The 140,598-nt window shown below is 46.7% G+C and overlaps 4 protein-coding genes across 9 annotated transcripts; all 4 read left to right on the top strand.

Annotated features, from left to right (window-relative positions):
• Window positions 1-6,339: 6,339 nt before the first annotated feature.
• On the top strand, window positions 6,340-12,486 carry LOC125748151 (protein-S-isoprenylcysteine O-methyltransferase-like). Its single transcript, XM_049024022.1, has 5 exons — window positions 6,340-6,602; window positions 7,276-7,364; window positions 7,453-7,622; window positions 8,184-8,401; window positions 9,168-12,486. The coding sequence occupies exons 1-5, from the start codon at window positions 6,411-6,413 to the stop codon at window positions 9,348-9,350; spliced, it is 852 nt and encodes a 283-aa protein (XP_048879979.1). The 5' UTR covers window positions 6,340-6,410; the 3' UTR covers window positions 9,351-12,486.
• A 10,264-nt stretch (window positions 12,487-22,750) lies between these two features.
• On the top strand, window positions 22,751-32,043 carry rpl22 (ribosomal protein L22). Its single transcript, XM_049022897.1, has 4 exons — window positions 22,751-22,837; window positions 23,599-23,703; window positions 23,957-24,081; window positions 31,847-32,043. Exons 1-4 carry the CDS (start codon window positions 22,826-22,828, stop codon window positions 31,989-31,991), a joined length of 387 nt encoding a protein of 128 aa, XP_048878854.1. The 5' UTR covers window positions 22,751-22,825; the 3' UTR covers window positions 31,992-32,043.
• A 149-nt stretch (window positions 32,044-32,192) lies between these two features.
• Window positions 32,193-64,557, top strand: chd5 (chromodomain helicase DNA binding protein 5). Of its 6 annotated transcripts, XR_007399329.1 has the most exons (42): window positions 32,193-33,681; window positions 33,946-34,030; window positions 39,231-39,382; window positions 42,113-42,304; window positions 42,380-42,498; window positions 42,784-43,025; window positions 43,202-43,314; window positions 43,535-43,658; window positions 44,465-44,631; window positions 45,353-45,571; window positions 46,280-46,486; window positions 46,884-47,095; window positions 47,298-47,429; window positions 47,513-47,618; window positions 47,707-47,898; window positions 48,000-48,200; window positions 48,438-48,575; window positions 49,137-49,258; window positions 49,369-49,542; window positions 49,887-50,028; window positions 50,837-50,968; window positions 51,279-51,396; window positions 51,756-51,880; window positions 52,403-52,640; window positions 52,802-52,974; window positions 53,595-53,769; window positions 54,365-54,451; window positions 55,267-55,355; window positions 55,750-55,883; window positions 56,232-56,376; window positions 56,558-56,717; window positions 56,810-56,895; window positions 57,796-58,033; window positions 58,790-58,879; window positions 59,179-59,331; window positions 59,838-59,946; window positions 60,215-60,347; window positions 60,542-60,737; window positions 60,826-60,989; window positions 61,325-61,451; window positions 61,824-64,062; window positions 64,148-64,557. XR_007399329.1 is itself a non-coding variant. In XM_049022895.1 (41 exons), the coding sequence occupies exons 2-41, from the start codon at window positions 33,964-33,966 to the stop codon at window positions 61,946-61,948; spliced, it is 6,018 nt and encodes a 2,005-aa protein (XP_048878852.1). In that variant the 5' UTR covers window positions 32,193-33,585; window positions 33,946-33,963; the 3' UTR covers window positions 61,949-64,557. The 6 variants fall into 6 exon arrangements, 5 of the variants coding, with proteins under 5 accessions (XP_048878852.1, XP_048878850.1, XP_048878849.1 ...); XM_049022895.1 differs by having other exon boundaries at window positions 32,193-33,585; window positions 61,824-64,557; XM_049022893.1 differs by having other exon boundaries at window positions 32,193-33,585; window positions 33,716-34,030; window positions 61,824-64,557.
• A 1,542-nt stretch (window positions 64,558-66,099) lies between these two features.
• On the top strand, window positions 66,100-138,336 carry arhgef10la (Rho guanine nucleotide exchange factor (GEF) 10-like a). The gene is made up of 28 exons (XM_049021683.1): window positions 66,100-66,377; window positions 72,421-72,753; window positions 73,623-73,650; window positions 76,101-76,198; window positions 83,151-83,240; window positions 83,450-83,583; window positions 86,652-86,747; window positions 87,232-87,340; window positions 88,202-88,308; window positions 89,036-89,113; window positions 91,107-91,286; window positions 92,964-93,080; window positions 93,177-93,269; window positions 96,124-96,294; window positions 97,781-97,926; window positions 98,694-98,851; window positions 101,659-101,774; window positions 103,979-104,106; window positions 106,822-106,922; window positions 112,485-112,606; window positions 119,534-119,620; window positions 123,653-123,882; window positions 124,612-124,769; window positions 125,882-125,887; window positions 127,458-127,591; window positions 131,175-131,346; window positions 135,003-135,125; window positions 135,355-138,336. Exons 2-28 carry the CDS (start codon window positions 72,426-72,428, stop codon window positions 135,828-135,830), a joined length of 3,786 nt encoding a protein of 1,261 aa, XP_048877640.1. The 5' UTR covers window positions 66,100-66,377; window positions 72,421-72,425; the 3' UTR covers window positions 135,831-138,336.
• The last annotated feature ends 2,262 nt before the right edge of the window (window positions 138,337-140,598 follow it).

Genomic DNA, 140,598 nt, shown 5'->3' with positions numbered 1-140,598 from the left:
CGATGGCCCCAGAAGATCTGTGAGGCAGCAATACTAACTACTGCACCGCACCTATATGTGTGGTTAATAAATATGTCACTGCAAGGAATGCAGTACCGACTAGTTAATGTACTGGACTAAAGGCAGCAGTATAAACGAGAATATTCTTCACTGTACTGGTATTAGCTAAAACTGGCCGATTGTCTATGAAGAAAATCTATGCAGCTAATAATGAATACTCTTACCGTAAGCTTGGCTAACAGTAACGGGTAATGTATACTATGATGATCGATAAATGAGAGAACGCGATAATGCTGACAGGATTCGCATGTAGTAAGTAACCATTAAATTACGTATGCGTTACTAATGAAAACGAGTAAAAGTGAAAAGACATCACTATGTTAACATAACGAGCTTACTTTTAGCTGTAACACACAACATGCGAAAACTTAAACATGCACACATATGTATGTAGATCGTTTCTGCCAGCTTTTTTTTCTCTTCCACACACTCTCAAAACTCCCAAAACAATTCATGACGTTGATATTAAAATGAGATTACTACCACAAACGCGTGTGCTGCGTAATTAATGCCACCGTTGCCAACTCTCACGCATCGGGTGTGACACACACTTTCACACACACGAAATCTTATGGTAAATCTGTATTCATTATAAACCTAAAATTAGCCATGCCAAAAGCATTGGGGCAGTTTGCAAACCCTAAGGATTACATACATGTAAATGAGTGTGCAGACTGAGGAACTTAACTCCAGTGAGCTGACCAAAGTTGACAACCTGGTAATTACAATATATGGGGGAATTTGATTGGGGGGTGGAGCATCTGAGGTGAGAAACCCACACATGAAGAAGACGGAAGTTCCAGAACCAGGTGATAACGAGCAGGTTGTGGAGGCTGGCATCTGTCCCAGACCCCTGTACTCGCAGGATGAGGAAGGAGTATCACTCTTAAGAAAGGCTTGGGGGGGGGGGGGGGGTGATTCGTCCAACGAGACGAGAGTTTGAGAGTTTCGGCCACATCCCTGAGGCGGAGGATGTGGTAACGTCTGGGGAAAAAAAGTGGAATTGCTACGAGGGCTTTAAGATATTCCTTAAATGTCATACATAAGCTGTTTCTCAAGTGATGCTGCAGACCCAAGATGTGTCCCATGTAAATACATAATAAAGAGTGTGACACTTCGGTAAATAATGAGTTCAATGATATAAAAACACGGTATAATACAGGGACAAAAAATAGCATGTCTGGTTGTTTTCTCATCTAACCCTATGAGCTCCTCATGGTGCCTGAGCCTCTTTGACTTGTCCAAGAGGGGTCGAGAATCCACTAGTCATTTCAGCAGAGTGCACTGCACAGACTGTGAGCTCTGCAGGTGGTGATGTGTGGTCGTGCTTTTAACAAGGGTAGCTGACCTGCTAATGATTCATCCTACAGAGTCCTTAACAAGCATGTGCCCCCAGGGCTAGAGGGTGGAGGAGGGATCCTGTGAAAGTGGCAGTTGATTCATTGACTGATCTATCGCTGTGCACCTTGTGGTTCCTCAAGTCAAGGACACCATTGCTGTCTTCATCATAGACTCATTAAGCCTTCACACCGAGCGGTTGGTTCCAGGTTTTATGTGAGTGTGTGTGTGTGTGTGTGTGGGAGGGGGTTGTCTTTTTATGTTTAATCCCCTGTAACTCTCAGTAGAGTAGCATGGAAATCCCTGAGTTTGATTCAGAACTGACATACAGAACCTCTGTGTTTGATTCCTCTTCATAGCTTATGATCTGGTATTTAGAACATTCTTGACTATCTACAGTCGAACTGCCAGTAATATCCAAAGTGCCTGACTCTGCCTTATAGGGCAAATGATGTTTCAATGTTTCATCTTTAATTGTGCCTTTTGGGCATATACCCCCCCCCCCGTATGCTTAGAAATCTTTGCCGGCATGGGTGAAATGCGCTCCTGTAATGATTACTTATCACGCTGTGGGCACAGCTCACACAGATTTAGAAGACCAGCAAGCGACCTGCAGGCACATGATGCATCCCTAGGGGGCGCCTCGGCGAAGGTCAGACAAGACACCTTGTCCCACTTTTCTTCCATTCGCTCCCCCATGAAACCGGGAAACCAATTAAGTTACTCTACTACAGAACTCCCAGGACCAATTTGGATGAGGGGGAACTGTGGTCCTAGAGAACTCAGCCATTACGTAGAGGGACAGGAAGGGAATATTATGAGGAACAGGTAAAATCTTTTATCTAAACTGACCCACAGCATATACATTAAACATTAACGATGTTAAAAAGATGTTTCTTTGTATTTTTTTTTTTTTATAAGAAACGATGCAGCTGTCTTTAGTCTATACTGTGCAGGCTGGGATTCCAGCTCAGCTCTGGTTAAGGTTCAAATATGCGTCAGTTTGAGGAGCAGGACTGTAATGCTCGGGATAGGAAATTTTTGTCTAGCAAAGATGCCCCCTGCTGGTTCAGTCAGGTATAGCATAAGAGTTTAACCCAGGAGAGAAAAAATTCACAATTTGAGCTGGTTTTGAATGAGTACAGGGCCGGTACTATAGCGTCCATTTGATTAGGGGATGCAAAAAGCGAGTGGAAAAAAATCGCAAGAAATACCTCTGGTTGCATTCTATGATATTATGGTTTTTTACACTAGTTATAATATATTTCACTACTTTGTGGGGTGGTGGGACGGGGCGGCGGCTTAGGTTTAGGGTTGGGGGGGCACTCAGCGAAATCTTTCCTAGGACACCAGAACACCTTGAGTAGCAGAGCATTCTTAGTCCTGCACTGTCAGGTACGCGACGGCACAGTCAAGCAGAGAACGGCCTGCATGTAGGTTACCTTAAGCTGATGGGACGTGTGATGTGACATTGTTCATTATCTTGAGATGAATTTGTTCTTAGGTCTCAAACCCCTAATGAAGTTGTAGAGCATGAATCTGTTACGTATGGGTAATGAATTATGTCATCTCTAATGAAGGGTGTAGATTTGGGGATGGTAGGTAAGGGCTTCCGATAATACGGGAGTAGTGTGTGTTTACGGGGTGGGGGTTTCGGGCTGATTTGGTCTCTCAATGTTGAAACCAAATCTACGCCCTTCTCTCTGATTTGCCAAACGCAACTGCTCATCTTGTGCTCACCTCAAAAACGAGCTTCTAAGGTGCAAAATCAGCCCTCGGAATGTCAAACATGCATCGACCTTTAATTAAATCAGTAAGTCCCTCTAACGGAAATACTCACTCGTGAGACACGGAAGAGTGACAGCGGCTAAAGATCCGTCACAATTCAATCAGATCAACAGAGCAGGACCGGCTGGTTTGTATGCAGGGTAGTGCTGTTGGGTTAGGAGATGGACTCCTGTCCCCATGGGTGCCACGCAGGGACTGAGATTCCAGCAGCCGCCTGGCATGGGTGCTCCGTTGTTCAGCGCGTCAGGCCTGTGATCAGAAGGTCACTGACAATTCGGGAGGAATCCTGGGAAAAGCAGACCGATGGCGTCACTGAGCCCCTGAGCAAGGCCCTTAAGCCCCAGATCCTGGGGCACGGCATGTGGGCTGACCCTGCACCGTGACTCCCGGGTTTGTGCTCGCCTGTATGTGCACGTATGTCTCAAAATGGAGAGTAAGGTGGGATAAGCGAAAAGAAGCATTCCAATGTACCTGTACAAAACTGCAAATGAAAAGGCATTTCCCTTCAATAGGGTCACATGATCGGCGCATGACGAACATGCAGCATTGCTGGGAAAAGTCCTCTGAATGTCACATGAATCTCTTGTAATGTGTCTACAGCATCATCCCACTTTTAGACTGTCAGGAACTAGGAGGCAAGTCTCCGGGCGGCTAACAATGGGCGGACTCTGATGGGCCGTAATTAAAACGCCCACAGCAGAACGTTTAAAAGAGACCTGCCCTATGGCTAAAGTCTTAATCATCCCTCCCAATCCTCATGAAAAAATAAAGAAAGGAGGGAATAAACTGCAGTCCTGGGAATGACGGCTTTCATCTCACCGCCAGTGGGGGGTGGGGGGGGGTGAGGTAGGGATCTGTGACTAAATGGGGACTATTAAATCAAGCCTGCCTGGTGTTTCTCTGGATTGTGTGTCTGCCTTTGGGATTCGGGCGACGTGCAGACGGCCTCCCCAGGGACCTGGAGCTATGAGATTCATCGGCAGCCCAGGCCGGCATGGTACCCCCCCCCCCCCCCCCCCCCCCACCGTAATTCTTAGCAAAGCAGCGACAGCGTGACCTTAAGAAGCGGCAGAGGTGATTCTAAAAACTACCCAGGGTTGAGGGGAGTGGCAAAGTTATAGCCCCTAGGAATGTGGTGATGCTGTAAGATAAATGTGTGTTAAAAGGGATTTAAAATCAGCAACAGGATGGAACTGGGACACTTAATCGATTACAGCTGCTTAAGATTTGACCTCAAAATTTTCTTGTGAGGTTTCTTAACAACAGCATGAGGTATATCTCCCCAGCCATTTACAGTAAGTGAAAAATGTGGTGTCATGGGAGGGCAGCTGTGGTGGGGGGTGTAATTAGAATTCTTTGAAGGCAAGATGTTGTTGGACACATAAGGTGCGCACTGACACATCAATGTTAAATAGGTATCTTTCTTCGGAATTTGAGAAGGAGGCATCTAATCATGCTCATGCAGTTCTGATGATTCTGTTGACCTTAGCTCTGATATTTTCAACAGGGCTCGATTACCGGAAGATACCAGACAGGTTATAAAAATCAAAGTTTTTCTTTTTCATGAATTTCTGCACATCCTCCCACTCTGTCATCTCCAAAGACCTCGTGCTAATATACAGAGGTGGGACGTTCCGGTCCAGAGAGTACAAATCCAGACCGAGGTTTCATTTCAACCAACCAGTAGAATACCCTGTGACTGTGACCTTTACGCTCACCTAAGGTTTGGATTTGCACTTTCCGGACCTGAACTTTCCATTTTTGCTAATATGAATCTTCAGAAGTAAGAAACAAATGATCAGCCTTAAGCAATATGACATTGTACAGGAAATAACTGATCAGGAGTGGCCAAGCACAGATTGACTACAGGTTGTTGCAGAATAATCCCCATTTAGTGGCAACCTGTAGCTACTCTCTCTGTATATATCCGTGTCATGTACGGCCATAGTACCGTAGAGCCTCTATTTAGTGTTTTATTCTGATGCTGCTCCTGTGTCTCTTAATATTCGGTGCGTATTTATGCCCTAACAAACCAGTCACCGTATGTTTCCGCGTGTTTCGTTGCCCTTTTGGGTCTCAACAGAGGTGATTATCTCAGCTGTTAATGTGCATTTGGAAAGTGTGTGTGGGAGTTAAAGTCCTAAGTGTTAATTTAGCACGTCCGTCAGTGGATTTTAATGACTCTGGTTCCGCTGACCTTTTTGCATGGATCACAGGAATTTAGACGCTGATGTTTCCATCTAGAGAATCTGGTATAGTCTAAATAAAGCTTTGGGAAAGAACTCGTTCCCTTGTTGACATTATATATAAAACCTGTCTTTTTCGATGACACTCATCCATTACACAGTTACTGGATGCCTTTCGGGTTTTTTATATAATAAAGGATTTTTTATGTACACACAATAGGAGAAATACTCCCCCCGGAAAAGGAAAAAATGGGAGCTTCCATCTGTCGTGGGAGTCGGGGGATACAGGGGCGCTGTAATTAAAAAGGCAAACAACAAGAATTATGAGAAGAATGCACAGCACGGAGTCTGTTTGCCTCACCCCTCTGCCCTGTGATAGACTGGCATCCCATTCCCATCCATGTTTTTAATTCGGAACAATAGCGGAACCTTGAATGGTTCTATAATTATCAAATAATGAAAATGACGAATTTCTTTTTTATACACTGGGTTGCCAGCTCTAACGCATCTGGCGCAACACTCACAATTTCAGACTCTCACGCTCAAGCAAGAAATCTTACAGCAAATATATATTATTCCATTAAAAACCTAAAATTAGCCACATTAAAAGCCTTGGGCAGTTTGCAAATCATACGGACTATTTATAAGGTAATTAAACTCTTACATACATGTAAATGTGTGTGCAGACTTGTCTCGAACTGAAAATCTCACTCCAGCCAGTCGACCAAAGTTGGAAACCCTGTATACAGCTAAATGATCACGCAAAAGTAAACTAAAATAACCAGAACACTTCAGGAAAATTACACGTTAAGACTTACTACTAAATCTCGCAAAACCCTCATTTTAGAAATTTAAACATTTCTGCAGCCAGAGGATTGGCCAAATTAAAATAATAAATTACCTTTGTGTTGTGAGAACCGACCACTAGAGGGCATCCAACTCCCGCCTCTGGCAATTACCTGCTTTGCAGCGTCTCTGCCCGGTTGGAAAAGCTCGCGATGCTTCCCCCCTGCATATGCGCCCTTTACCGCTTTCAACATGGCAGGAGGCGAACTCGTGTTGGAAGGCAGAGTGAGCGTGACCGGCTTTGTGCTGGGTCTGGCCGTTGTATTCATTCCGGTGCTGACCTCGGTGGATGTAACCGGAACTGGGGGAAAGGGGATCCTTGCCATTTACTTGGGAGTGGTAAACGCGACCCTGCTGGTTTTGTACAATGGGCATATTCATAAGGTAAGCATGCAATGATGCTCTGTGCCCGTACCCCATGTGGTATCATATTACCTGTTATATCTCCCTCATCATTCTTTGAAAATACATACTTGTCTTGCACTTTTTAAGCGATCATACTTGGTTACAAGCTTGTCCCATACGGATCTGCATCCTAAAAATGCAAAGACTAGTTGCAGTTACATTAATCAAGTATGCCTGATAAAGATTTCTCCGGTTTCTTAAGCCGGTTAAATTTTGCATCGTCCTGGATCTGGGTGTGGTATGCTGTAATATGATCACGCAGCTTTGGTTTGTTTCTAAATCTGCTATATCCACTCGGACTTTTACTGCAAGAGCAGTATGGTGTAGATTGCATTTTGACCCAAATTTTCCCAGTTAGAAGAGACTGTGCACCTCTAATAGTATCGGTTCTACACGAGCTCCTTATTAACCAGCTGGATCTCCATCTTAACAGATTTTCAGTTTCACTCCTTAATTTTTTTATTTAGCAGCGAGTATAGTAGAATTACACCGATTTAATTGCTTAAGTGGAACGCAGTTGCTATTTTATTATATTTTATTGTAGAAAAGCAAAAAAAAGTTTTCTTTTGAGTGGTAATGTAGAAATAAACCAGGAACTCAGGCTGTGCAGATGTTTCAGTAATCCTACGCTATCATATTCCCACCTCTAAAGGTCGCCATGCGTGCCTGTCTCCTTGGTTTCACGTTCGGATGCGGCTTGCTGATAAGCTTTGGTCAGACGACATGGTCACACTTTGGCTGGTAAAAAAAAAAAAACATTAAACTATTTCCATGTGATGTTAAGATATGCTGTGATTGGCTGAGTGGGTTGCATTTGCACCTTCCGCAGGTACATGTGTGCCTTGTCCTTCTTTCACTACTCGGAGTACCTGATGACGGCTGTCATGAACCCTCACAGCCTGACACTGGACTCCTTCCTGCTGAACCACAGTGTGGAATACACCGTAGCAGCGGTCTGCTCCTGGCTGGAGTTTATACTGGAGAAACTCCTGATCCCAGGTCAGCCTACTCTGACAGACACACAAGTCTTCATGTCTACACTGTGAGGAAAAAAAAGAACACCAGTTTGGACCTTTGCTTGTCACTGGCGCTGTAGCCTCAATGGTCTGCTAACTGTACCATTAGCTGTAGGTAATTGTACCTTTAAAGATACAGAAATGAACTATGAGGAACATTTCTGTACCTTTGATGGTACATTAATACTGTTTGTGACTACTACTAATACTGGGACTAATACTGTCCATTTCTGTACTTTGAATTAGACTAAAAGGTACTTTAACCTGCAGCTAGGATACAATTTGCAGACCCTTGAGGGTACAGCCCTAGTGACAAGCGAAGGTACAAACTGGTATTCTGTGTTTCTGACAGTTTATAATGCATTTGTTACAGTTGCGTGAGTGTATTTACGTTTTACAGGAGACAGGTGGCTATGCTCGTCTAGTATGAGGTTGACTGTAGTATTGAGTTTCTGCCTGTTTCTGTGTGATTTCATATTGTGGTATAATTTCTATGTAGTAAGCTCCACGGTGGTCTCCATGTCGCCCCCTTAATCCCACTCAGACCTGAAGCAGTGGAGATGGCTGAGTCTACTTGGTCTTCTCATGGTCCTCTCTGGGGAGGGTCTGCGTAAGTCGGCCATGATGACAGCTGGATCCAACTTTAACCACATCGTCCAGAATGAAAAGGCCCAGAGTCACGTGCTAGTGACCGCGGGCATCTACTCCTGGTGTCGCCACCCGTCCTATGTGGGTTGGTTCTGCTGGAGCATTGGCACACAGGTGGGAATCGGGCATACGCTGCAGTGACGAGCAGAGGCGGCTCATTTGATTGTAGGTACCCTTCATGCGCATATTGTGCTGTGATGACGCTCGTAGTAGGTCGTCTGAATGAGGCACGTGTCAGTAAGACGATGGCTGTGTCCAGATTCAAATGCTCCTTTCAAAGACTGAAAGCCTCACAGCGACCCGACAAGGCTGCTCCATTTTGAAGGCTCCTTCAAATGAGGTCTGGGCGCCTCCTTTGTCCGAGCTGTGAAGGATCCACCGGCTGGATATAATGTAGCAGACGGTATAGTGATCAAAATGTGCTAATGGCTTCTTTAAGCTCTTAGTAACAGTTTGGTTAGTTCACATCAGTAAGCTGTGCAGGACCCCAGACTCTCTTACGGGACGTTTGTGATGCTCAGTCTGGTGTTTAAGAAATTGCTTAATTGCTTATCAAAATGATTCCGTTTGAATGACTTTCTGAAAAGATAAGACCATTTTCTGGGATTCAAAGGTAGATAAATCTGGTCCAGAAAGAAAAAATCCGGACCAAGATTTTGTTTCAACCAAATAGTTCAGTACTCTGCGACTGTGTGTATGTTGAACTGGTTGGTTGAAACAAAATCATGGTTTGGAATTTTACTTTCTGGACCTGAACTGTCTACTGCTGCTGGTATTTAAGCTGCTGTCTCCTAGGTAATGGATTCATGTTCTTAAGGACTTCAGTGTTTGCTGCCCCACTGGCCTGGTTAACATCCTCTGTGGGGTTTGTGTGTTGTAGGTCATGCTCTGCAACCCCCTGTGCCTGCTGGGATACACCTTAGTCAGCTGGCGCTTCTTTCGGGAGCGTGTTGAGGAGGAAGAGCTGTCCCTCATCCTCTTCTTCGGTGAGGCATACCTGGACTACAAGCGCAAGGTTCCCACTGGCTTGCCCTTCATCACGGGAATCCAGATAGAATCTTAGACTCTGAAGAGGTTAGGGTTGCAAAGGGCTGGTAAATTTCCAGAACTTTTCCATTCCATGGGAAATTAAGCTGGGAAAGTTTGGAAAATTCCAAGTTGGAAACTTTCCGTGGGAATTATAGGAATTAATGGAAAATTCTCAGACTTTTGTAACCCTAGAGGAGACCCATCAAAGCTTGTGATAAGCGATGACTGTGGTGGTCCTGTTAATGCAGTTCACCACTTAGTGGCTGGAGGAACAAGTGGCTGGAGTATGCGGGCACCGTTAATGGTGCAATGCCACAGGGATTTCTCCGCGTGCGGAAGAGACCACGACGTCCTGCCTGGAAGCTCTGATGCCGCCACACCACACAAAGCAGCTGTTCCTTTCCTGCTTGGCGCTTTCCATGCCCTTCACACCAGACCTTCCATGAGCGCAGAGACAGTGACTACCTCTTTGTCATGCACAGACCTGGCGACTTTTATTAAATATTGTGTTTGCGAGACAAAATCTTGCGCACTTATTCGTTTTTTCTTTGTTAGTGCCCTCTTTTAGAATGAGGGTGGTCCAGCCAGTCCACATTTTTTCTAGAAAACCAACACAGGTAAAAAAATTGGTATGAATTTGGCAGAGGGGCAAAAAAGAGGGTGTTGGGTTTTTTGGGTTCTTGGGGTTAATTTCACAGCTTGTCCGTGTCAGTCCTGATGCCTTTGACCGTTATAAGTATTTACAAAGCAGTTCCTACCCTGCCTTTCATTATACTTTACCATCTTTTTATAACTGAGCTGAATTTCTGTATTTCAGTTATTCTGTGGGGTGGATGCACAACAGACTACAGTCTTTTTATTGCCAGAAAAGCTATTCAAAATTGAATGGTACCTAAATAAAACTCCTAGTTTGTGCTCCCCAAAGCATAAAAATGCACGAGTTCTAATGCTTTATAACCTGCATTTTTCTGCATATACATATAAGGCATTTCAACAGAAGTGTATGAAAGTAGGGGGCGGCATGGTGGTGCAGTGGTTAGCACTGTCGCCTCACACCTCTGGGACCCAGGTTCGAGTCTCCGCCTGGGTCACGTGTGCGGAGTTTGCATGTTCTCCCCATGTCGTCGTGGGGTTTCCTCCGGGTACTCCGGTTTCCCCCCACAGTCCAACAACATGCTGAGGCTAATTGGAGTTACTAAATTGCCCGTAGGAGTGAATGGTGTGTGAGTGTGCCCTGCGATGGGCTGGCCCCCCATCCTGGGTTGTTCCCAGCCTCGTGCCCATTGCTTCCGGGATAGGCTCCGGACCCCCCGCGACCCAATAGGATAAGCGGTTTGGAAAATGGATGGATGTATGAAAGTATTACTGTAAGAGTAGCCTGGGATAATGTCTGACTGGTGGGACTGATTGAATCGGTGCTGTGGCTGTTTCACTTGGTTTGAAATTCCTTATTAAGCACGTACTACTTTGCCTGATGTGTTGCTGAGGCTGATGATGTTGGGAGTCTAACTGTGAACCTGTCGTATGCCTGAATGCTAATGTGGAGAAGGGCTGCACGATGAGTTGAGAACCAGCTTCTGTAATGATTTTTTCCCCTTAAATTTAAATGTTTATTGCATTCATTAAACCGCAAAAGGAAACACAACAAAAGATGACTGTGCCAAATATATGACTGATCCAGGACCAGCTTATCAACTTCCGATAACAGAAAGGAAACGTTCAATTGGGCATACAGTTAGGGTAACCAAAACAGCCATACCGAAAGCTCTAGTACCAAAAGTCCCAATGGAATACTTTTTTAGTACTTCGGTACTTTGGGGTGGGACTTGAAATGATTTCATTGTTGAACTGTTATGCAAATAGCCTGCCTCTAAAATGCAATACAACTGACGTCTTGAAAACAGTTGTGAACTCAGAAAACAATGATAAATGAGGTCAAATAATAATAATGTATACAGGACAAATGAAGTGACTCAAGCTTTAACGGCGATCTGGTCTGAAGAAGCAGAGATCAGGATAGGATAAAAGAAATATTTTGTTTAATATACTAGGACAGCACAGTATTGGAAAATCTCTAAGTATTGCTATGTGATTTTGTTGTAATAAATATTGGGGTATTTACAAAACAAAAAAGGAGTTCAACAAATTTCTCAAAAACCCATCTTGAAGGGATTTAAATAGCAAGGATGAAAATGATTACGACCGTCTCGGAGAACGCATGCATCGTTCATGCAAAGGCAGAGGAGCTAAACTTTTAAAGTGATTTTTAAACATATACTAGATAATCTTGAAAAAGTAATAACTAAAATTGCTAAACTTTATACATTTTTCCCTACGACAGAGTAAAAATGTTTTAGCGAAATGTAAACTCGCCACACTATAATATCCGTACCGAATTGAAGGTAAGAAAATCTAGCTTTCTGGTGAAGTAACAATTGCACATGTGATGTTGGTGTTAATATCATAGCCCTATCCTATACTACAGCCATTTTGCAGTACTAAACACCCTGCCTTACGTTGTGATGTCATTCAGTGCTGGTACCGGTTTTTACACCAGTGGAAAATCAACGCCTTGAAGTACCATACTTTTAGTCCTTTCTTGAAGTACCAAAAGTAAAATAGTTGGTGTGATGGAAAAGTACCATTTAAAGAGAATATGGAATTATGGGATGCTTGAGACTCTGGGAAAAGTAGGAATACTTGTTTCGATCCAGCTGATGTAATACAATGCAGAAGAACTGTTGTAATTTATAAATGAGATGGGGGTTTTATTTTTTTATTTTTGATTAATTGTGCAGCCCTATTGTGAAGATATTAAGTTTCTCCTCCCCCAGGGCGATTCCCAGGGTTCATGTGGTACCACACTTTCCTTCTGACCTCTGGTGCATGTGAGCAATACTGCTGAACTGCTTTAAAAGCACATTTAGGGAAAACTGTGCAATTCGCTTTTAATAACTTTCTGATTGACAAACTGTCCTCCAGCGATGAAAACACTTTTCACCCACGCACCTTTCCCATACTGCTGCTTTCCATTTTTCCATACTAATTTCAAACTGTAAATATGTATTATACCTGGAAATGTTTGATTTTCTACTATATTGAATTTGTTTTTATTTGAGATAAGGCTGAGATATGAAAAAATAATAATAAAATGACTTCAATTACTTTAATGTGGAAATGGTGTTTTGAATAATTCAAGTCCATAGTGTTTGCCCAGAAATTCTATTATTTCTGCGTATAAATTCTGAGTGATGTGTCGCATAGGTGGAGATGATTATATACATTAATGGTAGACGGTTGCCTGTGTTATTTGGGAAGCTATAATGTTTATACCTCACAGAAAAGTTATTGAGGTCAGCTTAATCTCATTTTAATACACGTGGTTAGGTGGCAGTGAATATAGACGTTATAGCCATTTTTTTTTCATGTTGACAAATTATATTTGCCAGCATTTAGCATTTGTACTCGTTTGGGGGGTATCTAAACTCTCAGGCATCGGTGATGAGCTGCTGGTCCCTGTCGTGCCTCCTCAGCCACGTCCTCTCTGACCCCCACCTTGATCGAGTTATTCTGGGAGCGAGCAGCTATCACCAGGCATAACCTCGGGTGAAATGGCCACCGGCACTAATAAATATCATTAATGAATCAGCCACCCAATACTCTGTTGCGTCTCTCCGGGCCAGTGCCAGTGATAACAATGAAGCTCGATTCGGTCAGTGGCGCATCAGCCTATCACATATCGATACAATTAACCTTATCTATCCTTTACTGATCCCGGATGGAATTGACTATATATAATAACGTAATGTTCTGACATCCCATTGCTTGTTGGTTTCTGGTTGCAGGCTGGTATGATGTTGGAATGTCTTTGGTGTGCATGCTGTGTGACAACAAATAAGACACCGCTGCTCGGTTGCTCCATTTTAATTATATGTTGTAAAACATGTCATTTCTTTTTCTAAAACTGTGAAGTGAAATATGAATCTGTGAAGCTTTTCAGACTTACGGAGAGCTGCCCCCTGAAAAAAAACTGATATAAACAGGTTTATTATATATAGGGCAGTTCGGTGCAATCTTTTCTCTCATGTTCGCCATGGAAACTGACACACCGACAAAGGAAAATGCCGGGAAAATCCCAGAAATGGAGTAAAATGCCGCAAAAAAAGCTCAGACCTGCATGTTTTTATAAACCGCGCATGTTTGCAGGTGAAGCCAAATGAGGCGGCACGTTCAAAATATTTACAAGAGGCAGGGATGACATTGTGGAGGAGGCAAACACCCGAGAAATGAAATTTAATGAAAATTGCTGATATACGGGAAGCCAGAGAGATAACGGTGTCCCCTCTTGGGAACGAGTTTGCATAAATGTCGCCAGGTCTAAGGCATGGTCAAGTAAGTAATGCGAATTGCGTGGATATATTTGTATATGAAAAGAATTAAATTCCCTGGGCTCTTGCTGAGTCTGCAAGGTGCATTAGTTCGCACCTAGCGTGGACAACTCTCGTCATTTAGAAAAGGCACTTTTGCATTCGAGCAAGCTCAGCAAAAAGCAGTAGCTATCATTCACAGTTTGACAAGATCGTTATAACTAATTGGTGCTGCGCTAAATTTGTTTGGTTCCCAGGGAGAAAATTAGATAAACTCAAATGACCGTTAATGTTACACCTAATTCAGGTTACAAGACAAAAGTAGGTGATACCATATCTGTGAACATATTTATTTACAGGAGGTGGGGACTCCAGTCCCTGACTTTCCACTGGACTTGGACTCAGATCACAAATTTGATGACTTGTGATTCTACTCTGCAACACTAAGGAAAAGACTTGGACTTGACTTGGAATTAAAGGCAAAGACTCTGGACTTGGACCCTATGACTCAAGAAGGCTTGAGGTTATAGTCACCCCTCAGGATACCAATAATGTTAATTGTATCATTTCAGTGCATATTAATTCTTTGCTGTCTTCATTTTTCATTGGCTGAATGCAAGGTCTCCTGAGATAGTTTGTTAGTACACTGCATGTACACTGACATAAAAACTATATCAGGACAACCAGGAGTGGCCACTTTCTTTTCAACCTACCTCTGCCTATAAAGATCACATCCTCTAACATATTGTGGAGGGTTTTCGTTGCGGCTAGTTTTAACCACTAAAGATTAAAATCTGACATAGGTAGGAAGTCAAGATACATGACTCACACCCTTGATGACTTGCGACTTGACAGCAAAAATGATGGTAAGACTTGTACTCGACCTGGACTTGAGGGCAAATGACCTGAGCCTTGACTTAGACTCTTAGACTGCAATGTTATGACTCAGACTTACCAAGGAATGTTGTTCTCATCCCTGTTATTTACAGATGACCTTATTTAATTTCTAATATATCTTAGGTTCATTCATGTTTCTGCAAAGATCCAGGGAGACACCTTGTGCTACATGCTGTGAAACGATTACTGTTTTCACCAAGAGGAGAAGCGATTCTCAGAAACTTCTTTCGCGTACCTTGATTTGCATATCCATTTGGGTCAAAATCCAGCAATCGTGGGTGGCATGGGTTTGCTCCTGTTGGGCCCCTGTTCCAAAACGCATGTGGATGTCAAAGTAGGCATTGTGTGGCTGATGCCACTTCAGAAAATGCACACAGAGCCAGTACTTTGGGGCACAAGGGTTATCCCTCAAGTTCAATGTTACACCCAAGTTCAGGCTACACTGGACCCCCAGTACCCTATGGGCATGTTATGGGCAGTGCCAGGGCCTTCCCTTAGGTCCATAGGCCTGGATAAACCCATGTCACAAAAAATATATTACAATGCTGTCAAGAATGTGAAGTCAAAAACACTGTGAAACTACACTACTGTAACACATGAGGAGTAACCGCAGCGTGCTTCAGTAATTAACAGAGAGGTTGGAAAAGTTGTAGAGTAGGACACAAAACAGCTGCATAAGCAGGATGCCACTGAAATTCTCTGAGGCACCAGAGCCTGTCCCAGTAGCAAAGGGTGCAGGTTAGGGATGGGATGCACTCACACACAGGCACTGTGACGCAATTCAGAGATGCCGGTTCACGTAAATAGCATGTTTATTAGCGTGAAGTTAAAGGCTATATATATTTGTCATAGGGGAGAAAAAAAAAAATATATATATATCTCAGTTAAAGGCTTGTCAGCAAACTGCAGTATAGGAAAATATAAGATTTATACTGCACAGTTTGCTGACAAGCCATTAATTCTCTGCCAGCTGAGAAATGTGGGCAAATTTCATTTACCTGACAAAGCCCTTCTGACGAGGGGTTTAACGGCAGAAAATGACATTAATACCCCTCCATCTTCATTTAGGGAATACGTGCTGGAAAAAGCAGCATTTTATAAGTGTAAATAAGTGTAAATGTATGATAATTTGTACGCAGTATATCGATAGTGACGTCCATGTAGCAGTCGGATAAGAAGAGCACAGCAGTGCCGCGAAGATCCAGGAACTCAATGGATGTGCAGTATGAAGTGTGATCCCGTAAAAACAGGAAAGAACATCATTTTGAAACACTGTTAATCAAGGTTCAAGAGAAGACAAACCTGGCACTTTATTATTAACATTTATTACCATGTTTATTAACATGCCAGCATGCGAACACTTGACTGATAAAGTTAAATTATTATCCCCCATCACCCAGCCTCTCGGTGGTCATGCATGGTCATACATGGACAACTTTGGTGTCAAAAGGTAAGTATATAATATACAGGAATACTTTATGGGTGAAAATGTTTGGAATAAAGCAGAATGCTAAATTTTCCTGTTCCGTAGTTATGTTCAGGCAATCCAGTTTTAAATAGAAGTTATTTTTGGCCATCAATAGCTAACAGTGTAGCATTCAGTGCCTCAAACTGCTTAGGTATATATTTCAGGTAAGTCTGGTGATTTTACCGTAGAGATTTCATTATGCTAAATTGGTGACTTTAAAGATATAGAAGCATAATTCTAAGATTATGAAAATCTTGATTTATTAACTCCATGTATCTGGAAAACATGATGAACTTTTTTTGGGGAAAAATATATTTTGCTCTTTTAAAATAGAAATTCACTTTGAGTGTTTTATTTGTGATTGTAATATATCAGGGGGCGGCATGGTGGTGCAGTGGTTAGCACTGTTGCCTCACACCTCTGGGACCCGGGTTCGAGTCTCCGCCTGGGTCACATGTGTGTGGAGTTTGCGTGTTCTCCCCGTGTCGTCGTGGGGTTTCCTCCGGGTACTCCGGTTTCCCCCCACAGTCCAAAGACATGCTGTGGCTAATTGGACTTGCTAAATTGCCCGTAGGTGTGCATGTGTGAATGGATGGTGTGTGAGTGTGCCCTGCGATGGGCTGGCCCCCCATCCTGGGTTGTTCCCTGCCTCGTGCCCATTGCTTCCGGGATAGGCTCCGGACCCCCTGCAACCCAGTAGGATAAGCAGTTTGGAAAATGGATGGATGGATGGATGTAATATATCATGCAGGGCGGCATGGTGGTGCAGTGGTTAGCACTGTTGCCTCACACCTTTGGGACCCGGGCTCGAGTTTCCGCCTGGGTCACATGTGTGCGGAGTTTGCATGTCCTTTGCATGTCGTCGTGGGGTGCATGGTTGTGGGACTAGTCTACCACTGCATCTGCAGACACAGTCTTGTTAAGGTGATAACTGAAAACGTATTTCACAGATTGTTTTTAAATTTGCATTGTGTGGGTGACGACCTGGAGTTTAAATTTTGAGACTGATTGCCCTAAAATAAATGCAGCACCACATGCTGATAGCAAAACAAGGCAGTTTTGACACTTGATTTCATTAGAGCAACGACGCAAAAAGTTTTTGAAGGGACTTTTTCCAACTTTGCTGACAATGTATGGGTGCTGAACTGGAACTGATCAAATTTTGAGATAAATCACTACAAAACTTAAAAATGTTGCTTAGTGGCAGCAAACATAAGAGTGACTGCAGGTGCTGTTTCACTTTGTGAATATCCATCCATCCATTTTCCAAACCACTTATCCTACTGGGTTGCGGGGGGTCTGGAGCCTATCCTGGAAGCAATGGGCACGAGGTAGGGAACTACCCAGGATGGGGGGCCAGCCCATCGCAGGGCACACTCACACACCATTCACTCACACATGCACACCTATGGGCAATTTAGCAACTCCAATTAGCCTCAGCATGTTTTTGGACTGTGGGGGGAAACCAGAGTACCTGGAGAAAACCCCACGACGACATGGGGAGAACATGCAAACTCCACACACATGTGACCCAGGCGGAGACTTGAACCTGGGTCCCAGAGGTGTGAGGCGACAGTGCTAACCACTGCACCACCATGCCGCCCCCCCTTGTGCATATAATAAGTCAAAAAGTATTTGATGGATATTATTATTACTTCCCAAAAACATTGTATGGATGAAGATCTACACCTGATTTTATTTGAGACAAGTTGTCTTAAAAATGTAGCAGCAGCACAATGTGGCAAAAAAGGGAGGAAAGTGAGGCTGAGGAAAACACCCTGGTCTTGTGCACACAGTAAGTCTAAAAGTATTTCATGGTTATTTTTCACATTTTGGAGACACATCTATGGTCTGGGTGTGATCAAATTTTGAGACAAATCTCAGTGAAATGAAAGCAGTGCTGCAAAGTAATCTGAGAGAGAAGGACAGACTTAGACACTTGCTTTTGTTACAGTGATGACTCGAAGGGTATTTGACTGATCTTTCTCTTGCATTGCATGATATTTCAGAGCTTGTGTGGTCATGCCACAGAGTCCACTTTTGCTGCCATGAGAAACAAAGCACTGGCAGGTGGCTGTTAAAATGAGTGCAAAAGAGGTTTTCAAAAGATTCTGATAATACTGCCCCAGAAGCGCGGCTATTTTCATTGTAACAAAATGGGACAATCCAGACCCTGCCAAAATAAGACTGTCCTACCAAAATGAGCAAAGTGTGAGAAAGGAAGCTGTCTGATGCAACCATGGGACTCACTATAACACTGACACAGTGCTGGAGAACTTCGTGGCTGATATGGAGAACATTGTGAAGAAGTAATTTTTTAAAACTATGCCAATTTGGAGTTTTTAGAGTCGGAATCTTTATTACCTCTCGGGAAAGGCTGAGGGACATTGTTGGCACGGCTTGCTACAGTTGGAGACAATAGGCAATTAACAACTAAGGCATAAACACAGAGAATAAATACAAGACGCATAACAGAGAGGCATAAACACATGTAGGTGATAAATACAGTGGTTTGTCTCGGGATCAGCCCCCGTCTTGTACCGCCTTTCCTTTCCCTGTTTGGCCAGCTGGTGTCGCTGGCCATCCCAATCTGTCTTCCCTTCGTTTTTTCCTTAGGTTTAGCACCCTTCACAGGGGCTAATGTGTCCCCCTACTCCCTAGGCTGTCCCGGGGTTAGACAGGCTAAGCAGATGGCTCTGACCCAACTGAGTTTGGAGGCTGGCTGGAGGCCTTGTTGGACATCGTGTGTTCTTGTCCCCTGGTTTTTGTTGTGCAGATCTTGTTAATCATGTGTTGTTATATTTCTTTGGGTTCCTCTTTTGTATCTTTAGTTATCCCTGATTGTATGTTTCTAGTTTTGAAGTAAAGTCTGTATCCATGTTTCTGGTGTCCCCCAGTGTTTGAGCTTTTAGTATGTGTCACTTACTCTGACCTGTTTCTGGTGTGTAATTAGTATGTAATTACACGCTGCAGTGTAATTAGTGGGTGTGTAACGCCCCACATCTATCCCTCATCATGACCTTCTTATCTGTCTTTAAGTTCCTGCCCTTGCTCTTTGCTTTGTGTTTGACTCCTGCTTGTTTTCCGTATGTGTCATGGCTAATAGTTTTGTTGGATTGTTGTAGATGTTTGCCTGTCTTCCCTTTATTTTTCTCACATGTAGTTTTGCCTTTTCGTTGTTTTACCTCCCTGCCCTGTTTTGACTTCTCGTGATCCCTTTTCTTTCTGTTTACCCCTGCTTTCAGTTCCCAGTAAAACCCCTTGTCGCCCAGCCTCACTGTGGATCATCCTTTCCCTGCCATAACATATTTGTGAAAATTTAAAAGGTCCAGTGTTATAAGTTCACACTGCTACAATTCAGAAAACATACATCTCTACATATAATGCATAACATACATCACATGCAAATGCTATTATAATGTGAAAATAGTCAGAGGTCTGTGCTGATGAGAATGCAAACATGCAAATAGTGCAAATGTTACATTGTTGTTTGATTACCAGCATGGGGGTACTGTTGATGATTCTGATAGCACTGGGGTTGAAGCTGCCCTTGAAGTGTTTTGTGCTGAGTGATCTGAGTCATCTCCCTGTGGGAAGCAGCTGAAGCAGGCCGTGCACCGATGTAAGGGCTCCCCCCCGTGATCGTTTGGCCAGGTCAAGTGGTGCGTTGAATGTTAAGATGTTCAGTTCTACACACATAATATCTATCACTAACAACCATCAGATGAACACTCATGTGTCATTTTGTATTTTGATCTTTTATTTTTGTATTATATTTGCTATAGTTTTACACTTGCTTTATTTTTCTTTGTTTGCTTTTTGCTTATTTATTGTAATTCTATATGAAATGCACAATAAAAATAAAGGATTCAATTCACTTAAATGTCCTGTCCTCTTTCTTTTTAATCCTGAAGGATCAACCATATCCGGCAAGGGAGGTCATCTGAAGCAATGGCGCACTGGGCCAGCTTCCGATCCGCAGAACAGGTCCGCTTGTACAGGATCTGTTCCCGTCCTGCTGGTAACCTGCCCTGGACAGCAGGGTGCAGGATGTGATGGCAGCACAACACGAGGTCTGTCAGGATGTGGGAGAAAATTGAACGTGCATGAATCTCAATCGACACAAAGACTAACGTCCTGCGTCAAGGTCCAGCACAATCGCAGCTTGAACACTGTTCACCACATTCTACCTTTTCATGCATTTCGTTTTTATTTCCATCTCCTGTTCCATCCTCACTTGTCATCACCTGCTCCATGTCTGTTCATGGACTCTCCGGAGTAGCCATCGCCTCGTCTATCCTCATCCCTTTCTCCGTCTCTGCACGTGGCCCTGCTCCAATTTCACCTGGAATTCCAGCCATGGTTCGTCCCACCCCTGTGTAACTGGTTCCAGTTCAACCTACAGCCCCCTTGTCTCAGTTAGCTATGGGTCCAAAATCCCTGTTCATGTGCAGTGTTATAGCCAAAAAATGCATAATTACCTGCTGTACTCTTACTGCCTGTCCAACTGCCATCTCAGGTCTCTTGACAAAAGATACTGGCTCTATTACTATTATAAAAAAATTGAATATCAGTACTTGAGTGTAGCTCACAGCTATAACCAGCAATGGAGGAAAAGCTCTCTGTCTGCATGGTGATGACAAGGGTACCCCCACCACCAAGACGTGCAGACCCTTCAAAGGTGAGATGATCTTTCCAGAAAATATCATGGATTATCCCTGGGGTCCTGGAGCTGGCTGTCGAGATGGACTGCCTGTCAGATGTGAACAGCGACACCTTCACTGTAAATAGTTAGGCTTGTCTTTTCATTTTCTATTGTAGTTCTGTTAAATATTAATTATTTAGCATTAGATTCCCGTGTGTTTCTGTATTTCAAAACAAAACATTGTATATTTCAAAACAAAAAGGATGTCAAATGAATAAAACATTAACTAATTAAACTCTTAAAATAAATGCTGTGCTTTGCAGTGGAAACCGCCCAGGTTTCAGCAGATCGCAAGTGCAATGCACAAAAAAATCACTTACATAAAGGCATTTCCTGAGAAGCTGGGGCCACAAAGCGGGGGACATTTTTTAGTAAGAAGTCCAAATTGCATGACCATTCTGCTACTAATACACATCTTAAACTGATTTTTTTTTGTATACATACTTCCTTCTTAGGGGCGGCATGGTGATGCAGTGGTTAGCACTGTTGCCTCACACCTGTGGGACCTGGGTTCGAGTCTCCACCTGAGTTACATGTGTGTGAAGTTTGCATGTTCTCCCCATGTCGTTGTGGGGTTTCCCGCGGGTGCTCCCGTATCCCACCGCAGTCGAAAGACATGCTGAGGCTAATTGGAGTTACTAAATTGCCCGTAGGTGTGCATGTGAGTGTGAATGGTGTGTGAGTGTGCCCTGCAATGGGCTGGCCCCCCATCCTGGGTTGTTCCCTGCCTCGTGCCCATTGCTTCTGGGCAGGGACGGATTACGGACCGGGCCAGTGGGGCAGCTGCCCAGGGGCCTTGGGGTGCAGGGGGCCCATGGGGCCCCTAGCCCAAAACAATTTGCAACACTTATCAACAATGTATTTTCGTTTGTCTATTTTAGAGGGCCTACATTCTTTGATCCTCTGCCTACAAGGGCCCCTGACCCTGTAGGGAGGGCGTTTGGCTGCCAAGGGCCCTTGAATTGTGATGGTTGTGGTGGTGGTGCTGGTGGTGGTGGTGGGGGGGGGGCCTCGCTAACGTTTTGCCCAGGGGCCCACACAACCCATAATCCGTCCCTGCTTCCGGGATAGGCTCCGGATCCCCCGCGACCCAGTAGGATAAGTGGTTTGGAAAATGGATGGATGGATATTCTTATGGCATAGAAGCTCATAGAAGCTCATGTCCCCCCCCCCGTGACCCAGAAGGATAAGCAGGTTATAAAATGGATGGATGGATACTTCCTTCTTGCACTATTGTTTCATCTGCACTATTTCTTCGCTGCTGTTGTTGTTGTTGTGGAACTTGTTTCACAGACCTGCACTTGCAAAATGTCAAGTCATTTGATGTGGTAACGTTACATCTGTGATAATACTTGCTATGGAAAGGATTCAGTTATCAAAAGCCTAAATGCACAGACCGCTCGACTTTTGTCATATTATTAAGAATGAAGTGAGGAGCAATCACAAAAAATATAAATAAATGCAAACCTTATGTTACTTTATTAACAAAAAGCTTAATTATACGTGTTAACAGAAAAACTTTTCATCTTCAGAGGCCTTCCCCTATGTCTAATGTCTGTCTATGGCTAAGAAAACTGTACAATATCTGAACTAGAATAACGATCGAGCTTTACCCTTAGACGTCATCGGATGGCTGTAGTATCGCTACTCCTTTGGGGACAGCCCAACTTTGGTCACCTGGTTGGCGTGAGATTTTCAATTTGAGAAAAGTCTGCACACACATTTATGTATGTAAGAGTTGTATTACCTTGTACAGTAAATAGCCTGCAGGGCTTGCAAACCACCCTAATGGTTTTGATGTAGCTAATTTTAGATTTATAATATAATAATATAGATTAGCCGTAAGGATATTTTCAGCACGGCGCTTAATAATGGGGGAAAAAAATCACGATATTGACAAAGCCAATATTACAATAACAACGCATCAGAATGAATATAACACCGCCACTCAATCAAACTATATTAATCAAATCCAAGGTGAGCGATTACATCGATGACCTCGGCACTCGATTCGGTAAGGCATCGCTAACGCGCATGCTCCGTAGTATCCCTCTCTCTTCTGTCTGTTCATCATGGCTCCGGTGGTGAGTTGAATTGTTTTTCGGAAAACGCTGTTGTATTTTGTTAATTTTCCATGAATACGGGCTCCAGAAGATACTGGAACCGCTTAGCATACCGTAGATCATGGGTTCGGATTTAGTTCCGTGTTTGGATCGCGAGTCGTGTGTATTTATGCGTGTTTCTGTCCTAGTGAGGCCTGCTTTTCGTAAACCACATGGTCAGAATATGTGGTGTACATGTATTCGCTACTCCCCGAATTTTCGTTTGTCTCATGAATGTTTAACTAAACTCGAAAGTGTTTGAATTGGTCTGGAATTGGGCGATTTGGGGCAAGTCAGGTTTCACACCGGTGGGGTTCAACCAGCCCCGGCTGCGTTGTTATGCGTTGTTCTGCTTAATGACGAAGCACCGCTTATGTCCCGATTTTTGACGTTCCTTATGTACAGTAAGCATTTCTTACTGCTGTTATTAGTGGAGATGGAGAGACATGTATGAGTAACAATGTATGAGTAGCAACGAATTATCCTTCAGTGGCCGCGCTATTAAGTACATCTGTGATAATAGTTTTTTGTATTGTGATGTGGATTTTGTATTTTCTATTATGGTGGTCTATGTGTGCTGTATAAGGTAGGAATTTGCTTTCAGTCCCCTTGTGGCAGTTTTCGACTGAAACAGTCAGATGTATAGGTTGCATCTGTTTTACGTGTCTTGTGGTCAGACGCAACCGCAAGTGCGCTCCATCGCGTCAACATGACTGATTCGTTTCCATTTTTTATCTCTTTAGAAAAAACAGAGTGCCAAGGGTGGCAAGAAGAAGAAACAGGTCCTTAAATTCACCTTAGACTGCACACATCCAGTGGAGGATGGTATTATGGATGCTGCTAACTTTGTACGTATGAAGTCCGTTTGACTATCTGTGTAGCTGCTGGTTGATTGTCTTTATGAATGTAGAAAATACGTTTGTATGGATGGGTATAACATCCTGTTCCATGTGCAGATGTTCTGTCTTGTGTTTATTATTATTTATTAGAACAGTTACAGTGTGTAGATGCCACAGGAGAGCAGGATGGCATATTTTTGATGGTTTGTGGTAGAGCCGTGAGTGACTTCCAGGCGGCTGTGCCCTATTCATCTTGCTGTAGGAGCAGTTTCTACAGGAGCGCATTAAGGTGAACGGGAAGGCAGGGAACCTCGGCGGGGGCGTGGTCACCATTGAGAGGAGCAAGAGCAAGATCTGTGTGACCTCTGAGGTACCATTCTCAAAAAGGTAAGGCTGTTTTTGATTGCTGCTGGATTTTTTTGTTCACACCACTGCAGGACACTCAGCAATCCCTTATAAGCCCCTTAGATTTGGTTCTGTGTTTGGATCTTGAGTCGTGTGTTTATGAGTGTTTCTGGAATGGCGAGTCCTGCACTCCACAAACAACATGGTCAGAGAAAGTGCAGTGCAAGTGATTGACGTCATTTCCTGATGGTCTGTATGTCAGTCCCTTTAATTCTAATGCAGTGTTCCCCAAGTCCGGTCCTCGGCGACCCACAGACGGTCCATGTTTTTGCTCCCTCCCAGCTCCCTGCCAGTCAGTCGACGTTTTTGCTGCTACCAGGAGCTGGGAAGGGAGCAAAAACGTACACTGACTGCAGGTTCCTGAGGACCTTGATTGGAAAACACTGTTCCTGATGCATAACATATTGCGTCACCTACATGTTTCCTTTTATGAACCCCCCCCCCCCCCCCCCCCCACCACCCCAACAAACTAAATTAAACATAATTGATTTTTAAAAAGCACCAGCGCCTTCATTACTCCTCAATATGTGGGACAGAAGACAGGGAATATCACATGAGGGTCCGGTAAAAGGAGCAGAATCCTTAGTTGTGTGGGAGCATTTCACATTAAAAGCGAAGTAAAATGCAGTTGCCTGTCCATACTGCGAAGCAGAACTTAAATATCACAACAGCATGACTGCGACGTGACATACTTCGCCTTAAGTCGGCATCCAGGCTTGACGGAGTCACCCAATAATGTGAAGTTAGCCGTAGATAAACTATGCACCATTTAGCCTGCTGGAGTTACCTACCCTACCTTTGCCATCCCTTTGACTTAAATAAGCTTAATTTACTTTTTACGGTTCCTCTCTCTTAAGATAATCACCGTCAAAATGGTTTGATCCGATGCTTCACTGCATCATCTTACATAGGGCTGAACGATTTATCGAGTATTGAGGGGTTTTGTTTTTATGGGGTACAAGCAGCGTTAGCTGTGGATCCCTTTGTTTTTTTACTTATTGGTTCTTTTATTGGTTTATTTTACTCGAAACAATTATCACAAAAGCTGTGTTATGTTCAGGGATGCACATAACTGGTATGAAGATACACGTTCACATTTAAAAGCAATACCTGGGCCTGTCAAATGTTCTAATGGTGCAAATGTGTGCTTATTTTATGTGGATTTGCACTGATATGACAAGAAATTATTGTGCAGTTTAACCTTTATGTGTTAATTTGTACTTATTGTTTTTCTTTATACTGCAAATTTTTGGAGGGGGGCTTTTCAGTTTTAAATCACTCGGACTCGTAACAGCGCGAAGGTGATTAATATTCCAATATCGTTCCGTTCTGTAGCGATAGCCTTCACCCTCACACCTTCTTGAATGAAGTTCGTTTGGCTGTGCTGTTGTTTGCCCCTCACTCTCCTCTTCACTGCTGACACTGTGCTGACCCAGCAGTGCAAAACGTGCTCAGTGCTCCGACCTTGGCTCGCTGTAATATGGAAATCAGAGAAAGTGTAATATTTTTTACGAAGACCTGTGAAGGCGTGGTGATGATTTACTACAAAAACCATATGAAAGAATTAGGAATCCCAATAAACGTTGAAACGTACATGTCAGGCACTGAAGAAAACTCCGGAAAGCATACCAAGATGTAACTAGTTAAGACATTACAGAAGTGCTCAACAGATCGCCTCGTTCACATTTAACTAAAGAAATACAGTAATGTTCAAAAGTCTTAAATGTTTAATGCTATTTATCTGGGCAGTAAGTGCACATTTTCTTAGAACAAAAAATATAATTTAACATAAGAACATATGGAAATTACGAGTAACACAATAAAAACTAGTAAAAATGTCTTTTGTTCTCCAAAAAGTTACTGATATCTACTTGGATGGCTAGATGAACACCGCTTCAGTTCCCAAACTTCTCCTCAGTGGCACCCGAACCATTCTATGTATTTATTAAATTTCACCACCAGCTCGCTTAATTAACTTAATTAGTTAAAAAAGTGAACGAGATATTGAATAGATATATGAGGTGGGCCAGAGGTCAGGTAAAAAAAATACACGGGTGTGTTGTATGGTTGCTGGAAATAACAGGGTTATGTTAGCAGAGGTTTCGAAATGGCTAAGCTGACACGCTTTGCCAGGTGTAACAGCATAGTTTTACACCAACAAGACCGTTATTTAAACAATTTTTTTTGGGCTGCCTAAGACTTTTGTACAGTACTGTATTTAAATGAAAAAGAATATTAACCCATAAATAAATTATTTATCTTCACAAACGTAGTATTGTAATATTTTTAGATATGAAAATGTGAATGCGTCTCGTTCTAGGAAAAGTCACGTTATCAAAGAGTCGCATGTGGCCACTGCGAACCGCAGGTTACGAGCTCCCGAACACCGTTTGTGTGTGTATACATCCTGTGATGGTTGCTGCGTCGTGCTCATTGCTTCAGAATATGTTATATACACAATGTCCCCACTATGTGATAAAAACCTGTTATTTTGTTATGGGGGCCATTGTTTTCAGTCCCCATAAGGGGGAATTCAGTTTTATGAACATCTACGACTGCAATCAAAAAGCTAAAAATGCCAAAAGTATTGTATTTTATTTGGTTATTTGTGTTTATAGTTAGGGCTGTGGAGGGGTTAGGGTCGTCATTGTCTGGGTTAGGGTTTTACCTATAGTAATGAATGGAGAGTCCCCACAAAGATATGAGTACAGGTCTGTGGGTGTGTTACATTATGGGTGTCACGGTACACAAAATGTATGCTGTGATCCCCTGTTGTGAGTTTGCGGTTTGGTGCAATTTTGGTAGAGTAGGAAAAACAACTTGTTTTGAAATGATTAAAACTGCAAACACAATTAGGAACCGTTGTGAACCAAAGATAATGTCTGTCTGTGTCTGAATAACGTTAGACGTGTATTTGCACATTATATACATACATACATTTTAAAAACATCGTAACAATGATGAACTAAATCGTGCGCTTCGAATTTTGTTCACCTGTATCGATAAACTGTGGTGATTATTTTTTTTAAGCCCGGTCTGAATTTCCTGCTGATGGTGCCTTAATTGCCACTGGGAGACTGACTTGCAGAGGCTGTTGCTGCCTTGCTCTGATTTCATCAGCTACTCTCTCTAGGCCGTTGTAGTCAATTGGTAGATTGCTTGATTAATATAATTGATACTGACAGCCTAAGCTAATATTGCATCATTTTCAGGTCATGGTTGTGAATTAACTCTTAGCAGGTCTTTGGCTTTCACCTAATTTTGTTGCAGTGGCAATTAATATTTGGCAAATTGTATTTTATGCCATAATTCTTCTGCCTCGTACAAGTTTTCTGTTTAAAATATATTTATTTTGGTATTTGTGTGTGTATAATTTAGAATTTTTTTTATGGTTTGGTCCCAAGATGATTAGCTCAACTCATGTCCACAAAATTTACATTTGGTTTCTTGGTAATAGATTTATTTTTATACAGTATAACCAAAAAAATGCACCCATGCCTACATTTTTCAGCAATACTTGTTTTTAAAGAGGCTGTGTCATCAAGTTTGGAGACTATGTATGAATTTCAGAGATGACGTGTCAGGCACAGATTCACTTAGAAACAAAATGCATCCACGTGGAAATGCTGTGATGAATTGCAGCCAGTATTGATGCACCAGTGTGTCAGACTCAAGCCGGTGTTTTTTGACTCATAGCGTCCTTGTTTGCCAGTCTGCAGCTGCAACGCTCTGAAATGTTGCCGTTCCGTTTTTACTTTCCCTCTGACGTTGGCGTCCATGGTTGCCTGGAAATGAAAACCGGTTAAAAACGTCATATTGAGACGGTTTGCGGTTAAAGGTTTTGGGTGGCAAAGCTCTGTACTTTTCATGTTGCACTTGGTCCCTTCCAGGCCTCCTTTTTGAGGAGGTTCCTATGTCACTTATGTTGTTGTTACAGTGTGTAGTAGTTAATTAACCTGGTGTGTAAGTAAATTTGTTACAGTCTCAGCCATTATAGTAAGGTATATTGCCGTGGCAGTTGGTTGTCTCGGTGTTGCTTGGACCTGCGGGTGGATGCATCTATTCTTCCTTATTTTTTTCCCCCCATCACCACTTGTCACTTTGGTGAAACAGGTCATGTGTTACTCTTCGTTAGCATGTGTGAAAATGGGACTATTCGGTTCGATCTACCAGTCCCACTGCATGTGCATGGTGGCGTGGATCCGATCAGGGACACTAAATGCTATTGGCGGTTGCCCAGGGTGACGGCTTCAGACGCCCGATGCTCATAGCCGGTTCTGTTTGGTGCCGGATAAGTACTCGTGCCCCGTGATGCCAGCATAAATCCCCTAAGCGATGTAGGACACTAGCTTCTGAAGGGACGTCAACCTCACTTAGGTCGACTTTTGGGTTTTATATTGCCTCAAGTCAGTTGATAATTTGCCGGTTAAGGATCTGAATATCACCCTTTTACGGATTTAATTAAATCTCTTTTTACGTTGTTTTGCAATTTCCCCGTTTGATATCGAAATGCTTTGCCACATCTAAAATTTAAAGTTACAAAGACTCGTCCAAAAAAAACACGTTTTTTCCATCCTCTGTTCCTTTTGGAGCTGCAGGCCGTTAATTTGGTAAATAATTAACCGTAGTGGTTCTGGGTGCTGTAATTGAGGTTTTGTTAATTAGCGTGACTGATAGAATCAGGTGTGCAGGTAGTGGCAGCGCTGAACCGCGCACTGGTTGGTGTTTGGGGGTGGCTGCTCTGTTGTCCCCCTGGTATCAGCGCTGGAGCGCAGCATCTCGGCCTGTCTGTTAGCTTCAGAATGGTTTGCTGCTGCCTGCCCATCTCTGAGTCCTGCTAAAACGAAGAAAACACATCAGTCTGCTGTGACCCTGACTGACGTTTTGCTCTGTGCTGTCTATCTTCTGCACCGTCGGACATACCGTATAACCCGAGGGTTGCCTGTTCCTATCCTTGTAAGCGGTTCTTGCTTTTATTACCCGTGTGATTCGAATTTGCGTCTGTAAAAATATATCTTACTGTTTTAAGGCGGAGGAACTTTACAGGCAGCTGACTGCAAAACAGAAAAACGGCTGATAGTGGACATTGACGCTAGTGCGGATTGACATGGGTGAAGCGTGTTGGGTTACCTGGCGAAAAAGGTAATAATGGCCAACTTGTGTAAAATGTGTCAAAAGCTCTGTGCATTTGCACATACCCAATGCTTCTTGCTCATTTTTGGTACCGGCGTGCTTACATCCACCTGTCTTCCTATTGGCTGTGAGGCTTTCTGCTTGGGCGCCAATGCAGCAAATCAGAAACAAGCAGCTCTCTGTGTCCAATAAACTGCCTTTCCCTTGGGCTATAGGTCACTAAAACTCCACTGTCAGTCTCAACTGTATTTACTCGGGAAGCAGCAGATGGGGAAAGGCAGAAATATCCTTTAATGCAAGTCGCAGTCACCTGTGATACCCTGTCAGATTAATACCGTTCATTTAGCAATGTGCCTCGCTGTGTAAATTTCACCTGATGGGATTTAATGCTTATCTGGATCTGGGTATAGCAGCATGCGTACAAAGTGAGAGCTGTACTCATTTGGCTGTCGTGTTTAAAGGTAGCTTAAGTTGGGCTAAGCTGTGGGGGGCATTATAGTGCGGGATTTAAGATCCATCATGTCAAATGTAAAGCCTTTGGGTTTTTTTTGTGGTGGAGGGGTAACAGTGCATAAAAATGCACTTGTGCCACCTTTAGGGAGTCAGGGAGTGTCCTCTGTGACCCGTGGTTTGAAAAAAGTGTTTTGTTTTTGCTCTCTGTTTTTCAGCAGGCTAACACGACCAACCGGGCGGTAGCTGTGCTATCAGGCACGGCATTTTTAAGTCAATGTTTTTTTTTTTGGGGGGGGGGGGGGATCTATGGCTTTTTGGGAATTGTTGTCCATCCCCATTTGTAAAATCTTTCTGCACTTTTTTCTTCTTTGCCTTGAAAAGTGTTCGACTCGCATGACGTCAGTTTCCGACTTGAAGACGTTGGTTTTGTCCTTGCATCTGAAATTACTGTCTTCAGCTGGTGCTTCACCGTTTCCTGTCACCTTCATGGTGCCGCTGCCTTTTAGTGAGGAGAGTGGAAGGATATCTGCACTCTGATTGGTTGATAAAGGTGTCACTTATTACTGCTTGTGTGTGCTGACTGTGAAGGCGGGTCTGGAAAATGTCTTTATTCTTCCTCATCTCTCAGCCACCCTGATTGACAACTTCAAGAGCTGAACTCGAAAGATGTGACTGGTCTTTTAGCCCCCAATATCATTGCTTATTCTGTATGTGGTATAAATCCGTATTTGCTAATGTTTCATAAAGAAAGTCTTATTGGATCTAGTGCATATATTTATTTCTCAAAACGTCATTATGCAGCTTCTGTGAAAGTTCCAGGTCTGCATCTGAGCTCTCTGTGTTAGTTCTGCGAAACAGTCCCTATGGAGCCCATTTGGTTCCCTGAGCAAACTGGTAGGTTATGAGGCGCCGTCCGACTGAAGTTCTGAGAGCTTGGGTTTATGTGACGGGTGGGATTAGCTCTTGCTTTGTAGGGCTGTTAAATGAGTGTGTTCTCAAGATGGGTGGAGTGCAGAGCACGGCGATCCCTGTTTCCCCCCAATCCGATGATCTGCAGACCTCTAGCTGCATAGCCCTGTGGATGTAGCTCTGGCATAAAGGTCCACCTCTGCCTCGGTGCCAGCCTGAATCGGGTTGTGTGGTTGTGGGCGACCCGTAACTCCTCCACAGCACTGTACCTGGCGGCAGCAGGAGAGGCACCACCGCCCTAATGAGAGCACCGTGAAGCTTCAGGCAGACAGCATTACACTGTTGGAATTGGGGTTCACTACACACACAGTTTACAGATCTGTCGTGCCTCTCGTAAAACCACAAAGTTTCTCGGTTTCCCACATCTCAACACAATGAAACAACGAAATGCAACAGTCCTTCATATTTGATGCGTAGGTCACAATGCGTTCAACCATATTATAAAGATGAGAAACTCCCATTTGCAATACAGCAAAATGATACAGGATCACCATGTCTTTGTCGTAAATATCTTTCTACGGGGTTGAAGAGCAGACTCTGTCCGGTGGGGTACTGGAGTGCCCCAATGACAGTGGGCATGCAGCAACCCAGAATGGCACTGGTGTCGCCGAGCGAAAACGGGCAGAGCGCCCAGCAATCTTCCTCTCTCCCAAACCTGGTCCTATACACTTCAGAGAATCAGCTGTATTATGCCTGTCACAGATTTTCCCTGCGCTAGTTGACTGGAACCCATAACTTCAAACATATGGAATTTAATCTTGCCATTGTCTACCATTGTTTCACATGCACCGAAACCTGTAACCCACCTGCCTTTGCTTCTGAGAGGTTTACTTGCACAAAAATGTTCTGAAGGCAGAAGGGAAAAAAATATTGGTTCAGCGAGATGACCAATCAGATTCTTGAGGAGGCAGGGCCATGAAATCTGATTGGCTGATTGGTCGTGTGAGTTAAACTCCCATGAGCCCTGATTTCACCATCCTAAGCCGGTGATTGGTCAGCATTTTGGTTGACGTCTAAATGTCTGAATCTATGTTGTTCAGGGTGTCACTGCTGCAGATATCCAGACCTCTGCTTCCTTGCTTTAAGACCTGACTAGTGTGATGTTGGGTTTAGAGAAAGTGGGAAGGAGACTTTTCTTTCTCTGATGACTTTGGGCCTGGGCTGGTGTCAAGAAAGTATTTTTATTTTTCAGGTACCTGAAGTACCTGACAAAGAAGTATCTGAAGAAGAACAACTTAAGAGACTGGCTCCGTGTGGTGGCCAACACCAAGGAGAGCTATGAGCTGCGCTACTTCCAAATCAACCAGGATGAAGAGGAGGAGGAAGATGAGGACTGAACCTTCTGTGTTTTTTCCTGATTTTGTATATTGAATAAAAAAACTATAGTCATCCTTGCTTTGGTTTTTGCTTTGAGGCTTCTGTGAGAAATGAATGTAAAACTTTAGATCTGTCTGTTCATGTCTTCACCTTCATGTAGGCGGCACTGTGGACTGGTTGTTAACTGGACAGAAGATCCCAACGAGCTTAGTGGAGCACCCTGGCCGCTTGATTTGGTTGTCTCGTGTGTTAAAGTACCCCTGTTGACAAGCCAACTAGTCTGGATCATTATTGTATTTTACTGAGATAAAACCTGTCAGAGAAACGATACCCTGAAAAATGTTAGTTTCTAACATTGATTAAATCTACGTGTAAATTGGAATAATTTCTCATTAGGGTTCTGTTTCATTAGTGCTTAATTTGCGGGTGTTTTCTGTGTATACACGTTTTATTTGTAGACCAATGTTAAGCCATCATCAAAAAATATTTTGGTAATAGTCCAGAAACATACTCAGTCATTGTGGTTTGCCTGTCACTTTTATGAGATTTTAAATCTTTCACACGGAGATATCAGCGCTGCTCCCTCTTAGTGTGGCAACGATAGTGCAAGGCTCCAGGGATGTTAAAACACGGAGAACTGAATGGGCCGGAATGATTGACGTCGCAGGGGGGCGGGGCGTGGGGAGGGGGCGCAGCCGTGCAGCCTCCCCGCGCGCTCTCACCGGCGCTGCAAACTTGCTCGTGTGATGCCGGATCCACCGGTGTGTCCTTGTGCGACACAGAAACAAAAACATCCGATGGCGGTACCTCCCATTACTATTTTTCATTTTTGCAGCATCTGTAACCTTGACAACCGCAAAATCCACCCAGGGCGCTCAGTCCGTATTGTGCATAGCAACCTTCCTAGAGGATGGACCGGCTGGTTTTGTAGCGTCTTGTTTTTATTTATTTGACACCCCCCCCCCCCCATACACACATACACACACACACACGAAGTGCGCAGTTTTTACATACACGACGACATGATGTTTTCCAGTGCACGAACAGTTAAATGTTCCCCTAACGCAGATACTTCTGCATTTGATGAAGATGCCGCGTCCGCCTCACACCTGTGTCTTTAAAACTCTTGTTTCACCCCCCCCTGATCGCGGTCGCAAAGATGCTGTGACAAAGCGCCTTACTGGAATTATTTGTTAAGAGTCTCTTTTTGTTCCTGTGATCAGATTTATGTTTGAAGAAGTGCGAGCATTTAGCAGGTCTTTCGTTTGGTTTTGGGTCACTTCCCAGGTATCTCACTAACTAGGCTGCCTTGTTGGCTGGTGTGCCCTTAGGTGGAACAGCCAGCACGCAGTTCTAATGCGTTTGATCCGCCACATGCAGAGGAGACACGGGCTTTCTCCTGCAGGAACTGGCAGTGGCACAAAAGAGATCTGCCGTCCGTATTTATTCGCGGGGGTAAATGCAGAGCAATCAGGATTTTGTGAAGTTCTTCGCCGTATCCTGGCGTAACCTCGCATTGTGCGGACTTTGAAGGCGAAACAGGGGAGAGGGGAAGCCAGAAATAGCCGCTCCTGTCACGGACACTTGCAGCACAGCGCACGACTAGTAAAACTGGTAACCAGGAGGGCATGACTAACTAGTTGTGTTGGGAGGGGAAAAATTATGGGATGTATCGCCATGGCAACAGACCAGACGTCACAATCTGGGCATGTGTGTTCCATTTTTGTCTCTTTTTTATTTTCAGACTGGAGGATTTGGACAGAGAAGAGGGAGAGGGGAAAGAGAATTTTTTTGCTCCTTAAAAAAAGAGGGCAGCCATCTTTCTTGGAACAAAAAATAAATAAATAAAATAAAAGGGTCTTCGTCAGTGCTGAGCGGATTTCGTTTTGTGTAGACGTTTCCAAAGTGCGTTGGGGTTAAGTTTGCAGTGTACTTTGCACTATAGCTGGAGTGTGATTTTTTTTGTGTGTGAAGGTGCCGTATGCGGTAAAGATGCCGGGGTCGCTAAGTAATGAAGACGAGGGTCAAGACGACATGGATTTTGAAGACGAAATGCCAGGTGAGAGCGTTAAAGTGGATGGGATTTCTGTAGTTCGGATGTGCACCGTACTGCCAAGTACGCTTCTCCGAATGCGGGGGGAAAAGGGCTTGCCCTGCGATATTGTAGACTTAAGGGAGGGGGGGGGGTGATAATGACAGCACGCCTGGGGGCTCAGCCTAATTTACTTGCACGCGTGACCTGTAATATTCTGTCCTCGGTCTCTGTAGCTCATACGCCTTTTAGCGGTTAGTGGCAAAAAGCCTGGATATTAAAAAGGCAACCGTAGTCGGTGCCATGCAGCTGTGAGCTGGCGCTACATGTATATCATTTTCCCTCTTTTTTCTTTTAAGTTGAGTGGATTGAGACTCTTTCCATAGAGCAATTTATTTATTTGCGTTAATTTTTTTTATCTTCCGTTTTATTCATGGAGGCCGTTGTCTGTATACAGATATATGCATCTGAGTAGGTTCACCATTTTGTTGCATGTCTGATTTGGTTACCTAATTATTCTGCTTCTCGCCATGTGAGTGAAATATATACATTTAGCTACTTCACTGAGAAAACATGCGAGGGAAATAATATGAATGGGTGCTGCCTGATTTTTCTCTTCGTTGATCCACTATCACGTTTATTATTGTTTGCTATTATCAGTAATAATAATTGTATTTTTAAAAAATTGCACAATAGTTGGGCCTGTGAAATTTAGGACGTCACTGCGCATTCTCGGTATTTACATTTACAATAACGTTTAGGGCACACTTCTGTGTAATGAAGCATGATAATGTAATTTATGGGTGGGGGCAAATAAACATTGCCAGCCGGAAAATGTTTTTGTTTTAAGTTGTTTAACCCCGTCTTGGTCGGGACTATATGTTGGGTATAATATTCTGTCCCAGATCATCGTTTTATTCATGTTATATTATAAGATGTACTGTTATTTGGGATACTCCAGGTGTTCAGTGTTGCTCGCATGGGGTAAAGACCGCAGCCACGTGTGACCCAGGAAAACATTCAGCCAATAAACAGGCGTCATCCCCGGCTGTCCAGAAAAGGGAGAGGGACGCTGCCTATAGCCCCCCCGGCGAAACGGCCGATCAGGCGTGCGCCTGTCCCTCAAGCCGACAGGAGGCGAAAGACAACTAATTGTTATTATTACTACTACTACGACTAATAATAAGAATAATCGCCATCACAATCAAGAGATGGAGGTGTTGGTGGGCGGGGCTACCAGTGGACCATTAATCGTTACATTGTCAAGGGATAATAAAAAAGAGGGATGAAGGGGGATTCCTTCAGGGAGTCTCCCTTGCTGTCTTTTCTTTGTTGTGATCGTCCCTCCTGAAAAATAAGCCTTAGCGCTAAAGACGGAGAAATGGCAACGCTGGCAGGATCTGCGATGAGGCTTGCGGCGGCTTTTTGAGAATAAAGGTTTTGAAAGGCTGACAGGAGACCCACGCCTAGGGCTCTTACTGTATGAGACACTCCCCCCGCCCGGCGTTGCACGCCTCCCGTCAGCGCTGCGTCGTGTTCAGCTTTTATTTACGCTGCTGGTTAATCGCCACCTGGAGGGACACGGACCGGGGCGCACTGCCAGAGGCTCCAGAGCCGGGCTCATCAATCTCCCAGCCAGTGGTCTTTGGGGCCCCTGTGGATTCACTGGTTGTGTCATAGCTGGGGCGCCGTGATGAAGTGTCTCCCAATACGGCCTCCCTTTCCATACCGCGGTGTCACTTTCGTCAATAAAATCAATGCAGTTACAGTTCCCCCACCCCGCTCCACCCTTCAGCCGGCTCTTGGTCGTGACTAAATTAATACTAGATTAAATACAAGGGCAAGCTAGAAACGGCATCGATTTATCCCCATCCCATTTGCATTCTGTTATTGCAGGTGGAAAACAGAGTATAGTGTATAAACTAAGTAATACAGAGCCACAGTACTGGACGTGACATCCAGGCGTAATTTATGGGACAGTTATTACCAGGAATAAGCCTCTCGCATATTACTACCTGCAGTGCATTTTCGCGCGAAGCCCTACCGGTGAGGCTTCCTGTGGCTTTTTTTGTTTGCCCATATTGGAAAAGACAACAGCACTCTTTTCAAGGTTATTTAGACGCTTTTCCTTTCCTCCCGGGTTCCTGCTGTCTGCTCCGTTTCACCAGTCCCTCGGATTCTCCCCTTCGTCCCTTTTTCCTCCGTAGGAGTTTGCGGAACAGTCCGGCAGGCCTGGTGTATTTGTCAAGTAGCTGCGGTTTGGATTTTAACCCTAAAATGCACATATTCAATTTATACCTCGTCTGTAGTTACATTTAAACGCACAGCACAATTATTAATGATAATAATTACGATATTGTTTTCATTTAAACTGAAAGAATTAAAAGGCACTCGGTTTTTGGGGGGAAATTAAAATGCACAATGGAATTGAGAAGTATAAGGTCAGGGACCGTGAAATCAAGGTATATATGAATTCTGCTTGAAAATTGCATCTGCTGTTTCCGAAAGCGCAGACAATGTCTATAAAGAAACAGCTCGGTAGCAGAAAAGAAGGGAACGGGAGGCAGGCTTATTCAGAGAACCTTGGCGCCCACAGCATTTCTACTTGTGATGAAATAAAAAGGAAGCTGCAGTGTCGTTAAATTCAGATCTCTCGAGCTGAAACAAAATGAATTTGTTTGTCCTGAGGTGGTTTGGAGGACTTCCATGAAGGAGATGTGTGAGAGTAAGTCAGCGTTGCTGGGAGGGTAATTTAAGGAGTGCCGGGCTCGAGGGCCTGGCACAGTGTCGTGCCAGGGGCTTATTAGAATTAAGTTACCTCCTTTCCAGCTAGTGCTCTCTCTGCCCTTCCGCCGCTGCTGTTGCTTGCTTATCCTTGACTCTGCCCCTGATGTTCAGCTTCTGCCGTAACGTTGGTCCTCTTCCTTAGCTAAAACTTGCTCAACCTCCAATCCCTCTGTTTACTTTTCTCTTCCTGTTTTGGTCCTGATCTGTCCGGACGCCGCTCGATTCAGCCTCGACTTACACAAAACCCCGCGTTCGCTTTCTGGCCCTTTTCCTGCTTCGGCCCCGAGCTGCCCAAAACGCCGATCCTGATCCCGCACCCCCGGTCCTGATCCCGCACCCCTGATCCTGATCCCGCACTCCCGGTCCTGATCCCGCACCCCCGGTCCTGATCCCGCACCCCCGATTCTGTTCCCGCTATCCCTTTCTTCACCTTGGTCATTCTCCTGCTACTTCTCCTTCTAAACGTTGTACTTCTGCTCCTCTCTGCGTTCAGGTTCCTGTTCTCTCTCGTTCCGCGGACTCTTCTTGTTTGGGCTACCCTTTTCCTAAGAACAGGTACAAAAGCATGATGGTCTCCTGCATTTTATGTTTTATTGTTATTTAGCTAATAGGCACAAGCTATTTCGTCTGCCGCGGAGACACTGCATCTTGTCCCTCTGATTATAGCACGTTACTCTTTCGGTTGGCATCGTGGGGCGAAATGCGACGCCCCATTTCTCATTTGTTCTTGCATGTATTCATGCATTTGCAGGCGTTTGTGCCTCTCTGTGATGAAGGGGGTATTCTGCCCAGCTGGCTATCTTAAGTAGCCCCAGCACCATTAACCTGACAGTCCCATTTGGAATATGTCAGACGGCTAATGTGTTTTCCCATAAACAGTGGGTTTCCTAGAAGGGCCGTGCCACAAAGCTCCTACATAATGCAGAGCGCTGATCTTAAGGCTTTTCCAGGAAGGTCAGCACTACACTACCATCTTTGAGTGCCCAGCCAGGACTATGGGTGGTTCTTGGGGGTAAGTTGGCTGGGCGATGTCCTTTCTGTAGGGGCATCTTCTTGCAATCGTCCAATGAGCCATGGCGTGAACAGATACGTTCTTCTTCTCCTGTGTCCTTAACCTCACCGGTGTGTGGATGTGTGGTGGGCTCTTGCGCCTGTGGCAGTAGAGACAGCCCGCAGGCTGCCGATAAGCCTGCTCACGTCCCAGCCACGATCACTTTAGGTGAGGGGGATTCCCCAGCTCAGATAACCTTCTAAGGATTACAAAGTTAAAGCTTTATCCATGGGAATTCGAAAGGAGGCGTCTTGCTCGCAGATCAGGAGCTGCGGTTTAGCGCTGCTGAGTGGATACGAACTCCCATGGTAAAACGCGGCACAGAATATTTACGAGAGGTGAATTGAACACCGCTTTTGGTCAGCAAAGGTCGTGGTTTCGTGCATCTCAAAGGACACTGGCTTCTGCCGGATGCTTGACCGCGAGATGTCTGGTGGCCGACGTGATTTCCATATGTGGCAGAAATTACCCCCAGTGGAGCCTCTGCAGACACAATAGCCTAAATCCTGACTTTGATACGTGGTGAGAGGGAAACCCTTCAGTCGGAGGACCCAAAAGTGTGGTGCGGCACGGATCTCCGCAGATGCGGTTTGGGTCCTGAGTAGCCCCCAGCCACGCTAGGGCCTCTTAGCTGCTGTGGAGCGGCAGACCCCACCCACCCACTCCCAAGCCCCAGGCATAGCTAAAGACAGGTTAAATGGGGTCTTAATGTCGCCCATCTCTAGGGGAAGGCGACAGGCTGCTGGGCTGCTTGTTAGCGGATTCAGCTGAGTGGTCCTGTCATGTTCCCGGTCTCGGCTGCCTGGCATGCCTTTAGCACAGGGCTTCTCATCCACCGTCTGGAGTTGCCCCCACTCCATGCTGTCCCTCCCTGACCTACTTCGGCTGTGGGGGAGTTTGAGGCCTGGAGGGAGCCTGCCCCGCCACCAGCACCGCGTCCGACACGCTAATCAGACCTGGACTGGAAATAGGCCGGTGCTCCACACGGCGGCAGCCAGTGCTTCTGAAATGATTCAATTTCAGTTCCTCTGCATATTTATATATTTATTTTGGAAAATTTTTTTGCAGCTGGTTTCGTCATTTCCAGAAACGATCTGGGGCTGCTTCACAAACCGAAATGAAAAAGGCATTTTCAAAGCACGTGATGTCGGACCTTATCTGGTCTGCCTCACGTAGCTAATGCTAAAGGGGAACTTGGCAAACAGGCGCCTTGCATGTGGATACTGCAAAGAAATGCTTTAGCGATCGCTAATGAGTTACAGCCCTACTGAAAATTGCTAGCGTGGGTCTCCAGTTTCCTTGGCCGAGCCTCTACCAACCTGGCATTTTTGCTGTCCGGTGTGGATGGGTGGCCTCTGCACTGACATGTCGCGTTGGTCCGCAAACCAGATGAGGACGAGGAGGCTGAGGTGGTGCCGGTTCCCTTGGCGACCCTGGACCGGCTGTTTTCCGAAGATGGGCCGCTCACCGAGTCTAAGAAGAGGAAAAAGCACAAGGTAAAGGAGAGCATGACAGCCAAGGTGAAGAAGAGGATGAAGGAGGTAAGTCTCTTTTAAGAATTTTTAACGTGAAGCTGCTTCCGGTTTTTCCCTTTTATTTATGTGTGCAGCCTGATGTTTGATGGACCCATTCTAGTTTAAGTGCCCAGCTGGACCCCCCCCCTCCCCCCCCCCCCAACCCCTCCCCCCCCCCCCCCGAAGCTTGAGCTGGGATAATAAACTTTCCTCTGTAGCTATCTGGCTTGTTCCTTGTAGTCTTTAGGTTTCTGTTGTCGGTTGATTTCCAGGCAGCCATAAAATATGCTGTGCAATGATGTCATGTAGTGAAGGATGATGGGAAATCACATGGGAGATGCATACTACTGTTGCGTCATTTCAGAGCTAATTTTAGACCTGAAAAATGAAAACGTTTAGTGGGTAAATATTTTGTCCTAACCTGTGAAACAATCTGGGTGACTATAAGCGAGAGATATGATATGGAGCTGAATATTTATTTAATAAACTGAAAACCAGCCAGGAGTTATCCCTCTCAGTAAAGAACTGGTGACAGGCAGACCCCAGCAGTCCACAATGCTAACTGAGAGAATACTGCCACTTAAGCACATTGAAATGGACGCCGCAGGCAAAGGGCCATTCAGTAGACCTTGGAGGAAGAAGAGCAGGAGGAAGGTGGACGCTGAAAAGCAGGAGAGGGCAGCATGGGCAGGAAAGGAGGATCTGAGCCTGGACCAGCAGGGGGCTGTCCCAGGACGATTCATTCAGAAGAGATGCCTGACGTGGCAGGATGCAGAACAGGAAGCAGTGAGACTGTTCTCTCCCCCCCGACCTCAAGCAGTGCCATGCCAGTGACAAGCTTCATGCACAGGGCACGCACACATCTTACTGCAGTTTTGATTGCGGGTGGGGGTGCTTAGGAAGGTGCCAATTAAATCATTATCTACTGCTGAAATATTGTTCGCAGATTGTGTGTGCGACAGTGTACAAAGAAAAAAAAGAGAAGGAATGTTTCAGCTACCTGAATGGTTGCAAGGTTCCTTTCTGTTTTTTCATCACATTCAAATTTTTAATTATACGGATAAGAGGGAGACTGACCTTCTATAGCACTTATAAAGCGATTGTAAACCTCCTGCTGAAGGCTGATCCGCAGACCAGCCCTGTGGTAAATATCTCGTCCCTCGTGCCTCTATCTTCCAATTTTCCCGTGACCCCTGTGATGGACCCCTTTAGTGAAGTGATGAGGGAGAAATCCCTGCAGTGTGGCGATGTCCCACCCCCAGCTGTGTTCCTGGCATGCTGAGTTTCAGCTTCAATGTGTGGGAACCCCTTTCCTGTCCCTGGGTGGCACTCAACATAGTACCCCCCCCCACCCTACAGGCAAGCCGTGCAAAGCAGAGAAGCCACGAGTCTCCTTGATGGCACGCTTACGTGTTTATGGGTGCAGAGGGATAAGGGAGGTTCCTTGCATGACAGGACCTGGTTTTCTGTGGTTAAGTGCCGGTGCTGGGTTGGTGTGTGGCTGAGGAGATAGAGCAGGTCATGATGAGGAGAGCAGGCTGAAGCATCCTCGTAGCAGAGCACGCAGCATGCACTGAGAGGCTAAGCTTCTCCTTTGGGTGGCAGCTTTGTATGTGATCTCTGGGACCTTACAGCTTCTGTTCAGATCTGACGATGCGCGAATCGGATGCTCCTTAGGGGGTCGATTTGAATCTCTGTGCGCTGGGTCAGATTGAGAAACACTCAGATTGTTTGTGGATGGGTGCTGTGAATCTCTGCTATCTCTCCAGCACCCCTCACCACAGCATCCACCCTGTAATCATTCAGAACCCCTCCATCTTCCCTGGAGATTGTAAATGAGATTTGTCTAGACGGACTTGTTATGCAAAGGACTCTGATTGGATGGGGGGGGGGACGCTCTCCCATTAGCTGCTGCGAGGGAAGGGGGGGGGGGGGGAGTCCAGACGCTGCGCAGTGGGGTAACCATGGCAACCGGCGCTCGGTGGTATTCTGCGGCATGGCAAGCCTCCCCCCACCTGAATCTAGGGAGGTGGCAGGATAGTGTCTGCACATGTCATGTTTCGGAGCCCATCGAGTACCTGCGAGTCACTGAGGGGGAGGACGAAGGGGGCGTAGGGGTGTGGGCAAGAGAATGGGGAGGGCAGGAGGCCCTATTACAGTGCTACGGTATCCGAGACTAAATCTTTTATTAGCCAAGCTGCCTCGCGATCCCATTGGCCAAGACTTTTATTCGCTGAGCTGTCTTGCGTTTTGATTGGCTGGGTGCCTGGGTGATTGATGTGCGCTCTGGCAGTGCTGCAGCTGTCGCTCTCTGAGCTGGATTGTGGTGTGTAAACATTCGGATGTGACCAAACTCCTCCTCCACCTTCTGCTCTTCCTCCTGTCCTCTCAGACCTTCAATCCACTCAAAAAAAAAATACAAATTACAAAAAAATTCTTTCATTTTATATTGGGTTGCTGGAGGAAGCCAGTTATTAGGTTATACAAATTTGCTTTTTCCCTGAAATTGTTTTTTCTTATCACCAGCAACAGGGAGTGTTATTGCACATTATTGCTGAGAGATAATCTGATTCAAAATGACAACAGGAAGTACTTAGCTTTCAGTATCGTGTTTGTGTGTGTAACATAGCCTGGGATAGTTTCACCGCATTATTATACGAGACGGAGTGCTGCTTACACTTAAGGGGTCAGCTTTCCGTGGGTGTGAGTGTCCGATCGACCACTGGCGGCTGTTGAAGCGTCCACTTGTGGCGACAGGGTGGAGCCAGCGACCTGGAGGACGCCTCGGAGCGGGAGGACGACCTGGGGGAGCAGTCCGAGAGCGAGAACAGCAGTTATGCACCTGTTAAGAAGAAAAAGAAAAAACCGAAGGAGAAGAAAGAGAAGAGAGTCAAACGGAGGAAGAAAGATGAAGAGGATGAAGAGGATGAAGACGATGGCGGGATGAAGGTAAGCTCATGCATAGCAGGGCGTCTCTCCTGTTTTGGTTTGATGGGCTTTCTTCGAAATACTCTCTCTGCTCAGGAACCGAAGTCCTCCTGTCAGCTGATGCAAGAATGGGGTCTTGAGAATGTTGAATACGTCTTCTCCGAGGAAGACTACCGGACCCTCACCAACTACAAGGCCTTCAGTCAGTTTCTCAGGTAGGCCCTTGCACTTCCTCCTGCCCGGGCCAGCTCACATCCTGTACAGCACCCTCTACCTTTTTCTGCACGTCCCCTTTTGTGTGACGTCATGTGTCAGCATGTGGCTCAGCTACAATCAGCATATGTTTGAAGGCATCATTTAGTTAGTAGGTTCTCCAACCATGTGTCTAACCATGTGAAAAGTAATCGCATTAATGGCCTGATCAGTGTGAAGAAGGTGAGCCTCAATTTTGATGTATTCTCTTTTTGCCCCCCCCCCCCCCCCCCACGTTTTGGGATCAGGCCCCTCATTGCCAAAAAGAACCCCAAAATCCCCATGTCCAAGATGATGACGGTGCTCGGCGCCAAGTGGCGGGAGTTCAGTGCCAACAACCCCTTCAAGGGCACCTCCGCTACTGCCGTGGCTGCAGCCGTGGCCGCTGCCGTGGAAACGGTCACCGTAGCAGCCCCCATCTCTATCGGCAGCACTCAGCAGTCTTCTCAGGGAGGGACCATCCGAAAAGCCAAAACCAAAGAAGGAAAGGGTGAGCACCCCCCCCCCCCCAGGACATAAAGAACCTTCGGTCTTCTGATAGATGCTGAACGAATAGATCGTCAAAAATCGGCAAACTTAAAATGCACAGGTGCCGCCGTAAAAAGAAACGTGCATCCATCAGCTTTATTATTATGTATTAGTCAGAGGTATACCCTGTTTTCCCAGGTCCCGGGGTGAGGCGGAAGTGTAAAAGCTCCAAGGACAACAAGAAGAAAGGCAAGGGCAAAAAGACGAAAGCGAAACACGGACAGAGCGGGAAGAGGAAAAAGGCATCGTCGGTGAGCGCCCACCTTCCGCTGCTTTCCACCTGTCCGCCAACAAATGCGCTCAACAGCTGCCTGAACAGTTGTTTCCACTGGCCCGCCACGGGGTGACTTTCATGGGTCTGTGGGTCTCCCCATGAATCGTGGGCCGGTGCCCTTTTATGGACTTCCTACAGCATGAAGTCCAAGCACGCTGATTTGGTTTCTTGACGAGAGTCACTTTTCCTGTCCCCAGAGTGAAGAGGACTTCTTCGAGGAGTCTGACTTTGACGATGTCAGCATCCACAGTGTCTCTGTGCTCTCGGACACCTCTGTGGCACCCAAGAAGAAGGCCCGGAAGGGGCGCAAGAAGAGGAAGAGTAGGTTTGGCGTGTTTGTAGAACCTGTTTAGGAAAGGTATGGAGGCCTGAGAACTCGAGGCCTCCTTCCTAACACAGAACCAAGTGTAACTGAAATCATAAAGCAGGTCTGTTCACATGAGGCTGAACTTCTGTAAATCAAGTTATGTCTAGCAATGACCTCTTTTCAGACGACTTCACAGCTTCTGTTGGAATCTGGTTGGACCTCCTTCATTTGACATTTCCACAATGGTGGATCAGTCCTAAATTGTGGCATTCAAGAAACATAGCAAGGACTAGATTTCTACCAATTTCCTAGTTTTTATGCCTTTAGGTTATTAACAATAATTTATATCCTTGTTTGGAGCAGTTCATAAGCTTCAAAAGATCTTTGACTTGTTTAATAATTAGCTGATGTCCCACCCTGCATTGTTCTTATTACTTATGGCCATCCATCCATCCATCCATCCATCCATCCATCCATCCATCCATCCATCCATCCATCCATTTATCTTTCAACTGAGCTTTGAGGGCTTGGTACAGAAGGAGCAGTTACATTTTTTTGTTTTATATTTTACCCAGAAGAACACCTTTTACACACGTTACTTTTTTTGTTTGATTTAGTTGTCTGATGTTTGTATCTGGTTGTACATTTTCTTGGTCTTTCATGTCTCAGAATAATTCAGTCTGCTGGTTATTTGAATTAAGTAATCGAAGCACCTTGGTTAAGGATTCCTCCCCATGGATCTTGTTACTAAACATTGAATATGAGCATTACTAAGTAAATCTATAACCTTAATGGCCGTCCTCACCGGCGCCTCCTACAGGAGAGGACGGGGATGGCTACGAGACGGACCATCAGGACTACTGCGAGGTGTGTCAGCAGGGCGGCGAGATCATCCTGTGTGACACCTGTCCGCGGGCCTACCACCTGGTGTGCCTCGACCCCGAGCTGGAAAAGGCCCCGGAGGGCAAGTGGAGCTGCCCCCACTGTGTGAGACAGCCTTACCTCTGCTGAGCTGCGCTAACCCATATTTAGCACTTCGCCTGTGCTGACACAGACCTTCCCCGCATGTACTTTTCCTGCACATAATTGCTCTTAATTGTAAAAACATTTGTAGTCCACACATCTTACCTGGTCTTTCTGATATCTAACCTGGTGATCACCAGTTGATGGCTTTGTGTTGCTGAAATATAGTTCGGAGACCCTTATTCTGAGTTCACCTGTGTTAGGTCTGCTACAGATAATACATTAGGTGTTAACTCTTATTTACCTATACTAACATATACAGACTCGTGCCGACTTGCGTTCACATTTAAGACCAGGGCCACTAGATGTAAGTCAGTTTGGGCATACCTTGATATTTTAGCTGTCCATCACTTATGCATTACTGTATGCCTACTGTATTACAAATTAGATATGCACAGTGGTTCATTATACGGCTGGCAGCGCTGCCATTCTCCTGGTTACGCTGAGCGATACACCCGCTAATGTCCTACTGCGTCCGCTGTCAGGCGTCTCTCGATCAGTGCATGTAGTTTACTACAGACCTTGGATGTAAATGCGATCGTATATGAGTCGTACAGGCGTAACTTGACGTAAGCCTGTAAAACTAGGTAGTAATACCTGTCCTTAAATTTGTCATGTGTACAGCTCTGCTTAAGAAGGGTGTGTTTGTGATTTCATGAGTGTGTGTATGTATGTGTGCACACAGGAAAAGGAGGGTATCCAATGGGAAGCCAAAGATGATGATGAGGAAGAGGAGGATGCTGCTGGCGAGGAAGAGGACGACCACATGGAGTTCTGCCGGGTGTGCAAAGACGGTGGTGAGCTGCTTTGCTGTGACACCTGCCCATCCTCCTACCACATCCACTGCCTCAACCCCCCCCTGCCCGAGATACCCAATGGGGAGTGGCTCTGTCCACGCTGCATGGTGAGTGACACCATCTGAGCCAATCGGCTTCTGGATTTCCTCTGCACCATTGGTTCTCCTTTTCTGACGACTTAAGTAGAGAGATAATGACGTACTGGTTTGGAAGTAAAATTATAATTGGTAAATGCAATGACAGCCATATGAACTGAAGGGTGCATACAAAGAACTGTATCCTTTTTATCTTTGTTGCGATCATGAAGGTGTGTGTGTGTGTGTGTCTATATATATATATATATATATATATATATATATATATAGTTATTTTCAGATTTTTTTGTTTCCAGCTGAGGTGGGCAGGAATGCAGTGTGATATTATCAGTAAGACTTTTAGTACCTAAAAAGGTTCCTCTTCTGGTAACGGAGCTGATTTTCTCAGCTGAAAGGGAACCACATTCAGAGTTTTATTTCATTTAACTTTCACACTGGATTTGTCTGCTGTGTTTTCTGCTTTTGTCCTCATGGTGAAGGACGGTTCAAACTTATTTTACATAGGTTTTCTTTCGTAGAGCCATAACTTGCTGGTGCTGTGAGGCTATGTAGATGGGTGAAGACCAGGTTATTGTTGTTCTCAGAGATATCTTCATAATTCCCCAGTTTTGTTTTGACAGTGGATGAAATAAAAATGTGAATTAGAGTTGATGAGATCAAGGCCCTGGAAACCGCAGTGAATATCCTGTGTGTCATATGCTCTCGTCATCCTATCACCAGTGCCCTCCCCTGAAAGGAAAGGTACAGCGGATTCTTCACTGGATGTGGGGGGACCCCCCCTTGCCTCCCGAGGCCCCACCCGGCGTTGAAGGGGAACCAGGCATGCCACTGTGCAAACCCCCCCTGAAGGGCCACCCCGAGAGATTGTTGTTTGTGAAGTGGGCTGGCCTCTCTTACTGGCACTGTTCCTGGGTCAGCGAACTGCAGGTAAGGGGGGCAAATCAGGCTGGATGAAATCTCCCACTGACAGCAGCCATATGTTCCTGACTTATATCATCACTGACTATCGGAGCCTAATGGCCAGCAAATCATACTGCTGGGCAACCAAGACTAATAATGTGACTATTATCTTATGCTCATTGCTAATTGGTAACAGGCGGCTCTTGGACTAGAAATTCTTCCAGTGATGTGATGTCACTTGTGTTTGCGGCCCTCTAAGAATGATTCTGTTTTTCTAAAAATGTAGATGACTATTCCTATATGTTTGCCCAAGATTGTAAAATGTCTATGCTGGATTATCTAGCTATGAGCAGCTTCTTGGGCAAATAATCCACAGTACTCACTGGAACCTTCCTCTCTCTCTATCTCTCTCTCTCTGTCACAGTTGGAGCTGTACCACACAGTCATGTACCGCAACTACCAGCGCAAGAACGACATGGAGGACCCTCCACCCTACGACTATGGTTCCGGTGATGAGGAGCTGAACAGCGAGAAGCGCAAGAGCAAAGACCCGCAGTATGCCATCATGGAGGAGCGCTTCTACCGCTATGGTATCAAGCCTGAGTGGATGATTATCCACAGGATCGTCAACCACAGGTGCTTTCTGCTCACCAGTGCCAGTGCGTCTTACTGCACCACTGGCCCAGTTTTTGGCCTTGTTGCTACAGTAGTCAGCAGTGTCCAATTCACTGTGGCCATTTATTTTATTCAAGGTGTGTTCCAGTCTCCTGAGAATTTTATAAACATGCAAAACCCAAGAGCCAGATAAATACCATGACTTGTCTTTCTTCTTTGTTAGCTTTGATAAGGAGGGGGATGTGCATTACCTGATCAAGTGGCGGGACCTTCCCTACGACCAGTGTACCTGGGAGGTGGACAATTTTGACGTCCCTGACTACGATCGATTCAAGCAGTCCTACTGGGACCACAGGTAAGCCCGCTATGGTGGATTGGTGCGCCAACTGAAACGCTGAGCTGAGATTCCAGCCGGGTGACTGCTGTCCTTCATTCCAGGGAGCAGATTCTTGGGGAAGACATCCGCCCCATGGTGGTGAGGAAGGGGAAGCGGGCCAAGGAGGAGGGGAAACGGGAACGCCCCCCTGAAACTCCATTGGTGGATGTAAGCAGGAAGTGGGTGTGGTGAAGGTGGGAGTCACTAAAGTCATACCACAGATTTAAAGGTTCTTTATATTGCCCTTGTGCCCCAGCCAACCATCAAATTCGACCAGCAGCCCTTTTATATCAATGCCACTGGAGGCACCCTACACCCCTATCAGCTGGAGGGCCTCAACTGGCTGCGATTCTCCTGGGCACAGGGTACCGACACCATCCTGGCTGATGAGATGGGATTGGGCAAGACTGTCCAGACCATAGTTTTTCTCTACTCCCTCTACAAGGAAGTGAGTTCCCTGGTGGTCAGTTTTTTTATGGCACAACTTGGAGTTACGCAGATCAGAAATACCAAGCATGTATCATAAATGGTGGTGTTCTCCCTCCACAGGGACACTCCAAGGGGCCATTCTTGGTGAGTGCCCCCCTCTCTACCATTATCAACTGGGAGCGTGAGTTTGAGATGTGGGCGCCGGAATTCTACGTTGTGACGTACACTGGCGACAAGGAAAGCCGGTCCGTCATTCGAGAGAACGAGTTTACCTTCGAGGATAGCAACTCCAAGTCAAATCGCAAGGTTTTTCGCATGAAGGTAGGCCACACCTCCTGCCCATAACTCCCACCACGTTTTCCTGTTCTTGGTGACTGATAAGAAGTCTTCAAGAGAAGTCAACTGTCAGCCCTAAAAGCAGCCCGTCAATGGATTGCTGGTTTTGCATGTGTCAGCAAAGTGCTAAAGCTGGTGGTATTGTCTCTGCTATCTGAGAGATAATGTGGTATGATTTAAAAGCTTGATTTCTGGTCTTGACATGCCCGGCCCCAACCACAGAAGGACACGTCAATCAAATTCCATGTGCTGCTAACATCCTACGAGCTCATCACTATCGATCAAGCCGTCCTAGGCTCCATCAGCTGGGCCTGCCTGGTGGTGGATGAGGCTCACAGGCTGAAGAACAACCAGTCAAAGGTAGTCTAGCCTTGTCTGTCGGACAATGGATAGCTTGGGAAGCTTTTGGGCTGTGTGAAATCGCTAATCTGTTGTAATTCATCCAAGCTAGATGCTTATATCGTCTGTGATAGTCTTGCAGCCAGGTAATCGGGTAAACGAATTACATCTGTGTTGGCATTCATGCTGTATTGTAGGTTTACCTCCAGGGGTGGTTTTTTTTTACACCCGCAAAGATGGTTGCTTTGAGAGTTGAATATAATCAATACAAATGCTCAGCCCAAAAGTAACGTAGTCCAGAATGCAAAAATTCCCAAACAGCCATTCTTAAGCTGTGCCATTGACATGATTAGATGCAAATTGTATGCTGCTTACATGCAAATTAGAGTTCAGGAGAGGCAATCAACCCTTGTTGTCATAGCGACTATTTTAAGGCATATTTATTTTTTAACTCTGACATCAGTGCAGCAGTTCGTACAATATTTGGAATCCAGTAGTATCTTTAGGGTGCGTGTGCCAAGGACGAAATATTGATGGGGTATGTATGTGATGAGTCTGTTTACTTTGTGGGTTTGTGTGAAGTTTTTCAGAATCCTCAATGGCTATAAGATCTACTACAAGCTGCTCCTTACGGGGACCCCTCTGCAGAACAACCTTGAGGAGCTCTTTCATCTGCTCAACTTCCTCACGCCCGAGCGCTTCAAGTACGTGCCGGTCCCAGTTTAACCGTTTAACCGCGACCTGGATCTATTCACCCGCTTATCGGCCTTTGTTGAAGAGCAGCTTCATCTTAGAGTCTGTTCCCCATTTGCAGCAACCTGGAGGGCTTCCTGGAGGAGTTTGCCGACATCTCCAAGGAGGACCAAATCAAGAAGCTGCACGACCTACTGGGGCCACACATGCTGCGTAGACTGAAGGCCGACGTCTTCAAGAACATGCCGGCCAAGACAGAGCTGATTGTGCGAGTGGAGCTCAGTCCCATGCAGAAGTCAGCCATGACTCTCTTTCTCGCTTTCCATGTCTGTCCCATGCAGTCCAGTCCCCCCCTCCCCCCCTACTCCCTTTCCCATCCATCCAACCCTAAGGTGTCAGATTTGGCCCAAATGCAGCTTGATTTCATTTGAGTTACCTATTAAAATTATAAACCTTTTCCTTGTACATGTTTGTTTTCTTGATATTCCTTAATGGAATATTCTGTTACATTTGGCTCTTATCTCACTCCAACGTTCAGCCTGTTCATTTCCTGCAGTTTTGTCCATTTGGCTCTTACATTCTGCTTAGTTAAGTTCCTCCCACCCGCTGACTGGCCTCTCTGCCCTTCCCGCCATGCAGGAAGTATTACAAGTTCATCCTGACGCGGAATTTCGAAGCGCTGAACTCCAAGGGTGGGGGGAACCAGGTGTCACTGCTCAACATCATGATGGACCTGAAGAAATGCTGCAACCACCCCTACCTGTTCCCAGTGGCCGCTGTGGTAGGGACACATCGCGGACCAGTACAACCGAGACACCATGCCAGAATGAGACTGTTTGACTCACCAAATATATGTGCTGCACAAAAAAACCAAATTAGTAATGGTGAAGAGGAAAGCAATTTTATGACATAATCTTAAACATAGTAATAATGTCAATGGCTTCTATTAATCAATTGTAACAATCACTATGAAAATAAAGCCTAAAATAGCTTTTGGAAACAGCAAATACTTGATAATGATCAAATAAAGAGAAGATTTGATTGGCAGGAACGCTGTGTTTACAGTTACCAAATCTCAAAGCTACTTTCTGCCCAAATGAACTCACCCTGTAATTTTCTAATTACAGTCTGTCCCCAGCTGTGTTGGCAGTGGTGCCGTTTTTAATTGTGTCAGCCATTCAATCAATAGCTCAATCATGGCTCATTAAATGAAAGAGAACCAGTGTACACAGGTACCCCGAGAGCTGCAGTCAAGGACCCCTGCTCTAAGCTCTCTTATTATGCAAATTGTCCTTCCTTCATATGCAGACGCCTGTATTAATCAATATAAGTTTGTCATGTTAGAAGTTTGTATCTGCTTGTGGGTATTTGTGAATCAATCCTGTCAGCGTGAAGCCATTGCTATTCTTTATGGGATGATATTCAAACACGGAAACCGATCCCTAATTGGTCTGATTGAAAGCTTTTGATTTGCATGTGTGTAGTGAAGGGTTCATGCTGAAAGCCACACCAGTGGTGTGTGTGTGTGTGTGTGTGTGTGTGTGTGTGTGTGTGGGCACGACACCACACTTATCTGTGTTTGGATGCAGGAAGCCCCTGTTCTGCCCAATGGCTCCTATGATGGGAACCTGCTGGTGAAGTCCTCAGGGAAGCTGACTCTGCTGCAGAAGATGCTGAGGAAACTCAAAGATGAAGGACACAGGGTTCTCATTTTCTCCCAGGTCAGCCTACCTGCCTTTGTGTTCTGTTCCCGTCTCCTGCAATCATTTAAATTCATAAAGATATCTCCGTAGTTGTTTTTGATGGTGAGGATTGAGGTGCCGTATTTACGCAGAATTTCTTTTAGAACAGCACACAAAATTTCCTGAATTTGGGTGTTTTCGCATTAAATTGAATTGTGGGTTTTCATTGTGCGCCAGGTTTGTTGTTGGGAGGTAAGTTAGTAAGACTGGTCTTGTCTTTGTATTCTCGGCGTCGAGAAACACCCGCTCTCTGAGTTCTACACTGGCTGCTCCTCCGTTTCCCTCTCAGATGACCAAGATGCTGGACTTGCTGGAGGACTTCCTGGAATATGAGGGCTACAAATATGAGCGAATAGATGGGGGCATCACCGGGGGCCTGCGCCAAGAGGCCATCGACCGCTTCAATGGTACAGTGTTGTCGTGGGGGGGAGCTCTTTAAAAGAAAATAGATTCTTCCTTTAAATTTGTTTTGACAAATCCGACCTATAGTTTTTGGCAAGAGTTAAAACACAGAGGTACGCCAAGTAGAGGGATACTGGGAACCGTTAGAAAGCTATTTCTCATCTTTATTCCCCCATAAACTCCCCTAAAACAGTCAGTCTGTTTCAGGGAAGCTAAAACTTTAGCTAAAACTAATGGGTTTTCTTGATATTCAAAATGCTGGTAGCTATTTCGTTTAGGCTAACTTTTCCTCATGCTTGTTAGATGGCTGTAGTCCCCCTTTACCTCACTGGAGAGCGATGCACCTTTACTCCTTTCTCCGTAGCTCCCGGAGCTCAGCAGTTTTGTTTCCTGCTGTCCACCCGAGCCGGCGGACTGGGAATAAACCTGGCCTCTGCTGACACGGTCATCATCTACGACTCAGACTGGAACCCGCACAACGACATCCAGGTGAGTCCCGTGTGTTGTGGTAATGATGCTCAGAAATATTCCTATCTTGTTTGTATCTACCTATGGGTCATAATGGCATATATTATTATTAGTAGTATTTTTACTATGCAGTTTCGTGATGGGGTGTCTCACTCCAGCTTCACATCTCCGGCATGGAGGTTTAAATCCTAACCCTGTCCTATGTGTGCAGAATCAGCATTTTCTCCCCATTTTGCTCCTGGTCTTTCATTTTCCTTCTGCAGTCCAAAAGCCTCTGGTTGGCTGAACTGGCATCTATAAAGTGCCTGTGTTGTGAGATTGTGTGTATGCCCTGCAGTGGACTGGTGTGAATCCAGCCTTGAGTTCATTGCTTCCTGTTATAGGCTCTAAGTTCCGCAAACTTGTACTGGAGAAGTTCTTATGGATGATAGACTAATGATGAGTGCATATTGAGAATATCTGCAAAGGTCCTCATGGATACTGGAGATCTTTTGCCTCCCTGAGGGAGTCCTTACCCACTGTGCCGCCCTCTCCCCTTGTCAGGCTTTCAGCCGGGCTCACCGGATTGGCCAGAACAAGAAGGTGATGATCTACCGGTTTGTAACACGAGCCTCAGTAGAGGAGCGCATCACGCAGGTGGCCAAACGCAAGATGATGCTGACCCATCTGGTGGTGCGGCCCGGCCTGGGCTCCAAGACGGGCTCCATGTCTAAGCAGGAGCTGGATGACATCCTGAAGTTCGGCACTGAAGAGCTCTTCAAGGACGACGTGGAGGCTATCGGTACATGATGATCTAATCCTCATCCTGCGTAACATCCCACTGATTCTAACTGGAGTTTCCCCTTAGGCTACACTGTATCCTTATTCTGTGATCACATGACCCTCGTTTATCCATCCGAATTCCTGACCCGATGATGCCTCTGGACCTTTTCCTGCTTGCAGGGGACAATAAGGATGGAGAAGAAGGCAGCGTGATTCACTACGATGACAATGCGATTTCCAAGCTGCTGGACCGCAGCCAGGACGCCACCGAAGACACGGAAATCCAGAACATGAATGAGTACCTCAGCTCCTTCAAGGTGGCCCAGTACGTGGTGCGGGAGGAGGATGGAGAGGTGAGGGCCTCCCATGGTCATCAGCAAAAAACGGCACCCAAGTCAGACGAGCAGAACCTCACTCTATACTGTTTACTATGCAGCCACAGAGCTTTGATATTTAGCGCCTACAGTAAATCCACAGAGCTCTCATTTTCAACACCTTTTACTCGAAAAAACATAGAGATGTCACATAGAGCAAAGCCAAAGATGTATGCTTTTGAACGCATCATTCATACGCCTGCTTTAGGAAAACAGTCAGTTAACATCAGTGTTTATTACGTTCGGTAACCCTTTAATTGAGGGGACACAAATGATGTAGCAGTACACTCTTAGTTAATGTATTATTTAACCATGAACTAAGTGTTAGTTACATACTGATCCCTTGTTGGTTCATCATCATCATCAATCAGTCATAACGGTTCATGTATTTCATGCAATTACTATACTTGTTTATGATTTGTACTTGAGTAGTGACTGAGTTACTAAGTTACTTTTGCCTCCAGGAAAGTGTTATTCCATGTTCTTTACTACCAAACCCTAGGTGGAGGTTGCTTACAAATGGCCCATAGACTCATTCTTGGTGCAACCTAACCCCTCACCATGCAGTGCTCATGTGCGTCTGCATGTTCTGCCCCTAGGAGGAGGTGCAGCGGGAGATCATCAAGCAGGAAGAAAACGTCGACCCTGACTACTGGGAGAAGCTACTGAGGCACCATTACGAGCAGCAGCAGGAGGATCTGGCGCGCAACCTGGGCAAAGGCAAACGGGTTCGAAAGCAGGTCAACTACAACGACACCTCACAGGAGGACCAAGGTGAGAAGCCAAGCTCCAGGACACACACACTGTCAGTTATCATACGGTGCTAATGATAATCTGTGGTATGACCATAGTGTTCTGCTTTCAGAACCTTAATCCAACCTCAGTACAACCACAGAGTGTTCATTTGCCATTATATTATATGCAGTACAACTGTAGAATTCTAATGATCTTCTTCAACACTAGTGGCCAAAATTGTGGAAAAACCTATCATTTTTGGTGATGTTTATAAGCAATCAAAGAATGTTACAAATATCATACACTGGATGATTAAATAAGTAACTGGAGTATCTGCAATACAGTTCTGCAAACTCAAAATCGGAAGTGTTTCTACAGTTTTGGCCACTTGTGTATATGTAGTAATACCTAACAGACGGGATGGTTGCAGTGATGGCTGCAGTAAGGAGGAAGCAATCAATGAGGCCAGACTCAAGGGAGTGGTCAGTGTAACTTAACAGTCATAGTGAACCGCCAGTGGTCCTCAGTGTCCCCAGAATGATCACCGTGGTTACCGTGAAGAAGCGGTGCTGTCTGGCGTGTTTATTCCCTCTGTGGTCAATGTGCTGTTGTTTCTCACTGATCCGTGGCTCAGAATGGCAGGATGATCTTTCAGACAACCAGTCTGAATACTCGGTGGGGTCCGAGGACGAGGATGAGGATTTCGAGGAACGTCCGGAAGGTAAGTAGATGATGCTTTCGACGCACTTTGCATGCTTTGGATTAGTCGGGTTCTGTCTACTTTCGAAAACACTTGCATTGTGATGGAGTATTAACCAGAGGTGGAAAGTTCAGGTCTGGAAAGTACAAATCCAGACAAAGGTTTTGTTTCAACCAACCAGTTGAGTATAAAGATTCACAGTCATAGGGTTCTCAAGTGGTTGGTTGAAAGAAAAACCTTGGTCTGGATTTGTACTTTCTGAACCTGAACTTTCCACCTCTAGTATTAACTAGCTTAAGCACTTGTACCACAAAGAGACATTTCTACCATTAAAATCAAATTAAGGGAGAAAGTAAACATAGCTGACTAAATGTCACCTTTGGTGTTCTTCTACAAATGCAAAAGCTTCTGAAAACAAGTCAATATATACACCAATGTGGAAAGAAGAAGCAATCAAAACTCATAAACTCTTATGTCACGAATGCTTAGCAACCCTGTCATTTATGTAACTTATTGTCATTTCGACCAAAAAATTATCTTTTGAATGTAACCCCTGGCTTTCTTCAATCAACCAGCTGTTTCCTTGACAACCAATGAACCAATGAAATACAGAGGAACTTAGACAGAGCCCTCCCCCAAGACTTTAAGGATCGACATTATTTAAGACGCCATTCACAATTTGCTGCTTTTTGAGCTGTTTCTAGTTCTTTCTTTGTCTTCTTCTTCAAGCAGGCTTTTTAACTTCCATCAGGATCTATCTTTTGTAAATTGCCTGGTTTTGCTCTATAAATCAAACCCCGCCCTTTGGTCCTGTTAAACCAATCATTGTTTCCCAGGTGGGCGGCGTCAGTCTCGCAGACAGCTGAAGAGTGACCGTGACAAACCTTTGCCACCCCTGCTGGCTCGAGTTGGAGGCAACATTGAGGTGGGTGGGGGGGGGGGGGGACAAAAACAAATCACATGACCTCTGGTGATGCTGCAAAGGACCCTGAAGCTCTGCCCTCTTCGTTTATGTTCCGCACGTCACATTTCTCTGATGAAAGACGTCCTGTTTGAAATGTTAAATTGCTAGTGGTGATTTGGCAAAATGAAACCCCTTAGGTAGCTCTGCGCGATCATGGCAACTGTCCATGTTCAACTGAGTAGGAGAATAAATCTGAGACACCTTCACGAAATCCTGTTTGGACATGTGCTTAATTATTAGCTCATTGCAACACAGTGGGAAGTAACATACGGAAAGTTCTGGCATTCCCTTATTCATGTTAGGTAATTACAAAAGCTTGCATGTTAGCAGTAAGTATCATGTGACCCCCCCCCAGGTGCTGGGCTTCAATGCCCGACAGAGAAAGGCCTTCCTGAATGCCATTATGCGCTGGGGCATGCCCCCCCAGGACGCCTTCAACTCCCATTGGCTGGTCCGGGACCTGAGGGGCAAAAGCGAGAAGGAGTTCCGGTACCCCCACGATGCCCCCAGGCGTGGCTGTCACACTGTCGCACAGGGGGGCCCTCATTTTGTTTACTGTCACACACAGCTGCTGCGTCAAGGAACATTTCACGCTAATCTGGCTCCTGTCTATAATGTCACCCTGAGTATAGAAACCATGAATGAAAATAATCACCTTCTTTTTTTTTCTTTTTTTTGCCAGGACACATTTCAGTTTTTATTTACACCAGATGTCTAAAGAGAGTAAAATGTATCCTTGTGCATTGTTGATTATTTTACTAGGGCTTCACTGTTTTTTGTGGGAGGGAAACGGCTCCCCCTGCTGGCATCAGTTAGCGGCATTTTCTGGTTTCCCAGGGCCTACGTGTCCCTATTCATGAGACACCTGTGTGAACCTGGAGCCGACGGGGCGGAGACCTTCGCCGACGGCGTCCCGCGGGAGGGTCTGTCCCGACAGCACGTCCTCACCAGGATTGGGGTCATGTCGCTGGTCCGGAAGAAGGTTATGCACTATACAAGCCTTCCCTCCCCCACTTAAATGGATGACGGAGCCTCTTTGTATCTGTCCATTTCTTATTATGTGCTATTATTATACTGTGCTGGAAATTAAATATCACGTGAAGCATAATGTTCTTATTACCGTCAGAATTCTGAGACGCGGCGCTTTCATTGCGGACCCACAGGTGCAGGAATTCGAGCACGTCAACGGCAAATACAGCACGCCGGATCTGATCCCCGAGGGGGTGGAGCTGAAGAAGCTGACGGAGAGCCTGTCCTCGGACCCCAACACGCCCGTTCCGGCCAGTCCGGCGGCCACACAGCCCGGCACCCCCGTGCCCCCAGGTGAGATGGACGCGCCTGACCTGTACCGCAAGGCAGGTCCTGATTCAGGTTGCTGGTTCTGTGCTGTTCACCGTTTGCCTGCTGCCACCCAGAGAAGGCAGAGTCTCTCTCTGGACCCTCTGAAGAGAAGGAAATGGTGGAGCTGGATGGCAAGAAAGCGCCCGAGTCTGAAAACAAGGTAAGAACTTCGCCATACCCAAATCTGTGTTTGGTATCTTCCAGTTTAGTTTTCAAACTAAGGGCTAACAATTCTGTACCCAAATAGATTTCTGTCTTGACACACTTGCATGTAGGAGCCCCTCGTACCCGCGGCTGATACGTCCCTATCCCAGATAGCCGAGGATGACAGCAAACCATCTGCAAACTCCATATATAATGTGATTTCCCTCAAGACATTACCAACATTAAATACAGTAATAATAAAGTACATTGTGCATTATTACACAGCACTGTACTCTGCCAAATGAAAGAGATTCTAATGTTTTAGCTTAATTCTCAAGACACAATATGTCAATGAAAAAATATGTATCAAATGATGAGGGAGCGATGGAATAATACAGGAGGGATGCCATAGGCTCCTACACATTTTGCAGTGAAAAACATGTAATGAGAAAAACTTATTTGTTTAATTTAATCTTAGCCTGTTGTGCATACTCACCGGCTTACAGCCTGTACTCACCGGCTTACAGCCTGTACTTGTTTGCCGCATGGTTTGAAATTTATGAATTATATCTGACATTTTTAAACTTTTTTCACAGATATGGGGATCGCACTGTGTAGGTGTTGTAATGTGGAACAAACTGACTTAATGAAATTGTGAAACTTGTAATAATTACAATTACATGAACTTGCGATGTTTGAATTAATAATTACTTTTTCCAGAAGTTGTGATATTCCGCCTCCATCAATCTTATTTCAGTCCTTTCTCCTTCCTTTTTGTCCCCATTTAGTTCTACTTCTACCTCTTTTTTTTCTCCTTCTTGGTTGTTGATTCAGTCTCTTTTTGTCCATCCATCTGCATCAATCTCTTTCTCATTCTCTTCCTCCTTTACAACTTTGTGATATTTGTTTTCCGTAGACCCTCCTCTGCTTGGAGTCGTCGCCCAGGCCTGACAAGCCCACTGACAGTGAGGAGCCCAGAGTCAAAGCGTCTGAGGAGAGACAGCCTGATGAGAACTCAAAGGCAGACTCACCCCCGAAGCCTGAGTCTTCTACGAATCAGAGCCAGCCTTCCTCCAGTCACATGGAGACCTCCTCCAATCAGGCACAGTCAGCCTCGAAGCAGACAGAGTCGCCCTCCAATCAAAGCAAAACAGGCATGCAGAGGAAAACTAAAGGGTGGCCAGTTTGGGGTTGAAGGGGTCACATGATTAATTGATCTTGCATGCATAGCACTTCAGAACCAAGGTGACGGTAAAGCGTAACTATTAAGGAGTTTGATCTGGGACAAATAAATAGCAGATTTAAGTCCCAAGAGGGGTCTACTGTTACACACTTGTGCCCCGTGTTACAGTAAAAAATGTAACATATATTACTTAGTCAATGCTTTTGTCCAAAGCGATGTACAAGCGAGGAGAGGTGGAAATCTCAGGTACAGAAAATTCAGATCCGGACCAAGATTTTTGTCTTAAACAATCAATTGAGTCCTCTGTCAATGTGACCCTTTATACTGAACTAGTAGATTGAAACAAAATCTTGGTCTGGATTTGTAGTTTCTGAAGCTAAACTTTCCATCCAAGGAAAGATTGGGGTTAGAGAGGGCAGGGTGAGCTAGTATCCCTGGAGCAGTTGGGGTTAAGCACCTTGCTCAAGGACCCAACAGTGATTGGATTACTCCACTGGCTATGGGATTTGAACCCACAACCTTCCTGACACAGACCTCTAATGAGCTATATTTATTCTGATGTAAAATGAAACCAAAGCTGTTGCTTTGAATTCTCTCAGCATGAACAAATGATGCTTTTTCTGTTTTCCGTCCCCGTGAATGGGCACCATTACTGCCAAGCTGGCTAGGCACGATTCCCATTTTTTGGTGAGGGCCTTACAGTCCATGCTTGTGCTGTCATCACCAGGGGAGCCATCCCGAGAGGCAGAGAGGCCATCTGAGAAGGGAGACAGCGAGCCGCCCACTGTGCGGTCCGAGGAGAAAGAATGCAAACCAGGTCAGGAGTGTAACGTATGCGTTTGCCAAATCACTGACCCCTATAGGACATTGGTGTGAACTACATCATATAAATTTTTTAGTTAAATGAATGAATGAATGGGTTTCTAAGTCCCAGCGACTAGAAATGATTTTTTTGACGATAGATATATGAATTGATTTCTTACTGGATTTGCTAGTTACATTTTTTATTTGATTTAACTGAAAAATAGCAGCAGGCATTTGTAGGACTCGTCTACAATGGGTCCTGGGCTGGTGATGCTGGTGTCAGACCATTTTGAGCCTGTGCTGCCCCTATAGCACCCAGGGCAGAAGCAAAGACTGAGGATGCAGCCGAGGGCCAGGTGAACGGGGAGAAGGAGGTCCGTGATGAGATGGACGACGGCAGGAGGGAAGACAGGAGCTGCTACAAGAACAAATTCATGTTCAACATCGCAGATGGGGGGTTCACAGGTCAGGGGCGGGGAGGCCATGTGTGCCAAATGTTCCTCTGGGGTAACTGATTCATTCCCACCCAATCTTCCGGGATTATCAGGAGGTAATAGTGCGCATAATTCCACATAATTCCTCCAAAGTACCTAAGGCATATTTTCCTACTCCGAGGGTATTCCTCCTCTTAGCCTCTAACCTGGTGTTGTCTCACTTTTTATGCATAACGTTACTGGTTCCCAATGGTTTTAAATTAATTTCTTTCCTCTCTAATTCTTTTAAAGATGTTTCTGATAAAGCTAGAACATTAAAAGCTTGTCATTAAATATTTAAGAATAACCTTCATTTGACCCCTAATCCTCAATAAAGGTGTGTCTAGTTAGGTACATGTGGGTGTGTCCTTTGCATGTGTGGGTGTGTCCTTTGCGTGTGTGGGTGTGTCCTTTGTGTATCGGGGTGTGGCCTTCCTGCTTAACATGTGATTCGCTGCCATGGCGTGTGTGTCTTTTGAACTTACTGATTTTTTCCAGAGCTTCACACATTGTGGCAGAATGAGGAGCGGGCTGCCATGACCTCGGGCAAGATGTATGATATCTGGCACCGCCGGCACGACTACTGGCTGTTGGCTGGCATTGTCACGTATCCTTCCTGCGCTGCAGCTGGCCAGGGCGGGGCATGCTGGGCTGGTGCCCGCTTCACCTGTCCAAACCTTAGGAGACAGGCTTCTAGTCAGCTTGGCTGATGAAATGAAGATACAGGCTGATTTATTTATTTTTATTGCCGCACCACTGCAATAAAAGTCTTCCGTTTTCAACTCAGTGGACCTTCTGTGATTCAAACGATGGTGTGGCCAGCGCATGTCGCGTCGGTACCCCATCTGCTTGTCCTTGACCAAGGCCACCCTCAGACATGGCTATGCCCGCTGGCAGGACATCCAGAATGACCCTCGCTACGCCATCCTCAATGAGCCCTTCAAGACCGAGATGCACAAGGGCAACTACTTGGAAATGAAAAACAAGTTCCTGGCACGTCGGTTCAAGGTGGGTGGGTGCTACATATAAAATACGTATCTTATAGATTTACATTCTGGGAGGGGCATTATTAGGCCACAAGATTCCTTCTACTGCAGCTTTGAGAGGTTCTTCTAAATAGCTGCAGTAAAAGTAATTTCCAGTTGGGTAAATGTATGAATTTTCTTAAAAGTGATTAAATGGCTAACACTGCCAACCCCCAGCTTCTGGAGCAGGCGCTGGTGATCGAGGAGCAGCTGCGGCGAGCAGCCTACCTGAACATGACACAGGACCCCGTGCACCCGGCCATGGCGCTGAACACGCGCTTCACCGAGGTCGAGTGCCTGGCCGAGTCGCACCAGCACCTGAGCAAGGAGTCGCTGGCGGGAAACAAGCCGGCCAACGCCGTGCTTCACAAAGGTGGGAGCGATTCCCGTGCTCTGTCTGCCGGCTGCCTGCTGCGCTTGCGCTGCTAACGCTACCCATTTTCACTCTGCCGCAATTGCAGTGCTGAACCAGCTGGAGGAGCTGTTGAGCGACATGAAGGCAGATGTGACGCGGCTGCCCTCCATGCTGTCGCGCATCCCGCCCGTCTCCGCACGCCTGCAGATGTCTGAGAGGAGCATCCTCAGCCGCCTCACCAGCCGCGGCAATGAGCCACCGCCCCAGCAGGTCCGGCCACTCACAGTGCCCCCTACTTGTGTGGAGGAGTTATGGCTGGGAACGACTCTTCAGTCGAGTGTCGTTTTTCTTAATGGGTTAATTATGTCTTTGCTTATTAACCTGTGGCAATAGCTAATTTAAACTATTCCTCTTGGGGTCAGAATCCCCAGCTTCGCACAACTGCAGTTAGGTCATCTGACTAGTGTAGCTGATGCTAATTAAAGGTAGACGATGACCTTCTGCGGGACTGAAGGGACTGACCTCCGGTCTAAGGACAGAGGTGCTCTAAGGTACTTCAGGATTCTGTGTGGGTGTGACATCTCACAGCTGTCTCCTGTCCCCAGCCTTTTCCCCAGGGCTCCTTCAGCTGTGCGCAGATGTACAGCACTGGCTTTGCCAGTGGTCTCCGTGGCCCAGGAGGGGGCGCTATGGTCAACTACAGCCAAATGCCCCTAGGACCCTATGTCAGCGGTAAGAGTCGTTGGTGGTGAATTGTTGTGTTTATTTTATAACGGATTGAGGTCCAGTAGTATTTGCTGTTGTTCACCAGCTGCCAGCTGCTTGGAGAAACCTTCATACTGCTTGCATATCAGTTAGATTTCTAAGATGTGCTCACAAGATCATTACGGTGTAATGAGTGACCGGCCTTTGCCCCCAGGCAGGTTGTTTTGCCCCTCCCCCCATGGAGCTGACCCAGAAATACAGTTTGCATCTCCACTGATGATATTCAAGGGTATTGGTGATGAAGTTCCCAAAGAACAGGCAGAAGATCAAACACGTTCTCTGAGCCTATAGTATATTTAGTGTCTGGCCGCTCATTATATATTTTTTTCTCCTACCCAGTGTCGACCAACGGCCCCCCTCCTCCCAGCCAGCTAGACAAGAAGCCAGGCGACAGTCTGAGGGACGTGGTGACCCCTGACCTGAAGATGGGGAAGGCCAGTGATGTCATCTGCATTGAGGACTGACCCAACTGCACAGGGGCCGAACAACACCAACCAGCACCGGCCTCTTTGGGGTCCTCCTCAGCGTCACTCTGCCATGGCACATGCTTCTTCTTATGCTCCTTAACTTTATTTTCCAGATTCTGTTTTTGGGAGGCGGGGCCTGGAGGGAGGCGGGGCCTGGAGGGAGGCGGGGCCTGGAGGGCCTGGACAGAGGAGTATCTTCCCCGAGGAAGCAGCTTATGTGTTTGTGTTTTATTTTTCTCTTCTTCGCTTCAAGATGCTAAGAAGGGATGACAGGAAGCCAATGGACTCAATGCCTCATCGTAGCAGGTGCTCCATCTTCAGAAAAACCTTTCATTTTGCTGCCACCTGACCCGAAACTCTTGACAACCAGACAGATCTCCGCACCGTCACTGGAACTTGCCCCCTCACAGACCCCTCATCCATCTCATGAGAACGTTCTGTCTTTCTGACCCTGCGCAACCCCCCTCCCCCCCGTCCCCCTCCTCATGTGCATAGATCCTCCATCGTGGGTTTCGGGGTGGCTGCAGCTGCAAAGGGACTGTGCAAAGCACTGCCCTCACTCACCATGTCATTAATGAGTACTTTTTTGCATTTTAATTACATTGTGGCAGGAAGGTATAAAATTGAAAGGGAGAAGAGAGTAATCTGTATATATATATTTTGAGTGCATGATGTTACCGTGTGCCTGACGTGCGTAGCAGACGCAGAGAGTTAAGCGAGGCGTCATCACACTGGGTTCGGAGTTGAAGATATTCTGCGATGTTCTGGAACGCACAGCGTTTGTTAGTAGGATATGTGGTCGGGTTTTTGGTACACAGACTATTTTTTTTCCTGTGCTTGAATGTCTAAACTGTTCCCACAACTTCCCCCCTGACTCTAATCTTGGGGGGGTCGGACCAGCCAATGCACTATGGAGGGTTAGGGTTGTTTGTGTTATACACTGTGCTATCTTTCGGGCCCCCTACCCATTTATCTGAGCGACAGTATCGTAGTGAAAGACCCATCAGATTATCTCTGGGATCAAAGTTTTCTTGTTAGTCCTTAATCGACAGCTTTCCCAGAGTCAATTTTTTTGACAAAGTGTTCAGTACCACTAAACAGGAATCAGCTTGTCATCTGTTTTAATCCTCTGTGTGGTTCTCTTTGCCAGTCTGTGTGTAGCTGCTGAATCTGTCTTCGATAAACCTGATTTTAAATCTGTGTATGATCCGTTAAGCTTGTCATTGTTAACCTTGCCTGTATGTTTTCTGTTAAACCTGTGTGCATATTCTTTTCGGTTAAACGTTTGTTAAACTCATTTGTCTGTTTTTCTCTGTTATAACCAGCGTGATCGTTCTCTGTTAAGCTCTTGTGTTTGATCTGTCTTCATCTCCTCTTTTTCGTCGGCCCTGTGTCTTCTATTTATCATTAGATGTATGTGAATTTAATTGGATTTTTCTTTTTGTCCCCAAATATTTAAACCTTGAACTGAAGTATTCATCAAGCTGAAGAAACACGTGTGAATTAACAGGCTCAGTATCACTTACGCTTTATGTCTGGATAGGTGATCCAGAATGAAGCTATGTTTTTTTAATTATTGTCTGGAATGGTACTTGATCATACTCACATTTTACGACTGTATTTAATATCATGTTGCAAGCTTCGAATGAGATTCCATAACTACTCTTTTTTTCGAAGAGGTTTTGAAGGCATTATTGTTATTATTATTATTATTATGATTATTGGTCCAAGCGGTCTTAGGTGCTGGAACCCTATTGTTTTTATTATTGTTGTTATTTGTGGCTATAAGAAAAAGTTCAGATAATGAATGAAAGTGGTGTTAATACTGTCTTTTGGTACCTGTGTCTGCCGTTTTTGTTTCCACAGGACCTCCCGGTAGCGGATTATTCCCACGGGGGCTGCTGTGAATTAATTGTGGGTGGGTGGGTCGATTGGTTAAGACGGAGTTCCCGAAAGGTAGCGCCGTCTCTTGCTGCGCCAACTCGCACAGTGGTCATTTTAATTTATTTGATTTTTAATGTCGTCTCTCTTCTTGTTGAGTAAGAGGCCGCTGCATCGGGACGGCTCGCATTTCACGGTTACAGAGACCGAGACGAAGCAAAGCAGCCTCGGTAACACTGCGTGCTTCTTTAAAAATGGGTTTAGCTCATTTAACCTGCGATGTTCATTTTCCCCCTCTTTTTCTCTCCGTGCCAGAGAGAAGGATCTACATGAATACGGTGAAAGAATCAAATGCAATCAAACTGAAGTCAACCAAGAATGTATTGAATATATGAGAAAAAGGCTTCAGTATAATTACTATAAATAAAATATAAATACAAGTATATATACAGTATACATGTTAATAAGGAAGGCTTCAAAAGCTACCGCGCTGGTTAACTTTGTAGAAATGTATGCGAAGCATGTGAAATGTTTTGTACGAAGGGGGAAAACTTTGTTGGGGGTGGCGGTGGGGGAGGGGGTTGTTATATAAAAGGACAAAAGCCGTTTTGACGATCAGACAGTATTATGGTGTAGAGGGAGGTATCTGAAAGAAAGCAACGAGGGGTAACTTTGTATTCAGTGTATTTGTTTAATGTGTTTTAATAAATCCTCTCAGTAAGAAACGGAAGTGTGCTTCACCATTCTGTTTTTGAGGGGGAAAACTGGCAACGATGCTCGTCATTGTATATTGAAAATGCCCCTGGAAAAATTGTAGTTATTGTATGTTAAAGTTTTATGACTAATAGGCCTACTACTATTGTGTTTCGGGTGTAGCTTTAACTGTTAAAAATTTTGGGAAATCCCCCCACAAAAGCTTCCTATGCCCGTGCGGCACATTTGGAAAGTGGTTTTCATTAGTCTTTTCCCCATTTTTCAATTTTTACGTTTTTCATGATTCAATCTATCTTTTAAAAAAGAACGATTCGCTTTATATACACTTAAGACTTAAAAAATTAGACTCGCATTTAGTTTCGCATATGCGTCCTTTTGCAAAATTTTGACATTCACCGAAGAAAAGGAGGCACATTTCCACCGACCTCAAAACTAATCAGCAATTGATCTTTTAACAGAAACTAATGTGCACCGACAGGACTATTTCCGCTAGGGGGCGCTTCAGGTGCACAATTGGCGCGGTGGAATTGAGGCAATCGATTCGAATCGTAAGTCATGCTTTGGAACTGACAGCCACTATTGTGAATGAATAAAATCAGCAGTTGCTACTACAACTTGCAATAAAAAACGTAACCTGACAAAGACTACAATCGCTAACTATGTACAATAAATGGAATATGATTGGTAAAACATATACAAACTTAACTTTTTTTTGCCTCGCACTAAAGAACATGCAAAATAAAACATGTATTAACTTGCAGACCGAGGTATTGCTGCAGCGGTAATAAAAGATAACGCTTGTTTTAAGAAGAAATAATACTCTTTTATTACGCTCTTACACACCCTAATGCATGCATCAAACAACCCTAAAACAGTTAACAGCCCCTAAACACAGTGAGGTCTGACTCCGGATAGTAAGACACAATGGTTATACAATGGTTAAATACACAGGATCGGACAGGATTCACGCAGGACACAGACAAAGGCACAGAAGGGAATCGGGACACACCAAGTATTAGCAATGACACAAACGGGCTGTTTATAATTTCCCAGCATGCTCCAGTGCCACAAGCACATATTCAGCAAGTAACACAAAAGTTAAGCCTTGGAGGATCGAGAAGCTACTTTTAAATGCACCTTAAAAACTGTGTGAATTATCACCTAAACTAGATATAACATTTAAAAATCTCCGTTGTTCAGCCGTGAGAATTTCTTAATGAAGTTGGGATTCAATGTATAATATATATTTTTAATGAATGAATGAATTTAAAAAGTGAGGGGGATATTAAAGACTAGTTTCTTAAAAAATATATTTGTTAAATATTTTAGATTTTTAATGCCTATGGACAGATTCCAGATTTCTCAATCTCAGTCAGCTGCAACCAAACTTCCACCATTCCACTCTGCTCCCATTCCCACCCTCTCTGTTTGCATTTGTCCCCCCCCCCCCCCCCGCTGATTCATTCCACTTCTGTAATGGGCGGGGACGCCGGGCCAGAGTTATGCCATTGGCTGGAGAGCCAGAAGGCGCTGCTCTGTCATTATGTGGGGGGTGTTACAGTAGGGTGGAGGAGAGAAAGCGAGCAGTTTGAGGCAGAACGAGTTTCTTTTTCTCGTCTGTGAGCCGATCCGGGAAGTTTTCTTGCGGGAAACTGAATGGTGCAGAAACTGCTGCTGTCTCCGGTGTCCCGCGTGGGAGGGGTCCAGGGACCGAGGAAGAGGGAGGGCTACTTCCTGGAGTCCCTCTGTTTCACATGCAGGAGGTGCACAGAGAGTGGTGGATTCTGGGAATAAAGTCGGAGGGGGGCAAAACGACTCAAAGAATCAGGAGGTAAGTGCTCTTTATTCAAAGCCATTTTTCATTATGTATGTTTATCCATTGGCATCCTACCCTAAACAGGGCTGGCATCTTTTTGGTTAGAGTCAAAAGGGCACAGGAGGTCACCCTGTGTGCCACTGGCACCCCACCTTTGATTTTGGCATGTGACTCCTCTGGTCAGGCTGTTCACACTCTGGTCCTTGAATACATTTCTCTCTGCTGGGAAGCCCTGTAATTTCATCTCGTGTGGGACAGCTGCAGTCAGACGGCAGCCAACCACCTCAGCAAAGCTCTTAAAGCATAAGCGCGGGACGTTTTGAGGTGGCCAGTGTGGAGATGTCGGGCTCGGGCTGGATCTGGTGGCCGGCCCTCCTCTCCGTCACTCGTAGCGGTAGACGTGACGGAGGATACACTGCTCCTGAGGGGACAGGAAGTCGATGCAGCTCCAGGAGGCGAAGAGTGGATCTCTGATCCGCTGGGATGTGACTCCTCTGTTTCAGCCGTGACTGGGTCTATTTCTGACAACCTCAGCTCGCAAAACTCGATGGACACCGGACTGGATCCCAACCCCCAGTTGTAGTTTACACTACTGTCTGTCTAGGGAATCACTTGTGGAGACTGGGGACATGCAAGAGGGAGGATCACAAAGCGTCTGATGGGGTGGCCGGAATTCCTATGTTAAAGCTGCTGAAGCCCCCGCCCCCATGTTCCGGAATGCTTGCCTACTGCTCAGCCAAGTCAAAACCGGAACCCAGACATCACTAGCATTCATCCATCTATTTCCACTGTAATCTCCATAATAGATGTGCCACTTGACACCTGAGTGAATGGAATGCTGCTTGACATTTGGTATTGTGCAGTACAGAGTTACAGTGAGCCTGGGGCCTATCTTACGACCAATAGGGCACCTGAACAGGATGCAGGGCACATACAGTCACACCCATAATCAAACAATATGGGCAACTTAACCACATCTCCTACTTTCATGGAGTAGCAATAACCAGACGTATGAGCACCTGGGCAATGGCTCTGTGCAGACAGGAGTGGAGATTCACTGACTTCTTCACTTAAAGTCACTCTTAGCTGGTGCTTTGGCACTTTAATGCGTTTAGTGAGGCTAGGAAGCACCGCGGCAGGACAAGACGAACTTAAAGAGACGCGAGTAAATTGGGCCTCGCCTGCACATGCACTCGCTGCGTAGTGAAAGTGAGTCTGTCTCCATGGCAACGGCCAATACTTCCGTGTGCTTCGAATTTTTTGGGGAGGGCAGAGGAATCATCTCCCTACAGCAACGCAACGAATAAACACATAACAGGACGTGAGCTGTTTACCAGAATTGTTCCAGAAAGAGATTGAAATAGTGAAACGCCTACCGTACAGATGTCATTGATATGCATGGGGGGGGGGGGGGGTGGTGACCCATAATGAACAAAAATTTTAAGGAATTTATATTTATTACAAGCATCCTGTTGGTTTCTATCTGTGGGGGCCGAGGCTGTGTGTACGATCCCTGAGGGACGCCCGGCTCGCGGGGCTGGTGCCGGTAGTCCTGCCTCCAGACGCTCGCCCCATATTTGCATGTAGTTAGAGTCAAAAACCATCGCTTAGAGAAGCCAGACAACCTTACGGCTGTTGTCAGTAGTACTGTCTGCCCCCCCCCCCCACCCTGAGCCTGTCCCTTTCTGAGCCTCTGGACTTAAAAGGAGCTCAGAGGCTTTCAGAGTACAGTAATCCCCTTTCTCTTCTCTGGACAAGACCCACTATGACATTTGCAATCCTGCTTTTGAAGGGGGGAATCCTTGACAAGTAATTCAATTGCCATTGCAGCCTCCCCCAAATCTGCCCCAAATCTCCCCCAAATCTGCCCCAAAAAGCCGTGCAGACAGATCTGGCCTCATGCCGGGGAAAGTGGTGGCGAGGTCTGTCTGGTTCACGGGAAAGGCATCCTGGTGGAATTCCCTGTTCCTGGACAGATGGGGTGGGGGGAGAGGGGAGCATGAGGATAAGTAAGTCGCCGTAACTGCAGCACATAAATACATACAATGTAAACCCTCAAACTGCTGGAGATCTCCATTTAGGTAAAATGCAGTGTCTCTCATCTTTGAAGTCTCAGTACTGAGAAGGTCTAAATGAGACAGATTTATTCTGACAGTTATATCCCTGAGCTTGTGATTGAAAGGAAACTGGTTTGAATCTTGTGCTTGGCTGAATTGCCATTGGGCCCTTGAGCAAGGTCCTTAACTTCCATGAAAATGGATTAATGGTTGACAATCTCCTCAGATTCAAAGTTCTGCTCTCACCTGTCTGTGTGTGTCAGTAGAGAGCATGATGGGACATGTGAGGCATTCCAGGATACCTGCAGTCAAACCTCTGCAAGTTTTCGTTTGTCCTATTTGTTGACTCAGCAGAAATACAAGCCTGCATTAATATTGGACACTGTACTAATAATAGTGGGTTTTTACAGAATATGTGGATTCATGTCCTGGAAGTGAATATGAATATGTCATCAGCCACCCTCTTCCAGGCTAGACTGACCCTGAGAACTCTGTCCACCCCCTTTTCTTCTCCATCTCCCATGTTTATTTTTTTATTCCTCATTGGGGGGGGGTGCATTTTCTGGCTGATGTATACTTCTAGTCCCTGCTTAGCATGGAAACTTCATGGATAATCTTTGAACTTGCTTCCTAAAAGTCTGAGTGTCTCCTGATCTTCATTCCAAACATTTCCCTTAGTGGGATCAGACCGTTCTGAACTTTGAAACATGGTGTTTCCTGGGTGGAGGAGATTCTTAATTAATTAAGAGACCACAGCACAATTTTTTGTTTCACTCATTTCTCAGTTTATCGGTTTGTGTCTGTGAATAATATATTTTATTTTTTGCAAACGGCAGCCTGGTTCTTCACTGTTTCTCATTAATGAAGGGCTTCTTCCTTGCTTTAAGATACTTCAATCTCGCTTCTAGGAGCCTGATATGAACTGTCCTAGCAGTGCACTTCACACCTGCACTTAATGTTTCCCATTCCTTTTGAAGGTCACTTGATGTCATCCTATGATTCATGAGAAGCTGTCGGATACGTTAACGATCTTCTCTGGCATTAGAAAGTCGCTTCTGCCCTCTACCTGGCTGGTTTCTGCTTATTCCCAGTGTCTCCTGCTTCACTTTGTTCTTCTGTACTGCTGTCTTAGAAATTTTGTGCCTGGAAGCAACCTGCTGCTCAGCATAACCTTCTGCCAGCAGAACCGGGATTAAACCAGGATTTTAAAAAATGCAGATTTCTTAAAAATATCGAGTGATCTCTTAATTTTTTTTCCAGAGCTGTAGTTGTTCTGAAAAATAAATTTACACTGCTAATTAATTTTACATATTGCGTAAGATAAGATGAACTTAGCTATTTTTAATCTTTAATTTTTGTAACTGCAAGGGTTAACTGCACTTGCAGTGCCATGACAAAGTATTTTTCATAAAAAACTTTCTGATCTCCAGACAAATTTTGGATACAAAGGACAACCCAAGTAAACACAGCGCAGTTTATAAAGGACCATTTGATTCAGTGAAGGAAATTCACCAATGTCCACATCACTTTTGTGACAAAGTAATTACCCCCCTAGTCACTCAATCCACCAATGAACAGATTGTAAGTGATAATGGATTAAATTAAAGGAGACAAACCCAAGTTTGATTGCTGCCAGCCCTGTTGAATCTACTCATCACTTAAACAGAACAATTTCACCACATGCCTCAGTCTAAAGAAATTTCCAATGAATAAGAAAAAACAGAGGAAGTTCGGAACCGGGGAAATACTGTCACAGCACTGTGTGTAACAGCTCTGGACGGTAAGCCAACATACTTTAAGAAATAAAACAACTTTGGGTGTAATATGTGTATAAGCAGCAGTTATTTTTTTGTGTAAATCAGAGGGTTTTATTGAATAAGCCATTTCTCAAAGCTGAAAGCTAATCCTGTCCCAAGATGGCTTTGGTGCAAATGGTTGGGTTTAAATATTTCTCCTGAACAGCAGCAATTTCAGTAACTGTTTGCCAGTGCTCCGACTTTCCATGGATCTCTGAAATTGTCTGTAGTGTGACTACAGTTTTTGGTACGGTATGTGTGGTAGCCCTAGGCTGTGAGGACAGTCTGTGGATAAGTTCATCCGTGCCTTATTCAGTGGGCAAAATAGCCTCATTGTGTAACGGTGTCATAGTTCGATAGAGTCCTTCACAGCTGTGTGTTTTTCTGACATCAACCAATGACCTTACTGCTCTTGGATTCACGAGCCTCACTGTTTTAACAAACCGCAGAAATGTCTGAAACCAGGACTGACAGCTTCAATATTCGCATGTAGTACTTCTGGAAAATAGAAATTGGCAATTGAACTGGCTCTGGGTATTGGTGTAACCTTAAATAGACACTTCCCACCCCCAGTGAGGGGCAAACTTGTTTTGGCGTGGCTGGTATCCGGACAGGAGGCGTAATTCTGCTGTTTTCCTGGTCTTTCGATTTTTATCTTTGATGATGCAGCAGTCTGCTTCTCTGCAGCCAGTTTTAATTTAATTTAATGCCTCCTTCAAGGGATTCCTCCCCTGAACAAAAATTATTATCCTGTTTAATAAGGAAGCAACAACATTAACATTTTACAGGGAATGCAACTAGCAGGCAAGGAGACCAAGTTGAATGTTGTCGTTTTCTAGTTAGAATGTCCATTACGATGGTGACTGGGGTTTGACACGAGAGAGGGAGACTGAGAAAAGCGAAGCGGATTCTTCATGGGCTGTCTGGCACTCAGCCAGGGAGAGCTGGTTACTGTAGCTTTCCTTTGCCACCACCCTGCTCCCAAAACATGTAAACCACACAATGAGGAACACAGAATTCCTGGTACAGATGTATTGGGAACTGGGAGGGAGCAAAAATGTAGACTGTCTGGGGTCCTTCTGGACTGGAAAGGTTCTGGGGAAATCCGTATAGACTAATCCGTGTTACCATTTAAGATAGCTATATATACATATACATGTGTGTCTGTGTGTGTGTGTATGTGTATATATATATATACAATTTACTGACAAAATTTTGTGAAAGCTTTTGGTTTGTGGAAGAGGATGGCGGGGGGGGGGGGTTGTGCGGAAAGTCCCAGGCTGAGAGGAACTGGAAACTATCCATCTTGGCTGGAAGCACATTATCATGACCCACTGAGACTCCAGGGGAGTGAGGGGCTACTGTCCCACTAAGCTGGGGGGGGCCGTCCTCCAGTGACATGCTGCCGTCCTCCAGTGACATGCTGCCGTCCTCCAGTGACATGCTGCCGTCCTCCAGTGACATGCTGCCCACATGGAGACACTTCCTTTTTAAGTGGAGAGCATGTTTATCTTTTCGCCAGACGGGACTCAACCTGCTCTTTGTCCACTTTGTCATGAATTTTATGTATAACTGCAAGGTTTAACTGAAGGCACTGGAAAGCAACCACTGGTCTTTCACATATAAAACAACTTTGGCTCTAATGTGTTTATATGTGATTTTCTCATGTAAAGCAGTGACTTTTCCTTAATAAACAGTCTCCCAAAGCTGTAAACTAATAAAAACTTATTTGGCTCAAGCTGCTGGATAGAACTATTTCCCCAAAAAATATTTTTTAAAGTAAATTATAAATGAATAAAGTGATTTCAGTGACTGCTTCCAGTGCTCAGACTTTCTGTTGCTCTCTGAAATTGTCCTTTGTGTGATTACAGGTGTTGGTAGGGCATGTTTGCTAAGCATAGGTAGATAATTCAGGTCCAGAGAGAAAAAGTCCAAACCAAGTTTTTGTTTCAACCATCCAGTTGAGCATAAAGAGTCACAGAGTATCCAACTAGTTGGTTGAAACAAAATCCTGGTCTGGACTCTCTGGAGCTGAACTATCCACCTCTGAAGCCCTGGTGCTCTGCATGTTCTGTGGATCGGTCCATTATCCATTATTCTGGGCAAAATAGCCTCATTGTGGAACATTATCATCATCCAGATAAAGTTCTTCACAGATGTGTGTTTTTCTGACATCAGCCAACGATCTTAATGGCTTTGTTCCAGGCTCCATGTCCTCCAGACAGTCTACCCCACAACAGAAGGAGGAGGAGGGTGGGGAGGAAGAGGAGGAAGAACAAGGAGAGCGATTCAAATTTGATAATAGCAACGGAGATGTCTATTCTGAGGACTGTATCAATGCAGTGGCTGATGAGGAGGCAACTAGGACAAATGCAGTGGGGAAAAGGGCATCTTGTTTTGGTGTGGGAGCAGTGGCACCCCCTGAAGAATCTACTATTAGATTACCCTCAAAAAAAACAGAGCAGGACAGAAATATTGCACCCCCTGCTGGCAAGGAAAACTGTAACACAGGGGACGGTCCTGGTGCTGAAACGCCGGGTAAGAACTCATCGACGCCAAAGTCTTTTCTTGTCTGCAGATTCACAAAAGCCTTGTTTTCACTGCAGCAGAGCTTCATGCTACAGCATTAGAAGTCAGACTTCAAAACAAGTTTGGGGATGACAGTCAAACATACTGCATACAGTTTAGTTTCAGTGCAGATACATCATTTGAATTAGCTTTGAATCTGTCACTTTGCCTACAGCTGGAACAGATACGCTTACTGTAAAAGTGAATCTAATGTCATAGTACGAGGGGGAAGAGCGAGAGTTGATTGCCGTGTTGAGTTATTAATCGGTTTCCTAGGAAACCTGGAGCACGTGCCAAACGGGGCTATAAGATTTTTTCGAGGAGACTCACGGCAGCACTGTGGAGTCCGGCCAGAGGTGACTGGCTCTCTCTGCTGCCGGAAAGCAGTTACGCAACGGTGGCTTACTCCCTCACCACTGTCAGATATCAGGCATCCGTTAAGTCCTGCTTTCCCTCCCCAGTCCCAGCAGACAAGGAGCCAGCAGCTGGATTGTATCAAGCAAATAACAAAAAGTCATTGAAAATGTATTTTGAGTTTATTTTGGTGGCTAGTCTTTGGAAACGTTGGAAAAGTTTTGTTTCACTGGCATATTGTACCTGCAATTTTTTTCAGTGTCAATGTTTTGCATTATGAATCGTTGGGGAATCATTTTTCAGTTCTCTTTGACAGCCTCTGGTTTTTGTAACAGTATTTCTTCAGGAAAAGCTAGGAATTGCACAACTTTTTTCACAAAAAAATATATAAAAAAACACAGTAAAATGCAGCTTGATAAGTAAATGCCAGTTACAAGAGGCCTGGTGATGTTTGTGATTTACTATGTTTTTCTCACCCTTGGCAGATGACGTCCCCCATGCGCTTCCAGGAGGGTAAGTCAGCTGATCCAGGCTGGATAATGTGGAGCCCATTGCACAGCTGTGTTGTATCGCCAGTGTTATTTTCCTGAATTTGGAGCTTTGTGGGACTGGGCTGTTTCTGCCTTGTCACACACCAATCGCATTGAGTATTCTAAGGCTTGAGCAAGCTGATTATGTGGAGATTCAGGGAATACAGCAAAATAATAGCATGCACGCCTTCGCCCCTGGCCTCTGCCCTCCGGTGCAACCGAACCTCCTGCAAATTATAGACATCCTCCTCGTCCCTCGTCAGTCACAGCCTAGCCTGCTAGATGCACAGCCCTGTAGGATTGGCTACATTTCCCAAAGCTTGAAAATGACGTGTTACCGAGCGGTTCTGGAGGTAAACAGAAATGTGCGTTTCTCTATGGGAGACTTGAATTGTGGTAATTACACGTATGCACTGGTAATGAGGTATACTTGAAGTGCCGGTTTCAATTTTCACACTGCTCACAAACCAGTAATCAAGGGATGAGGTCATTTTTGAGGGGAAAGATGAGACGAAGACACAATAGCCAAACAAAATGTTGTTTGGTGTGTTTTAACAAAAGATTAAAAGTGCTGAACTATACATTTAATTCAAAAATACTTTAGATCCATAAATTGCATTCCTTTAATATTTAAGGGTTCAGCTGATGCAATCTGAAACTTTGAAAGTACATTAGAGATTTAGTAAATTCAGGAAAAATCCTTCCAACATCACGATGCTTGGGGCCTGACGATGATAAATTATTCTCTCAACATGAACCTGAAATTAAATCATATGAAGATCTTTGAATCCCAGCTCAGGATGCCTCAAATTATGTTTTCCTGCCTCGTTCACGTTCCGCTTTTATGTAGAAGAATCTGTATCCCTGTATCTTCCTTAATTCACAACAGTAACTCGCAATGCTTCTTTAAGCATTTTATTTGAAGTACCAGCTGTGAAGTTTACCAGTATTTTTCTTCTCCATAATCTGGCCCCGAGTTCTTAGTTATTTTCGTCGTATAATATTTGTTCAGCATTTATAGGGTTACCTAGAACCCTGTCAACCTTGACCTTTCTTAATGAGGTTGCATCACATTCTTCACCTCATTGTTACACCCAACCCTGCACATTGTTTTTATGTTAATACCAGTTACATCAGCAAGCGGATCCTGTGTTTACATGCCATGCTAAAAAAAGACTAAGGAGGAAAAGGGGAATCGGGACATGAACTCTGCTCGGGCTAGCAGTGGCCAGGACGCTTGAACTATGGAGAATTAACCTAATACCATGCCGGCAGTATGTTCAAGCGAGTCTCTCGCAGAGCCAGGTAAATGGCACGACTTTCTGACAGAAGTGCATTACCTCTAGGGTACGCTGCTCAGCGCACTGCGGGATGAATTTGCTGTTGGGGAACGGGGGTGTTTTTCGTAAATGTCCCTGTACGAGTCCAGTCAGGCCTTGACGGCAGAGCTGTGTGATGGAAATTCAGGCATTTGGCTGAAGTTCAGCTTAGGGTTCACATGCTTCAGGCGACCTGCGGTCAATCTCGGGTTCGATGAAGACCCCCGACGTAAAGGGATATGGGTGCGCAAGACACCTCAGCATTTAGTAACGCGAAAAAAGATCACAAAGGACAGCTGTGCTGGGTGGAAATGCCAGGCTTTGCTTAAATGACGGTCTTGTTCGTCTCTGAATCAGGTGTTATTTCTTCTTATGTTCTTCGCTTCACTGGCAACATGTCGCTTCTTGTTAGAGAGCTTTGGATCTGAGTGGAAGTAGCATGTTGGCTCTCAGTGCCAAGTGCGCATTGTTCTTGCTGTATATTCTTGCAAACCTATTAAAATGCAAAGGGTCTGTTTGTTTGAGGGTTATGTTTAAATAAAAATGCAGGACTCGCTGCTATGCGGTAACGGTCTTTTTCTTCTTTTGCAATCACTCTCTCACAGAACACTTTACGTAATGACGCTGTGTATGCAATTTGGTATTTTACGCCCTGCAAAAGTACGTAGTTTGGTTTTTCTTTTAAGGGGTTCAGTTACGTGATGAACAAACTGCATGTCCCCACGTCACTCAGAACTCACGGTGGTGGTCGTCTCAGTGTCGGTGCCCTCAGATAGCTGCTGAAACCATCTGACTTGGGTTCTGCTGGAACTCGCATTTATTCCCAGCTCCGGTGGTATGGTTTGGCGATCCAGATAAACCTAGATTAAAAACATACAAGTGTATGAACCATGTGGACAGGGAGAGCCGTGACTGTTGACATATATGTTGCTACTACAAAGCATTCTTCAAGCAGGAAAATTATAATGCTTTCGGTGAGTGTTTTTCGGTGTGTAATTGCTAAGGTCGGTGACAGGGATGACAATGTACAGACAGGAGCTCTCCCGGGTCCGGATGGGGGAGCGTCCAGGCCTTCCTGAGACGGCTAACAGCTCTTGCGCTGTTCACATTCCAGGGGATCCATTGACAAGGGGGCCGCTGGAGACAGGCAGGCGGAGGTGCTGCCCAGCGATCAGCAGGACACCGCTGGCGAGAACAATGGGCGTTGCCAAGGTAAAGAAGCATCCCTTCCTCGCGAACTGAAAAAGCCATTTTTAAATCAACGTGGTGCTCTTATAATGAACGTTCTTGTCTCTCACTTCCTGTGCTCACACAAATTGCCTTTAATCTTCCCTCAAAGTGCTTCGATTGGCTTCCTCTGCCACATAAAATACTGTCCATGGAGTTTGCTTCAGCTTCAAATCAGATTTAGCTTTTAATGCTGATTTAGCTCCTTCGAATTTCCAGTGTGTCAAGAGGAGAATCTTCCTTCCAGGAGGTACCTAAGAGCGTCACTCATCTCTGGGTAAATTTACCCATAGAAGCTCAGACCTCTTGGTTGAGCAAGTAGGATGGACCAAGATATTTTTATTTGGATTTGGGTCTGAGACAGGACAGAGTGATTGATTCTTGCTTGCTACCTAAATGTCTAGTGTTACCATATTTGGTGAGAGGAAAACGCAAATATGAAATTTTTAAGTGAGGTCAACTTCGGGAAACATTCCGGAAGTTGATGTCACTCACCAGCAGCGTGACACGTAGGAATGTGTGTAATCTCGTTTCACTTTTGAAGGAGACGTGCATGAGCCTTGCAAATGCTGTGTGACGATACTGAGTGGCTGCCATATATAGAAAATCAGTACCTTATTCTTCACTTGGCATTGCACTTGCAACACAGTCATATGGGTTGCAGCACTAATCCCGGATAAACTGCCGATTTTTGAAAAATTGTCTGAATGTCTGCACAGGGGCCCAAAAAGAGGACATTTCCAGGAAAACCCGGATGCATGGTGACCCTGTCTATCTCGCCACCCCCCTCATAGCCTGACCTTACCACGGGAGAGATAACAATATGTGAAACAAGATGGCAGAGGTGACATCATCTGTGAAATAGAGTAGTGCTTGTTTTCACAGAAACCCTCCTTGCCAAATTTTGTTTCCTTTGAAGCCTTTCAGTATTGTTTCTCAGAAATGCTTTCCCCTCCTCTTGTGATTCTCTGGGGACTGAAAGCAACACAGCAGACACAATGAAAAGCAAGAGTCACCAGATATAAAAAAATACTCAAAAGTACCATCATCATCTAATCAAGCTTGATGGATCAAACTGATGGAAATGGCACCTTGCTGGTAGTGCACTCCAGATGCACTAGTGTCCAAAATTGTGGAAACACTTCCAATATTTAGAGAACTTTATTCAAAAGTTCCATCCATCCATTTTCCAAACCGCTTATCCTACTGGGTTGCGGGGGGGGGGGGGGGGGGGGGGCGTCCGGAGCCTATCCCCAAAGCAATGGGCACGAGGCAGGGAACAACCCAGGATGGGGGGCCAGCCCATCGCAAGGCGCACTCACACATCATTCACTCACACATGCACACCTACAGGCAATTTCAGTCCAATTAGTCTCAGCATGTCTTTGGACTGTGGGGGGAAACCGGAGTAGCCGGAGGAAACCCCATGACGACATGGGGAGAACATGCAAACTCCACACACATGTGACCGAGGCAGAGACTCGAACCCGGGTCCCAGAGGTGTGAGGCAACAGTGCTAACCACTGCACCACCATGCCGCCCCTTTATTCAAAAGTTGCTTCGGTTAATTACTTAATTGACTAATGTATGACATTTGTAGCATTCTTTGATTGCTTATAAACATTACCGCCAATATTCGTGCAGTGTAATGTTAGACGTTTCCACAATCTTGACCGCTGGTTTATTTTTGCTCCCTTTCTACTTCTCATTGATGGCGACTCAAGGATATTTTGCTCCCTGCTGCCCCTTAGCTGCCACATCAGGAATGACGCTCTTTGGTTTATGCGTTACGAACTGGAGGATGAGACAGTGTGGCACTGGCCCCACCGGTCCAACATCAAGCTGCTATTAGGGACAGTCATAGTACTCCTGGATTTAAGACGTTGGCTTTGTTTTAACTGGACCAGATCCACGTCAGTCCCAGTCCAGCCTGTAGCCTTACGCTCCTTTTGCATGGACCAAGTCAGACAGGCCTACCCTCCCGTGCTTTACTGTAGCTGCATCCAGTCTGCACTGGCCTCTGGATAAACCACACGCTTTCCCCCCTCTCAGCACTGACTCCCACAGCTTACTGTTCGCCATTACTACTAAAGAATTAATTTCCCTATCAATGTGTCAGACTTGGACACCGTGGTCACAGAAGATTATATTCTTGCGCTGACTTATTGGCTCTGAGGAATGCCACAGATCTGTGTTGCTGAGCTGCTTTTCATGTTTAATGACTGTGTAAACATGGCCTCTGTCAGGGGCGGACTTACAGGGCTTAAGTCCTAAATGTTTTTAGTGAAGCTTTGGATCTTTTTCTGCAGTCACTTTTACAGACTCTGTGCACTGCACAGTGACATGTGACACTTCTTTGACTAATCCCCAGATATCCTCGGTCCCCAGAACAGTCCCCGGTGTAAACACTCTGAAAACTCCATAGTTACACTGTAGATATGAAGTGTAAAACGTGCCGACCTCCTTGCCTAATTTTTCTCGGCCACCCTCCCAAGGACCCTGTACCGGATAAGCGTCTGGAAGTCGCTGGCTTGGTTGTCGGACGCTGATAATGCTCTGAACAGCCGTCCTCTGAAAACATGGAGATATCAGAGCAGAATGCAGTAAACAAAACCAATTTGATTGCGTTGGGTTTTTATGTGCCGATTTCACGATAGTGCTCCAGTGATTTGTTGAGTAATTGTTTATGAATAAAATGATGAATTAGCTTCTATTTGCAAAGTACAAGCCTTGTGCATATCTCATCTTGATCTCCTTTGAGACAGACACACATACAATGCTGTATGTGAGAGTTTGATTGTGGGGGGGGGGCGGTAGCATGATAATTTAACTTCCCCCCTGCATACATATGGGTGAGAGTGAAGCTTGGGGTGGGAGAACAGAGTCAGCCAGGGTGTAGCATCCTTGGAACAACGAGGGGGGATTTGAACTAATGACCTTCTGATCAAGAACACAGAGTCTTATCCTACTGAGCCACACACTCACCCTCTTGGTTTAGTCATAGAAGATAAATATTGTCATTGGAGGAAATGTTATGTCCAGAAACAAAAGTCTTTATCAAGCAGTGTGTATGTTACAATTGAAAAACATGACAGGACAAATGTGGAGAAAATGCCTAAAATAACTTCCTTGGAAGGGTCCTTGAATTTACTTTATTAACTGAAGCATTTTCGAGGCAGGAAACAGAGATATGTTATTATAAATGAACATCTGTTTCCCTGCGGGGGCTAAGAAAACAGGACAGGAGATATAATTGAATGACTGAACATGATGGAGGACTAGAGGATCAGAAGATCACTTACCTCATAATCTAATGATGGGTATGCGACTGTTTATGGGAAGCTGCATCTTACTTTTCGGGATTACCGGCAAATAATACTGAAATAGAACCAAGTCCCACGAATTCAGAAGATAGACTCCGAATGGAAGCCAAGCAACGCTGACTGCTCCGCTTAAATGCGATTCATCGCTAGTCAGCATTGCCTCCGAGCAACGTCACACTCACCGGACGCGGTGCGACTCCTGGCTTTGAATCTTGGATGTTGCCTCTCTCTTCCTTTCGGTTTCCTTTGCCTACTCCATTATCAAGCATGTTGATGTTGATGTTATACTCTTAATATTTGCGTGGTACATAGGTGTACCTGATCTCCCTCTAACGGCTAATGGACAGGCATCCTATCTGGCTTCCTCCCTGCCCCATATCCTTCTCTTCCTGGGAGAGGCACTTGACTCACTGCTGTCCTACACTGGATAATGGAAGGATGGATATTAATAGCAGTAGGGATATTCTGTAGAGACTCAATGAAGGTTCCCATATTAGCATATGTGGCAATATCATTTGCATACAAATGGAGATGAACATTTTTCTTTCTTTTCCAAAAAGCCAATCACTGAGGAGGTGCACCAGCATCATCACTCCCGTTAAATCACTTCATTCGTCCAACTGATTGGTGCTTCTCTTCCCCAGCAAAGATTTTTGTTACATTATGAATCTCATTCAGTCAATGAACACGCCTGAGAATGGTCAGTAGCCCTGTGCAAATGTCTGATTCCATTTTCCTGAATATAGATCAGTGTGACATGTGGCTGGTAATGAAATATTTAATTATAAAAAACTCTGAATAGTTGTCAGTGGTCTGTGGATATTTGTTCAGCTGCTTTTTCAAAAAAACTAATTTTATGTAGTGTGGTTGAAGGTGCTTGTACGTTGTAACTTGGTTGGAGTTTTGCAATTGTTAGAATTTGTTCATATTGGATGTTGTAGGACTGAAAAAATTTACATGCTATGAAGGATTTGATCGGTTTCCTGGATTTTCATGCTTTTAAACTTTTTTGACACTTCTTCAGGTGAAATTAAGATTTTGAAGTTTGAGCAAAAGAAAGAAGGTATTTTCCTGCAAATATCGAGACGAGGAGTCGGGTGTATTTGAGCTCAGCTGTTGCCAAAGGGTGTTCCTTTAACGCGACACTTAAGGGAGTTGTTCAGAAAACCGGCAGCTGCCTGATTGTTTATTGTTCTGCAGCATTAAGAATGTCGTTCTGAAGTGTTGAGTGAATGAAAACTGTCACATGAAATGGCTGCGCTCCTGATTTAGACCCTCTCTGGTCCAATCTCAAAGGAGTGCTTGATATTAAAAGAGTCTACAAGCTTCCAACTTTCGTAGATGATAAAACACAACGCAGTGTCGTTTGGAAACGCCAGCTGCTGTGTACATTCACGAGGCTGGCAGAGTCCTCAGATGTGGTCTCATCGCACTGGGGGTTTCACTGGGGGCAGGGTGGCTTAAACTCAGACTTCGTGGAAGCGGGTCTCTGGTCTGCAGTATTTCCCAAGGGAGGGAGAAAAAATGCTGACCGCCTGGGGGTCCCTATGGCCCGGGTTCAGAAAATCTGTCCGACAAAGAATCAGTGACTTTAACTGCATCACCAGAAGGCTAAATTCTCTTAGCAAACAGAACTGACTCCAGCACATTTTACAGGCTTTTATATTTTCTATTTTCTTTTTTTCGTTGAAAGTACAGCTTTGCTAATATAAACTTGGGGTTCACTTATATTAGTTAGATCTGCCTACAGCCAAGTAGGACCCCCTTCAGCCTACAGAACACTTGGAAGTCTTCAGGGCATGGACTCAACAAGCTATCGGAAACTTAGCTATTTAGTTTGGCCCATGACATTTTTGCACTTGTAGCTTTCCTTATGGCTTTAAGAAGTCTGGCCGTTCAACTTCTCTCTCATCTGCAAGATTTTTCCATCCTCAAAACTATTGCTGAATGTATGTTTTCTGTCGATGGCGCCGTCCTTTGTAAAATCTAGATGCCGACCAGGAGAGTGACAGTTTCTGAGATGTTGTAAGCACCACTTTCCAAATGACACAGTAACTGAACCTCGCAGTCACATGCTTCACTGTTTGGAGGAACAGGCTGTTGGCATAAATCAGCAATCTGTACCTGATAACGTAGCTGTTGAGTGAAAGTAAAAAAAAAAACATAATATAATAAGAAACAGATTAGATTTGTCAACAATGGCACTATTTGAGAAAATAGCAAATGAAGCAAACCGGAATAGGCAAAATGTGTTTTCTTGCTTTGGTGCACATCTGGAAACTGGATCCACGGCACCTCCCTTGTCAGGTTTCATTATGAATTGCGGACCGACCTGTTCTCCCGGTACGTTCCTCATGGTTCACAAACTGTCTCTTAGAGTGGAGTTGCCTGTCTGTTTCGCAACCGAAGGCAGCTTGAGCCGTCACTGAGCGGAGGGGCCAGAGGGAAGTGCTGGAAAGGTTTTCGGAACATTTCGTCCTTCTCAATTGGGCTGTTAGAGAAGGTGGTCACACTCGTTAACCCTGTCAGAGGCACACGGGACTCCTCAACACCTGGTTTTACAAAATCTGCTAACTTTGGCCCAGTTAGTGGGCATTCTTGGCCCCACTGGCGCCACTGTTCCTGGTTCCTCTGATTTTTGGAATCTGACCTTGAAGCTGATTGGCTTGAAGCTGATTGGCTTGAAGCTGATTGGCTTGAAGCTGATTGGCTCGCCGGCTGGTGCGGGAGTGGGCGCCACATGCATGTTGCACGTCGACGTGTTGTTGTTGACTCCCTCGCTCAACCGTCAAAGCTAGGCCTTGAAATTACAATTTTTCTGGCCATATGCTGTTTCCTCATGTGATGGGATTGAATCCCAGGAGAATCTTTCATAGCTCTGCTCTAGGCTGCCCCCCCTTTTCAGCTGCATCTCGTTGGGTTAAACCAGGTAGCTATTGGCAAAGTTTGTCACCAATTCCTAACTTTTACTGGTAACTCCTATGCAGAATTTACCAGATAACATCCACGGAAGGGCGTTTGTCATTTTCTGGATCTTCTGATACCTTAGTTATAATGATCAAATTTCTTTCAGTATCTTGATGCACAATATGATCATTTTCTAATATAATTAATAGATAATAAGCACTAGCCTGAGTGAAACCTGTGCATTGGTGTCCAGTTGGGTGTGTGGGGGTGTGAATGTATGTGTCTGGACTGGGGGTGTACCTCAGCCTTGTACCCCATGCTGTCTGTGAGAGGCTCTGGGTCCACATGTGACTCTGACCAAGGTAGGATGGATAGACTAATATCCACGGTTAAAATCCCAAAAGCACATTCCCATGGAAATTGCATTTGCACGTAAACACAGGGAACTGAACAGACACCAACAGAACTGATGAGCATAGGTGGGTAATTCAGGTCCAGAGAGTAAAAGTCCAGACCGGGACTTTGTTTCAACCAACCAGTTTATAGAGTATAAAGAATCGCAGTCACAGAGTACTTAACTGGTTGATTGAAACAAAATCCTGGTCGGGACTTTTACTCTTTGAACTTGAACTACCCACTTTTGCTGATCAGCACTGACCATTCCACCGCACTCTAGGTATTGATGGCATTTTTGTGTCCTCTTTTAGGTGGGGGCAAGGCGGGCTTTGGCCCAGGGACAGGGAGCAAGGAGGTGATCTATGATGAGGTTCCCATCGAGGAGGTCCCCGCCAGAGAAGGTGAGGGCCATGTTCACTGTGCCAGAAGTGGTGTTAAGGCAGCAGGCACTGTTTCCAGTCCTGGCAATGTTGGACCTTAGAATCACTGTGCTGTTTTTAACTGGATGAAGGGTTTGGCCGCCAAGGCCAAATGTCAGTGATGAACAGCCTGGTGATGTGACAGACTGGCTATACTGGTGACACAATCATATAACCCCCGACTCCATCAGGCGAGCTGATCTACGAGAACGTGCAGAAGGCCGAGGCGACAGGGCCAGCGGTGGACAATGGCTGGAGCTCCAGTGAGTTCGAAAGCTATGAAGAGACGTCTGAGGGTGAGGGCCGAGAGGTGGTCCGCTTCAAGGTAAGGGGTCAGCGTGTAAGGGGCCAGCGTGTAAGGGGCCAGCGTGTAAGGGGCCTGCGTGTAAGGGGCCTGCGTGTAAGGGGCCAGCGTGTAAGGGGCCAGCGTGTAAGGGGCCAGCTTGTAAGGAGTCAGCGTGTAAGGGGCCAGCGTGTAAGGAGTCAGCGTGTAAGGGGCCAGTGTGTAAGGAGCCAGCGTGTAAGGGGCCAGCGTGTAAGGGACCAGCTTGTAAGGAGTCAGCGTGTAAGGGACCAGCGTGTAAGGGGCTCGTGTGTAAGGGGCCAGCGTGTAAGGGGCCAGCGTGTAAGGGGCCAGCGTGTAAGGAGCCAGCGTGTAAGGGGCCAGCGTGTAAGGGGCCAGCGTGTAAGGGGCCAGCTTGTAAGGGGCCAGCGTGTAAGGAGTCAGCGTGTAAGGGACCAGCGTGTAAGGGGCTCGTGTGTAAGGGACCAGCGTGTAAGGGACCAGCGTGTAAGCGACCAGCGTGTAAGGAGCCAGTGTGTAAGGGGCCAGCGTGTAAGGGGCCAGCGTGTAAGGGGCTCGTGTGTAAGGGGCCAGCGTGTAAGGGGCCAGCGTGTAAGGAGCCAGCGTGTAATGGGCCCGTGTGTAAGGGGCCAGCGTGTAAGGGGCCAGCGTGTAAGGGGCTCGTGTGTAAGGGGCCAGCGTGTAAGGAGCCAGCGTGTAAGGGGCTCGTGTGTAAGGGGCCAGCGTGTAAGGAGCCAGCGTGTAAGGAGCCAGCGTGTAATGGGCCCGTGTGTAAGGGGCCAGCGTGTAAGGGGCCAGCGTGTAAGGGGCTCGTGTGTAAGGGGCCAGCGTGTAAGGAGCCAGCGTGTAAGGGGCCAGCGTGTAAGGGGCCAGCGTGTAAGGAGCCAGCGTGTAAGGGGCTCGTGTGTAAGGGGCCAGCGTGTAAGGGACCAGCGTGTAAGGGGCCAGTGTGTAAGGGGCTCGTGTGTTAAGGGCCAGCGTGTAAGGGGCCAGCGTGTAAGGGGCTCGTGTGTTAAGGGACCAGCGTGTAAGGAGCCAGCGTGTAAGGGGCCAGCGTGTAAGGGGCTCGTGTGTAAGGAGCCAGCGTGTAAGGGGCCAGCGTGTAAGGAGCCAGCGTGTAAGGAGCCAGCGTGTAAGGGGCTCGTGTGTAAGGGGCCAGCGTGTAAGGAGCCAGTGTGTAAGGAGCCAGCGTGTAAGGAGCCAGCGTGTAATGGGCCCGTGTGTAAGGGGCCAGCGTGTAAGGGGCCAGCGTGTAAGGGGCTCGCGTGTAAGGGGCCAGCGTGTAAGGGACCAGCGTGTAAGGGACCAGCGTGTAATGGGCCCGTGTGTAAGGGACCAGCGTGTAAGGAGCCAGCGTGTAAGGGGCCAGCGTGTAAGGGGCTCGTGTGTAAGGAGCCAGCGTGTAAGGGGCCCGTGTGTAAGGGGCCAGCGTGTAAGGGGCTCGTGTGTAAGGGGCCAGCGTGTAAGGAGCCAGCGTGTAAGGGACCAGCGTGTAAGGGACCAGCGTGTAATGGGCCCGTGTGTAAGGGGCCAGCGTGTAAGGGACCAGCGTGTAATGGGCCCGTGTGTAAGGGGCCAGCGTGTAAGGGGCTCGTGTGTAAGGGGCCAGCGTGTAAGGGGCTCGTGTGTAAGGGGCTCGTGTGTAAGGGGCCAGCGTGTAAGGGGCCCGTGTGTAAGGGGCCAGCGTGTAAGGGGCCAGCGTGTAAGGAGCCAGCGTGTAAGGGGCCAGCGTGTAAGGGACCAGCGTGTAAGGGACCAGCGTGTAAGGGACCAGCGTGTAAGGGGCCAGTGTGTAAGGGGCTCGTGTGTTAAGGGCCAGCGTGTAAGGGGCCAGCGTGTAAGGGGCTCGTGTGTTAAGGGCCAGCGTGTAAGGGACCAGCGTGTTAGGGGTCAGCGTGGTTGTTTGTTCCTGTATTGTGCTTTTCCTCTGGAGCTACTCTGGCAGAGTTTACGACAGAGTAGAACGGACCCAGAAAATAATGCCAACTAGTGAAAGGGAGCCAGGTTCTTTGTGTGAAGAGCAACACTTCATTCTTTCATTGTCTAAACAAAACTACAGCATATTCCAAACCGAGACATCGTTCCCCTCCACAGTCCACCTACACAGCCATGCCGACTAGCCAACTGCAGTCCCAAAACTGACCACCGAGTGGCACTGTTGGTTCACACTGAGTGGCAGGGTCTTGCGCCTGACATTCTTATGCTTTTCCACTCCATTAAAACGAAGGCTGAAGTCCAGGCGGGGGCAGTGATGGCTGCTGGGTGCAGGGCATTGGAGTCCTGCCTGGTGTTGGCTTGCTTGGGTTCTCTGCTTCTTTGCCTTGAGTAAACACGAGCATCCTTTTCTGATGTGCGTTTCCCTCCCTTGCCTTCTCCCTTTCCTGTGCGTATGAGCTTCACTGCACCTCCGACACTGCCGCCCCCTGCCTGCTCCTTTCTATACCCCAGACCTCCCTCCGCAGTGTTCAGACCCAACCTTTGCCCTTTTTCAGCCATTTTGTATCCCTTTTGCAAAAGAAGTTTGCATGCCCACGTTGTGTAAACTGTGGGGGCCTGCTACAGGTGCTGGGGGGGGGGGGGATTTCACACACTCATCTGCAGGAAGATCTGATTATCCCAACTCCAATTTTTCTCTTTATTTGCCAAAGCAATTTTGTCGTGGATTTTTCTGTGAAAATAATCCTCCATAGACGATTATGATCTGAAATTCATGACTGTTTTTTTTCTTTAGGAACAGGGGAATTTGTCTCCTTTCACAATTGCACTTGCCAAGAACAATGTAATTTGCTCTTGATGTAGAATTTGCCCACGGCTGCTGACTGGGATGCTTCTGGTCTCTGTGTCGGCAGCAAATTGTCACTGAATCAAGCTTACAAAGCAATAGGAACGAAGAATCAGTGGCTTTGAGTTGATCGCATGGTGTAGATGCACACAGAGATTTGCATGTGATAAGCATCCCCGTCTCTTCCGTGCTTCTGCGTGACCTTGGCGCTGTGTTTTCTGACCCTTGTATTTGTCTCTCTTTACTCCCTGATTTCTTCTCCACACCCTCATGGGGTCGCCATGGCGATAACCCCTTCCTCCCACAGTCTTCCCTGGATGTGTCGCGGTCAAAGGAGCGAAGTGCCAAGGCCAGGCGTGGGCCATCCTTGCGGCACTGGGCACGGCCAAGAGGGCACACCAAGGTACCAATACCTCTCGTGGACAGTGGTGGGGGGGGCGGGGCAAGGGGCGTGAGGGGCGGAGCCAGGGACAGGCTGCGGCTCGCGGGAATTTCCTCCCGTCCGATGAGCAGCCAGCGTGCATCAATCAGCTGACGGGAAGAGCCGCCCAGGACCGCGCTGAGCCTGGCTAATTAACGACCCCATGTCAAGCCGCGGTGAAATTAAGAGGCTTTCCGGAGTGTTTGTGCTGAGTCGGAGCGTTGGCGCCATGGCAGATGGGAGGGGGGGAGTATCGGGATCCTGCACGGCCCAGAAAACGGGGGGGGGTACCGTCTTGTGTTTCATTTTAAATATCCCCCCTATGAGAGAAGCTTTGCAGTGCTGTTGAGCTGGGAGCAGCATCCATTAGGTCAGTTAGTGCTGGATTAACAACTGCCCCCCCCCCCACTGCCCTGTTGTGTTTGCACCCCGACCCCCACACCCTCTCCACACCCTACAACTGCAGGTCCACCAGCTGATGAGAGCTGCCAGGAGCGGAACGAAGGATGGTCTGGAGAAAACAAGGATGGCCGTGATGCGCAAAGTGCCTTTCCTGCAGAGAAAGGACACCGCCGGTAAATCAGGGGTCTTTGTGCTCAGTGATCTTTGCTTTCCTGCATTCCCTTCAAAGCCTTTTTGAAGACCCCTGTTTGCTTCATAACTGTTCTCCATAGTCAGATTCCATCTTCAGAGAGTTTATTGGTGCCCAGGAATCAAAGTAAAACATGTTCTCTCCTGCTAACCATCTGTGTCCCAGTTTGAGCCGAGAAAATAATCGTGGGGGAAAAAAACACTTTAAGAAAGATCCTGAGCAGTTTGTGCTGGAAATGGTGTCATTGGGATCAGCCGGGTCGCCTCTCTTTGACTATAAGGCAGTGCCTTGGCTGTCTGCCTTTTCGGTGTGAGGGGTAAATAGAATAAGATGACAAATGGAAGGAGTTCAGGCGGCATGTCCAACCCTTCGCACCCCTCGACGAGGCAGAATCGGCAGCCATTAGCGCGGAATGATTAGGTACTTTAGAAACTGTTCATAACGTAGCCATTCCCGTGGGGTCTGGGGAACTGGGTCCGTTCTGGGCAGCTGGGATTTGAATTTTCAGGTTCAGATAGTGAGGGACCCCTGGTGCATTTTAACATTCCGGGATTGAAATACGATGCGTGACGGAGCTCGTGCCCGCATTGTGTGTGTGTGTGTGTGTGTGTGTGGGTCTCCCCTTAGTGCGCCGGGAATTCCCTGCTAGAAAGAAAAAGCATGTGTCACAGAGCACAGCTGGTGGCAGGATTCTCATAGGTGTGTCTGTGTGTTTGTCTGTCTGTCTGTCTGCTTGGGGCACCGGCGTGAGCCGAGCTGCATCCCTCAACAGAAAGCCATCCAGACGAGCCGCGGGGTGGAGCCCTGTTTCTCAGTGTCGCCTTATGTCCGCCTTCCTACTCAGATGAGAAGCTGGAGGACGACTCGGTGTTCCTGGATGTGATGGTGTCCGAGGCGAAGAGCCCACCCCCACGGCTGGGACCCATGCCCGAGGGACTGAGCAGCCAGCAGGTGCCCCCCGATTTCATGGTGCTCCATAGACAGGAGTTAAGGATGGTAAAGGACAGGGCAGCTCTGCGGTCAAACGGAATCTGATCAGTAGTCACGTATACATGGTTCTAATCTACCTAGCTAGAGATGAAAGGTAACCTGCTAGTTAAGGAGATGTGACCTGAAGACTTACATTCCTAGTCTCAAAGGGTAATTCTGTTGTACCACTGAGGGAGGCACTTAAGCTGAGCTTCAAGAAAGCACTAATTATTTATTTAAAGGGACAGGTCACTCTAAAACTGAAAGAAGATGTATTTTAGTGGGACTGGTATTGCTGGGGCACCAGTGTTCCTATGTTCTGTGGAGTGATACGACTGGTGTGTGGAGTTTGGTAGAAGAAAATAGTTCCTACATTAAACTGCTCACTTCAAAGTCTGTGAATTATTGTGAGTAACTGCGTCATGATTTCTGGTAAGAGATGTTGCTGTTGAATATTACTGATCTATTATTTTGACCCTTTAATCACCACAGAAAGAATGTCATTCAATCCCATTCTATTCAAGAGAATACTGGCATTTCTAGGGTCGATTTCTCCAAAACTGGGTAACTCCCAGCAGAACGACCTTGATGGATCGATAGCACTAATTCTCATCAAAAGCATCTTTTTTCAGTTTTGGGGTGAACTGCCCCTTTAACTTTCACATGAAATAAAGTCCAGCTTCTCTAAATTGCAGGCCTTTGTTCTCAGGTTCTTCGTCGCCACATCCTGGGCTCCATCGTTCAAAGCGAGAGGAGTTACCTGGAGTCCCTCAGAAGGATCGTTCAGGTAAGACCTTAAACACAGGCCTGTAATCTCACAGGAGGCGTATTCACATAAAACACGTTAAACACACTCACCTGTAATCTCACAGGAGGCTTATTCACAGAAAACACGTTAAACACACTCACCTGTAATCTCACAGGAGGTGTATTCACAAAAAACACATTAAACACACACACCTGTAATCTCACAAGAGGTGTATTCATATAAAACATATTAAACACACACCTGTAATCTCACAGGAGGCTTATTCATATAAAACATGTTAAACACACTCACCTGTAGTCTCACAGGAGAATAATTCATGCAAAGAATGTTAAATACACACACCTGTAATCTCACAGGAGGCTTTTTCACATAAAACACATTAAACACACTCACATGTAATCTTACAGGAGACTTACTCACATAAAACACGTTAAACACAATCACCTGGAATCTCACAGGAGAATTATTCACATAAAACATTTTAAACACGATCATCTGTAGTCTCACAGGAGAATTATTCATGCAAAAAATGTTAAACACACTCACCTGTAATCTCACAGGAGAATTATTCATGCAAAAATGTTAAACACGATCACCTGGAATCCCCTGTGTAACTGATGCTAAACATAAATCACACTTTTGATTTCGGGCACCATGCACTGTATATATTTCTGTGCAGAAGTCAGGCTATTTGTTTTATAAAACTGATGATATTTGTAAAATCATTAACCTAGAAACCAGTCTCTACAGAATCAGACCATATCAGCTCAGTCAGCAGCTGACGGTGCATAAACTATATTATCGCAGTTGAAATCACGTCGCAGTGAAATTGCATGGGACATGGTGTCCTGTGAACGCCTCTTCTAGACAAGCGCAGCAGCTGATTGGACAACGGACGTTTGCAGATTTGACTCATAAACAACTATATATGCATAATTCTGTTCTCAATTAAGTTGTGGCGGAACCAGATTTCTTTAGTACTCTGCAGCTTTTGGTGGGGAGGGAGATTAAAAAAGGACATTACTGTTGTCTGGTTGGCGTGAATGGCCTTTAGTAGATAAACCAAGTTTATGTACCCAGCACGGCCGTTTATGATGCTGGGAATTATTGGCTTTGAAAGGCTTACATAAAGGAAAGCTGAGGTCTCACAGTATCCGCCTCACTAGCTCTGTACCTCTTCTGGGCATTTCGCCTCCTCAGAGGCACACGTGTTAAATCAGTCACAAACTCGCTGTGACCTCGTCCGTGACAGTGGGCGTTTAGCATGTCGTGTTGGGCTGTTCTTCACTGTGCTCACATGTGCCACTGGCATACTTTGGTGCTATGGTTTCAGCTTCCATGAGGCGCTGCTTCCTGCGATCTCTCACTAGCTGTCCCTGTGTGTTGTCTCCTCAAAAGAATGTATGTTTGCAGTGTGCTATTTGCCTCACTTGTATATTGCTTTGGACAAAATGTCTACTAAGTAAGACAAACGTCAATGTAAATGCTTGTGGTCTTTAAACTGATTATTAAAACACGGTTAGAATTTTTTATTTTTTTTTAAAGCCACCTACTGTTTATTAGTGTTTAATTTTATCATCAAATTCTCAAATTAGCCTCCCATCCAGTCAGAGCGTCTCCTACATCATGTCCTGTTCTTTCTGCTTTGAGCTCCAGGGCAAAACCATTACTGTTTATTCAGGTAGAGGGATATTTGCTATGTTTTTGAAATCGTACTGTCGTCATACATTGTGTAAAATGGCCTGGTGTTCTATAGCATGTATATCCTGTTCACATGACCGGGGATGTACGAGCATGGAGATCCTCCGTGCGACATGGCAGTGTTTCAATACGCAGACCTCAGTTTAGATCAGAGGATGAGAAAATCCCTGCGATAGAATCAGTGTTTTTGTTTTCCGTTGCCTCAGTCCCTGTTTGGCCTTATCCACTTCGCACCTCCTGGTTTGCTATCCTTTCTATTTTCCTCGCATTCTGGTCCCTGCCCCCTGGCTCATGCTCTTCCCATCTTCAGGAGTACCAGCAGCCCCTCCAGGAGGCTGAGCCCCAGATCTTGAGCCCCAGAAAGGTGCGGATCATCTTCCACCGGGTGCAGGAGATCCTGCAGTGCCACTCCATGTTCCAGATCGCGCTGGTCTCTCGTGTGGCCGAGTGGGACAACAGCGAGAAGATCGGTGACCTCTTTGTGGCCTCTGTGAGTTTTAGGGGGAATCGGCAGGGTTGCGGGGTCAGACTGTGCCCGATGCGGCAGAGTGAATAACGCACAACTGCACATGAATGATCGGGACTTCAGAGAAGATACGTACGGCTTGGATGAAATGAAAACTTTATAAATCTGTGTTTCTTGAAAACCCCGACCAGTTAGATGGTGTAATGATGCCGACATGAGTAACATCATCAGGCAGGCCTCGTCCGGCTTGTCCTCCTGCAGGTTTTGCATTTACACCTGTCAATGCTGCAAACTGGTTTCTTAAACACATACAGCGACTGGCGTAATTATGGAACGCAGCCCAAGACAGCAGCTGATGCAGATATCTTGCCGTCATGTAGGTATATAAGTTTGGTCCATCTGGAACATTGCAGTGGTCGGGAGGCCGTGAGGTTCAATTATGGGACCTCCCCCCGCACTGGAGTATCTCTGCGTATTTAATCTAGAGGAATGAGTTACCTGCTGCGACTTGACACGCGAACGAGCCGTCGTTTAGTGTTTGGAAGTGTTACATTGGCGGCGTCGATCCCATCTGTTGCTTGGCTGGATCAATGTCAGCCGAACCGCTCCGGAAGAACAGTGACCTTTACTGAAGTCAGCAGAGGGATTATGAACTGCGCGTTCCGTTTTATAATAATGCCTAATCTTGTCATCACATTGGTATCAATAATGCTGTTATTGGTGGGCAGTGGTGGCTGAATAATTAGGGGAGTGCGCTTGATTAATTAAAGGATTGCAGGTTCGAATCCCTGACCAGCAAGGTACCGCCCCCAAGATCTGCTCCCCGGGCACTGAATTAGCTGCCCCCTGCTATGTCACATTGTCACATATGGGTTAAATGCAGAGGACACATTTCATTGATGTGCTGTGGTGTGTCAACAATGACGACTAATCAGTAAATTCTAATTATCAGAGGTGGACAGTGTAGTGCATCTACAAATTCAAAGATGAATTTTTTTTCCCTTGGATATGGTATTTAAAACCATAGTCTACATAGTTTTTTTGTTAAACGACATGTTGCCATGGACACAGACGAATCTTGAAACTGCCACGTTTGTTTGCGTGTGGACAGGTTAATGATTCCTGGTTATTGTAACGCGAATGTACTCGATTATTCCTCACAGGCGAGGGATTCTAAAAGTGTCCTGCCCGGCGTTTCCTGTTTTGTTGCGTCAACAAAGGAGCTTCACCATGCTAGTCAATTTTTGTCACCCTAATTTTCTCTGGCACCCCTGGGTGTCTGGCATGTGTGTTTAATCAAAGGGAGGCAAATTAATGTTGGGCTCCTATCTCTCTGGACCGCCTCCCCTCCCCAATGAATTACAGCGACTTCTGGTCTCATGGAGGGTAAACAGATTATGATTTAAGGACCTCAGCCATAAGTTGGCATTTTCCTTCCCGCCTGCGGCTATGTCAAAATTTCCCACTCCTGGGAAGTTTCAGGTTAACCCCTCAAAGCGTGGTGGAGCATCGGTTGGTAGCTTGGGTTTGAATATTGGCATAAATCAGAGGAATGTCACCCCTCACTGGCAGTCACCAGGGAACATTTCTGCGTTACTTGCGCAATACACATCTTCCAGTTGGTTAGCTTGACTTGCTGTGCTGAGGCCGATACGGAGGTGAATTCTTTGCAAATTTCGACAGTTTTTCCATCTCTCGTAGTTCTCCAAATCCATGGTACTGGATGTCTACAGCGAATATGTCAACAACTTTATCCACGCTATGACAATCATCAAGAAAGCCTGCATGACCAAGCCTACCTTCCTGGCATTTCTGAAGGTGATCTCCGTCCTTGAGTGAGGGCACGTTTGCACGTCTTTGCATCTGCGCGTCCGGCCGGCTGACCTCGTTCCCACCATGTCCACTGTCCTGCAGAAGCAGCAGATCAACAGCATGGACCGCATCACCCTGTATGGCCTGATGGTGAAACCCATCCAGAGATTCCCTCAGTTTATCCTTCTGCTGCAGGTCAGTCACCAGCTGGGTGAGAATGCCAACAATCACCCGTGTAACGATTATTAAATGCTTTTCAGTTGCTGTGTACTTAGCACTATATACAAAACATCATGATGTAGTTTAATTCACAGTGTACTGCTTAAACACTGCTACGCTGCACTTGTACCCCAGGTGTCACATATATAACCCTGTTTTTAACTGCAAACATAAACATTTTATTCCCTGCATATATTAAATACCATTGCACACTGTACGTAGAGTACAAATTTCATATATTACAGGCTGATTGACACATACATGTAACTTATAAATCACATATACTGGACTCATGGCGCCATCCTGCACACACCTTGCTGCCGCCCGGGAGACCTGCAGTGCTGGGGCGTGGGGGGGGTGATGCACGGTGTCACCTGAAAGCACTGCCAGGGTCGCGTGAGGAATGGCACCTGGCACACTTGAGAGGGCGCGGCACCCCCCCATGCAGACGTATGACACACCCCCCTGCCTTTGACTTTTGGGCCTATAAAATGTCACATTAGCAAACAGAATTCCTCTGACTCTGTGGGCAGCTGCAGCTCGTACCTGGGTTTGCGGGAATCGCTAATGAAGCGAGTGAGGGTGTGAGCTGGGGAGAGCAAAGCCCACAGAGGGAGCGGCCCTAGCTCAGCCCGGGCTGTGGAGGGAGAGCAAAGCCCACAGAGGGAGCGGCCCTAGCTCAGCCCTGGCTGTGGAGTTAGAGCAAAGCTCACAGAGGGAGCGGCCCTAGCTCAGCCCGGGCTGTGGAGGGAGAGCAAAGCCCACAGAGGGAGCGGCCCTAGCTCAGCCCGGGCTGTGGAGGGAGAGCAAAGCCCACAGAGGGAGCGGCCCTAGCTCAGTCCGGGCTGTGGAGGGAGAGCAAAGCCCACAGAGGGAGCGGCCCTAGCTCAGCCCTGGCTGTGGAGTTAGAGCAAAGCTCACAGAGGGAGCGGCCCTAGCTCAGCCCGGGCTGTGGAGGGAGAGCAAAGCCCACAGAGGGAGCGGCCCTAGCTCAGCCCTGGCTGTGGAGGGAGAGCAAAGCCCACAGAGGGAGCGGCCCTAGCTCAGCCCTGGCTGTGGAGTTAGAGCAAAGCTCACAGAGGGAGCGGCCCTAGCTCAGCCCGGGCTGTGGAGGGAGAGCAAAGCCCACAGAGGGAGCGGCCCTAGCTCAGCCCTGGCTGTGGAGGGAGAGCAAAGCCCACAGAGGGAGCGGCCCTAGCTCAGCCCTGGCTGTGGAGGGAGAGCAAAGCCCACAGAGGGAGCGGCCCTAGCTCAGCCCGGGCTGTGGAGGGAGAGCAAAGCCCACAGAGGGAGCGGCCCTAGCTCAGCCCGGGCTGTGGAGGGAGAGCAAAGCCCACAGAGGGAGCGGCCCTAGCTCAGCCCTGGCTGTGGAGGGAGAGCTTCACTGTGTATGCTTGCACACACACACACACACACGTAGGGTATACCTATCCTTATGGGGCCCACTCATTCACTTCTATGGGAAAAATGCTAACGCTAACTATGACGACCTTAACCCCCACCCAGCCCTAACCATAATCATAAGTAACCAAAGTAAATAGGAGACTTATGGCATTTTTATTCTTTGGACTGCAGGCACAGATTTTTCTAAAATTCTGTTTCCTATTGTGGGGACCGATAAAATGGGCTCCGCAGCATTAAAATAGCAAGGTTTTATATCATTGTGAGGACATCTGGTGCACCGTACATATTGTACATATTACATAAATTACAGGCTGGGGGTCCCATGTGCTTCCGTTTTACTGTAATTATCCCCACACCTATTGAATGACACATAAAAACCACAGAAAGGCGAGTTGTTTTGACAGGTAATTGAGAAGTAATTCAAGCTAAAAAAACGGCTTAAGGTTTGCCACACCTACAAGACAATTAGTTCCCACAAGACAAAACCTGTGCAGTCAGACACACACAAAAATATGAACGGCATCATGGACCTGCATCACACATGGGATGGAAAATGTGATACCCAGGCACCTGCAGATGACTAAGGGGTTGGAATTGGCCAGTTTAACAGGCTCCTAAAAAGCCCGTGAGAGCTGGCCATTTTATCAACTCAGCTGATCCTGACACCTTAGTAGTAAAGGAGATACAGGCAGTTAGGTCTCTGCATGATCGAGTTTCCTTAAATTGCTATTGGCTGAATTCCACATCCAACCCTTAAGCTGTGGCTATACTTCAAACATCTGGACAAAACGAAATCGGACACATCAGCATGAACAATTTCTTGCACACTTAAGACGACGTTGCCACATTGTTCATTGTGTGTCACACCACAACCCTAAAGAGTGCAAAATATTTTCGATGCAGCAGATCCACATACAGAGTTCAAATAAATGTCTGTGGCGACTGCATGAGTCATTTTAATGAAGGGGATGATAGCTCTTTTAAAATAAAAGTTACTCTCTTTATTAACACCCGTTACTAGTTTAATACTAGCGGTGGCAGACAGGGAAGCCAGCGATTTAAACAACACTCACGGCTACATGCTAACAAAACGGATTCCACGACAAACATTACATGGTCACGACATTTACTATTAACAAAAAGACACAAATATGTATATTAATTTACACTATTTAAAATGGGGTGGGATACACAGCATGCTGGTAATTGCATAATTGGTTCTGCTGACCAACACCGCGACATTTATGTCAGCCAGGAGTGGGATCAAAACAAACGTAAGAGACCCAGCACAGGCGCTGCACCAAAACAGTGATCATTGCGGTGATTATGCGTCATGCGACATCATATTACCAAAACTACTTTGACTCTGTCAATTTCGTGTGAAGTACATGGCCAGCTTAATGGCCGGTTCCCCTCTGTCTTTCAGGACATGCTGAAAAACACCCCCAAAGAGCATCCAGACCGGCTGCCGCTGCAGTTGGCCCTCACGGAGCTGGAGACACTGGCAGAGAAGCTCAACGAGCAGAAACGCGTGGCCGATCAGGTGTCCGAGATGCAGCAGCTGGCGCGCAGCGTGAGGGACCGCGGTCTCAGCAAGGTGATCCGATCCCGGCCCGCCGACCCGCCGGTCTCCCAGGGGCCGTAACCGGCCCCCTGTTACTCCTCCATGGGCCATAATCAGCCTCATGCGTTCTCAATTTTCCTGGCTGCTGCACTGGATTTTTTACCTCCTTTTTTAAACGATGATTTTTTTTTCCAAATGGCCGCCCAGGCGAAATGATGCAACTTTATCGGCTGCAAACACAGACTAAATGCGACGGCGGCGGTCATTTCGTTCCCATTACCTTCCCGCTATCAGCTGCTGCAAATCAGCGCGGCCGCGTTGCCGAATTAGGGAATTAGGGAGGAAATGGAACATTTAATTGGAAGGCATGATTGCACGCCATCCGCGGGGACTCGTGCTGTATTCGGGGCTCCTGTGTGAGATGGCTGGGTTACGCCTGCCCCCCCTGTGCTCCCCGCGAGTACTTCGGAGGGGGCTGTATGTGGGAGGGGGCCCCTCTCCTCCCCGATGAAATATTCATCTTTCTTCCACCGCTGTTGAGCTCCCTGTAATTAGGGAGATACAGACCTGCAAGCCGGGTGGGCGAGGAGTGGGTTCAGTTGGTATCTCAAACAGGCAGATAGCATGCATGCACACATATGCAGACGGGGAAACGGGACTCTGGTAGTAATGGGGGGATGAGGAGCTCAAAGAACCTGATCATGAACACCACGGCCTCTAGGGGGTGCTCCGATCACGTCAGAATGGCAAATGGCCGCTCCTGCCTGATTAACAGCTGCATTTTAGAATGTAATTGACCAAAATGGCAGCCTTAGTGATTCTCTGCAGATACAGCGATTTATTTCCTGTGATGTGGAGTAGGCAGCATAAGAATACATTATTTAGAGAAATTGAGTGTTCCGATTGATTACACATAAATATTAGAAACCTGCAATGTTTGTTCAGATTGAGTCTGTATTTCACTCACCGTTTAGCTCTTTTGCTGAATATGACAAGATCTCTAATATTGTGCCTTAAAAAATAAATGAGATTGAAGCAAGCAGGTCAGATGGGGGCCTTGTGATAAACGAAATGACCTGTTTATCGACCGCGCCGCGTCAGGGCTAAAGCGCATGCACACACCCAGCATAGGCCAGTGTAAGCCGGTGGTGTGTTTCTGCATAAGCCACTGAGTGTGTCTCTAATTCTGCCCTCCAGGACTCTGACTAAAAAGCTTTCCAGGGATCTGTGACGTGTTTTTCTATCTGTGAAATGTTGTGTAGCTGTGAAGAGCGCAAGACCTGAAAACGAGACATCATGAGTGTGTTGCCAAATGTTCACTTTAAGGCTTAGTTTGTAGTAAAAAAAAAAAAAACTAAATAAAGTTGTCTCTTATTTTCTCATCTATTTCGGTTTGGAAGTTCTTAAATGCAGTGAGTGAAAGGGAAAACGTAGACATGACGGTTTCGTTGCTGATGTGGGTGTCTGTTTTCCTGAGTGCCCCTGAATATCCTCCACCCCCCCCCCCCCCCCCCTTCAGCTGCTGAGCTCAGACCAAAGCCAACTGATCCTGTGTGAAACGCTCTTCGAGACCGTCTACGGGGAGCGTGGTCAGGTCCTCAAGACCAAAGAGCGCAAGGTGTTCCTCCTCAGCAATGCGCTTGTCTGTGCCAACATCAATGTCAAGTGAGTGTGTCCCTTGCTGGGAAACAGACCAGCACACAAGAACCCGTCCAAAAATAAACCTCTATGCACTTCTTCAGCTTCACATCTTTGTATGACTGGATGTTTTACTGGAGAGAGCTTAGCTAAAACCTTGCATAAAGGTCCAACATGGACACCCTTCTTGGATGTAAGTCTTCTGCATTTAAGTGCGGCTGATGTCATTTGCAGTCTTGTGGCATTAGTTATATATATATTAGTTAAATATAAATGTTGCGATGTGTGTTGTTGTATTTTTAAAGCAATAGGTGACTCGTGTTAGTGGAACACTCCAGTGAGATGCCACTTCCCCCACCCTCCAACCACTCCCACTAGAAAGCCACACTACTGCCTCTTGTTATATTACACCTGGACCAAAAAGTACTAGGTGTTTTAAAGTTCTCCCCAAGTCGCCCGAGTCTCCATGACTATCATTGGGGATTATCTCTCAGGGCTTTGAAGTAATTATCCCCCTGTGTTTCCACGCAGACTCACTCCCCGCCTTTGACTTTTGGGCGCCCTATAAAATCTCGAGGAGCCGATCGCAATGCCGATTGTGTCTGATTGCTGAATACATGAATAGCAATAAACCTTTGAAGCAGCCAGGGGTCCGAAGCTCACAGCGATCAGAGGGATTCCAGCTTTGTCTTTTCATTCTTTTTAAGATAAGATATATAAAAAAGTGAAGTGTCCTTCGACAATAGGCATGTAAAGGTGTGGGAGCTGACTGCAGTTCCGCTTTTTACCATCAGGGGGCTCTCTGATATCAGCAGCCTGGTCCCTATTGGCACAAAGTACACTGAAAAGTGGAGCGCCCCCTTGCTGCAGGTACAGGTGGCAGAGGTGGGACAGGAGGACGACCATGGAACGGGGACCCTGTTTCAGCTCAGCAAGACCCGGCATGTTCCAGGTAGGCCCCGTCCCTCACACACCGCCTCTGCTCACTCCTTCCAGGGCACGGAGGCAGGGGCAGGTCCCTGATAGGGTGGTCGTACTTCTGGGTGGGGGGGTCTTCATTTCCCTCCACCCTGTGCGGGAAAACACGGTGCCAAGGTCCGCAATCTCATTTCACTCTCTGACAGACCATAAACAAAGTTAGTGAGGTGTCACCAATCTGCAGAGAATACCTGCACCATTCCGAGGTCCGGTTACAAGGCCTTGTAACTAATCCCCTTGTGTGTCATTCCCTGGTTTGGCTGAAAAGATATAAACATCATCACCATGATCTGACTGGTAGTGACAGTGTTTTAGTTGGTGTACATGGTGAGTTTCCTCAGGGACCTTGGTATACGTCCCTCTCTCTTGCTTGCTCTGGCACTTTTGCTGTAAATCTCCCGGGTGACCTGCTTCAAAAAGCATACTATGTTGCATAAATATCACTTTCTTCGAGGCTTCCCCAACCCCGCAAAAGCCTAAAACCACTCACCACACCTTCCTCTCAGACAAACCGGCTATTTATAGACCTTGGATCCGACACTATGTGTAGGGGGGACAACGTCACCGTTCTCTCCCAGAAGGTGTCATTCGGTGGGGCACTTGCCCTGATTCGTATCCCCTGCTCCCTGCCTCGGCTGAAATGGACTCATTTTTCATTTCCTGCAGGCCCTGGTGCCCTGATTTATTGATGAAATTGGCTGGCCTTCTGGGAAATACAGGGATCGCTCCTCTTCCCCTTCAGCTCAAATTGAGATGTAAAAAGTTAAAACAGGCCTTGTCCCTATCCCCCTTTTGTTTACGTCTTCCTCTGGCGGATTTGGGCCCGCCGTTCGGTGGCCTCAGGACCTGAGGGTTGGTACGAGGTCCGGTAAGTGGTTCAGTTGGTGGGGCCATGCGATTTCAGTTTGTGCTGTTGCAGTAGCTTAAAAGATAGCATTCTAAAAATGCTTATTACTCTTTTCGCTTTTACAACTTTGACAAGAAATACCCTGCCAGTGACGTTTGATGTTTGAAGTTTTTGTATCAAGCTGTTCGGTGTGACCATGCTTGAATATGGCCTTTCTTAGCTTATAGATAACCCAGCTGCTACTAATTGTTAGCCTCCATTACCTGTTAGCAATAATTAGCTTGTAGCTACTGCTTCCCTGTCAGCTTCCATTTACTGTTAACTGCTGTCACCTATTAGCTTTCATTAACAGGTAGCTGCTGTCACCTATTAGATTTCATTAATGGGTAGCTGCTGTCACCTATTAGCATTCATTAACAAGTAGCTGCTGTTACCTGTTAGCATTCATTAACAGGTAGCTGCTGTTACCTGTTAGCATTCATTAACAGGTAGCTGCTGTCACCTATTAGCATTCATTAACAGGTAGCTGCAGTCACCTATTAGATTTCATTAATGGGTAGCTGCTGTCACCTATTAGCATTCATTAACAAGTAGCTGCTGTTACCTGTTAGCATTCATTAACAGGTAGCTGCTGTTACCTATTAGCATTCATTAACAGGTAGCTGCTGTCACCTATTAGCATTCATTAACAGGTAGCTGCAGTCACCTATTAGCGTTCATTAATAGGTAGCTGCTGTTACCTATTAGATTTCATTGACAGGTAGCTGCTGTCGCCTATTAGATTTCATTAATAGGTTACTGCTGTCACCTATTAGCGTGCGTTAAAAGGTTACTGCTGTCACCTATTAGCGTGCGTTAAAAGGTAGCTGCTGTCACCTGTTAGCGTTCATTAACAGGTAGCTGCTGTTAACTGTTAGCGTTCATTAACAGGTAGCTGCTGTTAACTGTTAGCGTTCATTAACAGGTAGCTGCTGTTACCTGTTAGCATTCATTAACAGATAGCTGCAGTCACCTGTTAGCGTTCATTAACAGGTAGCTGCTGTTAACTGTTAGCGTTCATTAACCGGTAGCTGCTGTTACCTGTTAGCATTCATTAACAGATAGCTGCAGTCACCTATTAGCGTTCATTAACAGGTAGCTTCTGTTACCTGTTAGCTCCCGCTACAGTACGTGCTATCTGGTGTTACCAAATCATATCGCTGTCACAGGCCATCTGGCTCAGCTCTGCACCTGGTGGGGCTGTTATGATGTTACAGACTGAAGGGCTTGACCACTGTGAGCAATAGCAACTTGGAAAAGTCCCCATTTGCACGGCCGTCTGGTGGCCTGGCAGCTTTTGGGGCCCAGTCAGTTTCCACAGCAGAATGTAATCATGTTGTCTGTTTTGGACCTGTGAGGGAGTTCAGCCACATGGGCAAGAAGGTTATCAGAGCTGACACTAGGCAAAAATCTCTGGGACTTTCAAGCATTGTGTCAGCTCTGATAATCTTAGAGCCTAGATTCACAACCCATCCCATATATTATATGATTGTGCTATATTGAAAATTAAAATGTCATGTTCCAATATGGAATACAATTCGTCCCACGAAATTCCATTGCGGTGGACCCACCAGTAACCCTTTCCAAGCCACGGGGCTCTGGTGGACACAGATGGCGTCTGTTGTTTTTAGTGAGATATACTGTATGCCTGCTCATTGTCATTTTAGCTGGTCTCCTGTCCTCTCCCCAGCACCCTCTCTCACGTCTGCAGCACGACATGGCGTATTGAAAAACTTGTCGATTGTCCCTTCTTGCGAGCTGGAATACCAGCATAGGAAGGTTTTTTTGTCCAGTTAAATCAGGCTTTATTTTTAGTTTTCGGCATTACAGTTGGGTTGTGTGCTTGTGCTATGTGTGACTGACCGTGTTCTGTATGTTTGTCTCCTGCACGTCAGGCAAAGTGGTCCTTGGTCCCCCACGTCTCTACCAGGAGCTCCAGGAACTACAGTACGACCTGTCGGTGGTGGAGCAGGTGACGCTATTGATCGGCACACTACAGGGGACCTATCAGGTAAAAGAGAGTTCTGCTCTAAGCCCCGCCCACTGTACTCAGTAAAACAACACATGCTGACACCACAAAGGCTGACTATTGGACAGAGGAGCCCCCTACGGCCATTTCTCCTTCCTGCACCTTCCTGGCTGCAACTGAAATGTCAACGTCGATATTTCAATTCTTCCGAGCCGGTTGTAAAACTAGTCCCATCCATAGTCGGTGATGTCTGACTGTGATACATCCTCATTTGCCATCAGCTGTCCCCTGTCATATGAAAGGACACTTTATCATTCTCCATGTGAGTGAGAACATCTACATCTCCTGGGAAGAAGCACAAATGGACCGTCCACTTCTCTTCAATGCTGTCCTTTAGCTGCCTCCCAGTCGCCCTTTTCCAAAGCCAATTTTACCATTCATAGAGCCAGATTTTTTTTTTATTATTTTTGTTAGGCAACGTGCTGAAAAAGTACAACAGGCAGAACCCCTCATGGGGGTTGTATGGGCAAGCCTTGGGGTTGTGAGCCCTTGTCTTGGCAGTGCTACTTCCCTCCCCATGTGACTGTGGGATCAGCAGCTCACCAAGCAATGCCTCTTACCTCGGGGGGACGGCAAATAGAATGGTGGAAGGAGAGGAATAATTGATCAGAGCAGTAAAGACCTAGTGGGTTGGTGTCAAGCCTCGGGGTGTTGCGTCTTTAACAGGGATCTGAGTTATTTCTTAAGCTGTTCCTGTAACTCCTTTGAGATTGAGCCAAATGTACTTTAATGGTCGCAGACCCTCGGGCAGAAACAAGAACTTGTTTAAGCTCTAATTAATTTGACTTGGATTAGATGGGCCAAAAAAACCAGCCTCCTCTCAACATGACCCCAGGTTTCCAACGTCTTGCCACTTAGAACGATCAAACAAAGGCAATTAATCCTTTCAATAATGGTAAACATCAAGACGCTCACAGGATGCCTCAAAGTGAAGGTGGAATCGACTGCTCTGCAGTGGATTTTTCTGGAAAGAAACGTTTTTGGCTGAGGCTGATTTAACATAGAAGAGAGGGAAACAGGATGGAAATGCAGCAGAATTTGGAAGGCACCAGAAATTGTCAGACTCTTTAGAGTGTAAAAAAAATCAGCACACCAAATGCGCTTTTTGAAAATGCTTCATGAAAGTACATGAGAAAAGTCACATAAAAAATGGATAAGCAAAGTATGGTAAAAAAAAGGAAAAAAATTCAGGTCTGGTTTAAGGAAATTAGCGAATGCCTGAGAAGCAGAGCCGTACATCATGGAAACTGCGACTGGGGAACTCTTAGGTTTATGAATAGTCAAGATCTCCTTTACAGACTGGTTTTTATGCTGCCCCATAACATTGTATCTGGAGAGGACTGCATTCCCCAGTTCAGTGCTGCCTGGGTACAACACCATCCAACAGCTAAACGAGTCATGTACAGTGATCACATTTGGGATTGAAGGTTTCTTCAGCGACAGTCTGTAACTGTACAGAGGAACCTGACAGTGCTAATTGCACAGCTGGGCTGGGTACTGAGATGACCCACAGTTTTGGTAATAATAGGCACACTGCAGCTTCTCTGTACGCCTCCCTTAGTTTCACAAAGACCATTTGATTTTTATCTGGCCTCTTTACTACTTAGCAGGTGCTTATGTAAACAGTGTCCAATGCAGCTTGAATTTTAGACCATTTGTACTGATAATTTACTGGATGCGTTTTAGGTATCGTTTTCAGTGGTCCCAGAGTAGGTTGGGTCTGCCCATGATGTCTGAGCTTTTTGGGAATGCTTAGTAGAGCAGTTTTTTTTTACCTTCCCTAGAGTGTTAATCAAACTTGGCGGGAGATTTTTGCCTCGTGTCAGCTTCTTTTGCGTCATCGCTGCCTTTATTTGGTGGTTCATAGTGTCCTAAGAGACAGTCAACAACCTTTGCTCTGACAGACCAAATGTGAATCACCTCTGTACTCCACTCTGGATAGCAAAGCATTCCCACATTACAGGCCCCAAAATCACTGGATGAGAGGCAACCAGAGACCAGCTTGCTGAGACCCGAAAAAAGTTTGTGGTTTGCCTTGTGTCTCTCCTATCCAGAACCTGAACACCATGTTGGTTTGCTTTGTGTCTCTCCTATCCAGAACCTGAACACCATGTTGGTGTTCTGTGTGTCTCTCCTGTGCAGAACCTGAACACCATGGTGGTGTTTCGTGTCTCTCTCTTGTGCAGAACCTTAACACCACGGTGGCTCAGGACTGGTGCCTGGCTCTACAGAGGCTCATACGAATCAAGGAGGACCAGATACAGGTTGCCAACAAGTGCCGCCTTCGTCTGCTGGTCCCTGGGAGGAATAACAAGTGAGTAGCCCCATGGTGGGGGAGGGGGTGTGTCAGGTCACCCCAATGTTCCAGGTGTCCAGTACTCAGTAGTTTTGCTGTAGCACTGGATTGGCTAACATGTACGATCACTGCCAAGGTTTTTACCTGGAGTATTTCTCTTTAGGCTTTTGATGGAAATCAGCTGGAGAACCAGCACACACACACACACGCACACACACACACACATACACACACACACACACACACATGATTGGCTGTAACTTCAGGGAGATACGAAGGATCAGCAGCTAGCTGACAGTTTTGAAATCAGCATGCTCAAAACGAGAGCTAAGGCTGAAATCTCTAGTGCCACCAGGCATCATGACATCTGTGACATCGTTGGGATGACGAAGTGTCTGACCCTGTGGTCAGGTGTCTTCCTCTTCTCCTCCCCCCGCCCACTGACAGAGCGCCCATTACGTGCAGCGTTCGTTCATGACACATTAACGGGTCTTTATGTCTGACCTTTACCACGGCGATACAGCAAATTACGGCGGTGGTACAGCAGCTATGCGTGGTCCCAGGGGGCCGTTGGAAAGCTCTGTGGAAAATGGAATAATTGACAGTGTCAGCCCTAATTGTGGCAGGTGCTGTCCATTTGTACACTTCAATGAGGTTGCGTTCCATCGATTTGCTCGTGCTGCCAATTACAGGGCATGTGTCGCATCCAGGCACTTTTTCCAGTGCAACCTGGAATGGATGGAGACTTTGAATAAATGTGTGATAAAGGGATCGAGCGAGACAGATTCGGGTCCCTCTTTCAGGGAGGCCAAGAGACAGGAGGGGCTGTGGGTGTCAGCTTCCTCTTGGACGAGTGTGCTTGGCTCAGACAGGTATCCACAGCTCAGGATATTCATCACACACATTGATATCAATCACAAAGGTGCTGGTATTCCTCATGCCGGTACTGGCATCCATCACACAGATGCTGGTATATATTACAGACAATAATATGCATCAATGATATCAATAACCGTCAGAGATACTGATATTCATGAAAGGAACTGGTGTTGCTACCGAAGATACTGGTATCCATCACTTAGATGCTTGCATCTGTCAGGAACACTGATGTCCAACTGCTGTTCTTCTATAACACTGATATCAATCAGTAGGTCTTAGATACATTTTGGTCTTTGTCGTCATGCAAATTCAATGAGTGATACCCATCACAGGCACTGGGATTTATAGCAGTACTGGGTTGTCTGGTTCATACACATCATCGCAGGTTTATTCAGTCGTCGCATGAAACGGCGCAGCTGGCAGCATGCGGTGTTTACCTTCCAACCGCAGTGGCATCAGCTGCCTGGCAGGTTGAGGGTTCCAAACGAGCAGACGGTGGGGCTGCGGCCCTCCCCCCCCAGACACGCCCCTGCGGCGGAGAGCGCATGGCGACAGATTGCGCCGGGGTGCCCTGGCTGCCGTGCGGAGCGCTCCTCTTGTAGCCTGGGAGCGCTTCCTTGATCCCAAACATCAGCGCTGTCCCCATGCGGACGACCTCCCAGAAAACGTGACGGGCGAGTAAACGGCACGGCGCAGTAATTAGTGCTTCCAGAGATGCTCCGGATGAACTCGTGCCCCCGTGTCAGGCCTGGTGATTTGGGCAGCAGATGGCGCCGTGGTCTGGGACTCTGCCCCATGGCCGGAAAGCTAACGAGTTTTCCTCCTGTGAGCTGTTTTACCCTCGAGAATGACACACAGCCCAGTACTTCTGGAAGTCAGTAGAAAGTTTACACACCAGTCTGACGCTCTGTCATATCCACTGCTGCTCTGCCTCTCAGATGAATATGATCTGACCCTTCTAGTCATTATCTGCTCTCTCCACGTCTTCTCAGAGTCCAAACAAACCCCCTTTTGACTTGCAGCTGAAATGGCGTGGTGTTTTTGTTCATTGCAGATTTTCATCCCTTTATTAGGTCCAGGTTATCACTCATTAATCACTGGGATCCCTCCACAGAGTTATGTACCCCAGTCTATGGCCAGACCAGTTCACCATCGTGGAGTGATCTTCCAGGGTTCACACCATGTACCTGAATAAGCAGTGCCATGTCTGTCTGTCTCTCTCTGTCTGTTCCCTTCTGCCTTTCTTACTTATACAGCAGCATTAGATCTTTGGGGCCATATTCTAGTCTCTCTCTCTCTCTCTCTCTCTCTCTCTCTCTCTCTCTCACTCACTCACCCCCCCAGAAGAAAAATAAACAAAAAGATAAAAGAGACCAAGTTGTTTTGCCCTCTTCTGCCAGCACAGTTTGGGTGGAATGAACAAAAGATTAAGTAGCTGCTGCTGCTTGTGTGTCTTACTTCCCACTGGAAGGTGCAGAGTGTCACTGTCTGTGGCTAAACTGGAATTCGCAGTAGGCCCAGTGACGCTGGGGCAAGGTCTGGGGCTGATTGGATCCCATTTGGAGCCCTCGTGGTGCTCGACAGGATAGAGTGACATTGCTGCTGCATGTCGGTGGTACTTCCAGCCCCCTCCTCATGGTGGCACTGCCACTGATTCTGATCCCCTCTGTCAGATATGTACCTTGCTGTCATGACAGCAGGGGAGGACTGATGCTGGATGAATATTAGTGAGGATTGAACCATCCTCCCCCCTCACTGCAATATGCCCCCCGCCCCAGTCTTACAGATTAAGTGATGTGGTGGGATGGAGTATCTTTGTGCAGGAAGTGGCAATTACTGTGCGTGTCTCTCCAGGTCAGGACGTCCCGTCAAATTTATGGTGGTCTTCAACACTCCCAGTTCCCTCAGCAAGTTGTCCTGGGTGAACCGCCTGCATCTGGCCAAGATCGCTCAGCGTAAGTGAGCCATGCTTCCGACCTGACTCTGAGAGTGGTGTCATCGCATGTGGGGGGTGTGTCCTTGAGGGCGGCCTTGAAGGGACACCCGCCAATCAGCATTAAGCAGAGAAAGGGCGTCCACAAAACAGCGAATCTGTGGCGTTGAGCCAAAGGACCGTCGTCTAGCAGTAGTTACGTTTGAATCGGCCACTTGGTGTTCTGTTTGAGACCTGACCTTCCTCCACGTTTCTCAGTGTTCTCCTCGTGTGTCACGCTGTATGCAGACCCTGAGAGACCACCATTCCGGTCAGATTCCTCGCATTTCTTACTTGCCTTCTGTGTTTTTACAGCGAAGACCTCAGAGAGCTGTCTGACTTTTCTTGTGCACCCTTTTGGGGGGGGTGGCTGCACATTTTACCTGTTTCAGATTGCGTGGGTGGATTGTGGTTCCCCAGGGGGCCTGAGAAAGCTGAGGGGGGGGGGGGCTCTGCTTATTCTTACTGTGAGGATCAGGCGATAAGGCTAATAAGACTGCTTCTGGCAAATTCTGCTATGAAAGGGCATGAAATGCCTTTATACTCCCCTGACCCCCTGTACTGCATTCACGTCAGCAGTCTAGACAGTCTGAATAGGTTGGACCCCCCCCCCCTCTCCCCCGCCCCCATCTTGTCACTCTGCGGCGCCACCTGCTGGGCCCCCACGGGGATGCAAGTAACGCCCTTGGAGTAAAAAGATGTGGCTACAGAAAGGATGTGTGGCTAGCCCCCTCCCCGACTTGGGTGTTTGCTGGGCTTAGGTCACGGGGAAGAAAAGTAAAAGAGAGGAAAATAAGTACATAGAAAATCATTTTGAAAATAGGGCAAGAAGAGGTTGCCGAGGTTACTGGGGGCAGGCCCTCAGTCGTGCGGCTCTCAGCAATAAATCCAGGCCGAGGTTCTGCAGTATCTCGCCAAATGGACCTATGACCCAGTGCAACAACATCAGGCTTTAATAAAGCTGGTTCAGCAGCCTGTGGGGTTGAATACACAGGGATTGATATGAGATAGTCAGAAATGGTGCAAAATACTCTATTATTCTATATACGACCCTGCGCAGGACATGCAGGTATGGAAAATATAGGGAAGATGTATCCTTTGTGAGGATGGTGCAGTGACACAGTGGTTCGCACTGCTGCCTCGGACCTTTGGGACCAGCGTTTGAGTCTCCGCTATGAATCCCTGTGTGTGGACTTTGGATGTTCTCCCGGTGCTGTCATGGGGGGTTTTCTGTACAAAAGCATGCTAAGGCGTACTGGAATTGCTAAATTGTCTATAGGTGTGAATGATATGTGTGCCCTGCACTGGCTTGGATATATCATCCATTTTATTTTATTTCAGCATTCAATAATAGTATATTTATATTTTCATCTGTGCCTGGGGATGTTTAAGGTGCAGTTTGGAAATTCTGCGGGAAAAAAAAAACAAATAAAAATAATAAAACATTTCTGCACATAAAACCCACGCACTGTTTATAGTTTTATAACCTGCGTCGGCATAGCCGCCCATTTTTACGGCGATGGGCAGAAAACGATCGATTCTGACAGCTAGTGGACGCTGGATGGGAGACGGACCCTTCCGTGTCGTTGGCGAATGGGTGGAGCTTCTGCCTGCGTTCGCTTGTTTCTTTTTTTTATTCCGCTAACCTATATGCTTAGTGGACATTTCTGTTATCAGTGAAACGTTAATGATCAGATCTGGGATTATTGGCCATCATGCTTTTCTGATTTGTCTTGAAGGATTTTCTGCTGTTTTATGACTAGTGCTTAGTCTGGAAATGTGTTTTTCTTTAATTATATATTGACATAAGGTGCCTTTTCCCTGTTTCCACTTGACCCTGGCTCATGCTTAACAACCGTTTCGCTCCAGTCATCTGGATCTCCTCACGGAGGTGCATTTCCTGCACGGACCTGATCACATGACGCCCACCTCCAGCCTTCCCACGTAGCAGATGTGTTTATAGAGCAGAGAGCGGCGTTTTAGCCCTGCCAGTGCCCTACAAGTGGGGGAGGCTGGGACTGTGCTGCGCATACGGACGGCAGTGGGGGTGTCTGGCGGGGGTCATCCTGGCCTCGCTGGTGAGAGGCGGCCGGAGCTGGAACTTCAGCTGGTGCTGCAGAAGCCTGTCCGGTAATGGGCTGGCACACGCGCGCAGGGGTGTGTGTGTGTGTGTGTGTGTGTGTGTGCGTGTGTGGATGTGAATGAGGGATCCACATTTTGGTGCAGTATTTTTGAGATGGTACCTAAAAGAAAAATTTTAAATAATAGCAAACACAGCCTTTTTGAAAAAATGAAAACAAAAAATATTAAACATTAAATATTAAAGCAAAATAAATTTACTGCTGCCCCCCCATCCAGGGTCTCTCCTGTCTCCCGCCCCGTGCGTTTTCACCGCGACCCTGCGCTGGACAGACAAGGAGGGAGAAACACACACTGCTACTCCTGCCACAAAACCACTTTATGTGGGAGCATGTGATCATACTGTCAGTGTCCCCCAAAGCAGGACCCCCCCAGATTGTCGACAGACCTGAATGGGTGGAGCCTTCACCAGGGGCCCCAGCTGGAAGCTTAATCCAGCACAAGACGCATTTGTGGGGTGGATTTTACTTGGGTTGCGCTAAATCCACTGTAAAGCCAAAGAGAAGCACATGGCACTGTCCACATCAGGCACTCTCACTAGTGGGCTAAACTATGGGTTTGATCTGGGCATGAGGACCAGATCCGAGTCAGAAAGCAGCATGGAGATTGGGGGGAAGGCGGGGGGGGGGGGGTGACCAGTTCCAATAAATCCACCACTGCAGTGTTTATTAAAAAGGTCAATTGAAGCAACAAGCGCAGAAGTTCCCGTGCTGTCCGAAGCACGTCATGCAGCCGCTGCAGATTGGCCCGGCATCTGCGAGCGCGGCCAGCAGTGAGCGTTCTCCGCCGATGCGCTGTTTGATAAATGGTCCTGGAGCCGCGGAAGCCAGGAACGCTTCCTCCGGCTGCTGGCGCGGGCCACCGAGATGGATGAATCCAATTACGGACGCGGAGGACATTAAAAGGGCGGTAAAACGGAACGGCGGCGAATGCCGGGGCAAACGGCGGCTTCAGGGTGGAAAGGAGCCAGCGATGGACCCCAAGGGCCGTTCAATCACAGGGCCGCTAAAAACGGCAGTGTCGGGGGGAAGCGCCCAGATGATAGGGCCAGACCCGGTGTGGGAAATAAACCGGAACATCATGGGCTTCTTTCCGCGTTGACATGTCGCTACAGAAACGATGCAGATGAAAATTTCAAAAACGAGGATTCGATGGAGGTTTATCTGTGGCCCTGCTGTTTATGAGACGGTCATGGAACATCAATTTGCGGCCGTAGTGAAAAATGAGGAGGATGCCTTTCTGTGTGTGTGTGTGTGTGTGCGTGTGTGTGTGTGTATACGTGTGTGTGTGTGTGTAGAGGGGTGTCTTTTTTCGGCCTGCTTCCTCATCTCATTCCCCCACAAACCTCTGGGGGAGACCATCTCTTTTTTACAGTGAGGCCTCTTCTCCTGGGTTAAGCAGGATGATTGCAGGGCTGAGTGCCCGAGTCACAAACTGTTCTCAAATCAGCGGGGGCGTGCTAAGTAACTGCAGTAGTTAATTAGATTGATGCGGGTCTATTGTCCCCACCCATGTAAGGTACCTTATAAAGGTGTTCTGAAAGGTCAGATGTCGTGTCCCTTGTCTGTCTACAACAACACGGCTCATTTATCTTCTTTCCTGCCACGGATGAACTGGCCATGCTGAAGGCTCTCCACGCGTCATGCGAAAGGCTTGAAAATGACATCTCCGCTAGTCCAACCAGCGCTTTAAGAGACGCGAACACATTCCAAGCGTGCAATTTAAACAAAGGCTTAATGTGAGTTATAGAAATAAACACTGCATTTTCACGCCATCTGCTGTGCAATTACCGACCATCTCCACGGGGCCAGCTCTTGCATGGTAATTGCAGTAAACGTGGGTTGCTCTGTTGGGGCCCCCTTGGGGAAGCACCAAGGAACCCCCCCGAACTGCCAGGGTGTGAAGATGCAAAGGATATGGCCTAGTGGAGGAAATCGCTACAGCAACCAAGGCTGACATAAGGGAAAATGAATCTAGAAAAGGCATCATCTTTGCCTTTAGAGGATTGATATTCTCCTGCAGAACCGTGACGTCTCTATATATGCAGGTGCAGACGCTGTATGTGATGGATTAGTTGGCACGGTAACAACACGTGACTCTGCAGGGCACCAAGAATTCTTCTCTGTTTCAGTTAAACAACTCTGCACCATAATGCGATTTAAAAACCTTAGGACCTTAACCCCCCCCCCCCCCCCCCCCCCCCCCCACAGCCGCAGGGAAGCGGGCTGACGTCTTAGCGATTCCCCGCTTTAAAAATCGCTCCCTGATTAGCTTGGTGTGTTCGGTGGCTTAATTGGTCTTCAGCGCATTCCTCCGTTTTTGCTCGACAAAAGCCACGATTCGGCGGCTGAATGTGCTCCCTGATTGCCCATTTTACCTTTCTGCAGTGTTGGCCTCACTTTATTTTTCACGCGCTTCATATACCTGTAACTTTTTGTATCATCTTGCGTTTCCCTTATGCCTGGCCCTGCAGCTAGGCTTCCCCTGCGAGGTTATTCCTTTACCAGCAGGGGGCAGACTGCAGACCGAAGCTGTCACGCATTGGGACTCTAAGCGCCCCTGGCTGTTACTGAAGTGAAGGGCCGCGGGGCTGGATCCTCAGGTGTTGAGGTCCGGGGAGAATCTGCTGCACTTTGTGACTTAGGGCCTCATAAATAGGACCTCATTCCATAGTCAATAGAAAGTACATTAAGAAGAAAGCTGATCAGTCATGTGTGGGACCAGGGGTGACTGTAGAATGTGTTTAAGTGTTGGGCGTAAGAGGGGGGAAAATTCATATAGAAGGGACAACATAAATATTATCCAATGATATGTTTTGAATCTGTGAATGATACAGGAGGTGGAGCTCCGAGGGCCAATCCACTTTTAGCTGGGGCCAACGCCCCTGTGGTCCCGCCCTTGTATTCGCCCCTGTGTAGGACACTCTGATAGGAATTCCAGTTGTAAAGTATGCTGAAACTTGGAGAGCTACTGAGTATGTTTGGATGCAAGGTTATGGCAGGGGTACAGCCTGGACAGGATGCCAGTCCACCGCAGACACACACTCACAGTCATTCTCTGTGGGCGATTTAGAGATTCCATTTACCCTAAGTGGATATCTTTGGAGTACAGGGGTGTAACAGGGAGAAGATACAAACTCCACCCACCGAGAGTGAAACCCATGAACCACTGAGTCACTGCATAATAATGCACTCCACGCTCTCTGGATGGATGACGATGGTTATTATGGTTATTGTTGTTGTTTTGCTTATTAATGGTATAATGCGTTTCTTAGCTGTGGTGGTCCGTCTGCACACTGGAGATCACATGCCGGCGTGTGTTTTACCGATCAGACTGGTGGTGGTGCTGTTGACGTCGTCCCCTCGGACGCGGCCAGTGTGGTTCAGCCGTCTGCGTCTTTTTCCAGGGGAGGAGAACGTGCCGGGCTGGTCCTGCGATGAGGACGACAGGAAGATGAAGGTGCCTTTCTTCCGGCCTCCCCTCGCTGGCCGGGTGCCCATCTTCTCCGTCAAGGCCAAGGGCAGGAAGGTGGGTGACAGGCGGTGGGGTCACTGTCTGTAGCCTGTTTGGGGTGGGGGGGTTTGGTCTGCAGGGTACACACAAGCGGAGGGGGGGGTATGACCATAGGACCTGAAGGGAGGCAGTGTAAGTACAGGAGCCACACACACACACATACACAGACACACACACACATACATTTGTATTCATATGTATCTTAGTGAGGACTGTCCATTCATTTCTTTGGACATAACCATGATCCCAGCAATAACCCCACCCAGCCCTAACCTTAACAATTAGTATTAAACAAAATACGAGCTTTTTGGCAGTTATAGTTTTTTGATTACAGTCACAGATCTTTGCAGGGACCTGAAAAATGGTCCTTACAGTGTTAAAATAACAGGTTTTTATTACATTGTGCTGAACATTAAGTCCAAGTAGTATAAACATAATCCAAACACACACACATACATACATACACACACACACAGCTGGGGACCCTATTTCAGCTCAGTCACTAAGCCATCCCTGACTCCCACCTGCTCTCTGGGGTGACCTCTTCGGGGGTAAATAGTGAGTGCTGGGGGTGGCCACGGACCAGAGGCGGGCACGCCCAGGTGAGATGTTTTAGTGGGTCCAGCGAGCTTCTCGGAACAGGAGCGAAATCCAATCCACGCCATCTGGAAGACATTCTGGCGGAATGCATCTGTCGGCATAATGTGGTTATTGGAGTCATGGCGGGCGGGCGGGTGGGCAGAATGGGGGGGGGGCATTATAAAGTGGTCATGCAATTAGTTTAATGACCAAGCAACACCTGAGTAGAAATCAATGGCCCTGCATTGGATCAGGCAGTTAGCGGATAGCCGAGATGCAGGGGGCGTGGACAGTGAGTAATGTGGGACTGGAGGCCGCCGAGGCCCCCCCCCCCCCCCCAGCAAAGCCACGCTTGGGCATACCGTTCAGAGCCCCTCCCATCACTTATCTTTGACCAAAGCTATTTATGGAAGCTGAAGTTTGAACAGTTTGCCTGTCCCTTCAGGTGACTAGATCACAAGCGTGTTGCCATGGTGACCTCATGGAAAGAATGGTTGTGTGTGTGAGGATTCATGCTGGGGGGCTTATAGGGGGAGGGCGCAGGGCCTAAAAAACCCATGGAGGTGAAGTCATGTTCCTCCTTAGTGCCCCCCCCCCCCCCAATGAAATTCTACAACATATGACAAGGTGAAGATACAAAGTCTGAGGGCAGCCTTCAGCCCCAGATCAAAGGACAGGAGCAACGATCATGGAGGTGCGAGGGCTTGAAGCCTTTGGGTCGGAGTGCTGAGTCTGCTGCATCTCTTGTACCTTGGATTGGATTTTTCGCTCCAGTCAAACTCCCATCTGCATAAGCAGGCGTTAAAAAGTAATTTCAGATAAAAGTATTGTGCAAGTTATGCGTTATGTAAAGTAATACAAATGTTATGAGGATTATAATAAGGATTATCCAGCCTTCTGGGATGTGGTCATAGCAGACAGCTGAGGCTCTCGCTGTGAAGTAGGTCTCCTGATGTGGACCTAGGAGCGCGTGCGTGCGGGCGGGCATGCAGGCGGAACCCTGTGTATGCTGAACAAACAGCTACGGACCCGAGAACCCTCTCCATTCTCTTGGTGATGCGTTAAAGTGAAAAACAGACAGCAGATGTTGAAGAGAGCTTCTTATACTGTAGGGAATTTATCTTCTTTCCTTTGAAGTACAGCACAATGGGCTGGGGGAGCATCGCATTGTGTGAGAGTGTTCCTTTATTATCATTACACCCCCCCCCCCATTTGAAGAACAAACTCTCCCATCTCTGAGCAGTAATCTGCACCTCCATTGATATAGTCCATTCGTGTAAAGGGGGGCTGTCCAGGAGTCATTTTCCTTAAACTATAGCTGTAGAGTGAGCCACGGTGGTGAGGGGGGGGATGGGGGTTGCTGTGGCGTATTCTGAGGGCCTCTAGGGGGCACTGTGCAGGATCCAGCCCACTCTAAGCAGCAGGTGATTTCTGACCTTACCATTCCGGCTATATGGTTGCTCCTGGGCCCTCGACTGCTTCCGTTCCGGATGCTGCTCCAGCACCATAACCGTGTTCAGCTGTCTCGCTCGGTCAAGGCAGCGGAGTAGGTGAGCTGGTATCCGCAGCAAAGCCTGAGTCAGTGCCTAACTGCCTGTGACTAAAAACTTTACAAGAATGAATCTGGTCACCCGACGCCATTTTCCACAGTATTCCTTTTTATTGCCTAATCTAGGGTACAACAGAAATTCCCACACACCAAAGACTGATATCTGCTCCTGTTTTCTTGTGAAGCAGGATGTGCTTTCCTCCCCCTTTAGTCCTGAACACTAGTCTTCAACACTTGTCCTGAACACTTTAGTCCCAAACACTTTTGTCCTGCCACAATCTCCAGTCATATGACCAGCCTGAAGGTAGTTTCTTGTAGCTGTGTGGTGTGAACCGATAACTAGAAGTCTCCCAATCTAAGCGCTGAATAGCCTCCACATATTCTGAAATTGATTTGGCACGTTTCAAAAATTTTTGTTTTCGCTGAAAAAAAAATAATATCCTGCAGCGGAGGTGGAAGGTTCGCCTTCCAATAATCTGAAAGCCTCTTTTCTAAGCACCAAATTATGTGCACAGTAACATGACAAAGGCAGAGAAATGCAGGCGGCGTTTGCAGAAGGCACCCTTTTCAGCGTGCGCCATTTAACTGAGATGCTCTCGTCATTACAAACCAGGAGTTTGAAAGGATCTGGAGAAAACTCCTTTCCCTTAATGAGTAATGTTGCAAGGAAAAGCCAGTCCTTTGTTTGAGAGTGTGAGCATTTAAAACAATATGCAGTCTTACTTCATTTTGTCTAATCTGCTGTGTCTTTAGTGGCATCTCCTCTGTGTTTCATTCTTCCTGCCAGTAGAGGGCACCGAGCAGCTTTGTGTTGTAGTGACCTAGATGTTTGTGAATGGGGGGCATTGGTGGGGGAACAGGGGGCCTGACTGTCATTTATTAACACTTATGTTAATAATCCCCCCGCTCTGCCTCCTGGGGGGTACGGTAGCCCAACTGATCCTTCTTAATGCACTGATGTATAACTGCAGTTATAGTGCGGTGGGGAGGGGGGGGTCTATCCCTGAGATTGCTGTTCTCTGCCCCCATTGTCCACCCCTGGGCCTCTATCTGTTTCTTTTTTTTAGCGTCACCTCTGTTCATGTATCCTCCCCTGCCGTTTGTCTCATGCCCGTTTTGCCATTGTACCCGGTCCCACAGCTAGAGGGCGGTCACAGCAAACCAGGGCGGAAGGCCTTGCGGCTGGCCTGCTCCAGCTTAGCATTGCGGGCCTTTAGGATGGGGGTTCGTTTTGTATGGCCCTCAGCAAGCAGCAGTTGGCCAGGTTGCTTTATGTCCGGGCTTGCGGTCTGCCGTGTCGTGCGCTTTCATGGCAACAGATGTAAGCTCTGGCTCTGTTACCCAACGGGCCCTGTGGTCCCGGGTCCCTCTCTGTGGGGATTGTGGGATTGTTGCTCCATGCTTCCTGTTACCTGACTGATAAAGCTGCAGATCTCCGCTTGTGCCTGGGATCACGTTAAGCCGGGTCCCGCGGCAGAGCCACTGGACTCTTTCTGCCCCGTTGCCGTCGTCTTTGGATCCGGCCGCCAGCCAAAGCCCTTCCGGCACCTGAAATCCGCCACAATCCGGACAGGTCTGCGCTCTGGCATCGCTGCGCCTTCCTGTTTACTGACACAGGTTCCTGTGCACATCTACGGCTCGGCGGCTCGAGGTAAACCAGGCCTGGGAGGATGCTCATCCACCACAGCCATCGGATGCTGCCAACCTGAAGCAGCACACTGTTGCATGTTTGAAGGACACTGTTTTCTGGAAAAGCAGGACCGAAAAACCCAATATGTTTCAGCTTTAGAGCAGGCAACCTCTTTGACCACCAGACCAAGCATCCTAACGACCGGCAGGTATAGAGTTAAATTCCCAAGCCTCAGACCGTTGGCTCCTTTCCAGTTATTCCTACTCACTGCTGCCCACAGCAGGTGGGAGCCACTTTGATCTCAGATCAACACTTGTCTATTTGATTTTCTTTTGGTTTTTCAGCCATAGGATTGCTCGGGGAATCAGAACCCCAGTGGCTTGTTTCGGTTCTGATCCGACTGTCCCTCTGCTGCCGCCGCTGGCAGGGAGATATTAGACAAGGGATGACGAGTAAACAAAAGCCGGTCAGTCGCCCCCATTTGTGAGCCGTGTGACACCCCCCTGCCCCCATTTGAAAACACTCTTTAATAAAGATGTCTGAATGGTTACCGGGGGCCTGTCCTCACGTCTCTCCCCTCCAACTGACACTGAATTCCTGTGACTTTAGAAGTTTTTTCCGCACCCAAAATTCGCGTGAGAGCTGGAACAGTTTTTGTGTCCTTGTGAAAGCCTTTGTCAGACTTAGAGAAGAAAACTTCCTTCGTTGAAATTTTTTTCTGCACTTCTGTTATAACATTCATGTGACACTTTTTGTCCAAACCAACTTAAAGTAGAGGAAAAGGTTCCGATCTCTGTCTGCTTTGTGGGCTGGAACCCACAACCTTTGTGTTCTTAGTACATTGTGGTCTTTGTTGAGCTGCAAGATGAACTTTAGACCTTTTTTCCCAGATTGGTTTGAGTTGGCATGGTGCCTCACACCTCCAGAGTTATAGGTTCGAATCCCACCGCTGCTGTGTCTGTGTGGAGTCTGCATATTCTGTTGTATGTGATTCCTACATTTTCCTTCCGCAATCCACAGACATGCTGTTTGGTATCTTGGAATGATTGTGTTTGTGCATGTATGTGCCCTGTGATAGACTGGCCAACCCCTGCCATTTGGCTGCCTGGTAAAAGCCCAAGATCTCGCTGCCACCCTAACCAGTACAACCAGTTATCTTCCCACTTTCTATCCCATGCTCTTAAAAGCTATGCTGTACTTGCACCCCTTGAGCTTAGTAGCCCCCATCCCACCCCCAAGGCTGGGATGGACAGCAGGACCCCCTAGAACATCCTGGTACTGCCCCCCACATCGCTTTACGAACAGCTGCCCTTTCCTGCATGTACAGACCCCCCCCAGGGCCCAGGCTGTGTGGTCACCGCATGTGGAGACCGTGAGAAGAGCCACATTTACCTAAGTCACGCTGAGTCGCTGTCATGCCTAAGTATCCTGGCTTCTTGGTAACTGTCTGAATACTGGCTGCGCCACCATACACCTGCCGGGTCCACCCACAGCTCGCGGAGGGCGATATCATCGCAGGAGATTTTCACCCACCTTCTGGATGTAGTCCAGCCTTGTTAGATGGTTCAGATTCAAAGCCACTTTCGCTGCTCCACATTTCATCTACAGATCATATGTGGAAAGAAGCCCGACCAGTGAAGCTGGCCATCGGCGTGCTTCAGTCACGTTAGATCAATAGCGCAAACCGGGCCTAAAGGGGCGGAGTCTGTTTGAAGGGAAAACTGACGGCGGCGCTCGCCAGCAGCCCAGCCTGCGAGTCGCATGAGCGGAGGTGTGCCTGGGACGGGCGGCGCAGCCGGGAATGCTGACTCCCATCGGCAGAGCAGCGGCCGTCCCGGGAGGGGGCCGGCGTTCCCTATCGCTGCTAATTCTGCTCTTACCGCCGCCATGATATCTGCTTAGAGGCAGGTAATTACTGTTCAGAGAGGCACTGGTAATGCGGATCACCTGCCCTGGATGTGGAGGAGCATGCTGGGAGGGCAGACTCGTTTTTCAGCATGGTTATGGGTGCGGGGGGGGGGGGGGGGGGGGGGGAGGGCAGCCGCACGACAGGGAGTGGGGGGTATGTTACTCGCTGACATCATTAACCGGTATTTCCCATTAGTTTGTTGTTTTGATTTGCCAGGGGGTCGATGTAATAAATCACGTGTGATTGACGCCTGCATCACAGAGGCCAGACAGATGCCCCCCCCCCCCCCCCCCCCCCCATCCCCACACACAGTTACTAGGTGACAGTTTGAGATGCGGGCCGGCTGATTGGTTCCTGTGCTTTAGGGATAAGCTGAGGCCTGTCACAAGCTAACTAGCTCCTCGACGCCTTGCTGCTTGCCTGTTTCCTCACTTCCCATCTCTGGCAAACGCTTCGCTCGTCGTTTTCGCCATAATCATCTGTGGCGTCTCTGGCTCCCCCGGCTGACTCGCCAGAGTGCCTGCGGCTCTCGCTCATCCCACATCCTGTTCGCGAAGGTGAATCCTGCTCCCTTTTGGCCGTTTCTTGCTAGAGATAATGGGCCTCACTCAGCAGGCCCTGTAGGCCTGCCTCTTTGGACAGGGCCAAAAGGTTTTTTTTTTTAAATAGCATCACTGGAACATATTTCGTTGTCGCCTCTCTGCTGGAGTTTTTCTTCGCAGACAGTGAGACGGGGAGGAGTGCGGAGCCACCGCCAGGCAGAGCTGCAAGGCCCGGGTTCACTTTTTCAGGAGCTTGGTGGTACATCAAGGGGCGGAGCCTAAGCACTAGCCAGCGTATCGTGTGACAGGAAGTGGGAGCCGACGCTAAGGAAATGGAACAGTGTAGCGAGTGCTGAGAGCGATGCCTGGCGACTCTACCAAAAAAAGATACCTGGTCGGTCTATTTCTTCCTCCATTTTATTCAGCACCGTTGTTAAAAAACCGTTCTGAATGAGGTGCTTCTGCATTTCATCACCCTGCTGCTTTTCCACGTGACCTGAGGAATCTCGCAGGGAAAGATGATTAGCAGAGACAGGATGGGCTCCCTGTAGATGCACGGCTTTGTCTGGCAAAGTGGGTGGCGTGAAATGGCTGCGCCGCTATTGACAGCGATCCCTCAGCTCCCAGAGGCAACAGGGAGGGGAGAGGCACGCACTGGCTGGGGTGGGGGGGGGGGGTTACAGTGCCGCATGGAGATGATCCAGTGCCCATCTCTGTCCTCTGCTCCTTCTAGCTGGAGGCCGGACTTCACAACCCCGTGCAGTGCGCCTTGCTGGGGCTGTCGGCGGCCAGCACGTCCCTGCCTCAGGGGTACCTGTGGGTGAGTCACCCTCTCGGACACACTGCTGAATATTCTGCTCAGGCATACACACGTGTAGTACCTCAGGATGAAAGGACTGCTCTGTGTACACAGACACACACACACACACACACACACACACACACGTAGGGTATACCTATCCTTATGGGGCCCGGTCATTCACTTCTATGGGAAAAATGCTAATGCTAACTGTGACAACTTTAACCCCCACCCTGCTCTAGCCATAACCACAAGTAACCAAGCAAAATGCAAAAAACGGATATTTATCACATTATGGGGACAATGATTGTGTTCCCCGTAAGGATAGGTATACCCGCTCGCACACACAGACACAGGGCAAGAGTTACAAACATAACCTCTAGTTATGTTCTTCACATACTGATATTACCTCTGCATGAATGCACACACACACACTTTTTACATATTTATTGTACTGATGTCAGTCACATATTTTTATAAAATTGAGTGTCCTCTTCTGGGAACTGGAAAAAATGGTCCCCACAATGTCAAAGCGGGAGGTTTGTATCAGACACACAAACACTGGGAAGTAGCGCGGGGCTCCATGTTGTGGGGGGGGGCACACTTTTTCTTGTTGTTTCAGCAGCATTTTATGCTGTAGGTGGAACCCCCCATCCCTCTAATTTTGGCCCTGTTGGTGTCTCTGGTATTTAACTCTCTACACGGTCGCTGAATATACAGAAATCCCCGTGTCGGGATTGAGGAGGGAGGGGTCATATCTGTCTGTGATCGGGTGGGTCGTTCCCGTTAATCTTTATGAAAAATGTTCCCGTTTGCTGGAGGTAGAAATTCACCCAAAGATCCTTTTGGGAAGTGCTTTGTGGATAAATGCAGATATTGCTTTTAGGTAAGACAAAGGCAACAGAAAGGCCTAAATGATATTTAAAAATAAAATTAATTAAATAGTTATATTGTATTTGGATTGGAACCCAGTCCCCAGTATTCTATCTTCTGAAAGGTAATAAAATACGTGGCTGTGAACCAGTTTATACTGGCTGAGTTACCTCAGTCCTGGGAAAACACACCATGGTTCAGTCACATTTCTGAAGCAAGTGACAGGGGGGGTTGAAAGGGGCTGAGACAGGAGGAGGTGAGGAGTACGCGCTGATACAGAGCATAGCCACACCCACCACCCAACAAACCACCTCAGGGATGAGAACCCGTGTGCAGCCGGTGATACCTCAGTACCACACTAGTTCAAATGGAACTGTATGAGATTTTTCCGGTGGCTGGAATGCCAATCCTGCCACCAACCCCCAAATTTACCCAGTAAGTTGGGATCCTCGGATGTAGATTAATGTCATACCCAGGAGAAAACAAATGCCTCCTTAAAGGGGCATCCATGGGATTTGAACCAGCAACCTTCCAATTACTAGCACGTAGCCCTAGCCTCAGAGCCACCACTCTCGGTGGAGGAGATCAGGGGTTATGGGATACTACCTCCTTTACCGTCCCAAAGATGAATGCTTCCTTATACAGGGACAAATGAAGGGGCCCTGTTAAGGTGGGAACTGGGCAAATCAGCATGAGACTGAAAACGGTAGCAATCTGTCATTGCAAACTGAATGGGAATCTCCAACACTCCTGCACGTGAAACACCTGGGAAGCTAGAGCTTATCAAGTTAAGCATAAGACACAGGGAAGGGGCAGAACACAGAGACTGTTAAACACCCTAAAAATCCATTTTGCCTTGAGACAAAACAGTCAAGGGGGGGCGGGCTTGGGGGCAGTGTGTAATCCAAAAGAGCAAATTCTCCAGGGTCTAAGTAAATCCATCGTTAAGGACTGCAGCTGTATCCAGACCAGGGAAACATTACTTTGGAATAATTTTCAGGTACTGCAGTGAAGGCGCATGATGTTTAAGATTTATTCTTCTCTGTGACTGACCATTAATGCCGACGCTGATTATCAAGCATCGAAATAAGCAGGATGGACTGAGTGGTTTTTGAGCGGTAATTTATTTATCTTAAAATGAGACTCACACTGCCTCATACCTTCCCAGCACACAGAGCTTCCTGCAAAGCCGTTCCTCGCCCTTCTCCCTTACGTTGCCCCAGTTTGACCTCCATCAGTCTCCATACTGTCTGTCCAGAGCATCCTTTCTGCGGTTCCCCCAGGAGACAATTCAGTGTGATAGAATATATGACCTTAAGGTCTGCTTCTTCCATGGCCTTTTGCCGTTGACAGTCATCGAGGTGATCTGGCAGGCCAGCCAGGCCTTTCCGGTTGCTCTCGAGCTCGTCGGCGAGGTCCGAGCACACAGAGCACTTGCCGAATCACGGTGAGGGCAGTCAGTCTGATTCGAGAGGATTGGTTTGCTGAATCCGGCACAGCGGCCAAGCACTCAATGTGGCCTGTTCTGTGTTTTTCCGTTCAAATTAGCTGGCAGCTTGGGGAAGAAAAGTTGGCTTCCGAGGAGCGGTTCCAGATACCGGTCAGTGTACGCGAGCAGGAACTAGATCTTCTGCGGGGTATAATTTGCTTGAGTTTCGGAGGGCTGAGATTGGGGGCTTGAGGGTCGCAGTTGTGGCTGCTGGAGCTGGCTATTTTTAGGGACTCCTTAAGGCCCCGCAGTGAGTTGTATCAGCTTAGCGGAAGTTCGATCGTTAAAGTTTGTACATAAGTGTACCTTAAATCATACATTGAAACTAGCTTATTTGAACCTAGTGCCGCATTCTTTTGTCGGTTGCGCCATTGCTGCTTAATTTACAGCATTGTTAGTAGCTACTAAATAAAAATATTGTCACGCAGAATGACCTTTTCACCATGGACAATCACTCTCAAACTGACAGATCCATAACAAAAGCATGTTTGATGTTGCCGGAAACAGGGTATGTTTGTCGAGTTTGGGTTAAACATAGCTATACATAGCTATCGATTTGTTTTCTCTGTAATGAAACCCGTGAATTAATGTGCCTTGGATGGTGTGATGTAAGAAGTGTGTTGGCTAGACAGCTTGCTAGGTACAAGGCCGATGGATCACAAAACTCACGGTTTGGCTCATATCACAGATTGACTTTTGGATCAGCAAAAATATATATATATAACTTTGATTTCCATGTATTACTTAAGGACCTGAAGGGAACTGCAAAGTAAGGAACATTAACATGCCCCGTTCATGTGAACACACAACTTCTTTGCCTGTCTCTTCACTGCAACTCTGCATAGGGTGGAATTCCACAGAGGACGTACATCATTGTCTTTTTCTGTCTTATGTTGAGATAACTTATTTTTCTTGTGATCTTAACATAGCCAAAGCTGTTTTCTCAGGATCACAAAATACGTACAAAAAGTACAAAAATTGTAATTAGACCTAATGTTAAGGTAGTATAAAATTTATGTTATAACTATAGTGCTGTGTTGAAACTATTTGCGTGGTGCAAGCGATTATGTATTTTTTAGTAGAGCATAAACTCGACCATAAGGGCAGTTTACGTCCATCTGCGGCTAAGATCGAACTTAGTGTAACAGGTGCAACCCACTACCGGTCTTTTCCCAGACACATGGCCAGGTGCTGAAATCGGCCCATGGTCTCCATGCGGTTGCGTTCGGATTGACTTTGTTTTCCAAACTATAGTTCAAAATTTAGATCAATCATCTATTTAAAAAAAGGCAGAAACTTTCAACCATCAGACGACAAGGAGCCTTGAAAGACACATTTCCTTTCTTCCCCACTTCTCCTATTCTGATGAAACAGAGTTAAAAAAAATGTTTGAAGTTATAGGGATGACATTGTGAATCTAATCCGGTGAGCAGTTTATGAATTTGACATATATTTAAAAAGTTAGGTGCAGACAGATTCAATTTGGAAGTATATTTGATTTTAAACTTCACTCTTCCCTGAGAGTGAAATTGCTGACAGAGAGAAACTTGGCCTGCGATGAATTGCAGGGCTGGATGTGCTCTGTGGCACTGCAAATTTGATGATGGTTTCTCTTGCAGTGCGTGGGGTTGCGGTTGTGTGCTGAGAAGTTTGGTTCTGTATGGTGTCACCACTGCCTCGCTACTACGCAGGTCGCCAGCAGTACCGACAGCGGCCAGGGAGGACACATCGAGATCTTCTCCTTGAATAGGACCACGCCTCGCCCGGTCAGGTCATTCCAGCTGGGGGCGCCGGTGCTTTGCCTGGAATACGTCCCGGTTCCTGGCCTGGCCGAGGAGACAGAGGGGGAAGACGAGGAAGCTTTCGGGAAAAGCCCAGCGGGTGTGGGAAACACGATTTGTGCAGGACTTCAGGATGGGAGGTGAGATGCACCCAAACACAGACGCTCACCCTTAAACTTGGCGATTAACCACCCCAGTCACACAAACCGCTTGCACACATCCCCGGGCATGAAGACAGGCTGTCGAAATCAGCGTTTCACTACAAGTTAATATTTCTTTTCATTTCTAACATTTATTGCAGCATTTGACTGATTTAACATGTTCTTGGGCATTTTTATATAAATTTTTATGTATGCACCTCCCTTCAAGATCCTCTGACCCCTTTCCCAAATTTCCCCCTCTTGATTGGCCCTTTGTACACCCAAAACACGACAAAGAGGAGGCGCTGTTTACTGAAAACAGCACCGCAGCCTTCCGAACGGGGAGGGCCGTTGGATGTGCAGTTTTCACTCTGTAACGCTGATAATTAGGCTGGTGAAGTCGACAGCAGAATGAGCATCACACTGTCCATTAAGAAGTACTTCATGCTTTAAGTCCCACTTAGCATTTGGAAATGTTCTATCTTAAACCTCCTAAAGAGCAGATTTTTCACAGGGAATAAGAGCTAAGGGGCATTTTCCAAATGTTTTATCACATATTAAAAAGATATAATGTACAGAATTAAAAGTGAAATTCTCTGTTTTGTTTAAACTGTGGGTAGTTTTGGCTAATGTACCATTGATTCGTTGGTGTTTAGATTTGGTGCTGGATGGTGGCATGAGTTGCCTATCATTGTTAAATCGGTGTGGACCTTTGTTTTAATTTGCCAGGATCCTCATATACGGAAGTGTGGATACTTCTACCCAGTGCCTCTTGACCTTCAGGACCCCTGAGAGGTGTCCTGTACTGTGCCTGAAACATCTGGGAAACTTCCTCTTTGCCGGGCTGAGAGACGGGACAGTGAGGGTGTACAGCCGCAACAATGGAGGTGAGCACGCCTCTGTCCCCCCACTTGATCGATCCTGGGGTCATACTCACTTGTGTTCCAACCAGCTTCCTGAGTAATTACACTTGACAGATTGGCTTGGGTATCACATTTATAAAAGGTGAGAGTGACAGATTTGTGACGTGCTGGTGTCTTGTCTGGGACCTGTGATCCCTCCAGGACCCCCCCCCCCCCCCCCCGAGATATGCCCAAATTTGCTCCTGTCCTGCCTGTATGTGGCATTTTTTAAATGAGAGAGATAGAAACTGACAGATCCATAAATAAAAGCATATTTCAGCTTAAAATGAACACATGTTACATTGTTACTTGTATTATTATGGCTTATTTGTTTTCATCAAACAAATCTGTATTAATTCATATTCAATATAACAAATATTTATCAGGCTTTTACGTACTTAATTTCACATTTTGGAGGAGTTTAAGCAACCATTAGTGTGTTAATCCATTTTTTGCTCAGCTGGTTAACACTTTATCGATTACTAAGAACATTTAGTTTTGTTAATTTTCCCCATAGGAAAAAACACAGTGCAACAAAAACATTAAAAAAGTAATATCTCACTGTCAGGATTTGCCTAAATCACTAATTCGCAATCTGTTTCAGTTCGGCTCAGCTAATTAGTAGCTCAGACAGAACAAAAACACAGCACTGTTGTATCATGTGAAACAATTTTCCAGACAGTAACAAAAACTAACATTCACTTTGCCGCACAGCCAGATTTGAGGTGATTATCTGGGAACTCGCATATTTTCCCATGTGACGGTATTAAAGAAAAATTGCAGTGTCTGAGAGAAAGTTCATGTAAATGAAATTGCGATCTTCCTCATTCCGATGCTAAAGCACATTAATCCAAAAAAATAATAATAAACGCAATTAGGGACTGACAGCTTAGGTCACTAGACAAATTAAGCGATGTCACTACTGATCAAAAACCTGACGATTTTACATCGCATATAACAGTAGATAATGTATACACAGCTAGCATGAGGACCTTCATGGGTGTAAATACAATTAGTGAACCTTCATTCAAATAGACAGTCCTTGAGTAATGTTCTTTATATTAAAGTTTAATAAAAATAGGAACAGACAGTAATAGAACTTTCCTTGCACGTTCCATATTTATTTGATGCCGAAGTTCAGTGGGGTCGACATGGATAAAACACTAAAGGAGAGCCTTAAAAGTGAAACCTGAATTTATGAATCACAACCACACATGTGGTGCACACTGCTTTGCTGGCGTTAACGTCCTGGTGACACGTGCTGTTTGCTGAGTGCTCGTTGTTTTTTAGCTGGACACATTGCGAGCGGATGAGCAAGTTTGTAAAGACATTTATCTGTGAAATGAGGAGCATGGCCAAACGAATCTAATTACCGTCCTAAATGACTGATTTAATTTAGATGCTGAATGGTGGTGTTGGGGGGGGGGGGGGGGTCTCAACTGTTCCAATAGAATGTCCAACAGTAACAAATGGATAAACTGGTGAGTTCCTTTGGAGCAAAATGGATGACGAGCTTGCATTAGATAGGGTGGCCAGTTGGTGGTCCCAGTAAGTCCCACACCCCATACTGTTGAAGCTGAATATGTGAAACTGAGAGCAGTCACACGGCTCATAAATATGACCTTATCTTAACGTCTCGGGAACACGGTGCGAGTCCTCGGGCCTTTTCAGTGTAATTAGGGCGGCTGCGAGACGTTTGAACGCTTCAGCGCGTTCCGAAATTAAGTTCACAGACGTAAGGAAACGCGAGGCCTGTCACAGGAGATGCATTCCGGGGCTGTTAGGGGGGCTGCTGGAGGCAGATACACAGTATATTCCTGTCATTTTGCTGTTCCGGGGGGGGGTCGTTCCCTTTCTAATATCGTGATTGGCAGGAGATTGAGTGATTAAGCCTAGAAACAGTGGGAATGACAGCGGCGACGAGGGAAGTGAAGGTGGGGGGTGCAGTAGTTAAAAAGGCTGTGGGGGGAGGGTGGACTTTTTGTGTCTGAAAGTGCTGCAGTTTCAGAAAGTGGGTTAAATGGCTCGGTTAATGCTAACTGTGTCCAGTTGCATTATTATTATTTTTTTTGGACCCAAAGTGTCCGGAACAGAGGTTTACTAAAAGCATGAGTGGGTCCAGATTGCAGGGGAAGGTGGGGGGGTGTGTGGGGGGGGTGACATTTAAATTATTCCAGGCAATTAACCTGGGGTAGAGTTGGGGGTGGGGGGGGGGGGGCAAGAATAAAAACTACTTCAGTTTCAAAGGTAGAAATAAACAATTCAAAATGTTAATTAAATGGCTCAGTGCACTTCCTCCTATAATTTTGCTTCATTAACATGGTATGAAGGTTAATAATAAAAAAAACATATAATTCAAATTATAATCCGGCAACGCCAACTGTGGTGGGTGTCCGGTAATTAAACCTTAACGAAACGGCTTCGCTCTGCCTTCCAGCTAACAGAGGGGGAGTGATTGTCTTGCTGAGTCTACATTGTAAATGTGATTTATGACTTTTTCTGGAGCCGTTCGGAAGACTGAACCCATGCTTATTTCGGTTGTTGTTATTTCATTTTACAACCTGCTCTTTGTTCGCTTTCACAGAAAGTCCCGTTTCAAAGTCTTGCCATTCCAATCCATGCCAGCATGCAATCTCTGTGTAAGAAGTTTTCTCTCTTTTCAGAGGAGCTGTGGGGACCCTGCGTCCAGCAGGCGGGTTGAGGTGGGTCCAGAGCCAGTAAAGACCCTTCTGGTGCTGGAGGACTCGATCTGGGCTAGCAGTGCCAACTGGGTGACCACCATCAAGACTGCCAGCTTGGAAACGGAAGTAGGTGAACTCCGTACCCTCCCAGCCAGAGAGCATGCCCCATCTCTCCTCAGCCTGAATATCTGCCCTCCCCACCCAGAGTTCCCATCCCTCTTCAGCCCTGAACACACCCCACCCCCCACAAATTGCCCGCCCCATCTCTTCTCAGCCCTGAATATCTGCCCCCCTCACTGAGTGCCCAGTTCCTAGGAACCTTGTTGATTTTGTCCTTCTTGTCCTTTGCAGGCTGTAAATTTCAATTTATTATTTTTCATGAACTAATAACAAGAAGTAAAATGACAAAAACAGCAATAATAAGGACTAATAATAATAATAAGACTAATAATAACAATAATAATAATAAGACTAACAATAATAATAATAATAATAATGCACTGTTACGGGGCGGCATGGTGGTGCAGTGGTTAGCACTGTTGCCTTCACACCTCTGGGTCTCCGCCTGGGTCACATGTGTGCGGAGTTTGCATGTTCTCCCATGTCGTCGTGGGGTTTCCTCCGGGTACTCCGGTTTCCCCCCACAGTCCAAAAACATGCTGAGGCTAATTGGAGTTGCTAAATTGCCCGTAGGTGTGCCTGTGTGAGTGAGTGGTGTGTGAGCGTGCCCTGCGATGGGATGGCCCCCCATCCTGGGTTGTTCCCTGCCTCGTGCCCATTGCTTCCGGTATAGGCTCCGGACCCCCCGCGACCCAGTAGGATAAGCGGTTTGGAAAATGGATGGATGGATGCACTGTTACAATGGAGAGCGAGCCCGAGGCCCCGCCTTGGCTTCTGTCAGACCTCGGCTCCACAGTCAGGTTTTCCGGCTGTAATCGGAGCTCCTGGGGCCCGGATATCCTGTCCATAGAGGACCTTCTGTGCCCCCACAGGAAGGGGTCACTCCAGTGAGGAATAAAGCAGGTAGAGCAGTGGGAGGTGGGGGGCATTTGCTTCAATGGTCTTACTGGTCCGGAAAATGATTTACAGAACCGCGGTCCAAAGACAGCATCACCAGGCAATGGGAGCACGTGATTTTTTATTGTGGGGGAGGCTGCTTTAAGAAAAAGAAATCAATCCATACGTCGATAAGGTCCTCTGAGTCTTCAGAAGGGATAAATGCAAAGTAAGAGTGAGGCACAGACTTCCAGGCTGCACTGGAGATGTCTGCGAAGGCTCTCTTAATTACCCACATGCCCCAGGACTTTTGATAGTATGCGCATCTGCATGACAGCCCCAGAATGGTAATTAATGAAGTCTGACTTGTTAACGATCTGTGCCGCATCAGCACTCTCACTCGATGCGTCACGTCCTGTGGAAGCGGCAGACTGGTGTCAACGTGCTGCGTCGTGTCCCGGTATCTGCCGTCAGAATGGTCTGGTGTCAAGCTGGGCCTGTGATTTTAGATGGGTGACGCTCTTCTGCGTGACTTTGAGAGCAATACCCACAAAGTTAATAAAGAATCAAACAAACAGTTTGAAAAGCTGCATTTATTTGAGAGGATTCAAATTCCCTGTCGTTCTTTTGGGCAGGGCACTCACCCTGCAGCGCTTTCCTTTATTTGCGCCTCCCTCCCAACAGTAGAGGGCGATAGCGTGCGGCTCCCATGGGTGAGTCAGACTCTGCCTGAGGGCAGCTTACAGCTCCCCTCCACTGATCCCACACATGTACACACAAGCTGATCCCCATGACAAAATGAGTGTGGAGCTCCGACAGGCTGGGACATTACGGTGGAAGGGCCCATTACGCAAGGCCTTTCTGTAAATCAATCTGTCCCCACATGGAGGCAGACAGGGACAGACAGACAGGCAGGCAGGAAGACATACAGTAGATGGGTGGACAGATGGAGACAGAGTAAACTAAACTAATATAGAGACAGGTGCATTAATTGATACAGTGACTGATTTACTGCAGGAAGACCAAACAATCAGACAATACAACAGGGCACACCCCAAACCCCAGTGACCCTGCATGGGACAAGTGGGTATAGAATATGGATGGATGGATGGATGGATGGATGGCATTGATAGTTCTATAAATAGATGGTTCAAAAGACACAGGCAGATCTATAAATAGATACATAGAAATGCACTGATGGATTTCTAGATAGATTGATGGAAAAGCACTGACAGATCTATAAGTAAATGGATAGAAAGGAATAGACAGATCTATAAATAGATGGATGGAAAGGCACAGACAGATCTATAAATCGTTGTATAGAAAGGCACTTGCAGATCTCTAGATAGATTGATTGAAAGGCAAAGACAGATTTATAAATAGATGGATAGAAAGGCACTGACAGATCTCTGGGTAGATTGATGGAAAGGCACTGACAGATCTCTGGATAGACTGATGGAAAGGCACAGACAGATTTATAAATAGATGGATAGAAAGGCACTGACAGACCTCTGGATAGACTGATGGAAAGGCACAGACAGATTTATAAATAGATGGATAGAAAGGCACTGACAGATCTCTGGATAGACTGATGGAAAGGCACTGACAGATGTTATGCACAGACGCAGATAGATGGGCCTTGCAGTGTGAGGCTCCCTGTCTTTACCCAGCCTGCACTGGTGCTGCGCGTCAGAGACCTCTCGACAGACCATCACGCCCCAGTGTTTTCCGCCTCATTGGGCCGCGTCCCACCTGCCCTCCGGGCTATGCCTCATTGCTTCCTCGCTGACCCGTCGGGCACACTCTGTGCTTTAAGTTAGCCGCAGGCTGCAGGGAGATGCTGGTGGCGGCCCGTCTTGCAGTGCTCGCTGAGGGGGCCTGGATGCTTGGTGCTGTAAAAATCCAGGAGTCAACGGTGGAGCAGGATGGACAGAGACCCAGCTCAGGGATTTTTTTGAGGGATCTCGCTGGGCTTTTTTTTCTGCTTTCCCTAGGGGTCTTCCAACCCTTCTCATGGAATACACAGAAAACACATTTCTCAAGGATAACTAAACGGCAAAAGAATAACAAGCAACATTTAATCAGCATATCCCTTAGGCCCAGCTTTGGCCTTTTTAAGGTCAGACAGAAGTGGCCGTATGTGAATGAAGCGGCTGCCGTTGCTGGTTGGGTGTCGGGTGGGGCCTGGATCCGTAGCTAATTGCAGCATTGCGTTGGGAATGTGATGGATTGCTTTCCAGACTGTTATGAGTGTTGGCTTGATTAGGTGCTGATGTCTGTGTGTGTGTGTATGTGTGTGTGTGTTTTCTTGTTTCAGGTTTCAAAATTCGTGAAGTACCACTCAGCTTCTTGAAGGTCCTTTAATGAATTTCTAATCAGCTCCCATAAAGTCTATCCAATTTACAAGCCTGTTTTTGTAATCTATTTGTAAGCTTGAGTCTGGGTTTGTGTGAGTGAGTGAGTGATTGGGGGGGGGGGATTTAAATCCACAGATTTTGTCCTCCTCCCCATCAACCTGTTCCGTGTGGGTAACATCATTTCCCACTGTTCCTGCTCCCGTTCCGCTCCTGCTCCCGTTCCGCTCCTGCTCCCGTTCCGCTCCTGCTCCCGTACCGCTCCTGCTCCCGTTCTGCTCCTGCTTTTCACTTCTTGATTCTCGTCTCAGCTCCAATGTTTCCATGGTGACTTAGCTCTCTCACTCTCTCTCTCTCAGAGGTTCGAGGCCCACCAGGATCCACAGATGAGCGTCACCCAAATGGTCCGGGCGGGGGGTGGTGTCTGGATGGCCTTCTCTGAGAGTTCCTCCATCCGCCTCTTCCACACAGAGACTCTGGCACTTCTACAGGAGATCAACATCTCCACACCGTCTGCCTTCCTGAGTCCCGGTAGGTTTTTTTTTTATTGCAGAAATTGCTTCTGTCCTCTCCTCGCAAGTTTCCTTATCTATGCATGGCTGGATGGACTGGGTGTCATGTAAAGGCAGCATCCTGGCTTACAGAATGCGATCTGGTTCCTCACTTTGAACAAGCTGTAAGATTTAATGGGGGCCGGATATGTAACAGAGTCATTTGAAATGGTGATGGGAGGACAGGATGGGGAGGATTGGTAATATGTTGGTAACAGAATGGGGGAACTGGGATGAACACCAAATGGAAGGGGCATTAGCCTGAGGGGTACTGGGTACTGAGAAAAGTTGCAACAGGGGGTGGATGTGTGTTCTGGGGCTGAAAACAAGAATCAGAACCAAGCCTGACAGGTTGGGTTACAAGCCCCAGGTGTGAACAAATGAACCCTTTTGCTGACTTTGCCCCAACCTTGGGCTTACCTGCACCACCCTGATAAACTACAGGTACCTTCAGTGCTGTCTTAATGGTTAGGGAAGCAGACTTGTAATTACAAGATTGATGGTGCGAATCCCCGACTAGCAAGACACCACTGAGGTACCCTGAGCAAGGTACCGCCCCCAAGCACTGCTCCCCGGGCGCTGAATTAGCTGCCCCCTGCTATGTCACATTGTCACATATGGGTTAAATGCAGAGGACACATTTCATTGTGTTGCACTGTGTGCTGTGGTGTGTCAGCAATGACCACTGATCCCTAAATTCTAATTTATTATACGTGTGTTTGTGTTAATGAGCTAAAATATGCCGCCCCTTAAAAAAAGAATAAATTAGAAACTGTAGTGTTTAAGGGGGATTTGGTGATTAACTGAAACTGTGAGTTTTATAGATGAAAAATGTGCAGGAAGATCTTTATGTATCATTTGCACAAAACATTTCTCATCCTGGGATAAATTAATCCTCAACTAAACCAGTTTGGTTTAGCGTCATTGGGATTCGCTCCGTAAATGGCTTCTTCAAGCCTTATTCGTGAACAGTTCTGCTAGAGCAACAAACCCTCTTATGCCACGTGACCCAGAGACGCAGCTTGAGGGTGAAACGGCAGGAAGAGCGAACGAGATGGAAGCAAGAGAAGGGGGGGTCTGGAGTCATCTGGGGAGTTTCAGCAGGTGTGACTCTGAGCTCTGTAGTCACGACAAGACTGGAGCTCCCGGAAATGGCCACAGATGAGCGATACGCTAAGGACTAGAGCAGGATGTGGCTGTGTTAGTGGAAGGAGCCAACAGCACATCAATGCCTTCAAGCAGCCATGCAGTTGGAGACTAAGCTTTCATGATGGGGGGGTTGCCATGGAAACGCTCTGCTGTCCCCAGAACACAGTGTACACCCTTTGTCTCTCCTCCACTTGCCCCTCCCATGTATGCTTTTGTCCCTCTGTCTCCATGCCGCTTCCCATCCCTCCTCCCGCATTGTCCTTCCCTTATTTCGCCCATGATCCCTGCTTTCTGCCCCCCCCCTCCCCGTATTAGATCTCTCCGAGACCCCGGAACCCCAGCTGTCTTCCTGCACTCCTGACAGATGAAATATTTATCAGAGCACCCCAGTGTGTTATCTGCTATCGACAGAGAGCCTCACGTACGTGCCTGCACGTGAAAACAGGCACAGGAAGGCCAGGAGTTTCTGTCCTGTTCTTCCGCAACATCCAGGGACCAGGAAAACCGAGAGCAGCCACTTCCATTCAACTTCACAGATGAACCAACATCAGAAATGCAGATTATTTTTTTTTTCCCCACTGAGTTATTTTGGGCCACAAAAACCTAAATTGACAGACAGTTCCTCTTCTCCGATTCATCGGCCTTGAGAATAATGTAAAACCCGATAAAGTGGACGAGCAGAAGAACATTCTAAAGTCACGCTGCGCGGTGCACACATTCTGCCCAAGTGCACAGAAACACACAAGTGGGGAAAGGATGAAAGCGAGAAAGATCCAATACAGGGACCTGGAAGCCATTTGTAGAGAGAAAGCTGTAAGCAAATGAAGTCTTTCCAGGCCAGGAAAATCGTGGCTAATTTGCTCATTTCAAACCCACTGGACGTAATCCTTAAAAGCACCCCGCATGAATGCCAATGGCATTATTAAACACTGATTGCTGACTGATCCTGGACATTATTCCCAAACCCACGATAAGAAAGAAATTAAAGATCAGCTTTTAATCCCGACCTTAATGCCCCCCCCCCAAGCAGATGACAAGCACGCCCCTTAACTCACGAATGGAGAGGATCACACTCTTTGGGGTCAGTGTAGCTTGGTAGCCAAACCCTTGACATTTAGGAAGTAAAGGCATCAGGCAAATTGCATTGGGTGACACTGTCCTCTTTGTGATTTAGCCAAGATTTCACCTGCCAGGTGGGGGGGGTTCTGCATAGATCAGGACCAGCCCTGGGTGTTACGGCGCAAGATTCTACTAAGACCCCTCAAACTCCATATGGCAGCAGAAAATAAATTTGGTCAACTCTTCCATATTCAATAAATGAACATCAAATGGCTCATCTATGAAATGGCCAATAACAACCTACAGTAGTTTGCATCTCTTTCACAATAAAAATAGTTAAATATTAAAAGTCGTGTAGTTATGTCACAGAATGCAGCCTATGTTGCGTATAGGGTGGATCAACCCAGAATAGATACACGTATTACCTTAGAACCTTTAACTTAACCCTAGCCTACTGTGGCAGCAACAATATAGCAGCAAATACTATTTATGGTTCTAAGACATCTGGTTAGGTCCTAGGTAACCTAGCACAGTATCATGTAGATAGGTAACCTAGTGCATAACAGTATCATGTAGATATATAGTATATCACATGTATCGTATATCACATGTACAGTATATTGCATATTCAATTTTATACTTTATATATATACTGGATGCTCTTCTTTCTGCTAATTGCCTGTTCTATGCACTGATGGCTTCCTGTCTGCAGCTATGAATCTCGCAGTGCCACCTCTGTATTTAACGAGGACTTCCGTATGTGGTTAGCACCGTGGCGGTCCCTGATCAGGCGCCTCCTGACTGGCACAGACCGTCGGCGCATTAATCGATCAGACCCTCATTCACAGAGCACAACACGGAACAGTCCACTGCAGGTTCGGAAGCGGGTGCTAAGGAGGCATGCGGCTGTCATGTGGCTGTCATGCGGCTGTCATGCGGCTGTCATGTGGCACTGTGACGGTGGAGGTTGCAGGACAGAACAGGTGGATAAAAATAATGTTCAGCAAAGCGCTTCTGATGAGCTGCCCTCGGTCAATAATCAAACGGTTCCCTATATTCACTGGCGGCGGAATGGAGGACGTGGGACGATAAATGGCAGTTAGTGTTCTGCTAAATGGTGCTGATCGAGAATGCTGGGAGTGCATTTGTCATGCATGGGGTTTTAATCTCCACAAACAAACCATATTGGCAGAGAGGAATGTGGCATGGAATTCCGCATGGCTTGGCAATAGCAGATGATGGATGAAAAGAATTGGGGGTTGGGTTGGCATGTGGGAGAGGAGGAGCCTGAAAGTGGGTGGGGCTAAGTGGGACTTCGGGTTAATTGGTTGATGGTCTGCAAGGCTGTGTTTGCAATAGCGGGTGTCTCTGTATCTGCATCCAAACCCACCAAGCACCTCGTTTCCTCCTTCACCTTTCCCTCCGCAGGGCAGGCGGGCGATCGGGTCACGAGCCTGATGGTGTGTCAGGGGCTGCTGTGGGTGGGCACTTCTCTGGGCATCATCATCACGCTGCCCGTGCCCAGACTGGAGGGCATTCCCATCATAAGAGGTGAGCACGCTTCCGGGGGTGGGGGCCTCATCGGTGACCTACACTTGTGTGAAAATAGAGAGTAAAATATGAGAAAAATAACAATAATAATAGTAATTTCCAAGGGGTGGTGCGTGAGAATCAGAAGCCTTGATGCTGTACTTTCTAACCCATATTTACCCACGACTGGGCTGAGATCAGACCTAATGTAGTCTCGGTTTGCTATGTGACAAGGCTCTGGCTGTTTCAGGGAAGGGTATGACGTCTCTGAACGCCCACTGCGGCCCGGTGAACTTCCTGGTGGCCGCCTCCAGCTCCCTGCCTTCGGAGCTGCTGAGCCGGGACTCCTTCCGAGACGGCTGGGTGGATGACCGGGCCGAGCCCGCCGAGGTCATGCTGCGCTACCGCCTGCGCTCCACCTCAGGCCTGCCAGGGAAGCCACTAACTGGCAGGACCTCGGTTGCCATTGGTCGAGACCCATCCCAGGCCCAGTCCCCGGAACATGAGCCAGAGGACGGCACCATCTACGGGCTGAGCGACGGCCGCGGGGTCTGGGCACGTAGCCGACTGCCCAGCAGGGACGAGACCCCAAAGGACAGGGTGCTCTCCATAGCAGTTTTCTCTGGTGGACGGGGCTACCGACGCCTGGGGGAAGAGCCTCCAGAGGGCGCCAGTGAGGCAGCTGAGTGTATGCTCATGGTTTGGCAGTTCCCGCTCGCCTTCTGATTGGATCCTCTTCTCAACTATCTGCCAATCGGTCAGACTCCATGCCGTCCAGCTCCCTCAAAGGTGAGCATGAACTCAGCAGAAGGCCGGGATGCCAATCTGACCGGACTCCAGCTGCAGACGAGCCAGTTGAATGCCAAGCTCCCCATCCAAGCTGTGCCTTATGGTGATGCCCAAAAGTCAACTGGTTCCCAGGGCCAACCTCAGGCCCCTTTGCCTGTGATGGTTATGATGGAAATCATGTAGACGTGCCCTTTCTGTGTCTTCTGGAAAACTTTGGAAATGCATGGATCAAACGTCATTACGGTCGAGCATTGCCTTAGTGTCTTGGGTCTGATTTTCCACTTTTTCCCCCATGTAACCACAGAAGGGCCGGTGATGCCGTAAGTTTTTGGAGCAGGAACTAGATGTATGATTGGTCTAGAAAAGCAGACGTATGATAGGTCTAGAAAAACCAGTTATGCACTTTTCAGACCTCAAACCGTAACCTGACATCACAAAGAACTGTGACAGAGGGGGAATGAAATACAAACGAACGGCACAGTTCCGCTTATCTCCCTTTGGGGGCATATGAAGAACGCCTTGATCAAAGGTCACCAGCAGAGGTCACTGTCCTACATCTTGAATGTGAATCAGCCCGTAATCTGAGGCCTCGTTTCTCCTAATTGCAACCCTTCCACTAATAAGATCTCAGAGAAGCAGAGCCTCTGTTTCAGTGATGGACTGGGTAGCTCGGTGTCTCATTACACCAAGGTGAGAATTAAATGGCTGAGAATAATATGTGCGATGTTTAAATAAAGCTGGGCTCTAGAAGTTCTGAGGAACATCACTTCATGAGAGCTGCTGGAGGAGGAGAAGGAGAGGTTTGTGCCCAGCTTGATGTTAGGCCAGAGGCTTCTCCTCCGCAGGCCTCCCCACCCACCACAACGCTCAAGCAAAGAGCATCACCATGCAATTAACCTGTCAGGGCGGCTGTAATTATCAGCAGAGCGACTCGAGTCACCCGGAGGGGGCCTTTGTGCTCCCTCACTCCGCAGAGGATCGATCCGAAATCCAGGCTGAAGCGAAACACAGATTCTCCTCCGCAAGGAGCAGACAGCAGCACACACTGAACAAAAAGGAGCCTTTTGTAAGTCAAAAGGTTATTGTTAGAGTATTAAATGGCTTTCTTTGGATGCTGTGAAATGACACGTTTGGTTGCTCTTTGGAAGGTACTGTCTCATGCCACACTGGCTACATCCCCAGAATTGGGTAATTAAAGCCCAGAACTTATTGGACTGGGTCAGTCTGAGAGCCCAGGAGCTGCAGCAGCCCCTGATACTATAGTTATGTATTTTTCCTGTAAATAATTTTTGGTGGTTAATGACTATTATAAATGTCCATGCGTGGACTTATGGGAATGTGGATGTAAAATCATTTTCATGCCATTTGTAACAGCAATTATTGTGTTATTTATCTGTGTATGTTTGATATCTTTACAGTTCTGGATTGATGATTGTTTATAAAAACAAATAATAATAATAATATTAAACTACTATTGGCCTGGAGATCTGTGTTGAAGTAACACGAACGAGAGCGATTTCTTAAACGGCTGACATTAAGATGCAGCAGCTAACCCAAAATGAAGCGTATAAATCGGAATCTGGCTAAAACTGTCCCAAAAGCGTTTCTCACTGGAAAATCTGCCAGCCCCCACTGGTTCCATCTAATTAATAGAGTTCATTAACACCGTCTGCTCCGGACCACTAAACTCCTGTCTGGAAGAGAACTTGCAGTGTTAGTAATGTTGTCACACACGACACGTGGAGGCTGTCCCCATGTCGACGTCCTTCCGGAGATTCTTAGCTTGATTGCTTTGGCGGCCGATGGGGTCCAATAGACACCTCCGGGTGGAAGACGCTTTGCAGTACTTAAGCTAAATTGCTGCCTGGCCTTGATCCCAGCGCTGCACCTGTCTGCCCAGTCGGTTAGCAAATCGATCTCTTCTGCAGTCAAGGAGCTACATGTCTGTGACCCGGGAGCCGGCGGAGAAAAGGGGGAAGCGGGGGGGGGGGGGGGGGGGGAGCGGACCGTGTCTGCAGGGGAGAGGCGAAGACAGACGGCGCAACACGAGAAAGAACGCAGTACCAACACAGCCCGGTGGGGGGGGGGGGTTTAATAAGCTGTGCCAGAATTAAAGGTGTTTATCAGCAATACTCTACTACCCCCCCCCGTGCAGGCTCAGCGTTCCAATGGCCACGGCTGTTTTTGCTGCCTTTCCCAGCAGGAGGCCTGGATTTGCAGCCCAGTAATGGGCCGAGTGAATTAGTGACAGTATTAAGGTGTTTAAGTTCCGAACAACGCTGTGCTTCCCGGTGCAGTTCCGTTTGGGGAGAAGCAATATTGTGCCTGTTTTTTATTTTTTTTTACAGACTCTCATGTTTCATGTTTATTGCCCCTTAACACCAACCAGTCTCCTTAGTCTTCACTGTCTAAAATAAAGTTTGTTGATAGATTTTTTTAAGTATTTTTGCCTACTTTATTCATTAGTCATTTCTTTACCAAGGCACACAACCTTTTAGAAAAACCCAACTGAAAAATGCTTCAGCTTAAGTGTCATGAAATATGAACCTTAAACCTCCGTGCTGGAATATTCCACGCTAAGCACAGTTAACAGTTTGTCATTGTTTTGTTTGATGCTGAGATGATTTTTTTTTCACTTGTTCCTCCATGGTGAGCGTGTGTTTTTCTACAATGGTGTTGCTCATTTTCCAGGGGAGGGGGGATATTGCAGTGACATAAGCAGTACCTGTGTGATCACACTGTAGCTGGGCATCGCCTGCTCCGCATAAGCCGGTCCTCCGCATTCCCAGTGGGTCCCTCTTTGCTTTGTGCCACAGGTGCCAATATGGGGGCTGAAAAATTCTCCCTCCTGCCTGCCTGGAATATAAAAGCTGTACTACTCCACCTGAAAAGCTCCCTCCATCGCAGGAGAGCCTTGTATGTGTGCTAGGCCTCCCCACTCTCCCCGCAGACACTCGTCCGCCTTTCTCCCCAGTCCCTGTATCCCAGTGGGACCCTCCCCAGCATCGGTGAGCTGCAGCCCCTGTCTGTCAAAATCTCCTCCGACTGATCCGATTCCAACACTCCCGGGAAGCAGGGCTGGCTCTGTGGGCTCGCGTTCTCGCCCAATTCTGATCGCCGGATGGCCAGTGCGGTCTAACAAACGAAACCGCGCGTTCTGACACTGCTAACGATTAGCATTTTAAAGCCTTGCGGTGCTGATCCGGAAACACAGACAGCCTTCTGCGCTTTAAGACGGATGAAGATGGACGAACAGGAGTTCGTCTGCGAGCCGTGGAGTCCGAGGCACACTCACCACCACACCCGGCGGTAGCTAACCGCTGCGACGTGAGAAGACAATGTATTAGCGCGATTGTGCGGGTCTGTGCGGATGCGGTTTCCTCAGCACATACATCGAAACGACTTGGCGGGCAAAGAAAATAAACACCCGGCAGTATCATTCAAGCCGGGCGCACGGAAACATTCATCTCCCGAGTAATTTCAGGCAGATGTTGGATTCGTCCACGGCGAGTCAGGATTAGGGGATGGTCCAGCCGCCGTTGTAATTCCTTCACCAAAATAAGAGATAAAATTATGACAGTTCCAATCTGCCAATCCGCAGAAAAGCCCAGAGGGGAAGATTTCACGATGGCTTCACATTCACCGAAAGGCCTGTGCAGCCCCAACATTTCCATGCTCTCTGCTCTTCGGTGTAGCTTCCGCTCCTAGCTGAAGTAATCAGTACAATATGAACTCCCACAGCCTAAAAACTCTGGTCGCAAAGTCCTGGCGGTCAATGGCAGCTTAAAACTTAAGCAGGACAAGCAGCTGCTTAAGGTCCAGTGGCCACTAGGGTGCCCCCCCCCCCCCCCCGCCCCGCACCCCACTTAGGACCTCGGCAACAGTTGGGCTGACCCTGGCGGTAAACTTTCCCCCTACTGGCTACCCGCAGTTCAATTTGTGCTGTATGAAAAACTCTTAAATGTATTCGGGTTTTCAAATATTTGAAGGTTTATAGTAATTAGTATGAGAGATATTCTAATCGTGACTTGAAAAATTACATGGCAATATATAAAAAAACTTGGAAAGCTATTTAAAAATACAGACAAACATGGTTCTTGGAAATGGAAGATGGCAGGACAGATACTGTAGTCGACATATCAGACATGCAGCAGCCCCCATGTGATCAGCGGGAAGAGGTGGAGTTTCTAGTTTTCTAGAACTTCCAACAGAAGTGAAGGTAGGCAAGGTATCGCTTAAGACTGGGTAATACTCTGCCGAAGTGCAAACCTTTTAAGGATACGGCATAAAAAAGAACAGCTGTATAACTTTCCATTTCAATCATGTCAACTTGACTGACGGGAAAAAATAGAAACAATTTGTTAATTATTTTAGACCAGCAGGTGGCACAGTGGTTAAGGAAATGGGTGCCGAGGTAAGAAACTGTTACTGTGCCCTTAAGCAAAGCACTTAACCTGACAATGGAACAGTCATTTAGTTTCTTTGAAATACTTTAGACAGGGAATATAATCCAATTTTAATAACACTTTCACCCCATTTCACAATATATTACTTTATTTTAGTGTATTTTGAGTGACCGTACATCAAGCATGTACCTTGCTGAAAGTCAGAGTCGGTCGCTCGTGTGCTGAGGTAACTTCTTTGATCCCAACACGACGACCTTACCCCCCCACCCAGCCCTAACCTTAACCATAAGTAATCAAAC

The sequence above is a fragment of the Brienomyrus brachyistius genome, chromosome 8, assembly GCF_023856365.1.
Source record: "Brienomyrus brachyistius isolate T26 chromosome 8, BBRACH_0.4, whole genome shotgun sequence".
Classification (NCBI taxonomy): Eukaryota; Metazoa; Chordata; class Actinopteri; order Osteoglossiformes; family Mormyridae; genus Brienomyrus; species Brienomyrus brachyistius.
Note: the sequence above shows the minus strand (reverse complement) of the source record. Positions and strands in the feature narration are given on the sequence as shown.

Bases quoted from the DNA above. Each gene is read 5' to 3' on its own strand.
- rpl22 (XM_049022897.1), top strand. The intron at 23,704-23,956 runs GTACGTATGAAG...ATCTTGCTGTAG, and splicing joins TTATGGATGCTGCTAACTTT to GAGCAGTTTCTACAGGAGCG. The intron at 24,082-31,846 runs GTAAGGCTGTTT...TTTATTTTTCAG, and splicing joins GAGGTACCATTCTCAAAAAG to GTACCTGAAGTACCTGACAA.
- arhgef10la (XM_049021683.1), top strand. From the start codon at position 72,426: ATGTCCTCCAGACAGTCTACCCCACAACAGAAGGAGGAGGAGGGTGGG. The intron at 83,241-83,449 runs GTGAGGGCCATG...CGACTCCATCAG, and splicing joins GGAGGTCCCCGCCAGAGAAG to GCGAGCTGATCTACGAGAAC. The intron at 135,126-135,354 runs GTGAGCACGCTT...TGGCTGTTTCAG, and splicing joins GGGCATTCCCATCATAAGAG to GGAAGGGTATGACGTCTCTG.
- LOC125748151 (XM_049024022.1), top strand. From the start codon at position 6,411: ATGGCAGGAGGCGAACTCGTGTTGGAAGGCAGAGTGAGCGTGACCGGC. The intron at 6,603-7,275 runs GTAAGCATGCAA...CCACCTCTAAAG, and splicing joins ACAATGGGCATATTCATAAG to GTCGCCATGCGTGCCTGTCT. The intron at 8,402-9,167 runs GTGGGAATCGGG...TGTGTGTTGTAG, and splicing joins GCTGGAGCATTGGCACACAG to GTCATGCTCTGCAACCCCCT.
- chd5 (XM_049022891.1), top strand. From the start codon at position 33,634: ATGGGATGTATCGCCATGGCAACAGACCAGACGTCACAATCTGGGCAT. The intron at 58,034-58,789 runs GCATGCAGAGGA...TGTCATCACCAG, and splicing joins CTCCAATCAAAGCAAAACAG to GGGAGCCATCCCGAGAGGCA. The intron at 61,452-61,823 runs GTAAGAGTCGTT...TCTCCTACCCAG, and splicing joins CCTAGGACCCTATGTCAGCG to TGTCGACCAACGGCCCCCCT.